We start from the raw sequence: 144,179 nt of genomic DNA, 5'->3' as shown, positions 1-144,179 counted from the left end.
ACCTCGTTCATTTTAATTTCTCTGTTTTCTCCCTTATCACTTAATATATTTTCCTCATTATTGGCATCTGGGCTGTGTGTTCTAACACAAACACCGAAAGACCAAATCAAGATTAAAAAAAAAGAGCAAAAATATTCCCATTTCAGATGGAAGAGCAGATGGAGCTCTTGGCACTTCAGAGGATTCAAATTGACCCTCTGCACCAAGCTCAGGGAAGACAGACTGTCACTGCTGACTGGAAAACACTAAAGAGACCTGTTTTCCCATCGAATATACAGTAGCATTTTCTAATTCTTTAGCTCTAAGCTGTGCATGGCCATGAAAGAGCAGCTGATTTTTTCAGATTAGTCTCTTTCATATCTCATGAATGCTCTTCCCTTACTTTTATATTGAAATGATTGTTCTGAATTTTGAGATGTAACTTTGATTCTACCATTTTCTTACCAGTGCCTGAGAGGGGCTGCGATGAAGAGGTGACTCTGCCCTACGCTTTCCCCCCGCACCTTCCCCACACTTTCTTGGTAATTTTAGCAGCCGCGCTGCCATCATCCAGGCAGTAAAACACTCAAAACAGAAAGGGCTAGAAGCTCAGATGGTGCAAACAAATTCAGCTCTGCCCAGAGCAGTTCATGATCTGGCCTGAATTCTCAAAGCCAACCTATGAATGTTCCCAGAATAACCATCTTTCCCAGGTACTGCGTGCTATGTTAGTTGCCTATATTCGATATTAACATAATGGCCTGTAATGAGCTTTTCCGAATGTTTTATGCTATTCCATTTTGCTTACAGCATTGTCTTATTGGACTCGAACAAAATACTCATTATGAAATGTAACTAATAATTTATTTCTGAATTATGTAAGGGAAATTTGAAACAGTCTTTTTTTTTCTTTTCTTTTTTTTTTTCTTTTTTTTCCTGAAGGGGAGAACAACAGCTATACTTTGGATAAAGCTTTCCTGAAGAAATAGGGCAGACCCAAGTAGTGTAAATGTTAGCAAAGTGTATATCCTCTTAAAGGGCATCAAAGTTTCAGCTAAGTTTAGAAGCTGAAAGACAGGCATAAACCAGAATTATGCAAAAGGCTCAGGTAAATCAGATTCTGACAGAGTCTGAGAAACTTCCCCAAGACATTTGGTACCCTGGTATCTCCATCTTACTCCTGTTTCTGACCAAACTGTGTCCACTACCTTTCTGCAGTCACATTCACGAAAAAAATATGTCTAAGAAGTAAACAGGAGTTTTGAATTTATTTTTTATGTGAACAAAATGGTTTCTCTGGGGCTTGACCAGCCCACCTGACATGTCTGTTTTTCTAAACCAGAGCAGAGGAATGAGTAAGGGAGTAAGCACATCTACATGGGAGGTTCAGGAATAGTAGTATGTTATTGGTATTTCAGGTAGGTCGTTCCATGAAATGACCTGTGCTAAATCCAGCGTGGTAAGAAGCACACTGTGACAATGTGGGGATTGCCAGTGTTGTGAGAATTTCAATTCTCCTTTGATACAATGCACAGCTGAGAATGGACATATCAGGACTTGGAAAATACATGCCTATTGTTCACAGGCAGTGAATCCTTTTCTGAAAGGCAGACTGAGCACAGCAACAGTGCTCTGAAACACCTTGTTCACCATATGTCATTTTAAGGAAAACACTGCAGACTGAAAAGGTTTTGCTCTCCAGGTATCATCTTCTTGACAAATACATCTTGAGAATTGGGTGCAAGTTGCTGTATTCAAGATATTACTTTTCTAAGAGATTTCAATGAGCATTTCTAAAGAGAAGGTGGACTCTGGAAAACGAAAATGCTTCTCCCTTTCCTCCATGGAAGGGAACTCTATCCAGGAGATGCCAATAATCCTCTTCCCAGACATCACCTGTGGAAGCACCAGCCTTTCATTTCTTTTTCCACTGTCTCAGTTTTCTGTAATGGAAGTCTAAATAATCACTCATCTAATTTGAAAAAGAAGTCTAACAAAAAGCCACCAATCTCACTTTCTGTGTCATGTTGCTTTATGTCATAGTGGATGCATTACGAGGGAGACTGATATGTGATGTCAATCCTTCCTCTGGCAGGAGCTGCAGAGCTACATCATACAGAGCTTCCTCCAGAAAAGCTGCAGATATAATCTAAAATGTGCTGAGATACCTCATGATTATTTAAATCCAAAATTAAAAGCCAAAGATGTAAAAAAATATAATTCTTTTTATATTTTGCTGAAACTAGGATAATAATCGTTCACTCTTTAAATGTATAGCAAGCTGAATTTGTCCCTTTTATTAACACAGCTTTAGCTCTTGCTAACATAGGCTGGATTCCACACGGATCGAAAGTATAAACTTAGTATTTGACAAGCAATCCCAGTCTACCTGTATTATAAATATAACTCAATTTGATCATGTACCCTTATTTTTTTCCATAAAAGTGGCAAAACCAGACTAGCTTCAAGTAACATTTCCTTTTTAAATAGTTATTTTTCAGTTTTAAGAGGACATAAAAGCATCTGAAATTATGAACATCATTTGCCACTCAAATATATTTTTGTGCCAAGTTTTGGTATAAAGCAAATTTTCAGCTGAGTGACAAACCAATAAATATGTAGGCTTACAGTAGCTCTTCTGAGAAACTGAACTTCAAAGAGTGTCTTTATAATACTAACAAAAATGTGCTAATTTTTATGCTTATTTTTCTTTCTTAGTTTGTTCCCAATGGTTAGGAAGTTGATCGTTCATTTTTCTACTGCCATTCACACCAGCTGCTATAAAACAGCTATAAAAATACTCCCAGTGCAGATCTTGACCGTAGATCACTGTACCTAGACCCAGCTGCAGATGGATGGAGCAGCTGGTCCAGAGAGGTGCTGTTCCTGACTCCCACACACACTTGGTCATGATGCATGAAGCAGCACAGTTGCTCCCCAGCCACAATTCCCATTCAGTCACAGATTTATGAAGTAATGAGCCGCCTACTAGAAAAAAACAAAACCAGCAGCTCTCCAGCACACTTTAAACAAACACCCAAGAATATTCCATAATTATAAATAACTGCAGCTCAGCCATCAGATGAATTGCTAAAACTTTTTTACATAACTTGTTAAATGGGAACAAATGGGAGCAAGGAAAGAAGGAAATATGCCTATGTAGGGAGACAGCAACATAAAAATTGGTAATTATTTTTCAGGATACATTTTTTTTAACATCAGTGTGATGGTTGATGGGGCTGTTTTGCAGTGATTTATGAATATTTCATATGACCTGGCTATTCAGTAATTATTGTGTGAACATGCCAGCTTATCCTGACTGCAGCTATGAGAGGAACAAGCAGGAAGAATGAAGAATGGTGTGAGATAAGATATGGAGTATGTAGTAGATGCCAATACGCTGTGAAAGGGTAATAGAGAGCCTATAACTTGTGGGGATGCAAACTCCTGACTCCAAGGAAATTAACATTATTTTTTACTAGCCTGGGTATAGGGGACCACCAAGGATTAATGGCCAAAAAGAAATAATCTCCCCAGAGGGGCAGCAATAATTTCATGCGAGGTGTTTGGACATAGCTGCTTTTTGTGGCATGTGTGCAGAATAAACGTATCTAATTCACGCCTTGAGATGATGGGAATTTTGGTAAAGAGGGCATGGAGAAGGCTTATTGTTCTAAAATTATTTTCCTCTTGGAAAAAAAAAAATTTTTTCCTCTTGCACCACGGCAACTAAAGAGATACAGCCTGCTTTCATCAGCAATCGTAGTCTCCAAAAGGCAAGAACTAGTTGTCTATCCAGTTTGAACTGCTGGCTAGGTGCAATGAATCTGTAGGAAAATAACAACAGCACATCACACATTGGACAAAGACTAGAAATAGGAGTCTAAGTTATAAAATATGTCATTGTGGAAAAGATTTGTAAAACATTTATCTACCCTGCTGTGCCTTTCAGAAACTTTATATTATTTGACTTTTCTTACTATTATTTAGTGCTGATAAGAATTATACTCACAGTTCTAAAGAACCCAACCTCATGGATACTATTTTTACTACAGATGCAGTATTAGCCTGTATTATTTATGTTCTTTATTACCAATTTTTCTTGGAAAATCAGTCACTGATCTTAAAGCTTAAAAATCTTACAATAAAAGTGGCTGATTTTATTTGGTATGAATTGCCCTTGAAAGTGCAGGTTCAACTCTTTAGGTCTCTCCAATGAGCATAAGTCATTCAAGGACTTGTTCAGCATCAGCAGGGAGATGGCTGCATTATCTAATAGGCTTCTTCCCTCTCTAACTTGTAAGATCCTATCAATGCCTGTAAGGGTTTGAATTGTGTAACTAGGCTACTGTATTTACAGAAATCCAAAAAAATTGAAATAATGAAATCTAGACTGAGGAACTCTTAGATTTTAATAAGATAGTCTGTTGATTTTTTTTTCCAGGACAAATATTTTCTCTTCTGTACTCAACAGCTCTCTTCATTGACTTTGTCCTCTTTTTTGGAGAGCTCTTCTCTGAATGTAATCCCACAAGAAATTAACCATTGACATATATAAACTGATTAGTTAAACAATGCTTGACAGCAGGGGCTTGTAGGCTTGTATGCACAGAGACTGAAGGGAATCTGGGACAAAAGTCCAAGCTGCGACCTTCCTCGGTACTAACATGTCACCATGTGGGAATTGAGAGTATGCACTACCCTAGAGGAGCCTGAAGTGAAGTCCTCCTTTGATCTTTGCCTACTCCAACAGAATTCATTGACCTTGCTCATTCCATTAACACTTTATCACAGTGAGGTCAATCCAATGCAGTAACATGGGAAACATAAGGGATTTAAAACAGTCCCAGCTTGGGCTACGCAGATCTAGGCAGAAGATAGCTGATTTCATAAGGTGATTACATTCTCCAATCTGTCCTCCTCACAACACGTTAAAGAACAAGCAAGTTGTTTTAGAGGAAGTAACAGCTGGAAGAGTCTCTTTTTTGAAACGCTCGTGTAAAATGTGCTCTTTGATATCAGTGAAGTACTGCTTGATATCGGTGAAGTACTGCATGTGGTCATACAGATTTTTAAAACACATACAGATACAGAAAGCCTTTCCTTGCTAGCTGGGAAGTTTAATTTTATTTCCAACAAGAACAGTTGCTGGGCAAAAAATATATTTCTTACATCCACTTTCGCTCTGCAGATATAAATGAAATCCAAAATATGATCAAAAAATCAGAGTTTGTGGCTCTGTGGCTTCTCTGTTCTCAAGCAGAGTGACTCACACCTGTCCACAAACACAACATGCTTTTTTGTTTTGTTTTCTGAAGTGTTAGCTAAAATTCCATGACTACTTCCCTGGATTTTTGTGTTCTGCCAGATCAGATGCTCTGGGTACTAAAATGTTTTTGATTAGCACCCCAGCATCAATTTCTGTGAACCACTTTTGGACTTCACCTTATTTTAGAGGCATGTGAACAGTGAATGTCTCCAGAGGAAAGCTTATTAGTGTTGTGGCATTTCTGAACCTGCCTTCTTGCAGCTCCTGAGCAGTGTGCACACTGTGTTGGGGTTTTTTTCCCATAATTTTCCACTGGCTCCAAAGAATGCTTTTTTGTGCTGTAGTGGCTCACCTGCTTAATAATGGTAAATTGCTGTATAATCATTAACCAACCGATATCTGTTAAAGTAAAACTGAAATAAGGAAAAACAGATGTTGTTTTCTGTGTTTAATGAAAAAGGCTTATGCATCCTCATACCGTATTGTCTGACCTTTCTCGGGTTTGGACCTTATGTACCAGACAGAGGTATTTACCACATAATCCATGTATTTGAATGCAGTTTACAGAATTACCCAGAATACATTCAGAGAAGCCAAACAACAGCCCTTGGCAAATGTGCCAGTGAGCATAACCTCTGAGCAAATGAAAGCAGGACACCTGAGAGCTGCAGATCCCAGAACACAACTGCTCACATGCTCAGTCATCCCCCGGAGGCATATGAAAAGTTTTACACTTAACAAAAAGCCAGAACATTTCACTTGCTTCAAAATTTCACAGCAAGGTGAAGAGGAATAAATATCACCCCATCACCAGTGCACTTTGAGTATTTCATTCTGCTGTAGAAACAAAAAAGCTACCATTAAAACAATTTTCCAGACAGAAACAGTTTCTAACACATCCAGAGTGAATGGCAACTCTTCATGGCTGCATGGAGTATGTACTTGACCCACAGAGCTAATTGTAATGTGAATAGTAAATGTGAAATGGTGAGACAACTACTGCATTAAATAAACCTTCTGTTTTCAGAGGGGGCAACTCACCTTAGAGATAGCATTGACATGGTAGTAAAACAAGCTGCAAGGGTACTTTTGAAGATATTGGGAGCCCGTTTTACTGGTATAACTCAGGTGATCAACCCAGCAGATTTTCCTCTAAAGGCAAGAGATTTTATAGCCTGAATGAAATTATTCCTTTATGGTAATCAAGGCTCCAGCAGGGCTACCGTTCTCTGTCTGACCAGTCACCACTGGAGAGGAAGGATACCATGCTGAAGAGGCAAGAACAACAGTAGGAACAGCAGCTGCCATAATCTTACATCAGTGCTGAAGAATGTAGTGTTTCATGAGGCACTCAATCCACTGCTATCGTTTCTAGTATTAAGTAGAAAAGTCATATAGATATCTAAAATTAGTGTCATTGCTATCAAAACTACATTGAAAAAACACACCTCCACCCTCTCCCTTATTGTCCTATAGGAAACCAACACCTTTCCTCTTGAGGGAAGTCTGTCTACATGATTTTGGCCCTCTGTGTATTAAGTCAGATCAAAGGTTCATCCAGTTTAGTAGCTTGACTCTTACAGTGAGTACCAACAGATACTCAGGAAAGAATAAGAGTACGTCATGTGTAGAGTGCTCCCTTCTCTGTTACACTGTAGTGAGTTTGCACGGCAAGGTTTTGGTAGCAGGGGGACCACAGGGGTGGCTTCTGTGGGAAGATGCCAGAAGCTTCCCCCATGCCCAATGAAGCCAGCACCAGCTGGCTCTGAGCTGGTCCTGCCACTGGCCAAGGCCGAGCCCATCAGCGATGGTGGTAGCGCCTCTGGGATAGCGTATTAAGAAGGCAGGAAGTGGGGAGGAGTGTCTGTGCCAGCGGAAAGGAGGAGTCAGACTACATGAGAGCAACAACTTGCAGACACCCAGGTCAGTACAGAAGGAGAGGGAGGAGGTGCTCCAGGTGCCAGAGCAGAGATTCGGTTGCAGCACATGGTGAAGACCATGGTGAGGCAGACTGTGCCCTGCAGCCCATGGAGGTCCATGCTGGAGCAAGTGAATGCCTGATGGAGGCTAGGACCCTGTGGGCAGGCCATGCTGGAGCAGGGTCCTGGCAGGACCTGTGGCCCCATGGAGACAGAGGACCCCAGGCTGGAGCAGGTTTGCTGGCAGGGCTTGTGACACTGGGGTGGATCCACGCTGGAGCAGCCTGTGCCTGAAGGACTGTACCATGTGGAAGGGACCCACACTGGAGCACGCGAAGAGCGTGAGGAGGAAGGAGTGGCAGAAAACATGTGTGATGAATCAACCATAATCCCCATTCCCTGTCCTACTGAGCTGCTTGGGGGGAAGGAGGTAGAGAAATCAGGAATTAGGTTGAGCCCAGGAAGAAGGAAGGGGTGGGGGAAAGGTGTTTTTTTCTGATGTGAATGGTAATTAATTTTTCAAAGTCAAGTCTAGTTTGCCCAGGATGGTAATTGCTGAGTGTTCTCCCTGTCCTTATCTCATCCTACCAGCCTTTTGTTATATTTTCCCTCCCCTGTCCGGTCGAGGAGGGAAGGGACGGAGTGACTTCGGTGGGCACCTGGCATCCAGCCAAGGTCAAACCACCACATACACACTTCTAGGTTCTGATAATCTAGATGTAGTCTATCTTGTTGAATGAAACACACAACTTCATTCTGTTTTGATGCAAAGTGATGTCTTTTACTTTTAACTTTTTGTTTGTTTGCTTGTTTTTAATCTGTTGCCAGCTAATTTCACTGTTTTCCCTTATTGTACTTTGCCTTACCATGGTCCACAGATAGAAACGTAACAATTTTCCAAATGCACCAGTTGCTCTTATTAAGGATACAGTCTCTTTTCCTGCAATGGTCTGCCATTGGCTGCTTTCTAGTTCTAGCCTTCTGAAATATAATAATGAATCTACCCTATACGCTTTACTCAAACAGTCCATGGTTTTATAGACCTTATTATATTCCCTTCCAATTGCTTTTTTCTAGATGAAGAGTCCAGGTCTAGCCTTACTTCTAATGGAGATGAGAAGAAGATGGAGGTACTGGTACAGTGTCTGAGATTCTTAACTGAGCTGGTCAAGGATATTTCACCAAAGTGTTTATTCTTGGAAATGCCAGTTTGTAGAAATGTAACATTTTTCCAAGAATGTTCCAGTCTTGAAAAACCTTTAGTAAGAGGTTTGTCAAGTCAGGGTAGCTTTTCTGGACAAAATAAAAAGGAGAAACGAGGGAATAACTGCACGTCCTTTAGCTGTTGGGATGGGTGAACACAGAAACATAAATTTCATCATGAACAACCTGTCTTCAGCACTGGAGCGTTTATACTAATTTAAAAAAAATGCTCACTGGATAAGTAGTTTGTAATTTTTCCAGCTCAAAGAATGAACCAGCAGAATGGTATATGGAAACCCCATATTTTCATGCTTGTGGCATTGCTCTAATCTCCCTGGCACAATGCACTTCATTCTCCTTCATGCTAGAGCTTTTTTACTAAGACTACCAATATAAAGAGACTTCAAATTGTAAAGTAAGAACAAATTATTATCCATTTTCATGTCCTGCTACACTACCTGTGTGCTGCTGCCTTAGAATCAAAGAAATTGCTCTGAAACTATAACCAAAAGGAAAACCATTCACCAAAACTGTGAAATCTGCCTTTGTCACCAAATTGTGGCTTGAGCTATATCAGGACACCAGGCTCTGTCTTTGTTGAATTTGGTTTCAAAATTTTCTTTTGGAGGAGAGAAAGATGAGAACAAATTCATCATTTATCATTCAGGAATCTAAAGACTAAGGTTTCTAGGGGTCATTTCTGGTGAAAGACAGTTTTTGGGTTGAATGCCACAGTTCTCAGATACTCAGCATGTTGCTGCTTATTTTGTATAAAGTCAGCTGTAGTGCTAGCTAGCATCAAGGATGTCATATTTAACATTTTATTTCTTGGCTCAGTTAAATATTTCAGGGGAGATGCTGCTGACTGTGAAAAGTGGGGAATGAGGTATTTGTACATGGAACTCAGTCATGAGTAGCTGTTTTAAGTTAACTTTAAAAAGTTTCAAGTTTTTCTTGTTTTCTTAATTTTAATACTGATATTATTTCAAACAAAACAACCAAGACTGAGCCTTCCAAGGGCTCAATTTCCTCAGCTCCAGCCGAATTCCACATTAAAAGCAGCTCTGAATAGCTAGTGTGTGTATATGGTACAGAGCAGAGCAATACAAAGATACTACCTGGAGTTGTATAGCGCTATTATCAGTGCAGTAGTTCCTAGCAGATATTAGCAGCACAGTGGTTCCTAGCAGCAAGGCAGACTGCTACACCACTTCCAGCCCTGGACGTGATGTGGGTAACTTCACATATGAGTAGGTAATTTCTTTAACCTATCAACCCAAAGGGATAATTAAAAATAAGTATGCTTTGAAAAAGCTGCTCATTTTTTTCTGCATGTAATTTTCTTCTAGATTCGAAGGGTCTTGTCTCTCTATCCTACTGCTAAGGAGGCAGGTAAGCTTTCAGTGAAGCTGAACCAAAGCAGAAAAATCAGTGAAGCATCAGTGTTCTTTACTATTTAAGAACCATGTATGAATACAGCTTGGAACAAATTTACCTCTGCTGACAGGTGGAAGAGCTAGACTTACTTGTGTTGGTATAGCTATATGAGAAAGGAGCTAAATTGTCACTTTTCTCTGCCATTCAGTATCCATGCTGGGAAGAGAGCTTATTATCGCTATGACAATTACTCTCCTGTGCATTGCGATATGGAGAGTAGCTCAGCTAAAGTGTGCTGTCTCTGATGAACTACAAATGACAAATCTCACAAACTCATATTCAGTGTCAGTTTCTCCTTTGTTCTTCAGTTTTTGTAATCCACAAGATTATTATCCTGGCTAAACTACTTAACAGCTACAGCACATACAGCTTTATTGTTTTCGCGTTACCCAGCACATCAAAACCCAAGCCAAAACATAGCCACCCAGGCATAATTTTTTAAAGGGTGGGGCTAAGAACAAGTTTTTCTTTGTGAATAAGAAATCATTTATATAAGCGTTTGATTAAGACTGGGTACTGTACAGCCAATGACAAAACCATTTATTTCTTCATGACAGTTACAGCAAAATGTCTCCTGCCCTATATCGTACTGTTGGCTAAAGTGCGCAATACAGTTTGCACCTCCATTTTACCTACACCATTTGTTGGTGTCCATAGTTCTCTGCATTGCAATGAGTTTACAAAAATGCAAGGTCAGGTGAGGAAAGCCCCAGAATGATGATGGATGTTACCTTCAGACACAAATATAACTTGAAGAATTATCAAAGATAAAGAAGAAATCATATACAGAGAAAAAACATACAAGAACTTTGTAAAATGTTTTTATATCACTAAAAATATTTTCTTAACCTGCTAAAAAGCCCCAGTTCTTCAAGAACCATAGATTTAAGATCTTTTCAGGAAGGTAATAAAACTGATTTTTCACTAGTATATGCATGCCACTTATAATTCCAGTCTTAATTAATTTTTCTCAGTCTAATGAAAAATTTCATATCTGTATTCTAGAATCAGATGCTTGCACTGAATCAGAGGCTTTACAGAAGGCCAGACGGATAAGATCTTCCAGATTTTCTTTGTCTCAAAAATCAGATATTGTCTCAAAAAAGAAGTCAACAAGCTAGTACATATAATCTACGTTAAACTCACTTTTTATTGGGTTTGCAGTAGTACCTTTCTAGGCTTAACTATTTCTTTTACAGTTTGTTCTACAGTCTTGCCTGCTTTTAAAGCAAGACCAGCAGCCCCCAGCAGTGCCTGCAGCAGCCACACGGAGGGAGGTCGTGGCCCAAGCCCCTTCTCTGCCCCAGACTTTTGCAGGGATCTTGCATTATTTTATTTGCCTGTGACTCCAGTCTGAAACAGAACTGCCCTTCCTTTCAACAGGGTTGGGAAGCAATTTGCAATAGTGATCAGTCAAACTCTATAAAATACATACATAGCTGTGTACATACATTTACATGCACACACCCAGCTTTTTCATTGACCTTTTTACAGCTTTTACAGCCACTCTAGACAGCATGACAGTACTAGGTGATATTTCTTCTCAGGCAACATGTCTTTCTGTGAGTATTCATGAGGTTGATAGGCACATCTAATCGGGTACCAACCAGCCTCTGATAAAGGTTCTGGATGGCCTATAGGAAAGGAAATGTGACTTGCAAAACATATATTGCTATGCTTCAGAAAAATCTTTTGATGGCTCCTGACTGCACATGCTACCAACTATTGCCTTTGCAAAAGGAGGTAAAACATGAAATTCAAGGCACTTCTACGTTGGAAGAGGCATGAAGGGAAGCAGAAGGAATAAACACTGCAAATGTAGCTGCAGGGGATAAAGCTATCCTCTTTCCACTAAACATGTCTGCAGAAAAACACTCAAGAGAAGCTTCATTATCTTTCTATAGACATTTTTCTAACACAGGTGGGAGTCACTTAGGTAACTAGCAGATGAAGGCTTTGCTCAAGGTCAAGCAGAGTCTGTCAAAGTCACTGCTAAACCCAGTGAAAAAAAATTACATTGAAAATCTCCAACAAAAAAGGAAAAAGAGGCTCTTCTTTCTTTGCAAAATGCAGATTTTCTGAGGGAACAGTTTCTTTTCTTTTTTCCAGTTTTTCCATTAAAGGCGTGAAAAAATGTTTGATTTTTAATTGTGATTTTTTAAGACCCTGCATTTTTCATGTCTTTCCAGAGTTTTGTGTGGACAATACTGCTTCTCCCTTAGCTGTAGTCAGTGCCAGTTGTGGAATCTGGAAGTACTGATTTCCAGACCCTTGCACTTAAATATTTCATTTTATGCTATAATATTTCAGAAACATGTTAAAAAAAAAAAAAAAGAGGAAAGAAAAGAAAACTCCCCAAACACAGCTCCACATTATCTACATAAAGCAAACAGAAATGTAGATACTGGAATGTGTCCAGGGCTCCTGGTTTCCTACAACACTTACAAGACAAAAGTTAGGGCAGCAGGCTGCAAAAGGATACTGAGCCTTTCCAAAGTGGACAGACTTTCCATGTCTGCAGTGCAATGGCTATAGAATTAGCTGTCAGACCCAAATTATCTCTACTGCAGGCTGTACTGCCCGGGTTTGCAAGGCCATAAATCAAATTTATCCCCTGGAGATGGGCAGGGCAAAGCTGGGCACTCCTGGACTCAGCCTCTTCCTCCCTGGCAGCTCCCTCAGAGGTGTCCTCTGAACCCCGCCTGATGCGTGTCGGTCTACTGAAGTCATTGATGGATCTATGGGGAGAAAGGCCAAGGCTAGAGCTTTCAAAAGTATGACTCCAATCCATTTGTGTCCCAGTTTTGGCTGGGATAGAGTTACCCTTCCTCCTACTAGCTGGTACAGTGCTGTGTTTTGAATTTAGGACGAGAATAATGTGGATAACACACTGATATTTTAGCTGTTGCTAAGTTGTGCTAATCAAGGACTTCTCAGTTCCCCGTGCTCTGCCAGTGAGCGGGTGCGCAAGAAGCCGGGAGGGAGCAGAGCCAGGACAGCTGACCCGAACCGGCCAAAGGGATATTCCATACCATAGAGCATCACGCTCAGTATATAAACTGGGAGGAGCTGGCCGGGAGGGGCCGATGGCTGCTCGGGGACTGGCTGGGCATCGGTCAGCGGGTGGTAAGCAGCTGTACTGTGCATCACTTGTCTGTCTTGGGGTTTATTCCTCACTCTTTTTATTGTTTCCCTGATCATCATTATTATTATTATTATTATTATTATTATTATTATTATTGCTGTTGTTGTTGTTGTTGTTATTGTTATGTTATATTATACTCAAATTATTAGGCTTATCTCAACCCACAGGTTTTACCTTTTTTCCGATTCTCCTCTCCATCCCACCAAGGAGGGGAGGAGGGGGTTGAGCAAGAGGCTGTGTGGTGCTTATAATTAGTTGCCAGCTGGGGGTAAACTGCAATAGTTTTTTAACCTTTCTGGTATTTTGCTTGGTTGTTTGGGGTTTTTCCCCCCTCTTGCTTATTATTTTTGTGAAGTGATTCACTCCATGGGAGCTGCTGGAACAGGCATTGGTGGGAGAAGACTACCACGCCTTCAGAGCTGACTCTTAATTAACAACTGAAGATATCTAGAATCAAAGATAATCTAGAATTAAAATCTGAATTTAATTATTGCTGAACTGTGACCAGCTCAGGCAAAAACTTCAGATACAGACCTGTACCCACAGAAGCATCTCAACCAAAACAGCAGAGCTGAACTCAAAGCTACTTTGAGCTAGGTCCAAAATAAGTGGCTTGATTACTTGATACTGGTCTTTGCTGATCCCCACATTAGCGGAGTGGGGCAGTATTTGTGCTCCTTTTTTATTTTATTTTTTTTTGTCTTCAGAAAAATCGAAGTGTTTCAAGGGAGAGGAGAAAAATATGTGTGTGTCGGGGGGGTGGGGGGGTGGTCCTGCATTTCTGAGCAATCACAGTGAAAAAGAAAATTTTCATCAGAGTTGAAAATCTGAACGTACATCCCGGTAGGAAGGCAGAAGGCAGCTGAAGTGCTACAGCACCATCTCCTGGAAGCTGGACATTTCTGAATTTCTAAAACCAAGCTAATACACAGTCACACAGATAGATGAAATTTAATAGTCAAAACTTGGAGTGAATTTAAAAATTTCTCTTTAAAAAAATGCTTTAACAGAATATGGAGCTAATGAAAACAATTCCCATGACTTAGAATCTTTGCAAATATTTTTTCTCCATATAGGAGATTTCATCATTGGGCAGTAATTACTCCATAAATTCAAGCATTATATACTAAACCATGAGAAAATGATAAGTCTTAAAATTTGACAGTAAATTTGATTAGAAATTGTCCTTCAAGAAAAAGAATTTGGTTAGTTTCTCATTGTCTGTGGTGAGATACAAAACAATAAAAATATCTAACTAATTCTGAAAAAAACTTTAAAATTAGTCTTCGATGTTTTGAGAACTTTTAAATTATCAAGTTCTACTGTCTTAGAATCCTCTTTGAGACCTGGAAGTATGAATCAGCCTTTTAAAAGAATGTGATAGCTAATACATAAACATATCTTTTAAAAACAAAATGCAAGTGTGATATTTTTCTGCCATGAGCATTCTTGATGATGTCCGCCAAAATACTTACAGAATTTTTTTAGTTGATCATAGTATCAGTCTATGCAAGTTTTTTCCTGAAATCAAAGGGTTTCTTCCATGTTAAGAGAGCAGTTTCCCACTCCTGCTGAGAACGTGACTCCTTTACATGCGTGTTCACATGAGCCGTTTGTCTCCCCTTCTGGCTTGGGCCCTATCCCCAACGTGAATTGCTCACAGCTTCTCCCAGCTACTATTGGAATCTCTACCTGAAATAATGTCGACTCTCACTACATATAGTTGGGTGAAGAGGACAAGCCACAGTCTAAAGACACTGAGTGAGACAATTCGCAAAGAAGATGTGGTAGTTCAGCTCTGTTTTCCAGTTCAAATATTTTGCATTGGCACAAGACCTTCTCTTCCCTCTATTTTTGCTCCATATTCATTTTATCTGCAGATGGGTGGACCCCACTCTGGAAAAAGAGTGGAAAATACTGAGTTTAGGAAGCGGAATTTAAGTGATGCCCTGCATAAAACAGCAATTCAGAGAGCCCTGGAAAGGGCTTCCTTTTGCTACAGCTCAGTTCAGCAATATTGATAAGCATAACAGGCACTCAACAGCTCTCAACAGGCTTTGTGACAATTTGCCCTCATGTACCACTGCTGCGGCATATTTTGGTTTTTTATACTGGATTCTTCCCTTTTTGCTGCCTGCTCGCTGCAAGAAGCCTTGTCTTGTTGAGACACATCCAGAAACAGCTTATGTTTTTGCCATATTCAGATTTCTGTTTTAAATTTACAGTGTGAAATGTATCAGCCAAGTTTCGCAGTTTCGGGCGGATCGCTCCATCCTGTGGCAGCGCTGCTACTTGCAGCAACGCTTCCAGGCTCCCCCCGGGCGGGATCCAGCAAGTCAGACCCCAGCACCCGGCCATAAATCGTGGCAGCACGCTGCTGCAAAAATCCGCACTGCCTGCAAAAGCTGCTAATGATGCCACGTGTTCTTTAGTGCCATTGGCACCCTGTCAATACATGCTGCACGTTCTCTCTGCAGAGTGCTTCTTGTAGCGCTTGCCTTGCTGTTATGGCTCGCGTCAATGTGCCAACTCGGAGTATCACCTGGATCCATTCCCTTATGGCCAGCGAACAGTCCCGCAGACAGCACGAGAGAGACCTCAGAGGAGGCAGGGGCTTCAAATTTTACTCGTCTGAGTGTTTCTGATCCCAGCTAGTTCCACCAAGAGAAGAACTTGAACTGAGCACACAGAGGGTTAATCCAACAGTGCATCCAACACGTAAAGGAAAATACTGTGTAGACAAATCATTAAAAAAATCACATTTAAAGATAGCATTTAGCACAGGGCTTTTCCAAAATTATTCCAGTAGTGAGTGAATCATGGCCAAATGCTGATGTCCTGTTTCATTTTAAAAAATAGAACCTTAGAAAAATAACATTAAAAGGGACCTCAAAAACCTACTGCTGTATGACGAGATCAGTTATACTTCCTAATTATAACTTAACTTTACCTTGTAATTACAGATATATACTATATCTACACCTTCTAACCTCCAAGCAACATCTTCCACTGGTTCACTAACTATTGTAGTAAGCTTTCCCAGTGTCTGACATGAGTTCTGTTTTTCTTCACTTCCCTTATTTTTCAGTGTATCCCTACTGGATATGAAAAACAGATTATCCCTTTCCTCTGTGCACCAGCTCTCTGCATACTTGAAGCCTGTTATTTTGTCTTCCTTTGGGTTTTTCTTCTTTAGTTTGCCCTCACCTCCCTTCCACTATTTGTGTCAATATATCCTCATGCCTCATGTTTTTTAGACCTCTAATTCAGCTTCCAGACTCTCCAGTGGGTCCACATATTTCTTGTAGCATGGTACTCAGAAGCACGGTACTCAAAACCAGCTGCAGTGGTCCAGCCGAGCCCTTACCAGCAAAGCAGAAAACTTTTTTTAGTGGTTGTTGTTAGTGACCTTGCCTTTTATTTTTGCAGATATGTAGATATGTCTGCTTCCTCGTATGCTCTTCTGGTATTCTGTCATCAAATGTATAAAATATTTATTATAATTATTATTCAACATTCCAAAATGAATAAAAGCATACCCACCAGCTTGAAATCCAGAGTCTTCAGTTTTGCATGTAAGCTTTTCAAAGCCAAAGCACTCTGGCCCTTGAATTTATATTCGTTGCATATAAATATATTAAATATTGACTACGTGATGAATGTTACAGTCTAAAAGAAACTTAGAAACGAAATGGGCTGAGAATTTGGTTTCATTTAGAACAATGGCAAAATGCAGTTGGCCTGGGTTTCTATCCATCATACCTGGCTCAAAGGATTTCTAAGCTAGAGAGTCATGCTGGCATCAGCTGTCGATTACATATTTTTATGATTTTGTGAAATTCCAGGAGAAAGAATGTTGAAGCACTGCACATTTTACATATCAAAACCACCTGGACAGATGTTGCTTCAACTATTGACATTACATCATGACAACTGAAATAGCATTGCATAAATCTCTCTAATACCCTTCATAAAGGTCATCAATCATTTTTGAATGTGCATAACACTGAAGTGTAAGATAGAGAAGGTAGCATTGCTCCTTCAGATTTAAGGATGCATGGCACTTAGCCACAGCATTTTTATTACATTCTCAATAATGAGAAAGTACATAGTGGTATGATGATGGCCTTGATTTGTAACTCAGTTACACCTGACAATTGTAATGTTTTATTTTAAAGCAACTTAATTCGTAGTGTTTTTCATTCTTTACTTTCTGATATTTGTAAAATGGACTTACTTTAAGATGCAGTTTGAAATCTCTTCCTGAGCAGAAATATTTAAGGGACCTGGAAACAGCTTTCATTTTCACATCTAGATAATCAGGATAGAGTTAAGTGAAAATTAAAGCCTTTCCCTAAATGAACTGGTTTATGAACTTTACAGCCTGGTTTAGGAACAGAAGAAGAGGTATTGCATTGTAAATGTTGTAAGGGTCCTACAACCTAGAACAGACTGGAAAAAAACAGGGCTTTGCACTGTCTAATAAAAGCTACTAGGAAGAACCGCTGGGCATATAATGAGGGACAATATTAAAATGAAAACTATATGTCATTAGATGTGCAACTTATTTCCCCTTTCTTCTTTTCCTATAAATTATTAGCCCATGAATTTCCTGCACTTTACCCTGATGGGCACACTGAGCAGCACCTGCCTGTGGGGGCAGGGAACCCCATGCATGCCACTTTTCCCACACCAGAGAGCCCTGCCGACCACGGACAGCCCGGACAGGTCCAAACCCCCAGGTGCCACATGCAGACCACCCCTACATCATCTGAGTGCCATGGTGAGAGGTTGGCCCTGATTTACTTCTGTGTACAGAGGCGACGCTGCAGGTGACTGTGCCAAGCAGCTGGGACAGGTATTCCTCCTCAGTGGTGCAGTCTGCCTTATGGACCTGAAGGATCAGGAGCCAGGAGGAAAGGAGCTGAGAGAAGGACACTGTAGCTAATGAAAGGAAAGGTGGTATAAATTGTTGGTGTGAGAACTGAAATTAAATGTTGGATGAAGTTCGGAAAGAGCCTAAATATCTCATCCTCCATCAGGCCCCAAAAGGAGAAGAAATGCTGGGAAACCTTGTAAAACACGCCCTCCTGGAGCAGGTGCCCCACGCCAGCTCACCCCTCCTCACTCCCTTCCTGGCCAGGTAACCTGCACCTCTACAACTCCCTGTGAGTGGGAAGTGTATTAGATCTATCCCGCGAGAAGCGAAGCAGCAGTTCGAGGAGGAGGACAAAGAGCCTTTTAGTCCCATTGTGCTGAAGGCGAAGGGCAAGGAAGAGCAGTTTCCACTTAGGTAAGCACTAAATCCAGGCTGAATGAGCGGGAAGGTCAGTTTTGAGTCATTGACCCTGGAAATGTCGGGGAACAGACTTGACCACTTAGGAACAGAAAGTAAAACAAGGAAAGGTGGAGGTGAAAACTGTATATAACCAGATGACAGGAAAAGGGGGGTGCGGGGGAGCGGGGAAGGACTTGCTAAAGGAATTAAGGGTCAAAGTGACTGAAAGGAACCTGGGAGAGAACAAAATTGTAGAATTCAAAAAAAAAAAGGGCAGTGCATCTGTACTAAAAACAGCATTTCATTAGGACTGGTGAGAGTTTAAGAGAACCTGAAGAGTTTCAATTACACAATTACACTAAAAGAGGACAAATTATATTAAATTAAAGACACAGTAGAGATTTGGATAAGCTCAGGAGAAGAACAGCAATTTGAAAAAAATAGTCACTGAAACAAGGCAGACAAGCAGGCTCAGTAGCAGTTGCTTTTAAAAGCTGAAATAGTGCTACAGTTTTACCATATTAGGGGAAATCCAGGAAAACTCCTGTTCCCTTTCTGCTTCTCATTGGAAAACCAGGAATCTGATAGGACAGGCACAAGAAAAGTGAGATGGTATCAGAAATTGTATATAGAGTACAAACATACAGGATAGGAGGAGGAATGGGAAGAATTGGATTGAGGATGTGGCAACACTCTAAAGTTAAAAATAAACCAAAGCAAACCAAAACAGTAACTGTTTTTCTGGAAATAAAGACTTTTTTTTTTTTTTTTTCCCCCCTCACTGCCTGCTGCCTATGAATAACATGTAGCAACAGCTATTCTGGTCCTTTGCCCAAACGTATACTGAGCCCACTGATAGCTCCGTAGTAACCGCAGGATTTAAAAGCCTCTGTCAGACTTCAGCAGATAAAAATATACTAATGCTCATCATTAAAAATATGACAGCAGGAAAAAAGCAGGAGAGTGTGTACTGCATCTTGTTCTGGAAAATCTATCATATCATAGACATAACTCTGATTTGATGTAGAAAAATAACCACACAACAAGCTGGAAAAATAAGTTTTGTCACTTTCCTGCTCTTTCTTGCCATCTCTCCACACCTTCCTCTGTCATCACATCACCAGCATTTAGGTGATGGATAAAAGACCTGGGTAGATTTTTTTTAGAGTTTGAGATTTTTAAGAACCTCTCAAGGTACTTTGCAGGGGTTTCCAACTGAAATAGTAATAGTCTTAGTCTTATGCCACACTGTTCAGCAGTAACTCTCAAAAGATTTTCTAGAATAGGCCCTTTTGATTATTTTTTTTTCTTTTCTATCAACAAATGAGTAACACCTGGCTCACAGGTGGCTCTTCTTTGAATGGAATTTCCTTTTAAAATATGATTGTGATAGCAGTTGACTAACAATCTGCCTGCTCTGAAGACTGCTGAAATCAGTATAAAAAATCCCAGTACCACTAACCCCACCAGCTTAAGTCAGACTCAACTGCAGCTTTCCTTTAGCTTCCTCTTCACATCACCTGCCAAAAGCTATTGACCTTGTTACCCTTCACCTGCCTTATGAAAGGTGCCAGTGTAGGAGCTGCAGAGGAACAGGCAGGGAGGTCAGGTGCGGAGGTGTGCAGAGGGCTGCTGCTGAGCTCCTGGGGCGGTCAGTCCCACAGGTGAGCGGGGCCCTGGGCAGCCTGTGGTGCTTAAGCACAGAGGTTTCGTCCAGGCTGCTCATCTGATCTTAACCGTGGTGGCTCATACACAACCTTTGTGGGGGTTAGCTACCACCTGAGAAATGCTGGTTAGTAAGATGTGACTAAAAACCTTTTCAGGTCATCAGCTGACAGGATATCACATTGTGATTTAAAATTTAGTTTCAGCTTTGAAGTATTAAACCAGGGACTTACTGAGAAGCCCCCTTTCCTATGGAAAGTTTGGGATCACTTAACCAGCAACAGAGGGCAACAAAACAGAACTTCATAAAGAAATTGGAATAAACCAGGATTCAGAGAGTTTACAGGGGGATGGAAAAGAGGGTAATAAGGCTGAGTAATTTCTCCTTGCTAGCGCTGACTCAGCAGCCAGCTCTTCCTCTACCTGCCCTCTGGGGAGCCACGTCCAGCTGAGGATCCCAACCATAGATTCTTTTATACAGGTCACAGTCTGGATTTTCAGTGAATGTGGTTTATAGCAGAATCCAGAGAGCCAGGAAATGTAATTTCCTAGAAATCAAATGGAAGAATTACAGGAAGGGAGGGTGGGCTGAGAAGCATGAGGGAGCGCAAAGACTTCATAGATGTACTAGACATGGAGACTCCAAGAACAAAGAAGCTGAGGTCTGCAGAAGCCCCAGCAAAGGAAAAGGAACACATTTGTCCACAGGAGGAAAGCTGGCTGTGATCTGCTATTGCTGGCAGATGGAGCTTCAGCCTCAGCTGGCAATCTATCAAACTTTAAAAAAAAGTAGTAAACTGTGTTGGTGATGAGTGGAAAACCAACTGCAGCGCTGAAGGAAGAAAAACCACATGCTCTGACAGCTAAGTGGTTCACGACCCCTGCTTGCAATAGAAAATGAAAGGTGGTAGTAGTTGGTGACTCACTTCTCTCAGTAATAGAAACAACCACTTCTTGGAATGGAGAGGTTCTGCCCAGATCGGAGCTCTTGCACAAGTTTGCCAAGGCTCATTCAGCCATCTGACACCTTCTCCATGCAGCTCATTCACTGGGGAGCTACTGCTCTAGGAACAAGCTAGAGGAAAGCCATACGAAACAGCAAGGCTCCTGAAGTGACGAGGAGACAATCAGAGCCTCAGCTGGTGTGCTTATCAATCCCATCAGAGAGGGTAAAAGCCTGAGCAAGGACAGATACATCCTGGAGATAAATATATGGCTATGCAGATGGTGTAGCTTAGAAGACTTGGGTTTCCTGAAGGGGGGAGGAGGTATTCGTAATAGGGTCATAAGAGGGACGAGAAGGAAATGACTGAATCAGTCATAGATATGTGTAAAGTATTTTGCCTTATATGATGCAGGATGCACATGTTCACTCTGAGATCTGGAAGCTGGTGGGAGACAGACCTGCTGAAAGTCTCCAGGGTAATAACAGAAGGAGGAAAGGGCACCTTTGGGAAAGAAATAAGGCAGGACACAGAGAATGCAAAGCTGGGTGTGTTTAATTTTCTTTTAGCCTTTTCATAGTTAGGTATCTAATTTAAACTGGTCATGTAGGCTGATATTGCAATCAGCCCCTTCCACCTGTCTTGGACTGCTATTTTAGGACAGGAAGAATTGCATCTGGAGAAGTCTGTCTTTCTACATAGACTATGGAGGAAACCTAGGTAAAAAAGTGTCCAAGTTAGTTAAAATCAGACTAAATGAGTATCACTTATACTGAAAATGTTGTAACAAAGTGCTGAGTGAAAATCAAACTCTTCTCAACTTGATTCTGATCAAACAAGACAAAATGAGTGAAAACGAGGAGGGGCAGGCAACTTAGGGGACAATGGTCAGTGAAGTGGTAGAACTGATAAATCCTCAAAATGGAAGAGTAGAGAATAGTGGGGAAAAGGACTTTAGGAAAAAGGCTTAAGGAAAACAGATTTTCATACCTCAGAGAACTGATAGGTAAGACCCATTAGGAAACACTACTATAGGAAAAAGAGTCCAAGGGAGCTGGCAATTTCTGAAATGGAGGCACAAGGAAGATGAATGGCAAAGCAAAAGGAGTGGCCACCTCAGGGACAGATTTAACTTTCCAGTTTAAGGGATCCAATAATGTATTCAGCAGCCTTGCAAACCAGAACAGAAGAGGCTCCTTTCACTCCCTCAAAAGTTTCTTTCTCCCTTGCCTCTTAATTTCTTTCATTTGTAATGAAAAATAATCTTAGTTATAAGTTCCACCTCAAATTCTCCTTAATAACAAATATATGAACTTAACAGTGAGAGGCTAAACGTGGGTTACCTCTTCAGAAAGAAATGAATATAAAATAAAAACTGGTCAAATTATTAATGACAAGCATGAAGAATAACATAAACATGAAGTGGCAATGTCAGAAAGACCAAAATACTGGATAATTTCAATACATTGTCACAAAGCAGTAATAAGAAAAAGAGTAACAAGAAAGCATTCTGTAATTTTTTAAGTAGTAAGATTTAGTCTTCTGCTTAATGGAAAAGGAAGGCTAATGACAGATATTGCCAATGGTCCAATGGATCTGAAGAGTTTCGTGGTGTTTTGCTGTAGTCTTCACCCACTGTGATTAGATAGCTAACACAATTATCATCAGTGTCAAAGAAGCATAAAATCAGCTGGCACAGAAAAAGAGCAACTTGGAGGCTATCTAAATATGTTAAATATTTTCAAATATTTTGATACTCTGTTTAAATTCTCCTCAGAGATATTAGGACACTGTCTAGGGCCCTACCAAAAAATCTAGTCATTATTGAGGATAGCTGGGGTCCAGAGGATGGAAAATATAAAATATGGTGTAACACATATAAAAAGAGAAAAGGTATCCTCAGTCATTTATAGAGCAGTGGAGCTTAACTTCAGCTCTAGAATGACACTGGAATGAATAAAATGGCTGTAAGCATTTGAACCATGGATTTTTAAAGGAAAAACACTGCTGAGTCTATTGAAAGGCTTTTGATGACAGAAGAAAAGGCTGTGTGGATAGGAAAGAAGAAATAAATATGACATACCTTTGTTTTTTAAGCTTTTGACTTTGTTTTCTAACCCAATTCCATAAACAGTTTAGGAATATGTGGTTAAAATAAATGTGTGCACAGAATTAAATAAGAAAATAATCCCAGTGTTAAGTAACATTCAGCTGGGACAGTGCATAAAGATGGGATCTATAAGGTTCTGTGCTCGGTCTGTGGTAGTCTCCAGTATCCACACTAAATAACTTTGGCAGCAGAACAGAAATACGTTTCAGAAATTTGAGGTTGTACCAACCTGGCATTGCAAATATAGCAGATAGCAGGATTAGAACTTAAAATGACTGATAAATTTCATGCATTCTTGACATCAAGGATGGCACTAAGAAACTGAATAAATGATATGCAATAAATGGGACACAATTCAACAAGGTTGTGTGCAAAACATGGCACTGTAAGAAATAAAAAAGATAAAGTACAAATACCTCAGGAAATCAACTGCTTACAGAAAAAGCTCTTTAGCTATGGTGGGTCACACACTAAACATAAATTGATGGAGGCATGCATTATAAAAGGGCTAACATCACACTGGTAATAATAAGCAGGTGTATGGTGTAGAAGACATGTGATGCAATCCCTTCCACTTAAGTAAGATGTGACTTCAGCCAGAGCTCCATTTTACATGTACTCCCGAAAAATAGGGCACTTGTGGAGAGGGTCCAGAGGTCAGTGACAAGTCTGAAATTTGAAGATAAAGACTTAGCAAGAAAACTTGAACTAATTGCTGCTTTAAAAAAAAAAAATAATATGTGCAAATAAAAGAAGTGAGGGAGAGACTTCAAAGCAGTTTCCAGCTATATCAAAGTTTACTGAAAATGGAAAGAAATGTTTGTTACCAGTTGCTTTGAATTTTCTTTTTTCATGCAGCTGAAGATAGAACAGGTACCATGAGTTTAAACTCCAGCAGTATTAATTTGCAGGAAGTTTTCTGACTTTAAGGAGAGGGAAATACCAGATCAGTTTGCCAATGATGATTATAGATCCTAAAAGTTTGTAGACCAGGCTAGGCAAACTCCTTTAAGAAACTTTCATCTCCCAGATGAGACTCACCGTAAAGCATGCAGTTACTGAGCTTTCCATGTGCCTAGGTTTAGAGTTATTTTTAGATATCCTTGGTTTAGACTATAGTGTATCTCAAAGGCTTTGAAATCAGCATAGAGCTTGGAAGACAACTTGTGTTGCTGCCAGGTTCATAATCTGGAGTATGGTATGAAATTAGTCATAATTTGGGGAGTGAAAAAGCCATAAATAACTGTTCCTTTTCCTTGTCTGTCAGGTAGAGCATTCTTTCATCAGCAGTATATGACTGAAAATTTTACCCACGAGCACCTCCGCTTGAAATCTTTGCACATAAGTCAAAACCCCATTTCATTTGGGAGAATAATAGTAGAGGGCTGCACTGAGTTTTAAATATATATAAAATAAAAAATGATATTGAAAAGAAAAAACAAACAGACACAACAGGAAAACATATCCTTTCAGGTCTTTGCTTAGTAAATTTTGTCTCATAAACTCTAATGAAAACCGTGTATGACAAGCCCCTAAAAATGTAATGTTTATCTGCAAACTGTGTACTACAGACAAAAAGAAATCATGCCAGTTCCTTGATTTAAAAAAAGGTTGATTTCTTGTTTTATGTGAAAAGCAAATAAACAGAGGTACTCTCCTTTATGATAACAAATGTAAATATAGATTTCAGTTCTAATTACTGTGAAACTGTCTTACCTCCCTTCTTTTCTGATACATGCCTTAATCCTAGTTTCATCCTTACTAAGGGCAATTATAATTTTTCTCATGCAAGTATGGGAAGAATTAGTATTTCAGGGAGGTTTTCATTGATTTTGCTTATGTACTCCAAGAAAAAGAAATGTAAAAAATAGTTAACAGAAAAATCACCCAAGAGACATTTTTATGTGTCTAGAGAATCTACCATTCTATGAAATTTTTTCTAATACATAACAGCCCTGGTCCATTTACATTTATATACTAGCTGAGGAGGGAAAACTCAAATAAAAATAAGTCTTCAGCAGTCCCTTTAGGTAGTTGAACATGTTTTTCTAATGTCATGTGAAACATGGGAATGAATATATTGTAGGCCCTTACAGGCCTTTTTGGTGAACATTTATTATCAATTCTGTCTAATACAAATTTAATATTCGGGAACTAATAAAAAAGAAAACTTGATTGATTAAAGACAGAGGAATATTTTTTTAATATGCATATTTCATTATGTGCACTAGAAGTTTAAAGAAACTGATTCTAGAAATCTTTCCGGGGCAAAGCTTCTTATATGTCTGTCATACAAAAATACATGAGGTTTAGTCTAGGACAAGTCAGTCAATGGTTCTATTCATCCCGGTTTTACCATGTGGGAGGAAAAATGTTCCATACCTTTATTGTTCATTTCATCTGAAAATGTCTTGCTTTTCAAGGGTGGTATGTACTGAAACTGATTGCTGGTTCACTTAGATGTTGTTTCTTCTTTTGGAAAGCTAAGAAAAACAGTCCTTAGGTGCTCTTCTCCCTGGCAAGGTTTTTCAGTGCAAATAACCAATGCTAATAAAACCAATTTAAGTGAGCTAGCTAAGTTTAGAGTTGACTTTGAGTTTTTCTTACACAGAAGACCATGGATTACTCTGAATGAACTTTGTGTACTTTCCAATGCACAAAGGTCTGGAATAGAGGCCATGTATTTTGCATTAGTTTTGTACTAACTCAGTGACATTGCAAGGCAAGAGTGAGGATCATACAATCTCCATAATATAACTGTTGAATAAAACCCTTTGTACCAAAAAATGAGAAAGGTAAGTACTAGTGGAGCGCTACAGAGGAAGTGTGGAGCAGCAACGAAGCCAATCCATGTGTCTTGTCTTCAGGGCATTAAATGGGCAATGCAGTGGTTCTAGAAGTCTGCTGAGTGCATTTAAGGTAGATTTCTGCTTCCAGGTTTCTAGTATGACCAAACCAAAATTAACCGAAACTGCTGAGCAAATAAGAAATTCTGGGCACCTCCACCCACAGAATCACACATTCACAGAATCACAGATCTGTTGAAGCTGGAAGGCACCTCTGGAGATCACTAAGTCCAAACCCCTGCTCAAAGCAGGACCAGCTAGAGCAGGTTTCTCAGGACTGCATCATGTCGGGTTTTAAATATCTCCAGGGATGGACATTGCAACCTCTCTGAGGAGCCTGTTCCAGTGTTCAACCAGCCTCACATTAAAACAAGGTTTTTTTCTGATGTTTAAACAGAATTTTTGGTATTTCAGTTTGCGACCTCTTGTCCTCTCACTAGATTCAACTGAGAAGTCTGGCTATGTCTTCTGATCAAGTATTTATATACGCTGACAGGACTTCCTATAAGCCTTCTCTTCTCCAGTCTCAATCAACCTTTCTCCATACGTCAGATGCTCCACTCCTTTTATCGCCTTTGTGGTCCTTCATTGGGACTGTATGTACATGTCTTTCTTGTACTAGAGAGCCCAGAACCAAACCAAGCACTCCAGATGTGGTATCCAGGGCTGGAGAGGAAGGATCTCTTCCCTTGACCTGCTGGCAATGCAGCCTTAATGCAGTCCAGGATGTTTTTGACCTTTGCCATGAGGGCACATTGCTGGCTTATGGTCAACTTGGTGTCCAACAGAGAACCCCAGGGCTTTCTCTGCAGAGCTGCTTTCCAGCTGGCTGGCTCCCAGTGTGTACTGGTGCATGGGGTCATCCCTCCCCAGCTGCAGGACTTGGCATTCCCCTTAGCTGAACTTCATAAGATTCTTGTTGGACCATTTCTCCAGCCAGTCGCGGTCCCTCTGAATTGCAGCACAAGCACCTAGTGTATTAGCTAATCTTCCCAGTTTTGCAGCCACATGGATACAAGCTGACACCATGGATTTGCTTGCAGCGTTGGTGGCTCTCCTTTACACACAGACATATATACAGATGAATATACATATTATACACCAGAATATATAGAACACGTGCATAGGCAGTGGGACTAGATGAACGTTGTAGGTCCCTTCCAACTGAAATATTCTATTCCATTTCACTTTATTCTATCTATATATATACACAAATGTGGGTATGTGTGGGTGTGTATATATATATATAAAAATATAAATACACACACTGATATCCACATATGTATACCTTAGATGTAACCGACAAGTTCATGGGCTGTGACCAGGTTTTAGGTAGATGAATCCCATTTTAAGCACATTTTAGAAAGTGTCAGTCCCATCCATATTCCACAGACAATGGAGAGATGTTTATGCACAGTGATTCTGCCCCATGCAAATCTGATCACCAGCACATGCCAAGCACAGCCACAGGGACAGCACACATGAACACTCACCAAGTCCTATACATTCTCCAGAAAGTCTGGAGATTTCTGTACATAGTATCAAGGTTCATTGAAGCAAACACGTACTGTCTGTCAGTCACTTGAGCCAAATATACCTACCTTGACAGTAAACTGCTGGGAAGATGGAATTAAAATGCCTTTACCTCTGTCCAGAGTAATGTGAAGGCAAAACTCCTTTTAAAAATTCTCTGCACTGCAAGAATTGTGCAAGCTGTTAGGGTCAGATATTCAAAATTTGGAAGTCAGTCCCACTTTGTTGAGCATTTTAATTAAACGGTACCTAAAGGTGGGCTGACATTCTGGAATGTCTCTTAATAGGACTTTTCAACCAATATTGAACCTAGAAAACAAGCTGTGTTTAATGTCCTTAGTAAAAGGGCTTGAACAACATAGCCACAGCAGGATCTAAAAACTGGGTTTATATAGAAGCAAGCGGATGATTAGACTGAAATAGATTTAGAGTTGAAATTCAGGCAGAATGGACAGAAAAGATGTAGATGGGTAGACACAGTGCAGAGATGGAGAGATGAAGAGATAGATACAGCAGATAGATTCTCATGAAATAGTCTTTCCGTGTTTGGTGTGCAGCTGCATAGCACCTGCCTGACATTTACAGCAGATAGCTTTTATTCATTTCATGGGATATTCATCAAAATGTGGTTGAGAGATGGAGAAAATTCCAAGTATGTGTCATCACTTTACTGGCTTGTGCAGCTGTTTCCTAAAGCACACAATGATGTTGTGTTGTTAAGGAAATACACTGTCACCCTGCTGAACAAATAAAGCATTTAGTTTTATTGAGTAACATTACAATAATGATGGGAGATAATAGACTAAAAATACTGTTTATTCAGTGAGAATGGACAAAAACTTTACTGTCCATGAAAGATTCCCTTCATGTACAGAAAATAAAAAATCTGTTATTTATTTAGCTAATATTAATTAATTCAAGCTACCTTTTTAATAGTACTGGTGTAAAATACTTCCTGACATAAGCTCTGATCAAGGATAAGAACCGACAAGCATCCTTAGCAGCAGAACTCATCAGAAATACCAGAGCTCTGACTACTGGAACCAGACAGAGGACTGCATCTATTGAGTCTAACAGACAGCAAATAATTATGCTGAGAAATGCATAAGCTGAAGATAGATAGGGGGATTTGTTGTTATTGTTGGGATATTGAATTCATAAATTTCTGATCATACCAAAGGCTCATGTTACCCTTTCCTGGGAATAAACCTGTCTTCATTTTTACATCTCTTTTCATAAGATGCTAAATATTTCTCAAAACAGGATGTTTTTACAAACCTTTATTTAAGATATTTCTGATGATGATATTTCAGGCAAATCATTAAAGCCACAGCTCCACAGGACTAGACCGTTAATTGTATGGGACTTTTCTTTGCACTGGCAAAACTAGCCCAATATCACGTTTTCTTCCTTTCTACTTTATTCCTTTAGATTTTACAACTGCTGTAGAAGAAAAAGAAACCTGCAACAATATTTCCTTCAGAGGGGCAGCTGGGACCCATTTTCTGGCCATGGTTTCATTTGTAATGATCCTTCATAAATTTTTCTTATGCTTGAACCTATGTTTTGAGGCTTTTCCTTGAATTCACCAAACCTTCACAAGAAAGCTCAGGGAAAAGATACAGGTTTTACATGATCTGTATGTGAGACTGTGTGCTGGTTCAGATTGGGTCAAAGTCAAACAATTTCAAGCATGCACTGACTCATGTGCTTCACCTGCCTCACCTCGAGCCTGTCACCAACCTCCCACACATCCAAGCTGCCCTTCTGGGAGAGTCACCAGTGGGGACGCTGCACCCTGCACCGCCCCGCACTAGCTCAGCGGCATTGCTGCATAGTATAATGACAAACCCCCATCCCTGGGCTCAGAAAAACGTTTCCTTGAGGATGATCCTGAAGTACACACAACCTACGACAAAAACAAAACCTCATCAGCCCAGGATCACCCAGCAAACCAGTATGAGCTCCCCTTGCATGGGTAAAGGCCAATGTGCAAAGACAGGACACCAGCAGTATGTGACATGCTATACCTGCCTGGCTGCAACAAAGGACTGCAATGGTGCTGGAAGCCAGGAGAGATAAAAAGAGGAAGGTTTCTACAAATGAGAGGAAGCTGGGAAAATGTGTTCAATAAGCTTATGATGCTTATTTGTTTATTGCAAATCTTAAAAAAAAATAAAAATCTAAGAAGAAGCTGCTGCAGAAGGCTGAATGCTGAAATGCTGAAATAGTGATGTAAACCCTTAGGAAGATCTCTGCAATCACAGCTAGGGTGACATGCAGCTACTGAACCCATCTAGGCCATCTGTGGTGGCAGCTGAAGAAGGTAGTTGAGATGCACTGTTGTAATTTACGGAGAATGTTTCAGAGCTCCCTGAGAGCCCTCACTGTTCTAGAGGCAGCCCTAACCACTGCAGCCACAAGCTTTTCTAACTTGAGCACTCAGTAGCATCCTCTCAACTCAAAGGATAGTGGATTCAATTCATAATGCAAACCGTCCATTGAAGCCTCCTGCAGCTCAGTAAGGAACTCACGAGGGCTGGAACGTTTTAGGCTTTGTCCTTTAGAACAAAGTTGTTAAACTATGACCTCATGGTGCCTCTATCATTACCATGGCCTAGATCCAAAGGCAATTGAAGTCAACTCCTATTGACTTCAGCGGGCTTTGGAATAAGCCCTCTTCCACTTCAGCACAAGGCTATTTTTAATGAATCAAGACAGCCTCATCAGAATCCGTTTTGGCCTTTAAAAATGGAGTGTACTGTTGCACTGGAACTGAAAGTCTCATCATGATGCTTGGCTATGATATCAGGATGGAAGGAGAGATAAAAGCCCTTTTCTTGCATCAAGCTGCTCCTGCTGGATCTGCCTTTTTCTTATTTCTTGTGGCTAAAATAGCAGTACTATTATTTGCTTTTATTGGTCTCATCTTTTGGGATTTGGAAATCCCTTCAGGGGGAAAGGAAGGCAAACTGTGCCTACACACACTCAGATACAGACACACCTGTCTTGTGTGCTCATTATTGTCTATATTTCTGCAGAGGTATTTTATTTTCATTGTCTACAAGTCACTGGTTGTCTATTCAAAATAATTTTTTTTCCTTATTTATAATCCAGGGCAGATTTCCCAGAGGAATCCACTACCATATGGTTCTGCACAAGCACTTTTTCCATTCCTTAAACATGTAGCAGAACAACTTTCATACTACTTTTTGTGCTTAAGGGAGACTTGTTTACTTTATCGCCTTTAGTTTTCATAGTGTGTTGACCTGTCTTAAAGGATCAAACAATTTTGTTGTAACATAAACAGGAGATACTGATTAAAAAAAGAAAAAAGGGGGAAAAAAGGAGTGAGTTTTCATTTCTTACTATGGTACTACGGGGCAGTTCCTTCCACAATCTTAAAACAACAACCAAATTCGATTCTTCAGTTGTATTTCTATCACATTATGATGTGTTACAGGCATTGATATTTTTGCATTTCAGACAGTAATTAATGATAGACGTTTACTGTCATATGTATAAAAGAAGAAAATCCCATTTCATAAGTAAAGTATAAAACTGAAGAATGATCTCTGACTTGGTATTTCAAAATCTGAATAACTTCTTAGTTTATTATGTTTTATAGAATTTTTTTATAAGAAATACATTGTTCTAAATTAGAATTAGAACACATTTCAACATGTTACAATTTCTTACTCAAAATTAATTACAGTTTTTGGCTGGCTCTGAACTGTGAGTAGTAGAAGGTAAGACGATTTGTATTTCCAACCAAAAGGTCTTTATCTCATTTGATATTAATAGAACTCATAAGATGAAATATTCTGAGCTTTCACTGAACTCTGTGGATGTAAGTGACTACAGAAGTGGAAAGTGTTGTTATTAAAAAAAATAATAGTAATTTCAGGTCCTGAGCCGAAATGAGCCAGGATATGGAAAGAGCCCGATCCAAAGCCCTTTAGAGTCAATCAGAGTCTTTCCGTTACTTGCTGTGGAGCTTGATTCAAATTGTGAATTTCTCATGGTGACATCTGTGCGTCTTTTATTGATGGATGTGGTGAAACAGTGCTGGAGACGATCACAGATAGATGCCATTGCTGCAAAATGACAATTTCCTGGCTTTGTGTAGCATTTCTACAGTTTTTCATGCCATTCTTTGAATGTCATCATTCATCTGTTTCCCATGGCTCTTTTCTGTTTCCTACTTTGATTTATTTCTCTCTCTCTCTCTTTTTTTTTTTTTCCTTTCACAAGACAAAGTAATAACATATACAATCAGATGTAGAGCATTATTTTGGAATATTACCAGTCAGACTTTATAGCCTGTTATACTCTGTAGTGTTTTGTTTCTTTGCAACTATTGAGATTGGGTTTTTTTTCATTCTGTACAATACAATACAGGTAAGAAGAGTGGAAATGAAGTACAGTATTGCATTTGTGACAACCTGAAGAATAACGCCTTCCCTCCTTTCCCATGAGAGATTAATTTATGAGTCACACCTTTTCCTGCCACTACTCCATATGTAAATTCTGCTGCTATCTTACATTAGAAATACGCAGGGAAAATGAAAGTGCAGTTGTCTCCTTGCTTTTCACCTCATAGGAAAACACATTAATAGGATTTTATTCCATTGCTTTGGGAGTAGGGGAGAGTTCAGGTCCAGCTGGGGTCTACCAAACACGTGCAATATTGTGTGAGATCAATCTGTGTAAGAGTTGCATGAGTACTACCGAGCCTGACTACCGGTCCTCAGTGCATGTATTGTTCTGCAACATAATTGTCCAGCTTATAGCTAGCCCAAAGGGACTAAGGAAGAACACAGTACGCATCTGGAAAACAGCAGCTTGCCAATATGTCCCTGGGAATGTTATCTTCATGTTGTTCTGCCCAATGTGGGAGCAGGAACAATTTGGTTTTGTGCAGTGTGGATGTGTAGGTTTAGAAACTGTCTCTAGATTCTGGATACACCATGGTATAGCAGGCTTTTGAGAAATGATTTTACTCCCCTAAAACAATAAGAAGACCAAGAGAGTAGACATTTAGTCTGTTGACTTCTCAAGTAAGTCTGACTTGGCAAACAGTGCTGCCTGCTATTTCTTTCCCTTCAATAAAAGCTTTCCTTAAGCCCTGCAGCTGATAACCGCAGACAGCAAGTCTTGCCTCCAACCAGAGAAGTGTTTCGTTCTGGTTTAAATCTAGTCAACCTGGCACAGCTGGTGTGCCAGACTATCCCACTGTTTGGTTGTCAAAAAGCGAATAAGGTTATTGAATGTGTCTACCTAAGATCTTACATTCTGGACAAGTAAACTTGTCTTCTGTTGTAGGTATGACATAGGCTTTTGAAACAAGGCTTTCCCTTACCAGTGTTTTTTGCCTAAATACCCTTTTCTCAGGGTCATTTTGTTTCTTGAGCTCTCTTCACTCCCAGGCTTTTGTGGAAACTATTTCAAAGCCAGATATTTTGCCCTCTTACTATCTTTTTCCAAAGCCTCTGTAAAACTGAGCCCATTGCACGGGGTGGTCTGTCCTTTCATTTTCACTGCCTTTATTGTGGGCTGTTAGAAGGGCAAGGAAAAGCCTCTTCCATTTATTAAGCAAGACTTTACCTCTTTTTTTCACAAACAGCAAGTTAATAATGATATGAATACCTACACCCCCATAACTATGTGAAGCAGCTGCTGAGACAGAATAGGAGTGTTTGCTCCATGTGCTATCTGGAGCACTTGCTGCCAGGGAGCGAGGCTGTGGTAGCATTCCTGTATTATAAAACACCTTAGGGGCTATATGAGTCATCCAAGTGTCTGGACACGCATCTGAACTTTCCTGAAGGTTTGTAGTAGGTGCTACTTGAATGGTTATTCAAGTGACACACGGTCTCATCATGGACTTAGAGTTGTTGGACAGCAGAGTTCAGAGATGTTTCAGGAGGTCCCAATCCACCACCACAACACCCTTCCTATAAAATAATTGTCCAGTCTGTTATTAAAACCTCTAACAACAGGAAATCTCAAAATCCTTAGCCTGCTCGGGGGCTTCACTAACTTAGCCATTAGTAAATCTTTGTTTCTAAGTTCATTGTCCTGTTTGTTTTTTGGTTTGTTTGTTGGGTTTTTTTTTTTTTAGGATAAAGCCACTGTTTATGCATCCATTACAGACAGAACATACCACATCCATCCAACGCTTCACTCTGAGTAAAACAAAGCAGCTCAAGCATTGAAGGGTAGCATGCGACAGTGGGAAAAGGTGATAGTAAATGACCACAAAGCCCTGCCAGGCAATTTTTGAGATAAACTTTGATTTAGCTGTATAAAGTACATATTTTCAAATTACTCCATAACTCCTGGTTCATAGCTCAGAAGATTACAGTTTAGGTTTTCGAGGCCTGAATACCTGCAGATGCAAGCAACTGGCTGGGGGGTGACTAGTTTTCAGATAGAAACTCAACACCCACACAACCATTAGGAGTGTCCAAACTGAAAAGAGCTGAAAGATCCCTTGCTTTTGTTACACAACCAACATAACCCCCCTGTGCAACTGGGATTACAGGCCACAGCCCACCTGACAGCCAGGAGTTGGGGCATCCTCTCAAGGCACCACCTCATTTGCCCAACTCAGCTTATTGCGTGGAGGGTTGCAATAACCTTCCTCAAATGCCACATATAAGTCAGCAGCCTTGTAGGCTGTTAATTGCAGAATCCTCAAAACACTCAAGTGACTAAAAAAATAAACTATTTTTATTTTTATTTTGTTCCCCAGAACCTCGTCACTTTGAGTTGGAATGGGACTTAGAGTACAAAATAAAATACAAAAAACAGTAATAGGTATTTCATCCTAGGCCTTAGTACCCCGGAAATAATATTATTGCTCACGGTCTTCAGATTAGTAGATTATTATTATTTTTCAAACAAAAGTGAATCTAAGATCTAAGTGTGAGCCTTGAATTTTGCCAAAATACATCAGAGAGTGAAGTCTTGCCAAAAAAATGTTAATGGCAACAGTAAGAGAATTTAATTTGACCTGTATTTTCTAAACTTTCTTTTCATTAATAAAATATCATTTTGGAAAATCAGACTGCTCAGAAACAGACAAATATTTGTCTTAAGCAAGATCTAGAGAGTTACACCATTTGAGGAATTGTTATTTAGCATATTTTTTAATAAGAAAAGATCAAAGCATTCATCCTTCATCAGGATTTTTGAATGTAACACACCCATCTATTTTAAAACTGATAAATTGCTTGAAAAACAAAGATCAGTCAGAAACAACAAACTAAAGGGGGCTATAGACTACTTACAAATATTCAAGGTGAAGACATGCTTTCTGGCATTGGTGTTCTCTGGTTACACTGGAAGAAAGACACAAGAACTAGAAAATAATGGAAAGAAGGAATAATACCTGAAATTATATTGATTTAAACTCTGTATGTCCTGATATGGACCTTTTTATATATGGGCTACATCTGGATACATGAAATTATGAACTGTTAGCTGGAAAAAGCACACCTGCATACCTGATGGGTATAAACAACAATAAACAGAAGAGTTGCAAAGATGGCCCCACGTGTTTTAGGTGAGTGCAGGCAAGTCTGCTGCGCAGAGAGCTCAGCTGGCTGTTTCTAATCACAGTTCAGAATAGAAGACACAAAAGTTTAATGTTTTGCCATTCTTAGTATTAATCAAATTCAATTTGCATTTCCATGTGTGGCTGTTTCAAGTTCACTGTTTCCACTTTATCCAGCATCAGGTGCTTCCCTGAGGAATTCAACTGCGTGATACAGAGCGTGTGCAACACTCTCTTCATTTCCCAAAAAGGTTTCTAGACATATTTTTTTTTTTTTTTCAGAAATAACACTTGAAAACAGCAAGTGTATCTTGTCAACTCAGAAACCAGAATGAGAACTGACCTCTGTAGTAAACTGTCAGGAACATAACCCTCTAGCCAGTCCCACAAAAGCAAACACACAAAAGAAAACAGAAATAAAATTATCTCAGGAAGTTTAAGCAGCTAAAAGTCATTCACCTCAGACCACAATTTTACAGTGATTTTGGTGTTCCTTCTGATGGCGTCCTAAGTAAGTATGTGGAAAAGGATCCCACAAGCTCCAGTGTTGGTTCTTGGGAAGGGACAAGCCAAATGACTTCTGGAGGAAAGTCCCATACACGCCTTCAGGCAGGCTGGTTTGGGCTATGGGAAACTAGCCCCATGCTTCTTCAACGTTAATGGACTTAAACAGTGAGCAGTTCATCTTATCTCATCTCTCAGGCACCAAACCTACAGACAAGTCTAAATTTCACGTAACTTGTGAGATAAGCCCCCTTTGGAGGCAACTGTTTCTTCCCATTGCATGCAATGGGAGACTTTGCTGTCTAGCTATCTAATTTGTAGGCATCGTGTTTGGGTGAGATAAAAAGCTACGAGAATCGGGGTGAGAAATTCAGTTTTGGGTTCCTCACTAGAGCTCTGAAAGGAATGAATTAATAACTTTGCAGAGCAATAGAGATGAAGCACACCAAATGTAAACACTGGAAATCGGTATGTATGTGTGCACGTAAGAGGAACGGAGAGATAAAGATTTTGAAGAAATAAAGCTGTTTTGCAAACCTCTGTTTCTTCTAGACACATTTTCACTGTTGCTACCCACATCCCAGTCCCCAGACTGAAGTGGGATGGAAACTTGCTGTGTTACCCCAAGGTTTTCTTGCTTGTTACGTGACCACTGCCAGAGCCATCACTGCTGTTCTGATGCAGCTTCCTTTAGCATTTTCTTAAATCAGAAGTTTCTCCAAGATATTTAAGGATTTGCCTGTTTGATAGAACGAGGTAAAATAAAGAGAAGATGCTGAATAGTATAAACCAAGTGACTTTTGGGCCCATTTTTTTGACTGGTCTTAGCATTTGCTTCTAACGTTTAATACAATAAAGTGCTCTTAGAAACCAAGGACGGGAAAAATCAGGGTTAGAAACTTTGCAAAGGTGGTATGCAGCCGTATTCTTTCGGAAAGACATCAGGCCCTACCAGCAGGGCCAGCACAGGCTGGGACCTCTAGTCTCCTATGAGAGGCAGCAGTTCCCAGCTTTGTCTCCTGAGGGGTTTGAGCCTCTCATGAATGGCACATTTTCTGGCTGAGAAGCAGTGCCTCTGGCTCCCAACAACTTCCTACCAGCCTGCCTAACCTCTCATTTGGGCAGGAAAAATACTGACTGGCACAACACCCTTGAAAGGATGCCAGTCCCTCACTTCAGCCCATCTTCTGCCAAGGTCAAGATCTTCTCAATTTCCAAACTCATTTCATTCAGTTCTACCCCCTGTGGTTGAGAAAAGTTTCCCACGGACACCTTTGGAACCCCTTCATCATTCTTTATATCAACATAATTCTTAAATGTTAAGCTATGAGATGCTAAAATTACAGTATCGCAAGGTTTGGTTCTTGAACTTGCCCTGTATGAAGATGCAAAGTGTCCCCTCTTCAGTGACCCTGGCCGGAGGGTGGAAGGAAGCCAAGCCTGTTTGTGCTCAGCCAGGCAGAAGTGCTGCTGCCACTACGGAAAAGTATCCTGACAGCAGCCCTGGCTTGAGTAGATTTGCACAGCAGGTGCAGAGTAATCCTGATACACACTTTTCTACACAGAGAGCTTATCAAACACACTAAGAAGAGCCTTTTACATGGGTATTCTATGAAATAAAATATGTATGGTTTTCCACCTGCTCAAGAATACAGCTGCATACCACCTTTGCAAAGTTTCTAACCCTGATTTTTCCCGTCCTTGGTTTCTAAAAGCACTTTATTGTATTAAACGTTAGAAGCAAATGCTAAGACCAGTCAAAAAAATGGGCCCAAAAGTCACTTGGTTTATATTATTCAGCATCTTCTCTTTATTTTACCTCGTTCTATCAAACAGGCAAATCCTTAAGTATCTTGGAGAAACTTCTGATTTAAGAAAATGCTAAAGGAAGCTGCATCAGAACAGCAGTGATGGCTCTGGCAGTGGTCACGTAACATTTTACACCTGCTCAATTTGCATTTGGTGTTTTTTCTCCTTTCACTTGTATTTGCATGGCAGTGGTGCGTGGTTGTTTTTTTTTTAATTCCACTATTGTGTCTTTCCCTTTTTTATTAAATACAGTGCCCTCTTGTGCTCTACTGGATGCTTCTCCACCAACTCTGAGCTTTTGCCCTCTCCTCCGCTATGAATCTGCTCTGCCAGGTTTTCAGCTGACACGACATCTCTCGTACCCAGGAAGTTTCTGGGCTCCTACTGCTTTCCTGCTCCTTGTTAACTGTGGATTAAACACACAGACTCTCTTCAGCTGCCTGCGAGGTCTCACTGTTCTGCTAACTGGGACCACATTTTTCAGAAGTGGAAATTTGGGAGCATGGTCCTGGGAGAGAGGGGTTGCTGGCACATGTCAGTGCTTTTGATCACTGCTTGTTTGTCAGTCGGTATGGAAAAAACCTGGGTCTTAGTATCTCTGCGCACAAAAGAAACACACTCATTTAAAACAATATCCAAAATAAATGGCAATACTCATTTTTGAACTATCTGAAAACATGCTAAAGCAATACAGATGCTATAAATCCTCCATTGTCATCTGTGGCTGTAAACAGGGCAGCTGGCTACAGGCAGTGCAGATACGAAACACAGAAAGAGCCACAGTAAGAAAGCCACAGCTAAAGCACTACTCCTCAGAGTAATTGCGGACTAGTAAATCTGGTTGCTTCCTTGTCTCTTATTCACTTTCCTTTATCATCCCAGGTTTCTTCAGAAAGCTGGTGCTAAAGTGGTATCACACAGCAGAGTATCTCCAACCTCCATCTTGGGCAAGCATCTACACCCCCCAAATATTTCTGCTGAAGACCTGAGTAACTTCCCGTCTTCAAAAACTTGGCTAACAGAGTCTTTGTTCATCTCTGATGCATTCTATGTGGAGACAAGAGGAATCAAGAAAGGTGCCTGGATTTCTGCCATACATCTGGTAAGTGGATCAGTTCTTGAACCCTCTGCTTGGAGGACATGTGTCAATGTGTTGTTCAGTGCTTGTTGCTACTTTTCCCACATGTCCTTCTTCAGTTGTTGCAATGAGTAGCTGTTCTTCTGACATAGAAATTAGTCACAATATTCAGAGATTATTTATGCAATGTTACTGATCCCTGATGCCGAAGTCTGAGATGTCAATATCTTCTGGAACTTCCACTGTCATCAGCCCATCTTGTGCAATAACTGCTAGAAATTGTGTTGAGAACACAGAGGCAAATAACGGCGAAGAGACTTACAGCCAAAGTGCCCTCCAAGTAGCTCTGACTGCATGCAAAGGCTTGAGTGACAGTGATGTTCACAAGCCTTCAGGACTGCCTAGTGCTTAATTCCTGAGGGATTAAGAGTTTAGTTCAAGGTCTTTTTCATTCTTCATTTAGTCAAGAACTAAATGCACAGTAACACCTGAATATAGCCTTTTCTTCTTTTTCTCCAGATGGATATAGCTTTCCATTTCAATAAAAATTTCCATTTCTCCTTCCATTTAAAAAGAAAGAGAATATCATGTTTAGTCATCTGTAGGTTGATTGTGGCTACCTGATACCTGGAACATGTAAATCAGGACTGATTGGCACAAAGGAAATAGGCTACATGCAAAACATTTCATACAAAAAAAAGTATAAAAAAGTAACACTTTGTTGGATTTATTATTTATTCAGAAATCCTACTTTTGGAACTTGTGCTGAACCTCAGTTTTGGTTTTGGTTTGTTTGCTTTGCGGTTTTTTAAGCACATTGATTTTTGTCTTCATGATGAATGAAAACTTGCAGATATGGATGCTTAAGGTTCAAAAGCCAACAGATTGTAGAATCATAGAATCATTTAGGTTGGAAAAGAACTTTAAGATCATCAGATCCAGTCATTAACCCAGAACTGCCAAGTCCACCACCAAACCATGTCCCCAAGAACCACATCTACACATTTTTGAACACTCCCAAGGGTTCCACCATCTCCCTGGGCAGCCTGTTCCAATGCTTGACCAGCCTTTCAGTGAAAAAAAAATGTCTTAATATCCAATCTAAACCTCCCCTGGCACAACTTGAGGCCATTTCCTCTTGTCCTGTCACTAGTTACCTGGGAGAAGAGACCGACCCCCACCTGCCCACAGCCTCCTTTCAGGTAGTTGCAGAGAGTGATAGGGTCCCCCCCTGAGCCTCCTTTTCTTCAAATAAACAACCCCAGCTCCCTCAATTTCCTTTTTCTTTATGATTTAAACCTTCACATCTCTCATGATTTTCAGGAAGCTGCCTCATAAATGGGTCACTTGTTCATCATATGGGGGTTATTACTGTGTTATGCAGAACAGAGGCTGCAGGAATCTGCTGCAGGGAAATCTCAGTCCTCACAAGCTCTCCTGCCAGCTGTTGTCCCTTCGCAGGATGCACAGCACGTCTGAAGGTGGAACTGCAAAATAGCCTTGCTGGTACTGATCTGCAGAGCTGTCTTTCCAGGCGTAAGAATGCTATCTAATGGTTAAAAACCTGACTTTAGCCTTTTATATTGGAAAATGTATGCAATATATAACTATTTAGCAATGCAAAGCAGAATTAAAAAATGAATAATTTGGGACTTTGTGTTTGAATGAGGAAGTGAAACACCTGTTAGGTTGGAAAGCCTAATTGAATTTTCATTGAGTTGTCTTTGTGTAGCATCAAAGTGTCTTTAAAGGTTAAAGCATCATCATATCAAGGCAGGTACTGAACATTTCTCAGATTAAACACGTTCTTATCTGATTACTAAGCCCATAAATCAAATCTTTTTAGATAAATTGTTAACAGCAATGTTCATTCAGCTGTTCCTATTAAAAAGAACATACTCTGTTTTACTCATCGGGTTTACTGAAGTTTAACAAGATCTGTTTCTCTTAATCACTTACTACCTTTTTCTGTTTTTTCCTTTGAATCTTCTTTTGTCTCATATCTTTATACTAATTCAAAGTCATAATTTTCACTGACAGCTTGTTACGTGTTCAAATAAGTGACCACAAATTTATTTACCAGAGAAAGAAAAATCCTTAATAGCAAAGAGTGTCTTTGATATTGTTTTGGCATAAATAAAAGCACAAGGCCAGGCTAAACCCAACATATAATATAAGTAGAGGCCATCTTGCCTGAATTATAATTAATTTCAAATTCTTCCTGTTGCCATGACACCATGCATGAAAAGAAATAAGCCAGGCATTGTGCAGCACTCCAGAGCTTGTTGGAATTTGGGGTTTTGTTTCTTATGTTTAAAATAGCAAGAAAATTCCATTTTAGTGAAACAAAAGTCAGCAGCAACACCAGAGAGGTTTTCTGCTCTGTGGAGTGGGAGAGGGGTGGATGCAAGATATCTTCTGAAATCTTGCTCATTGAAGGAAATAATAATAATGAATCAGAGATGTTTGCTTAAATTGCCTGATACTACTCCTGGCTAATCAAGTGATAATCACCTTTTCTAATCATTGTGGACTACCCTTATTTAATGTTCCTCTGTGACCACCCCCTCCCAGCTGCTTCAGGGCAGGGATTAGCCAGAGCACAGCACACAGCCCACACACCCATCACACAAACCTTATTTTGAGTCTTCAGTAGAAGCTGAGTTCTTCAGGGTGGAAATACCTGTTTTACACAAAGGACATCCAGGATGCTCTAGAGAGTAATGGAAATGTTTTTGGACCTCATGTTCTGACTGCTTTTATGGCCTTTTGAGAGATTATGATATTTTCCTGTAAACAGAAGCGGTTTGCCTTCCCCCACCAACATGTTGAGTGTTCCTTGTATCCAGGAGCTTTTACAGTTCCTACTGTTACACATGTGGTTGTTGAATACTCAGAAACATAAAGCCCTATAAAACGCTTCCACTGGGGCATCGTTACTTGTTTTATGGGCATATCCCACCCAACGCAGCCTCCTGGCTGAGACCATTAACTGTTGCTTGAAGCAAGACACCAGGAATCCCACAGTCATCTCTGTGGGGCTGTTGCCCACCCGTATTTAGAGATGATCATCTCTGAGCAGAGGCAATCATGGCCATTTCTGCTGAGTGCTCCGGGCGCTGCGAGCTGCAGCAAAGGGGCAGGCAGGCAGGCAGGCAGCTCCCAGCTGCTTTGCTGGCACTGGGCAGCAGCTACAGCTCCTCTGCGAGCTTCATATTCGAGTTGGAGTAAGAAAAGTCATAGTCCAGCCAGGCAAAAGAAATGTTATAACCTTAATGAGCTGTGCTGACAGGCTGCACATTTAAGGTTGCCATCAAAAACTTTATAGACCTTAAGTACTGAGTGTCCTGAAGGGTCATTAAGATGTCCTGTAATTTAAAGCAGATGTTGCTGGAACCTCAGGCATTTCTTTTTTCTTTTGTCTCACAGCATCAGCCTCTGGCCAGACCCTGTGGCTCAGAAGGGGTTTTCTCAGGCACAATGGTAAAATCTGTCAAAGAGAGATGTTTGTACCCTACAGAAATCTTTGGGTTTCAAGGGAGCCCTGGCATGTATCTAGAATGACCAAAGATACTGCTTGCAGGTACTGTAGCTTTTCATGTTCAGTTTATTTCCACGACAAATGTCAGAGAAAATTTAGTCTGGGTCAATTGCCTCAGGTTAGTGCAAAGGAGAAGCTGAGTCAGAGGGTCAGCTCTGACATAAAGGTCTCACATTTTAACCCAGTCACAGCTCCCCCTCTGCCTCCCTTACCAAGTTTTAGTTGTAAGGAGATGCCAGCGGCTGACTGTGGAGCCTGCAATGCAGCACATCCTAAGATCGCAAGCGAAAGGATAAAAACTGCTAGTAAGAGTGATGGCACTAAGCATCAAACCTACATTTCTATCTGCTACCATACAGGCAGAGGTGGCAGAGAGGAAAGTGTTCTTTCTTGGTACCTCTACCTTTTGCTGCTCTGTATCTCTCAGCTTTCTGTTTCGTACTCTGGCAAGCAGTGAGACGGCCCCTGTAGACTTGCATCTTCCAAGGGCCATTCTTCAACACACAGCACTGCTCTGCACCTAAAAACCATACCCTGCTGCTGGGAAGCCAGGAAAAGTTGGAAGCAGCATCAAAAGGCTGGAGGCATCCTGCATTGAGAAAGTCTTCAGTCTGTAACCACCCGACCAATGCTGAAGACTTGGGAGATCTGCTGAACAAAATGTAGCGATATGGTGGGAGCAAAGTGTTGGCAGTCTGCTAAGATACACTGTGCTACCCCAGTCCTCTAATCACACTGTTTTGCATCAGATAATTGCGAGGTCCTGAAAAGGAAAAATGAATCCAGCTGAAAAACATGGTCCAAACATCCTTACAGGCTGTAATTGGCATGAACCAGAAATTTCCTGGGAGCCCCTGGAAGTTTGGCAGGGAGATGGCGGCAGCCAGGACAGCACATTATATTTTCTTTAAAAGTTAGAGTTTGTCTTAGTGTTGGCAGGATCCTGAAACATCCTAGGCCACAAAAAATAGAAGAAACTAACTTTTCACTTTGCTTTACTCAGATATACCTGGGAGGAGGGGGGAAGACACACGAACATTGGAACACACATAAACAGAATGAGGTAAAGGCAGAAGGAATCACAGCAACCCCCTGTTGCAGCTTGCCCCCACTGCCAAACGTGTTGACTACTAAACGGCTGGTTGGAGTTATTGTTTGGACAGTTGCATTGTTTCTGCTGAACATCTGTATTGAGGAACACAGCTACGACAGCAGGCGTGGGTAGGAAGGGGGAAGAGAATAATTTGGCTCAGTTACAACATCCGTCAATTATAAAATATAGAGGAGATGCAATGTTATTAGCCAATACTTAATCTGTTTTGAACTAACTGATTTTTAGTGTTCCCCCTTCTTCTCTCAGTGTGATTAATCTCAGTACTCTCTGAACACGGCATTTTGAAAGAGACCTCTGGTTAGCACCTCTCATTTTACATTTGCAGACTGAAACATCTCTATGTGTATATCAGTTTTCTGAAAATTCAACTACTTAGGCTTTTCCATTTTCAGAAAAGGTTTATATACTCTCAGAGAGCAGGAGCAATAATATATGTTTATACCCAGAGACTAAAACAGCCCCAGCAGAGTGTGCAGGCCCATCGTAACATCGTTATTTTTAGCCATGATATCATTACAATTAACTCTGGGGAGGTTTGGAAACAGAGACTTTAAAAGCTTGAGATAGAAACCTTGTTAATAGGGATTTCTCGAAGCCGGCGGGTCCCTATTGCTGCAGCGGCGTTCAGAGGCTGCACCCTGCTGGCTCTCAGCAGCACCGCTTACCGCTGGGGCTTAAAACGCCCTGCTTCATGCGCTTTTCTAACGCATCAAAAAAAGTGCATCCCTATTCCAACTCAGGTAACCCTCACTAGAGGTACACCCACCATAGAAGTTACACCAGAATTCAACAAAATGAGTAGACTAATAATTACTGAGGTGAGAAAAGAAAGAAACAAATGCTATGTTACGCTTATCTGCCAAGGCAATTTTAAAAGGAAAATTTTGCACAGTCTCACACGTTTCTCCTGTGGCTAATCCCACAAAACAAGTGTTGTTCTCAAATATAATGAGGCCTCAGGATTTTGAGGCACCTCAAGCATTTCTGCCACTCACCAAAACGCAAACATCATCTCAAGGGAGCAAAAAAAAAAAAAAAAACAAAACACAAACCCAAACTAAAATGTGTGCTTGTTTGTAATCATTCTCAAGACTAAAACACAGCAGCATAGATCTCAGGAATGGCTGAGTCCACAGACTTTAATTTAGACTGGTACGAGCAGGTCAAGCCTACAGAACCTGCTAAGCTAGTGTGTTATGTTCACTCTCCTTTAATGATACATGTTTTTCTCTTATAATCCACAGCGAAACCAGTCTCTTGTATTCTGCCACACAAAACAGGTCATGACAACTGAGGCAAATCACTGGCAAAGAAAACCTGTCACACTAACACGGCAGTCTGCCACATGTGCTCTCCTACTCAGCAATACAAGCTTGTGGCTCACCTAAAACGAAAATCCAAACTCACTAAAAAGTAACGGAAAGGTTAATCCCTTTTCATGGGCTCTGAGCATACAATTCATAGCATACATGGAGTCCCACTTATTCAAACTTATAGACATTTATTTTCTCTTTTCCAGCTACTCGGGGGGGGGGGGGGGGGGGGGCGCTTGGGGGTGGAGAAGGCAGTGTTTTGAAGGAGGAAGTGATTTAATTCTATTCCTAATACACTTTCTTCCATGCAAAGCTACAAAAAATAACCCAGAACCTTTATCGGTCTATTTAATATGGGCAATCTCCATTGCTCCAGGATCACATTTCTTGCTCTACAAAATTACACAGTAGAATTTCTTCTTCCTGTAAACATATATAAACTACACTGACTAGAAGCCACATTTGACATTTAAGGACATGCTGTGCATAAAAATAAAGTACCACATAACAGCCAGACACCCATATTTACATTCAGATTTTACAAAACAGCATTGAGTTAGGATACCTAGCATTTACTCCCAGGGACTCTCTTCTTTGTGACCCTAGGTTTAAGTTTAGTGTTTATATAGTGATTATAGTGTTTATTTCATTTTTGGCTTTAAAAAAAAAAAAAAAAAAGGTGACCAAGGAACACCAGGAATAAATTACCAGTTAGCAAATCCAGCTTGATGTTGTTCTTGTGCACACACCACAGAAGAACTGGACTATTCAGTCCTTCAAGTGCATTTCCATCACTTGCACGTGTGAGTCGGTTTGCATGATTTACAGCAAATAAACATTTTGTGGATGTGCCACGTGTTAAGTTATAGACATCACACACACAGACACACACTATATGGGAGCAGTGTAACCAGGTTCTCATTTCCTCCACCAAGGTGTGCCCTGGTATCTGAAAGCACTACTTCTGGTAAGGCACTCTGCAACTGTTTCTCTCAGGTTTAGCCATGTAAAAGTTGTGAGTCTGAGCAAAGACAGTTGCCTAGATTTCTTCTGTCATCAGAGTGGGCGGGGAAAAAAACCACATCTGCGAAGCATCTTGAGAGTCCCAAAGACCCAGAATATGTGTCTTTGCGTGACTACCACGAGTTAAGGCCAGACACCTGAACATTAAGACAAACCTCATAATTAAGTGGTGTCAGATTCAAGGCTGGATCTTGGTTCCCAGAGTGCAGAGTCTGAGTAGCAAAGCCATCCGTGTGCAAGACAGCCTTTTATCTCTTATTTTCAAAATCAAAATCAGCAAAGGTTCCATCAATTTCTATATACCCTGCTTAAAATAAGTATAGATGCACTGCTAACAGGCAAGTACCCACAGCATAAAATCTCCTATGAGAAACATCCTAGATGATCTCCAATTAAGAAAATAATTTTTTTAAAAAAGAGGTTTTGCGGATATTGTGGATGCACTGTGCTTGCAGGTTGGCACTGTCAGTCTCTAGAATTCGATTTCTACATCTGCGTCTCTATTAGCACCATTATAATTAGCAGAATGCTCGACCTAGCACAATGTTTTTGTGCTGTGGGATTCAATTGTGCCAATTGTTCAGTTCTTACAGGACAGTTACTGGCATGATTTTGACCTGAACTCTCCCACCCAATGCCCAGATGGGGTTCAGGAGTTACTCTGGGGCTGGGGTCCCTCCTAGCAGAACTTACCACTAGGGATGCGGGTCGCCTCTGGCGACTGAATGATGCTGGACACTATTTGCTAGAACATACATGGGCTACAGTTTGCCACTTAAGAATTCAACTTAAATAATCTGATTTTAGACAGTTGAGACCCTGAAGTCTGTTACCTAGAGTTTCTGAATTGCTTGATTCTGTGATTACAGACTTGTGTAGAAACCCAGTCACAGAGCTGAAGGCATGTGTAAGAAAACCCTGCTACAGCAAGGTAAGCCGAACAGGGCAGACAGACTGAGGAGATGCCCAGGGAGCTAAACGTTACTGAACTACACGCAAGTGACTGAGAAACAATCCTCCTTTCTGAAAGAAAACTGCAAAGACGACATACCCTAATTGGAAGGAACAGACTGTGGGAGCAGGGAAAGACAGGCGATTGCTTTGTTAATGATACCTACTCCTAGAATCGGTCAAAACCCCTTGTGGCATTTATAGACATTTTTCTGCCCAATTGAACAAAATATCTAAACTGATCTTTCCCTTATGGAGAAAAATCATTATGCTTCATGCAAATGACAGGAGGCATGACTGAGTAGCAGCTATTATGCAGCCTTGGTTTTTCTTAAGTTGTCAGATATAAAGCACATACACGCATCAGTTATGCATACCTTTTTTTTTTTAAGAAATTGTGCCTGTGCTTTTCCTAGGGATATAGACAAATTGCACCCTAACAAGTGAGAAAGAAACTAAGAGCACTGAAGACAAGACTGCATCCTCACCTGCAGTTCGGGCAAAACGCAAAGTGCGTGTTGATGGGCTGAGAGGTATGAGAGCCAACTCCACTGTCAGAGGGAGTTCAGTATGCTCTGTTGTTCAGGTGATTGCACTTTGCCTTTGAAAGTTTCACCTACACAACACAAACCCAGGGGAATACAAGCTACTCACATTTATCTCCACCAGACCTAAATGTGTGGTGCAAGAACATACATGCATCTCAGAGTGATCCTCGGAGCAGCACATTCACCCGGCTAGGGCGTCCATCAGCGGACTGCAACAGGAGCTGGACCAAAGACCCAGCTGTGGGTTAAATTATCTCTAGAGATACCCAGATTCACTCCTACGGCTAAACTGGGAGACAATGAGCCAGAAACCTCAGTCATGCCCAGAAACGAGGCAGGAGGTCTCCAGGCTACAGGCTGTGCTTGCTCAGGATCAAGGATCAAGAGGTGGGTAAGCACAGGGAGTCCTACCATAACAAAAGCACTTTCCTTTAGTGAATGTATAGCACTGGGAAGTCACTATGAAGAATCACAGGAGACGCATTCATTTAAAATATCTATTGAAATTACAAATTAAACTCTTCAATATGATTCAAAGTACAAAACACAACATTAAAAGGCATTCAACAGCTCTTTTATACATCACAGTGTTAGTGGCACAAAATGTACTTACATTTCAAATACATCAACAGAACTATTTTTACACTGGTCAAATACATTATTTATAGATATGCATGACTCCTTCATGCTTATCCCTATACAAGTTTAAAATACATCCATGGTAAAATGATCAAGAAAGGTTCAGTTATGTACCATGTACCTGTACCTAATGTTCCTGGAATTCTTATAAGAGAGATACACAACTCAAAGCAATAATGAAGACCACAGGGCTCTAAACACAAACAGCATGCCTTACTTAGTATAAGTGCATTAGCAATTAAGCACTGATGCAGGCTTTTTTGATGCCTTTAATATCACTGTCATCAACAACCATATTCTACCCGTCTTCCTTAGGATTTTAGACTACGCACATGAAATGTACCAACTTTGGTTTTAAAAAAGCAAACCTGCACAAAGCTTTATGCATGCTGCACCTCACTGGGATGAAAACAGCCTGTATCAAATATATTTATTCCTATGCAGTAAAAGGCCTACAGATGAAATGCACAAAACTTCATTTTCGTTTTCCTGCTCATAACAAAAGCACTTCATCTTTTTCTGATCTATGAATATTTTATCCTATCAGCTCCACAAACAGGAGATCTTTTCACTAATTTTGATTGTGTTTCCTGCATGTCAGGAGATGAACTGCAAGCCGAGAGTTGATCCAGTTAGCTCTTATTTGGGATTTTGCCTAATTCATAAGCCAGAGTATTTGAGGAAAGATCATGCTGCTTGGTATGTGGGGGAAAGCATCCCAAATTCTTGGCATGCTAAAGTCAGTAGTAGGAGGTTTCAGGATGAATGCCAACATGAATAAAACTGAAATATTAACATAAAACTACAGTAAGCATTTATATACAGTCTTTCATCACAGGATCTTGAAGAGCCTCAAAACCAATGAATTTGCCCTCACAATCCTCATGTGAGGTAGGTAAACATTGGTCCATCCATTTAAAAGATGGTTAAATTGAGATAAAAGGAGATAAGTGACTTGTCCAATGTCACGTGGGGAAACCACATTGCTACCACCATTGAAGGTGGTATGGGCTGTGTGCTCTGACCCCTCTCAGGGCTGACTTCAGCCCAAGCAATGAATGTCAAGTCTAGGGAGATGCAAAGCCTCTGGAGTCTGGACTTGACACTCGCTCGCTAGACATGACACCACTTCATCCCAACAGAACATGCAAATTATGTATTGTTACAAACGCCACTAAAAATAGCTTTTAAAACAATCCAAACTCCCTAAATAATAGCATAACCATAATAAACTCAAGAGAAATCATGTGGTGAACCTTATTTTTCTGGTGAAATTCTAAAAAGCCAAAGCTGTTGTAACAGAATTTCATCTGGAAAGCAGCAGAGACAAACATTCACTTCTCCATGGCAGGGGATTTAAAAGTCAGAGTTTAAAATAAGGTACTTACAGTTCAGTTTCAGGGTATTGAATGTCACGCTATCAATGTAAGCTGTAACATTAAAATGCCCCAAACTCAATACACCACCACCAGAAGTTGCTACTTTGGAATCAAATCAGCATTAAAAAAAAATTCAAAAAAAGAAAAACAAAAAAATCCCCGAGAAGAATACAGATGGAACGACATTTAGCAAACCTGAACAAATTAGGTATTTGGTAAACATATGTAGGCATATAGTCTATCCCAACAGCCAGGATGTGAAACAAGAGGTAACGTCATAAAAATCTCCAGTAGAAATTCAAATATGTCGAGATCAGAGAGATATACTGACAGAAGTACACAGTTTTCTGATACATAACGTTACCTGTGAGCATCAATTAGAAACTATAATGTAAAGATGTCTGTATTTGTAAAAGACTTTTCTTTCTTTTTTTCTTTTAAATCTGGAAATGCATCAATGTTGACATTGATTATTAACTGGCCACACAGTACCATGGAAAACTCAAGTTTCGCTATACTGCCGCAAAAAGGCTGTCTCTGAGAAAGGCACAGAGAACGTAAACCTCATACCAGGAGGACACTGGTCCTGTTAACAGGCCACTGCACCTCTGCTGTTTACTGTCATCCCAGCAGCCAAATCTGTCATTAGAGCCACTGCTGCACACAGCAAAATCCCTCAGTGCTGCTAGTTAGAAAAGTAACAGCTCATGAAATCTTTTACGTCCTGTGGTCCAGGGGTTTTTTTGTCTCCAGTTAAATAGAATTACAGGGCCAAGTATGAAAGGCCACTGTTCAAGCTTACCTGCAGGAAGCTGTCCCTTGCAGAAGGGTTTCCAGGACTTCTGCACACCGAAGCAATGACTCGGCACAACCCAGGTGCTCAGCTTGGGGTACATGGGGGGAGACGGACTGAGCTGCTGCCAGAGCCGGGTGAGATAACCAGATCCCCGCCTGCTGAACTCAGCGCTTCACACACACCCTGGGGGCTGGAAAACAGCCATCCAATGCATACCCTGATTTCCTTCCGCAGGTTTTTTTGAACAATTATGCATTTTTTAATAACACAGATAGCTTACAATACTGAAAAGACTCTGATAACAAAGGATCTGAACAGTGCATTGCCACAAACAATGTGAAGACACCATGAAGGGTTCAGACTTGCTGGAAACCAGCTATCCTTTATCTTCACATTACAATGGCTGAACTCATTAAAATCAAGCCAGATAAGCAAACTGCAGACAACCTCCAGCTCCTGAAGCTGAAATCTGTGGTCAGATACAGTTTGAATCTGGATACCAATAAACTTGGAAGAAGGAGAAAGAGAAGCAATTCAAGAGTTGTTTTATAAAAATACAGTGGCCCTTTTCAAAATTGTACCCTACAGTCTTTTTATTTAACAGACAGTATAAAACAAACGTATAAAGGAGGAGTCACTTCCTTATGCCTGAGCTATGAAAACATATTCCCAGCCTGTGACAGCAGCCAGAAGCAGTTGCATTGAAGGGTCTTAATACATTTGTAGTGCAAAGTTATCCTGGCTTCAACATATTCATCCATTTCAGTACACTGATAATGCACAGAAATAAATGATGATGAAAAAAACACAGTTGAACTTAGTCCGCAAGCCATTCAAAATAATGTTTTCCTTCAGTACTACACACAGACATACACATTGTTTCAGGTGCTTTATATTTCATAGCAAGAAGTTATTAGTCAAATTCTTGTAGGCTTTACAATCAGAGTAAAATGTTTTTCAAAAAAATATCTCTAAAGAGAAATTACAATGATTAATAGTATGTTGACTAGCACGCTTTACTATCCTGGAAACACAGCACTGTGAATTCCACAAAATCATCAAATCAAGTGATTATTTTTCAAATAAAAACTTGTTTCGTCACAGTATTGTTATTAACAGCATACACCATACAACCTATGATATTAACTCTGAAAATGGGCTAAGTAGTTTAAATGTAAAGTACAACTTCCACAAATATCCCAGGCATTTTTATTCTTAACTACAGGGATAACCCTGATGTATTTTTATACTTAAAAGGAAAGATTCACTGATAACCCAAGAGTCTGCTAAATAGTAAAGTTAGTCCTGTATTTTTTAGTAATTGCCCTAAAGGCAGAAGCAAGCTATTTTGACCTTCCAAAATCTTTCAATAGCACAGCTATTTACACATTTGGTTTAAATACGATTATATATATCTCTCTATATATATAAAAAGATTAAGATACCTGGATTAGAAGTTACATAGCCCTATAAGTGTAGCAGAACCCTAAACAACAGCAAAAAATAACAATTCAGAAAAATACTAGTGGTCCAGCGGTAATCAATACCATCAATGCATTTTTAAAAGAACCTTGATTAGATAGCAGGTTTGTGACACCAAGGTTTGTGTCAACCTTACAGCTTCATCAATTCATTTTTAAAATGTAGCTTTCAATCAAACAAATTTATATTAAGACTTCAAAAAATTCCTGGAAGGCAACAGGACCAACTTTGTCCCTCTAACCCTCCCCAGATTTCAAGAAAGGCATAGGATGGCCTATATGCACCTTATTGATTTTCTTATACTTGGAAAAATAGGTACTAAAAAGGACATTGTGATGGCTTTAACAAAAACAGATGTGTAATAAACATGGCAAAGTCACAGTAAGTTGACTATCTGGTTTAAATGATAGGCAACAAATACATACAGGAATAAGAAGACATCAAATATGTAAGCGAACAGATATGCAGACGTTTAGGTTTGTATGCATTTTCAGCTTGTTTTGCTGATGTCATTCTGTACAGTTCCCAGTCCACCAGCAGGGCAGCAGAAACCTTTTGCATTTTTTTTAGCAGTATCATCTCTTCATCTCTGATAGCTACTCAGGTCCATGGTCTCCCTTTAGCACCAAACTTGCCTTCCATTACCCTCCTTGTCTATCATCAATTATCTATGCCACAGTAGTAACAACAGTTTCTGGAACCGAGATTGTGTGTCAATGAAAAGCAGAATGGGACAAGTAAGGCTACACCAATGTAAGTGCAAGAGGGAAACAGCAACAGCAACAATAAAATCAAAACACATGTTGTGATGAGTCCAATCTTCTTTCAGTCTAGGTAGGCAGAGGGTCATCATCTCCTTTATTACATTTGCACTTGCAGCACAGAACAAATGGTGTAGCAAGCAGAAGGAAAGGGGAGGCCACCAAAAGTAGAAGACCAAATCCTGCAAAAATTCCTACCACCTGCAAGAGAAAAGAATACCACTGCATTAGGGATAGCAATTGTCTGCATTCTGCTGACATCAGTGCACCACCAGTGTCCTTCGGTAGGATCTCAGCAAGTGCCATTGACCTTACCACAGTGAGGACTTCCCCCCAAGAGCACGCTACAGTCAGCTCCTGCGATCAGCAAACATGAGTGAAATCAGAGAGTGAACGCTCATGTTTCATGGCTCCAGTCAACATCGTGCCACACAACTCAGGTCCATCACACAAAGTGATGCACACTGTTATTTGCCTTTTCGAGTTCTGCTATATCTCAAACAACTAATGAAGCAATTGACTAGACACTTTTTTCTTGATCAGACGTAAATATCAGGATCAAGACTAGAAAAGAGTTAGAGACTTTCACTTCCAGGTGCTCCCTTTTTTGCTGGAGAAAGCTCCAAAATTAATCAGTCAAAGTTTTCATGTTGTTCATGGACAGCCAGGGAAGACTCCCACAAACTTCCCACCAGCAGCAACACAAGCTTGGGGATCTCAGCCACAGGTTACAAACACTATGGACTACAGAAGGACTCTGAATATGTAATGGCTTTTTGCAGTCAGACCTGAGCTCATCCTGCTGCTTCAGGGTACATGACCTAACTCTAAAAGCTTTTTTTAAATTGACATTTATTGATCACCCTCTTCCCAGCATGGGCAGAGGACCACAGACCTACCCATCCTGTCAGCGTGCCAAACTCTATTAGTTTCTACAGAGTTTAAATTTGGAAAACTATTAAAAAAACACTCAAGCTGAGGTTCATCGCCTGAGGAAGTTTCCCATTTGCCACAGGCAACTGTAAGTGTAATGCTGCAACAATACGCCTGCAAATTATTTGAGAAAATAATTTAGATTAATTCACATGAGAGAGTCTGTGAATAATATTGAATAATGAAGGCAGGAGCGGAATGCTAATCTGCTAGCAAAACCCCACAACAGAAGGCAAAATGAAATTAAGAGTGCAGTACTCATTAAGAATTCTTCTAGCCAGGGCTAGATACGCCACTTCAATTAGCTGGCAAATATTTAATTAGCCATGGTATAGAAGCGATGATTTACTAGTGCTTTTGTCGGCCACGGCCAATTTCTCGTTCTGATTACTACGTATGTATTTCTGCAGCTCCAGCACCGGGGCCGGGGGCTGGGCGGCGAGGCTGGCTGCAGGAGGTGGCGCTGCGGGACAGCGCTCGGCCCTCGGGCTGCCTCCTAGCCTGACCGAGTCTTTCAGTCCCGGCTTTTAGCTGTCCAGGGACGAGGAGCTCAAACTTCCACGCCCCAACAATTTTATTTCTTGCCAAGAGCAATTTCTTTTTCAGCTTCAGAGGTGTGCACGTTTCGCTACTTAGTCTTTTTTTTTTTTCTTTGAGGTGCTGACAATCTGATGCACATGTCATGTGCTAATCTCTGTATTTACTTCGTACAGACACAAACCAAAGCCAAATCCTCACCTCCTTTAAAAATCGTGACTACTAAAAATGCAGCTGCTGCCATACTGATCTTCGGAGGCAGCACACCCTTGCCTACCTCCTTGCAGCCCAGGCTAGATGTGTGCTGGTCAGAGCCAAGCTGGAAGGAAGTTAGCAATTCAGTGGACTGGATTGACTACTGCTAATTTTTATGAGCTATCTAATTTTCACCTTCCTTTCTGCCTCAATATGCTATCAAAGAGATAATTAAGGTTCATTTTGTTTGTTGTGGGTTGGTTTTTTTTGTTTATTTTGGGTTTTTTCTTGTGTTTTTTGCTTTTTTTTTTAAACAAAACTGCCTGCTGAGTATTACTCATCTTCTACTTGGTTCTGTTGCTTCTGAAGAAGTTGCTGTCCTACTCAGCATCAAGCCACTCCCTCTGGCCAAAACAAATATTTTCTTTTAAACCCACAAACCACAAACCAAAGGCTCACCTCAATTTGTCTTGGCTAAATACTCAAAGAAACTTCACATAAGGAAATGACTGCAATGTTGATTGGGCTTAAGCAGGTTTAGCAGAATCATATCCTGATTGGCAGAGACTTACCATTTGCTTTCTCAACAACGACCTGAACATCAAATGTATTGTCTATCGAACATATCTGCGCTAACTGCTGTAGCTAAGAACAGATTCCAAATATCAGATTAATCACCTCATATTACAGGTACATCAAGACAACTTATCTACCCACACACTTCCTAAGATACCGTTGGCTAAGCCACACAAAATTCAGTCCATAGCTCAGGCACCCAGGGGTGTATGTGGAGGGAGCGCGGTGCAATCCTCATTTTATTTCAGTTTAGCTGTTTGACCAGAATTGGGGTTTATTCTCTAGACTTGGGGTTTATGCTCGAATGGAAAGAAATGTATATTTCAAGAAAAGCGCTTCATCTCAAGCTAAGGTAGCTTTTTACTGGCACACAGTTAATTTAGGAAAAGATGACTCAGAAACCCAGATGTCCCTGTATCTCTGAAGTGACTGTAAAGGCAGTAGATTGGACCAAGTCACACATTAGCATTTATATTACATGCATTAAAGTAGTGCAGAGAGCACTTTCATTAGCAGCATTCATGGTGGGTCCAGCAAGACTAGGTCTAGGCTACAAGAGCCATCCCCACGCTCTTTGTAACTGTCAGTTTGAATCTGTGTTTGAAACTCGTGGGGTTACCTTCTGTCCATGAATGAGTCAACTGGAGTCCATAACAAGATATTGAGCATACTCAGGCTAATTCCTTTCCAGTTCTGGATCTGAAGCTAAAGATCCCTTGCAGGATGAGCTCTCCTGTTAGTAATATGGATGGTGGCAACCTAGTCCATCCTCTATGTTTACTGAGAACGCACTTGGACTGGCACTTAACTGGCTCTGCAAATGTACCCCTTCTAATTCTCAGTGGCTTTCTGCCCAGGAGTGTCCTCTCTGGAAGAGCAAACTGTTCCTCTCCGAGCTACAGCCCTCTTTAACAAAATCTGCTATGAAGATCAGCTACCATTTAGCACAGAATTTTACCCTAAGGTGTTAAAATGAGTAAGGCAAAGGAAAGCACTATGACAGTAGTAGACCTGTAGAGAGCTTTTAAATATCTGAGCTTTACCTGTGTTCTGTGCCAGATAACAGATGCCCTGGAGTGTCCCAGCTTGTTTCGACAAGGTCCTTTGTCGTAATGTATAAGGAGAAAATCATCCTAAAAAATATTAAAATAAAAGGTAGGCAATAAACAGAAGTGTAAACTGTTCTTCAACTAATAAACCACTATTTCCTGAGAACTTATAACCAGGAACTGTACAGGAAGATAAAAACTTAGTAAAGTGGATATGGCCAGGTCTAACCTTTCCAAAGTGCTTTGTTTACAGCTAAGCATCTTCACAAACAGGGCTGTTTAGCAAGTGTTATGTATCTGTAATGAATTCTTCTCCCAAAGGCTCTCAAGCTGCATATTTAAATGCTAGCATGGAGTTCAGCAAGAGGATCCGAGAAAAGGACTATTGCATACATTTTACACATACAGAAAGAACAAAGGAAAACGAATACTTGTACTGCAGACTTCCAACAGTTGGTTCCTTTTACTAGTTGAAAGTAAAAGGGCAACACAGATCTTTGAGAAATTATGTCCCGACCTGTCCTGCCATCCTTTTGCAAACCAGTCAAGACAGCAGGCCTAGTACCAAGGGAACGCTGCTTTTTAACTGAGCACATGAAAAGCCTGTGAGTTAAGGACTATTATTAAAGCATTCAAATAGGACAACCCCAGGATTTGAATAGTCAGAGTAGCTTTCAGGAACTTCAAACATTTCCTTTGCTATTGTTAACAATGTTATAAAATAAAGCAGATGAAATGGAAACAGATGTTGTATATTCTATATACTCTGATCCTTGGGCATGATAACAGGCTGATTTTAAAAAGACAAACATATGACAGCAGCAGCTTATAGACTGACAAATTCCTGGTGCTAGGAGAACATTGTATTCTTTTTCATATGTCAGATGTATTTCTTGTCCCACAGAACACAATGAACGGTAAAATCTGACTGCTAATCTTCTACATGATGACGCACCAAATCTAGAGTTTGTTAAACTTCCACTAAGGAAGTCTCAAGACTAAGAACATTGCTGTACTCATCCTGTAACTCCTTCAAGACGGAGAACTTGAAAAGTCAGTATTAAATGAAGTATTAGTGGGGGAAAAAAAACACAAAGCGAAGCAACGTCCCTTCCCAATCTTACTTGCCACTAAGTAAGATTGCAAACAGAGTATTTTCATGAAATTTTACTTTTTGATGATTACTTACTGACTCACATCAGCAAAATGCTAAGATTGCACAGGTCAGACAAGTGAAAGAGCACAAATCCTATCAAATTACCAGGATCAGGTCTGGTGGGTTGTGGACCACCAAGTTGGGCAGAAGCTAGTGAGATACTATTTAATTGATTAATGAGCCTGCTGGATGGCAAAGCAATGAAATTCTAAGTTTCTGAGAACCAGACTCCATGGTATGTACTCACATCAAGAGATTCCAGACAGTACCAGCAAAAGGCATGTTTGCAGTTCTTACACATCATTTGGGCACAGCCTTCATCTCGTTCAATGTAAACTTTACACTTTGGACAGCGTTTGATTGGAGCATCATCTTCTTCCATTTTAAAAACTGAACTGTGGGGGAGAGTGAGGAATTAGTAAGTACATGGCCATGTCAGTTTAGAGAAGAATATGTAAGAACCATGCTGAGAAGGTAAGCCTACTGTTTCATAAAAAAAAAAAAAAAAAAAAAAAAGATAAATTACTAGAGAACTAGGTATTCAGCTGGGTTTTATTATTCAGATATTTTAGCTATTCTCTATTTTTCAAACATATCTCTAGAAAAAATGTTTAATGACTGTTTAATGTTGAGTGCCTACGTGAGAGTCAGGACATTTTCTTTACCACATATTTTACCAACTGTTTTTGTTAACTAGAGACACTAACAGATACACAGCTTTCTCCTGGAATATATCAGAGGAACAGCAGCTAGTTAACACCTAAATGCTTTGTACATCTAAGTCATTTGTCTTTCTCCTCCCTCCTTCTTTCTCAGAAAAGAAGAGGAAGCAATCCCTTGATGGCACAACAAGCCCAGACCACATTCCTTTGGACTGGGATGCCAGGGAAAGATTGCTCTTCTCTGCCCTCCTTGACGATCCTCCCTAGAAATTTCCCTCCAAATCAGGAACTGTGAGGTTTTGGGGGCATGCCATTCTCTCGGAGTTGATCTCTTCATCTCCAACACTGTCCTAGCAAGACCACTGTTCATGAGTTAGGGTCAGCACTGCCTTTTTTTGTCTTGCATGACTGTGCAAAACCACAGGACATCCCCTGGTATAGCGAGCACAACACAGAGGAATGTGGAAACACTGGAAGAACATTTATTTCCCTCGAGTAGCTCTCTACCACATGGAGGTTTTATGCACACTAACTTAAATGTACCTTAACAAATGACACTTCCTGCAGCCACTGCCAGTGGGAGACACATGAACAACTGATGGGGAATCAACAGTTTGCTGGAAAACAGGACTGACCCTTGACTGACTGACTGATTTGCCCAACGGCAGGATAAAAGGACACACACACATTAGTCACACTAGGGGCAACTGTATTACAGAAAAATGCTTTGAATCCATAAACTGTATATGAAACTCCAAATGCATGGTAGCACAAACTGCTACTGGCACATTATTCTCCAAAATAATGGAAAAACAAACCTCAACAGAGTAAAAAAATGAAGCAAGAACTAAAAGCATCCAAAACATGAAGGAAAACAGATAAAATTTTTACCTTGTTGTGAAGTTTAGTAAGCTCAGTTCTGGTCAAGCACACACAAAAAGCATGTGCAAAAGTTACTATATTTAATCAGGAACTCATCATGACAGCATCCTAGCTAGTCATCTGTTACAGCAAAGCTTGAAAGAAGACAACGTATGAATAGCTAAGTCCAAGGCTGGCCAGGTCTTTAATGATACCTCAAACTGCTATGCAATCTTTGAAAAAACCCAAACATTAAGTGGAACATATGCACAATGGCCTTTCTTACTCACTGGCTGCAGTATGCCACTGGAAACAGCTTGAAACAGAACTTAAGATCATTGGCCAAATGTGCAGCAGTTAGGATATCAAGAGAGTATCCTAAAAATCACTGTCTGGCACGATGTTACCAGCCCTCACGCCATCCAGAATAGCAGCAGCAACAAGATCTTCCTGAAGAGAAGCTCATGAGCTGCCTCTATATTGTGTTTTTCCCGCTGGGGCAAAAGGGCCGGTGACAGAGGCTCCAGCAGCTCCTTTGTGCTTTACCAGCAATAGTGGCAATGAGCAATACTGCCAAGAGCTATCCAGTTTTGGAATACAGCATTACAAGAACAGGAATGACTAAGTGAAGGAAGCAGCTTTAAAACAGAGTATCAGGAGAATGCTACTTTACTATTCATACTCTGGTTTGTTCAAAGATTGTTTTGTTTCTAAATATTTGATCTTTTGCAATACTTTACCTTGTTTCTCCTGGAAGAAAAGAGATTGGCATGTTCTCTTGACAGCCTTGACCTGGATGCCAATTAGATTTGCAAGCAGAGCAGAACTCAATGTCGCAGGCTTTGCACTGGACCAGCTGGGGGTCCTGTGGGCTTGATTCCTGGAGCTGGCAAACTGCCTGGCAAGTAGAGGATGGACACCAAGTCCGACACGGATCCAAAAGCACTTCTACAAAGGGACATAAAAGAACAAAATTCAAAGGCAGTTACAAGACTGGCCTTCCATAACAATGTATTCAAGCTGAGGTTGACTGGCAGGGCATTTGAAGACACGCATTTTTAAAAGAAGCCTTTTAATTTATGCTGCCCATTCAGACATAAATCTGGCCTGCTTTGCAAGCGGGCACCAAGCTAAAGTGAGTTTCCTGAGTTTGAATTAACTGCCTGTTTTCATTCACTGAAGTAAACTTGTTCTGAGAATGAGGCGGTGTATTTTTCTTCACTTGTACTTGAAGATAAATAGAGCACATACTATGCAGGTATAACCCGTCAGAAAGTGTTTTTACAGTGCCTTGCCCAGTAGGACTCTTACTTCATGGTGGCCTCTGCCCTAATGTAACCACATAATTAACAATAGCATAAGACTGTTACACAGTTTCATCCCTTTCTGGGAGGCTGTTTGCTGTAAGTTATTTCATGTTTCAAAGCCCATTGAAGCCAATAAAAACCTGCCAATGACTTCAGTGGTTTCTTGGACAGGTCCTGCCCTCAGTAAAACACTACTCTAAATTCTCTATGGCCACACAGTTCCACACCCCCATAGGCACCCAGTCAGCTTATAACCTCATAAAAATTAACAAGGTTCATGCTATCATTACACACAGAACTGCCTAGTAATTCTGCACCAGAGGCCATCACAGAAGATAATGGTGGCTCCATAAAAGGGGTCAGTCTACCTCCCCAGCCCCTAAAGTACTGGTAGTCAACTCAAACAGCAAAGCTCTAAATAGAAGTAGCTCCCTCCCTTAGTTATGGAGCAATATAATACATAGTAATTTTCTTTCCTTAGTTTATTCCCAGAACGTTGCAGTTCTGCAAATCACTCAGGCAAGAACAGAAACAATGCTTTTTGGGTTGTTGTTTTTTTGACAACTGAACAATTAATGCACAATGCTACTGCATGAACATGTGCAGAGCCAGATTCTGATTTATGGGGTCGCTCAGGAGCGATACCATTCCCACAGCCTTGCAGTGCGTAGTGTTAACATGTGTTACCTCTTTCAAACTGCAGCTTCTTATACCTTTGCATGATTTCTGATGCAACCATGCACTCAATCTGTTGAAGGAAGGAAAAGAAAAAGACAAATTTCCGATTAGAACAGCAATAATCAAAAGCATTTTCAACAAACTGAGACAAAATATTCAACCTTTGGAAAATTATTAAAAACATATGCTGGCAACTATGGCAGCTGTAACATATAGAGCAAGACACATCTAAACATCCTGGGAACTAAAAAAACCCACCCCTATTTGCAGTAAAAGTGTACCTCATTTTCTTGCAGATGACCTCGCTTTGGGCAGGCAGCATCAGGGCAGCTGATTGCTGTTTCTAGACCTTCTTTGATCAAAAGTTCCACATACTGTTTTAGGCACTGTAAGAGAGCCAAAGACTGAGTTAACCATCCCATCAAGAATAAATCACTCAGTATTTTAACAGCTTTCCTCTGAAAATCTGAATAACTCAAACTTCCTTGAAAAAAGATACTACTGTTTTTTCATGACCTTTTTACATCCATTGACCATGCTTACAGCTTTTGCCATGGTTATACCTGTAAATAGAAAACAGCAAGTTTATTTCACCATCAAGTAACTCTTCCTCAAATTAAAACACGCAGCAAATTAAAAAACAGCAATAATGGGGAGAAGCACAAATCAAACAGGGAGCTAGGATGGGGAAAAAAACTAATAAAACACCACCAAGATAAAATTAGATTAACGACACTCCAAAAATCTTTATGTGACTGGAAACCACAACACAGCTTAGTAAGCAGTAACTACCCATAGACAGACATCTGTCAAGCACACCAGTCAGCAAAAGGGAGTGGTGTATCTTGCCTTCTATTTCTAGAAAATAACTATCTGAACTTCATGGTTAAAGATGTATCTTTTCCATAGGAAGGAAAAAATGCGAGAATTAGGACTCACGGAAGAACCACAGTTTCCATAGGGACCAAACAATAAATATTTGTAACACTAATACTTTCCTCCCCTAGCAACCACAGCATTTTACCCAAATTATAACTGAAAACATAGCATCTAAAACAGTAGTACACAGCACGACCATCAACACAAGAGAGAAGAAATGTGGTTATTTTAGACTAAGGGCAAATTGAGACCAAACCTTGTTAACCTTGAAGAGCAACCACCTCTCTCAACCTCCACACCTCCACATCAAGGTGAGAGCTACTACATCGGTGTCTGGCTGGGGAGGCAAGGGTAGTGATGCAGAGCGCACGATATCCTCCTCTCTGCAGATACCGTGCAACTTCTACCAGCCTGACACTACACAGAGAACAAACGAGGGTCTGCTTTCCAGCAGATGGGTCACCCTGTGGTGTTCTCACCCTGCTTGTGAGCCCAGCTGGCAGTGGCAAACTGGAGACAATTACAGAAAGCAGGTACCTCTCTGTTACCGGGTATGTGAATAAAGAGCGAGGCTAGACTGACGGTAGCATAAAATGAAGATACAAAACAAGCCCAGCGTACGGCTGGGTGGGAGGCAAGAAGGATTACACGCTGCAGCAAGCTGGCAAAACAAGGACTTCAATTACCATTTCCAGACAGAACTTGCAAAAGGTACACAGCCGCCAACTCAGCACCAGCCTGGGGAGGCAAAGGGCTGCACTGACCCTGCCAAGTCCAGCACGCCTAACTGCAGGTCTGAGCACAAAGCTGCTGCTTCCTTCCAGCCATGCCATCGAACAGGCCCATCAACAAGCACACTTCCAGCCTAACCTTTTGCATCTGGCTTGTAGCTGGACCTTGTAGGTCGAGACTTTGACACTACTCATCTCGCCTCTTCTCTTTCTGCTCTGCCTCTCGATATGTCTGTTCAGCTCCTTTCAGAGACCCTACTGCCTATATTAACGTTCTAGTCTAGATTTTACCTCTTGCAGCTTGATTGCAGCAAAACCTTCTCTTCCTGCCCACACAATTTCTGCTGCTCTGGTACACAGCTTTTCTGGTGGCAACATGCCACCACCTTGACAGCACAACAAATCATTTTGCCACAGTCCCCTTTCCTGTGTCTCCTACTCAACAGAGACAGCAGGTCTATTTTTTCTGAAAGAAAAATGGAGACTGGATAATTGATATCTTTAAAAGTTTTACACGCATAAAAAATCCACATGATAGATTATAGTCTATGTCCCTTTTTCATCAGTAGGGATTTAATGAAGACAACTGTTCACTTAGTAGATGTTTGGCTTGCAGAAGCTTTCCAAGCCTTCACTTTGAGCTCGGCAGGGTGGGTGGTGGAGCAGTTCAAGAGAACCACCAGCAGCAAACACAGCAGGCTGAGCCCTGCAAGAACCAGATCCTAGGTTGTGTGCCTTGGCAAGCTGTGATTTCAGCTGTAGTGAGGTATTAGTGTTGCTGTAATGATACTGTTGGCTCTTCCATTTCCCCTCCATTTGCAGATGCCAAGTGTGGATTAAAATGAAAATGCATACATTTTTAATGTCAGCACTTAGCACTTACAGAAAGTACTTTTCAAGCTGAATGAGCTCTGCCGTCATTAATCATTAATGTGGTTAATTCTCCTCCTCAACCTGTTTGGGACCATTGCCAAAGGCTATTCGATTTGCTTCCCTTGCCTCACATTTATAGCCTTGACAGAAAGGCTATGAAGATATTTTCTGTCTTTTCTACTCTTTTCTGTCTAAGGAATGACACAGTTCACCCCTGCCACGAGCAGTGTCCAAGGCCTTCCCCTTCCCCTGATGTGGCACTAGAGCCTACTTCCTCAAAGCCAGCACAGCCAAAGTGTACTTCTTATGCTACACCTTCTGGGAACACAGATGCTGTCTCGAGGCTGTGATACACCACTGTAAATTAGCCAGAGGATAAAACACCCTGTCCATTCAAGATTTCCTCACTTCAGAGATTTCTTGGGTGGAGAAAGAGTAAGCCAAAGAGCTGCAAGTGAATTTGAAGCACAGGGTACCGGTGGCTTCTCTTGAGAGCAGACACAAGATGTGCCACTTGTGTCAGAAAATTTTAAACTGGTTATAGTACTAGAAATGCACCAGCACACAAGCAAAACACCACAGCAGGATCAGGTACTCAGTTATATACTATGAAAAGTTACAAAACAACTCCTAAAAGGTGACAAATACATTGTTGATCATTTTCTGTGCCACTTGTAATTGATCTCATGCTGGAAGAAAGTATCTTCATAGTCTTTCCATTAAGGTTATAAAGTATTGTATAGGATAAAGTAAAAATGTGGGAGTGTAAGTCACCCCAAAGAACTTTCAAAATTAACTGTATTACATAATTTCTCTCAGAGAAAACAGGAGCTGAAATTAGGTACCTAAGAGCTAAGCTTGGAATAAGGTCATGAGATATCCTTCTTGTCGCATATTCACCCTTATAAAACCAATATGCTGAGAGGCATCTTTAGTCTTCCTTTCATGGATGTGTGTCAATGGAAAGTTACAAGCATAAGGCATTTGACAAAAAAAAAAAAAAAAAAAAAAAACACACAAAAAAACCCCCACCAACCAAACTCTACTGAATTAAGTAAGTCATAAGAAGAAACGTTTGCTTTCTATTCAGTTTTGTACTTCACTTCTGTACTCTGACAATCTTCACCTGGAATACTGAAAAGCTGCCTAGCCAGAAAGAAGGGAGGACCAAGTGTGTAAATTTTTAGTCATTAGTTCAGCTAGAGTAAAAAAACATGTGTGGGCTCTTACTCCTTTCCCAATTCAGAACTAAAACATGTCAGTTTGTAACAATTGTTAGGGAAGTTACTTTGGTTTAAGTTGCAATTGCAACAACTGAACAGGTAATTGTAGTAGCTTAGATTTCTGTCCAGCATGCACGCTCTCAGCAACACCAAATGAGTGGGGAGGAAACAAACTGTTAGATGTTGGCACTTCAGGACGCTACTGAGGCTGCTTGGGTTCCTTAACTATACAGATCTATAACTTAACACTCATTTTACAACTTCAAATAATTATAAATTAAAAGGAGATTGTAATATACTACCATATATGACTGTTAGACAGGGAATCGCATGAAAACTGCCATATAACTTTTGTAATTTCCTGTAGACAAAGGAAAGCAAAGCACTGTGCAACATATGTGCTACATATAAACTATATACAGACTATATATATATAAAACATATAAACTATATTTCAATCTTTATATAAGGCTATGTAAGCTGCATGTCAAGATGAATCGCGTGCCCCAATTGCTGCTAAGATCAGTGAGAAGAGACCAGTTAGCTCCCCTAAGCATTACACCTGTATTTTCCCTGTGTATGCACACTCCTTGTGCATCCCTGCTGCACATCACTGCTGTCCTTTCTGGTGTCTGGATGACTTTTTCTTTCACCTGGTAACCCAGGAATCCTACTGCCATTTGCTGTCCCCATGACAAAGAGCAGGAGCACATCCACTTTGAGGAGTTTTGGCCCAGATCCACTCTCATAGGGATCAACTGAGAGCCCAACCCAACAGTGGTTTTACTATCAGCTACCTATATAAATGAGAAACACTTTGTTTGGTGGGGTTTTTTTGCCTCAGCCTGAGAGACAGATGGTTAATAAAGGAATGACTTCCTTTCTGAAGCTGCCAAGCATCACCTAACATTTAGAGTTCCGCCATATGTGCTGTACTTCCAGCTTTTGTACATCAAGAACCGTGCCACACAGAAAGGTATATTCAGTGACCACTGATGTGCTGCTGCTTTAGAGCTGCACATCATTTTGTCTAATGTTATAAAGATCAAAATACCCTGTGACAATCAAAACTGTTATTTTTTGCCTAATTTCCAAACCATAAAAATTTTACTCTGCTGCATTCAACAAACCTGCACAGGCCACAGCAAAACCTTGATATAAAGAATTAACATGTCTGGCTTTTAATTTTCTTTTAGGAGAATTCAGGCAACACTTAGGCCTATGAGAATGCTTGTACTTATTCCTCCTGACACCCAAAACCAAATAAAATCCTTCACAATTCCTAAGGAGGACTCTGACTTTCATTGCTTCCATGTGGGGCAACATTTATCTACCATCTCCTTTGACAGAAAACATGTGTTCACTTGGTGGCTAAGATAATTTTTCAATATAAGATGCATGTAATTAAAACCACTTAAAGATATTTTTGGTTAACATCTTAATTTTTTAAAATAGAAGAGCAAACATTTTTGAAAAGTTACAACAAAATTACTTTTAAGAACATGTTATTGCTGCTATTGCAGGAGACAAGGAATGTCACGTTTTATTTGAGAGTTAGGCAGGCAAAAAGATTATCTTGTATTCTTCTCTTAACAGCTACTAGGTGGATTTTGTCAACATGCAGACTTCTGACTACGCTAATGCTGCAGATGCAATTGCAAGTCTTATGAAAAATTTTTGTAAGTCAGTCAATGGATTTGGAAAGGCTAAAAAAGCATGACAGGACTGCAGAGCCAAGTATATCATCACCATATCATTTATTTCTGAAAACTTTAAATGTATTTTCATGCTGGCACTAGGCCACAGCCATCCCAAAAAAAAATGTGCACTGTACGCACAATCATCATGTGCTGGTATTGGTAGAACATTTAAAAAAAAAAAAACAAACACCTACTGAAAAAATTAAAAGGGAAAAAAGGAGCATTTACCAAGTTCTAAAAAAGAAAGGGAATTAATTGTTTACAATGCATTTATTAAAGGTGAATATTAAAGGCAGACAATTGCAATTACTATTGTGCAGAAATATTAACCAGGTGAATAAGCCTTCACCTTGGGCAGACAACCACTAAGAGTTCTGCACCTCATTTCAGGAACACAAGGAAGGGCTGGCATGCTTTTCCAACAAGGGAGGAATTTTTTTAATTTTTATGTGTTATTTTGTTATTTATTAACAAAAAAAAAATCTGTTTCTAGAGCTAGTGGGCCTAAGTTTCAACGCAAAGAGGAGAAATTGAAAGTAATACTGGGAAGAAAGTTCAAACTGAACAAGAAATTAAGATGATCATTAACATGTAGCCTAAATTGCTGGTCTCTCACATTCTGTATCATCTGCAAACCAGGATTAGATGAACTTCTAGAAATATACATACATATACACACATACAACAATTTGCATTTGACCACATGAAGAATCAGGAATCACTGGTTGTTACTTTATGATCTATATGACAAATGACATCAGGCTAGATGGATGTAAAGATCCCTTTTGGCCTTAAATTCTGGGAAAGAACATGAGGAATATTGAGTGAGAAGCACTTATTTAGCAGTGTTTCGTAGCTACAAATCTACAGTTTGGTCTATGGGTAGGTTTTGTGCTAAAAGGATACTAAGCCAAAGCTCAAAATCCATGTGATGAGGCTACACAGATGAACAGAACTACTGCAACAACTACTTTTAACATTATTTCATAATATTTTTATGTTCTGCACACCATGTATTTTTCTTTACATTACTTAAAAATGAAGACTGAGAAAGGGATACCTTTTCTTGCCATAAGACAGTGTAACACCAAGGTTACTCCACTGCTCTATGCTAATTACACCAAGCTAATTCTTCAGTCAGTCTAGTGAATAGGTATTTATACTCGTAGGAACATTGTCCGTAAGTCTTTTGGGTAATGTGATTTAACGGTCACTTTTAGCTTCAGATTAGAACAGTACATAGTGATGCACTGTGCAGGACTCACGTGGGGAAGGGTAAGAGAGTGTGCATGAGAGTGAGTGAATGGCTCAGGTACACGTCCGTGTCCACATCTGAGGTGGAGACTTAATACTCTTGGAGTAATCGCTCCCCTCACTTCTGTCCAAACAGCAAATTCACTCTGGACTAGGGAGCTTTTCCCTGAAGAAAACATTAGTTGCTAGAGAGACTTTGCATTCAGACAAAACTGAACAATCCAAAGAAGAAAGACTCCCTTAAAATAAACAGCCTACAGCTGGTGTTCTCTGAAGAGGAGGGAAGAATGGTAGAGTAAGCTTTGAGCCTAAGTCTTCCCTACTCCTGAAAAGCACAGATTCCTGTAACCACATATAATTGTCATACGCTACCTTTTTTAAGTGTTTTGTGGATACTTCTAAAAGCAACAGGAATGCTCATCTGGCCATAACACAAATTATAGAATCACAGAATGGTTTGGGTTGGAAGGGACCTTAAAGATCATCTAGCTCCAAGCCCCTGCCATGGGCAGGGACACCTTCCACCAGACCAGGTTGCTCGGAGCCCCGTCCAGCCTGGCCTTGGACACTTCCAGGGATGGGGCATCCACAGCTTCTCTGGGCAACCTGTGCCAGCATCTCACCACCCCCACAGTGAAGAATTTCTTCCTTATACCTAATCTAAATCTACTCTCTTTCAACTTAAGGCCATTTCCCCTTGTCCTATCACTACATACCCTTGTAAAAAATTCCTCTCCAGCTTTCCTGTAGGCCCCCTTTAGGTACTGGAAGGCTGCTACAAGGTGTCCCCCATGCCTTTGAGTGCAAGCATCCAGCCAATTCTTTATCCATCAAGTGCCACATCTGTCAAGTGCATGTTTCTTCAGTTTAGAGATCATCACTGTCACGCAGGACAGTGCCAAATGCTTTGCACAAGTGCAGGTATATGACGTCAGTTGCTCTTCCCTTACCCACCAGTGCCATAAACCTGTTGTAGAAGGCCACCAAACTTGTCAAGTTCAATTTGCCCTTAGTGAAGCCTTGCTGGCTGTCACCAATCACCTCCTTATTTTCCATGCGCCTCAGCACAGTTTCCAGGAGGATCTGCTCCATGACCTTGCTGGGCACAGAGATGAGACTGACTGGCCTGTAGTTCTCTGGGTCTTCCTTTTTTCCCTTTTTAAAAATGGGGTTATGTTTCCTCTTTTCCAGTCAATGGGAACTTCACTGGACTGCCACGACTTCTCAGATAGGATAGATAGTGGTTTAGCCACTTCATCCACCATTTCCCTCAAGATCCGCTGATACATCTCATCAGATTCCATGGACTTGTGAGCTTTCAGGTTCCTTAGGGACCTGATCTCATACAGCGGAAGGTTCTTAATTCTCTCAGTGCCTGCCTTTGCCTTCCACAACTTGGGCAGTGGCTGGGACACTCGTCGGTGAAGACCAAGGTGAAAGAATCATTCAGTACCTCAGCCTTCTCTGTATCCTGGGTAACCAGGGCTCCAGTTTTCTTCAAGAGAGGGCCCACATTTCCCCTAATCTTTATCACCAACAAACCTATAGAAGTTTTTCTTGTTGCCCTTGATGTCCCTGGCCAGATTTAATTCTATCAGGGCTTTAGCTTTCATTACCTGATCCCTGACTGCTCAGACAATTTCTCTGTATTCCTCCTAGGCTACCTGTCCTTGCTTCCACTCTCCGCAGACTTCCTTTCTGTGTTTGAACTTGTCCAGGATCTCCTTCAGATTCCTGAAAAGGCTGAAGTCTGCTCTCCTGAAGTCCAGGGTAGCAAACTTGCTGTGTGCCCTCCTTGCTGTGCTAAGGGTCTTGAACTCCACCATTTCATGGTCTCTGCAGCCAAGGCTGCCCTTGAGCTTCACATTCCCCACCAGCCCCATCTTGCTGGTGAGAACAAGGTCGACACAGCACTTCTCCTCGTTGGCTCCTCTGTCACTTAGAAAAGGAAAGCTATCATCAACACATTGCAGGAACCTCCGGTATTGCTTATGCTCTGCTGTGTTGTCCCTCCAAGGTGATTCAAGTACCCCATGATGACTAGAGCTTGTGAATGTGAGGCTGCTCCCATTCACCTATAAAGGGTCTCATCTGCTCAGTCTTCCTGGTTGGGTGGCCTGTAGCAGACCCCCACTACAGTGTCACCTGGCCCTGCCCTCCCTTTAATCCTGACCTATAAGCTCTCATCAGCTCCTCACCCAGCCCCAGGTGAAGCTCCATGCACTCCAGCTGGTCACTGACATAGAGAGCGACAACTCTTTCCTCCTCTCCCATCTGTCCTTCCTGAAGAGCCTGTGTACTTCCATTGCAACAATCCAGTCATAAACAGCCTTCCCACTTTTAATCTCAGTGTTTCACAGAACAAGAAAACTACTTTCTGCCAAATTTCTGTGGTACGCTTAAAGCATGCAAGAAAACATGTGAGAAAATAAAAAAGGTACATTATTCCTCAGAGAGCTTTTAAGCTTCTTTCAAACTTCCCACATGGCCTCTTTGTGTAAAGCAGTAGTTATTATCCTGCCTCAAATCTATTCTTATTTAATCACAGGTTCAACTTTGAAATACTCCTGCACTGCTGCTCCAGTGTGCATAATTCTTTACGGCAGATCTACAATCTCGCTTTTTAGGTACCACGCTGATTTTACTTGGTTGACAAGTGACCTACTGGGAAACATCTATGCATGCTTAATCAGAGAGATGTTTGAGGCATACAAATGACCGTGGGAGTGATATCTTTTTCCCTTTATTAGATATGCTGTTAGCTATACTGACCAAATCTAAGAACACAAACTATATTCAACCTCATAAACCACCTAGATCTGAGACAAATACATATTGCACAGATGTTTAATGTTCGTGATGTTACTTTGAACTTTAATAGATCATTTCCACTTCTATAAACATCTTCTCAGAGACAATCTACTTTCAAAGAAATCTTCACTATCAAAATTCAAATTTTTATTATCCCTGCAGCTGATTCATCATCCTTAAAAGTAAATCACAGAAGGAAACAGTCACTTATCTTGACATGCAGCACTTCAAATCTACAAATGTGAAAGCAGTAACAAAGAATAGTCTTCTTACGTGTTTGCTCTTTATATCCTTTGTTTGTTGCTACACATACAAAGACAAGCACTTGCGAGGCTCTCTAGAGCTCTGCAACAGGGAAATACCTGCACAAATTTGGCCTCCTATGCCATGAACAAGAAGGTACACACCAAGAAAGGGAGCTCAGCGAGGACCAGAGATGGACAGCATCACAGGTGATTAACTTTTATCCCAAAGTGGCAAGTAATTTGAAAAAGTTCTGTTTGACAGGCTTCCTGCCTCTACTTGCCCAACACTTGGCCTCTTTTTAAAGATTTTTTGTTGTTGTTAAAAATTGCCAAAGGCAAGTGCCTTTCCCCACACCCACACTGTCAGTTTTTAAAGGCTGCACCAGGTATTCTGCAGCCCTGCTACAGCCTGTATTGTCAGCCTAAATCCAGTCACATCATCTTGCCTGTGTATGATAGCCAAACATCTTGGCTGGGGAAGATTAACGTAACCCACGTGCTTCCATGTCTCAGGGCAAACCACATAAGCATTCCTCAGTGAGCTGTAAAAACTGGTCTTGTCCAAACGCCCTTGTGCTCCCATCAGCTGGTGAAACCTCAGGATGGGAACAGCCAGCAGACTGAGAGGAGCAGGGACTCACCCATTGCAAATGCCACTGTGGTTAGTTAGTGCAAACATGGCTGTTGATTTATCCTGTGAACAGCAGTACAGATTTTGCTGCTTTGGCTCTGCCTCTGTTCAAATAGTTTCCAATGTTACACCCAAATATCACAGCAGTCCCTGGTATACACTTAACTGATGCAAACAATGGCTTAGACAAGATACTTTAGGGATGAGGTACAGCACCCCTCTGCTTGAGGGCAGCCACCAAACCCTCTGCATTGGGGTAACTGTGCCTTTGAGCACAGGGAAGTGTCAGCATCAGGCCATCAGTCAACAAACCACAGAACAGTCAGGGTCAGAAGGCACCTCTGGAGATCATCTAGTCCAACCCCCTGCTAAAGCAGGTTGCACAGGATCACATCCAGGTGGGTTTTGGATGCCTCCAGAGAAGGAGACCCCACAGCCTCCCTGGGCAGCCTGTGCCAGGGCTCTGGCACCCTCCCAGTACAGAAGTTCTTCCTCATATTCAGGTGGAACTGCCTGTGTTGCAGTTTGTGCCCGTTGCCCCTTGTCCTGTCGCTGGGCACCACTGACAAGAGCCTGGCCCCATCCTCTTGGCACTCGCCCTTCAGACATCTGCAGGCATTGGTAAGGTCCCCTCTCAGTTTTCTCCAAGCTAAACAGGCCCAGATTGCTCAGGCTTCCCTCCTAAGTTGCTTAATCACCTTTGCATCCCTCCATTAGACCCTCTCCAGTAGTTCCCAGTCTCTCTTGAACTGGGCAGCCCAGAACTGGCCACCCCAGAACTGGACACAGCACCCCAGACACAACCTCACCGGGGCAGAGGGGCAGGATCACCTTCCTTGACCTGCTGGCCATGCTCCTCCTAATGCACCCCAGGGTCCCACTGGCCTTGGCCACCAGGGCACACTGCTGGCCCATGGGCACCTTGCTGCCCACCAGCACTCCCAGGCCCTTCTCCACAGATGGAGGTGAGGGAAGAAGAAATGTATGTATCATTAAGGATACAGAAAGAGGAGCCCTGCTGACTTCAGCTTGAGAAATACTAGATCATGACAAACATCCTTTGAGACACAGCAATCAGTAGCTGTGGAAGGCACAGGCAGGACCAAGCAACAGAACTAAACAAACGTGGAAAACAAATGCCCATTTCCAGTTGCACATCTTAACAGAGAAAGGGAAGGCAAAGACGACTTACATCTGCCTATTCCTTGAAATGGTGGTGGCTTGGTTTGGTTTTTTTTGAGGGAGATTAAATAGACATTTATATGTGTGTACTGTAAAATATATAGATGAACAATTTCTTTTCAGAGAAGTCTTTTAGATCAGTAGTCAGCAGAAAATGGCCAATCAAGACAAGGATAGTATCTTGCAGTTTGCACATATCTTCATTTTAGCATAGATATTTCAAGTGGATGTACATATAACTTTTTCATGTTGGATTTTTACTACTTCATTAGCTTGCATAAGCTGCTTGTTCTCACTTATTCAGGGCTGCAATCAGTAGAAACACCTGGAGTAAACATTACAAAAAGAAATTTGTTTTCAAATGCCAACATATGCAGGATAAAACTCAAATATTCAGGAGGCAAAAACAACAAAAAAATCAGTCTTCCCTTATATGGTTGTTTGAGAAAAGTTTATTCTATTTTAGAACAGAATGAATATTTCTGAGTGGGAGGACAATACACCTGCAGCAAACAAAAGACCTTTCATTTTCACATGCAAAACATGCAGACAAAAATGAACTAGTTTTCCCAACGCTCAGATGAAGACAGATAACGTTAATCTCATTTAGTAACATCACACAGGAGAGGGAAGAGCTGAAGGCTCTGGATCAAATTTAGTTTTCAGTCAGAGTTCTACAGTTCCCAAGTTTATTATACAGAGTTTATTATTTAAGCAGGGGGTTGTCATCACAGCACCTACAAGACAAGTCAGAACCCAGACAGTCATGTGAACTGCTGTGCAAACACATAGTGACCTCTAACCATGAAGCCTCTACTGACACATCACATGTCAAGATCAGTATCGGTTCTCTGCTAAGGTCTGGGGGAAGCGAGCACAAGCGGCAGGCTCCAGGCTTTGCCAGCAGCTGGTGGGAAACAGGAAAACATTACAGCTGCTAGGAAGTACCCAGAGCTCTACAAAATCTCAGAAGCCATTAGATTTCCCACACTCATATATAAATATATATGTTTTTTTATATATAAAACACTTATCACCATATTGATAAAAATTCTTTGGAACCACTCTTGATGGCAGAGGTAAGAACAGGAGTCAGTCTGTTAGTACCTCAGCACTTTGTTTCCAATCAATTAAAAAAAAAAAAGCCACAAGCAGGGCATCTTGTCTTGATAGAGGTAGGGACAGCCTGGCCTCAGCCCAGCACTGCCCTGCTAAGGCAGGTTTTCCTTGGCAAGCAGGGACAAACCATACAGGACAGAGAAGGCAACCAAGCCACCTGCTCCCATCCACACCGCTCCTGGTGTCTGGTCTGCCTTGCCCCAGGGCAAGAAGGTGATGCTGCCTCTGCCTCATTTGGAATGAGGGATAACACTAAGTAAATCATGCTTTTTCCAGTCATTCAACTCAGAGGCCAGCAAAACTATCTGCTTCCAGTCAAGCATTACAACAAGGTGGGAAAGGGGGGGCGGGGAGGGGCGGCAGGGAAAGGAAGAAAACACGAAAAAAGATGCCTTCTGCCACTTCCTGGCAGGATAATGATATTTGCCTTGCTGATCACAGGGTCTGCCTTTCCAGTCTTCAGCCTATGGAGAAGCTCTATTAGGGGGATGATTAGAATTAAGTAGACATGTATGAACAGTCATGATTAGGCAAATGCAGTAATCCTGGTGAAAGCAGGCCAGTGATAGCAGGAGAGCCCATCACTGTCATGCTACTTGAGATGGAATATATTTTGCTATAGACTCAAATCACAGTTCTACCGAACTCAGAGGGATGCCTAAAGGTCCAAGGAAAATTAGCCAGCTGTCTAAAGAGCTTCATGTAAAGCCTAGGAGTAAGAATCAGAGTACAAGTATCTACTGAACAAACAAAACCAACCTAGCAGTGTTACTTTCAAACACCGCAAAGCTGATCCACATGTCCACAGCTGGACAAGAAGTCACAGACAAGGAGCAGAATGTAGGTCTTAACGTTAGGTTTGTTACTTTTTTTCTGATTATAGGATCTCTCTCTCATGTACCTGAATAGCAGTCTTCCCCTCCATCAGTAACAAGGTGGATTGCAGGTGAGCAATCACAATAAACTTTTCCATCAAAGACAAGTTGTCTCTCAGGCTTTATATTTCTTCTAGATACTTGCTTGCCTGGACTGCCAACTTGACTGATTTTCTTTTTAAACCTGAGAAAGGTAAGCAAGTGATGACTCTAGTACTGGAAGACTTGGAATATGTAACATCTTGAAGGGAACAATCTAATGTGAAGTCAAGAGGAGCTGAGCTTGTCTTGAGTAACAGTAGCATCACTATACTTGCAACACATCGACACTTCTATGTGTCTATTTATATATATAGCTATAAATTATATATATGTACACACATGTATAATGTGTGTACAGCTAAATCAGAACAGATTTAAGCAACTGGTTGACTTCCATGCAAGAATATCAACTGGAACAAACCCTGTTGTAACTTTAGTACATACCCAATCATTAACACATCAAGGGAACATCCTGTCCTTTAAAGACAGGAGAACTTCATCATAGGTTATAAAGTGATCAGAATTTCACGCAGGAATTGGACTAAAATTGCTCCCTCTGTCCCCCCTCTTCACCCCCAAAAAAGCAAAGGCTAAGTAATAACTCGAAAAGTTTGGTGCAGTAACTAATACAAACCAAATTAAACAAAAAAGTGATGCTCTGTTTGCTTTACTCTTCCCTTTCCTTCCTTAAGGAGAGAAGTGCGGTAAGAAAAACTTTCTGCAGAAAACATGCAAAACCAATTACTTCTGCTGGGGCAAGCAACTGCTGACTACCTTGACGTTTTAAATTACCAGCTATGTACAGTGTGCTATTTCAGTAGGAAAGTGATTTAATAAAAAAACAAGACATTTAAGCATTTTAGTCCACAATTTGAAATATACTTCAAATACTTCAGATTGGTCCTATTGCTGATGTGATTGCAGAAGAAAAGAGATACTAGTTTGCCCCTTGACAATACTCGGAAAAAACAAACAAACAGAAAACCAGCACAGCAGATAAGCTTGTTTTTCTTTCTACCCTCTAGACTTTTGTTCCTCTGGTACCTCAAGCAATCCAACAACGGATACATGCCTAATGGATGAGATATACAAAACCTGAGAGCTCACAGCATTGTGTGCACATTAGTGATCATAATGATAAAAACCATAATGGAGTATTGTACTAATAGCCACAACTGGAAAAATAATGTGATGGGAAATTATAGCATCTATGCCTTATCAGCAGAGGAGTGGCAGTCTGCTCTATTCAATCCATGCACAGCTCTGCCAGAGAGCAAAAGGAAACAGTGTCCCCATTCTCTCTTTCTGAATAGCAATGTTGTGTTATTGTGTAAGTGTTGGGAAGAGACAATCCTTCATGAGACCACAGCACTTCTATGGTTATAAAGAGTGAAGACTTGCAGACAGAAATATTATAGGATCGAGAAATCTGCATGTTGATCTAAATTCTGCCTACGTATCAGTAGCACTGCACTTCAAAGATCTCTTTGTAATACATGCAGCAGGCTGAGACAGCACGAGTTGTTTAGACAGAAGGGCTAGAGCTTGGAGCAAGAGCTGTGGCAAAAATAGTTTTCACACTTGTGACGGACATCCCTCTTTCTGTTTTGCTCATATCACTGCAGTGCCTGTTAGTTACCTCAGATCATTTACATAAAAGCAAGAAGCCAGAGAAAAATTATATGTTGGTTCATCAAGAACAAAACAAAGACAGTCAAATATTTCTCCAGTTGTATTTCCACTTATCCTAGTATAATATACTGATCTACCGTACATAGACTCCATCCAAAGTCTTCAGTAAAAAAGATACTTTTTTACTGTGATTTTCAATAACTTTAATTTGGCTGTTTACAAAACACAGTTGATCTTGAGGACTGCAATGATCATTTCCAAAGACATCAATGCCAGGCTGTCCATGAGGTAGAGATGGAGGCCTTGGGTTTCGGTCACGCTGAATTCCTGGGCTGTAACAGGTTTATAGTTATTGCCTCTTGCAATTACTGGGACTGATTCTTACTTCCTCCCCCACTGCCATCAGTGAAAGCAAGGGTAATATTATTTCCTATTAATTCACAGGAAAACTTAAGGGTAAATAATTTTTCCAGTGCACTCAAATGTCACTGTAGTGAAGATCATGCAAATGGCAGACAAAAGGCAGACAAGATAGGCTGATTTGCTTAAACAGGACAAAGCTGAATGAACTATTCAAGACAATCAAATACAAGTGGTAAAAATGGACTGATGATTCCACCTGAATACAGTTTGACACAAGAACCCAATGTCACCACAGCAAGTTTCCTTATGCCAGGTCCTAAGAATAGGTTATTAGCAAAGGTTGCATCTTCAACATCTATAATGGGCTCTATCTTTCGAAACAGCAGTAAGAGTCAATAACCATATTCTACCAAGAAGAAATGGAAGATCAGTGATGGCAGCAAGTGTCAGAAGGAACAAGGTGGAGAGCAAAGATGCATCTGGTAACCCAGTCTTCCTTCTGCCACTTAGATGTTACTGAAAAATGAAATTAAAATTCTCTCCATGTCCAGACAACAGGGAGACACACTGAAAACTCACCTGTAAACACCAGGTCAGCAGAGAACAGTTTTAATTAAGTCTATTATTTTATATACTTTTGCATGCTTGAGCAAACACTCCTTTCAAAGTGTGGAACAAAGCAATACTTATCCTGTAATTGGCCAGGCACAGTGTTTGCAATGGATTATATCTGTTTACCTGCCTGTGTGCTCACTTTGTCTTTTCCCAAAGACCATCAACATTAAAAGTTACTTGTAACAACCTGGGAGTTTTTAGAGTATTACATGTATTAAAAACTGAGCAAAACAAAAGCAATGCAAACAGCTGTTCCTGTAAGCAACAAAAAGAAGCTGTTTTATTGGCAATCCCCTGTATTTTCTCAATAGCCATCAGAAAAAAAAAAATCTATTATTTAAAAAAGGTAGCATTTCCATGAAGAAAAAGATAGAAAAGACAACTTAAAAACCGCTTACTCTTCAACGTAAAAAAAACCCAAATATCAAAACCAACTTTGTTGAAAAAAACTTGCAAGTTAAAAAAAAATAAATTACTCAATCCTATGTCTAAACTTAAAATTTCTCAAGAGTTTATGACATGCTGTTAGAAGTCTGAGCATCACTTATCCCAGAAATTATATTCTTACTGATATTACTGTAACTTTCCCACTGCCAAACAATCTTTACAAGGTTTTTGGTGTACCTGTACCTATTGCAAAATTAAAGGATCTAACATTTTCACTCCAAATAATCATTAGGCACAGAAAGCTACTACTACTTTTATTTCTCTGTTCATAAACCAGCAATACCTATTTACTATAATGATGATCTTTGCTATGTACTACACTTATGTTCACCAGCATTTAGTACTTAACTGACCAGATGCTTGTTTTTCCAGTCATGCAGTTGTACAACATGGTAATGAAAGCCACTTATATGATTGTAACGGTGATACAGGAGTACTAGAATCTGTAATACATTAAATACTTTTCTAGTTGCAAGTGCTTGCATGGCCATACTGTATACTATTAAAAGGCATTTAAAGAATGATGCAGTCATCAGGCACAGTCAGCATGGGTTCACAAAGGGGAAGTCCTGCTTAACTAGTTTGCTGTCTTTCTACACTAAGGTCACCTGCCTAGTGAACGAAGGGAAGGTGGCAGATGTCGTTTTTCTAGATTTTAGTAAGGCTTTCGATACTGCCCCTCACAGCATCTTTCTGGACAAGTTGTGCAGCCGTGGGATGAGCGGGTTCACAGTGCGCTGGGTGAAGAATCAGCTGCAGGACAGGGCTCAAAGGGTTGGGTTGTAGTGAAAGTGGCTACATCTGGCTGGCAACCGGTCAGTAGTGATGTTCCTTTGGGCTCAGTTCTAGGGCCACTTTTGTTCAATATGTTTACCAATTATCTGGGAGTTGCAGGAGTTGAATGCACCATCAGCAAGTCTGATGATGATACCAAACTGGGAGATGCTGTTGACTCTTGAGGGATGAGAGGCCTTGCAGAGGGATCTAGGTAGATAGGAGTATTAGGCAATCATCAATGGGATGAAAATGAACAAGCTGAAACGCTGGATTCTGCACTGGGATGGAGTAATGCTGGGCACATGTATAAATTGGGAGAGGAGTGGCTGGAGAGCAGCCCTGCAGAAAGGGATCTGGGGGTGCTGGTTCACAGCAGGCTCAGTGCGAGTCAGCTGTCTGCCCTGGCAGCCAGAGAGCAAGCCCCATCCTGGGGTGCATCGAACACAGTGTCACCAGCTGGTCCAGAGAGGGGATTATTCTGCTGTATTCAGCACTGGTGAAGCCTTGCCCTGAGTAATGTGTGCAGTTCTGGGCCCCACCATGTAAGAAGGGTGTGGAGGTCTTTGAATGTGTCCAAAGGAGATTAAAAAAAAGCTGGTGAAAGAGCTGGAAGCAATGTCCTGCAAGGAGCAGCTAAGGACTTTAGGCTTGTCTAGTTTTGAGAGAAGGAGGCTGAGGGGCGACCACATTGCTCTCTCTCTACAGGTCCCTGAGGAGGGGACACAGAGAGGGTAGTGCTGAGCTCTTCTCCCTGGTATCCAGTGACAGGATAGGCAGGAATGGGTCAAAGCTGCAGAGTAAATTTAAACTGGGCATTAGGAAGCATTTCTTTACTGAGAAGGTGGTGAAACACTGGAACAGGCTTCCTAGAGAGACTGTTGATTCCCCATGTCTGTCAGTATTCAAGAAACATTTGGACAACGTCCTGAATGACATGCATTAACTTTTGGTCAGCCTTGAAGTGGTCAGGCAGCTGGACTATATGATTGTTGTGGGTTCCTTCTTAGTGAAAGATTCTACTCTAAAGTTAAAAGGAAAAAAAAAAAATCACAAACAAAAAAAGACAGCCCAGAAAAAACAACTGCCACACCAAAAAAAAGACCAAAAAAACCAACTAACCAAAAACAACCCAACAAATCCAACCCAAATCCAAGCCACTGACAGGCAAAAGGCTAAGGGTGAATAACCTTCCTAAGGAACTAAGTGTATACTCAGCACTTCAGTACACTGCTGTAAAAACCTTTTATTTTTTTAAAAATAGGAAAACCAGAAAGTTTACCTGCTAGCATTTGTGTCAAGTACACAGCAACAGTATTCATTTCCACTTCAGCATCAACGCTTCAGGGTGAAACCCACTCAGCAGAAACACACGTGACTTCTGCAGCTGAAATTGTGCATTGTTTTTTTATGCATAATAAAAAAAGGAAAACTCACCAGGGTACAGAAGATACATTGGCATTGTGCTATTGTTGTCATCTGCTCCACGGGATATTCACCAAGACAGAGCTTGCAGGACACTAATGGGTCAAGTACCAAGTCCCAAGTAGGCCTATATCTTGCTGTAGTCATTGCAGAACAGTCTGAAAAACAGCACAAAACTCCATTATTTCCTTATATTGATAGTACATTTCTGCCACTGAAAATCTCCTTGTCAGCTGCTGCCTGTCAGCTCTACAGGAAAAAAGAAACAGCTATAAACAGCAATGGCTAATTTGACAATGTCAGCACTTGCAGCAGACTATATATCCTCTGCCTGACCTGATAAAACATGCATAAAGCAAGCAAAAGGAAAAAAAACACCACAGGCCACAATACACTGACAAAATATGAGAACAAGCAGGAAATATCCTTAGGTCAGAAGGTCAGACTTGTCTGACACTATACATGCAAAAATCTCATCCCCAATTCTTGTCGTTTTAACCACTAGTTACAAGCTTATACATTCCTTAACCCCCACAACTCCAGCTACCCAGGCAAGACCCACAAGGTCTTTCATGAACCAAGCACCTATTATTCCCCTTTTCCAGCCTGATAATATTGAAACTCACAGACCAAGATATTTTTGTTCCTAAAAGCATGAGAGATCGATCAGTTTGCCAAGTTATTTTTAGAAAGAACAATGAATATTCCGAGTACACTCAGAGTTTTAGCCTGCATTTTTCTTCCAAACCTTGCAATATGCTGAGAACACAGCTTTGCTGTAGCAACAACCAACTGGGGCAAGTAACTACAGAAAAAGGCTGTAATACCTATGTAACCCTCAAGACAGCAATAAGTTAGGACCACACAGAGCATCTTTATCCTAGGCTTCAGGGCCCAGACAGAGAGCTGTCAATTGACTAACTGGAAATAAAATAACTTCCCACATAACAAATGTATTCCTACAAAGAGGAAAGCTAATTTAAGTTACACAGATGGGGGGGGAAGAACCAAACGAAATCCACCACACACACCCCCCCCGACATCTTAAGGTAACTTATATAGTATGTCCAATCTTAATACCATATTTGCTAGCATTGTTTTGTCACTGACATGACCTTCAAAGTGTGTGAAATTCACATCCCAAGACTGCTGGGAGGTCCACATAATCTTACTTCCCTCCTCAAAAGTAGCTGGTTCCTTACCTTCCCCACAGTGGCAGTTACACTATTCCAACCACGGTTATGGTTGGTGGGGTGGTGGTGGTTGTTTCCCCTGCCCGCCCCACCCACTCCCCACCCCCCGGCCCTTTTTGTTCCCCCCCTTCTCCCTTCATTTGCACTTTCAGGAACTGCTTATATCCAAGTTTATTATCCATGAATTATTCCCAAAACCCTCAGAACTGCAACAAATAAATGCTTATTACACTAGGTTTAGGCAGATGCTCAACCGAAGCATACTTCTTGCCCCCAAAGACATCACACTGAGAGTTCAAAGAAGTGTTTGTGAAGTCTTTGATATTCAATTAATTGTGGACATGAATCCACCCAGGTCTCTAAATACTCTGAAACAAAGTGAAGATTTTATGTTAGCCCTCTGTTCAGTCTAACTCATTAGAAGATGCCCTTTATAATGTACATAAAGGACACCAAAAGTGCAGAGCCTAGTCATACTTATTTCTAGTGCAGCCGTCAGGCAGGAGAGGGGGAGAGAAAGATTAAACACCCTAATTTCCAGGGATGCTCTGGATCACTTCCTCTGAAAGCCCACACACAAACTCCCCACCGTTTCAAAGGAAACTGAGGCAACAGTTCCGTAGAATGGCACATGAATAATGACTCCATGTCACAAACCAGGACTTCTGCTGCACAGTCATTCTGAGACCTTAACGTGACAGTCTGACACAGCGATATGAATGAAACCCCAAAATCTTTAAGGCTAGACTGCTTCTTTACTGTCAATTACCCATACTTTTCCATTCAACACTGAGTATCAGCAAAAACAATTTTCTTCTTCCAGGCTTTGGTTTATGTGACATTTGCAGAGACTCATGAAGTATTTGAGAAGCAGCGATCAAACACACCTGAGCTATTTGCTGTCCTGCCCTGTTTATTTCACATCTGTTGCTTATGGCAGCAAGCAAATGAAACTAGCAGATGAACAATGAAGAAGGATAAATTTAAGTCAAGGACACACTTTAATACATGCGGCAGACAAATATCCTAGCAAGTTTCATGGAGAAGATGTAAGATCTGACACAAATCAGACTAAAAGCTTGCCAAACATTAATAAAGACAAATAAGAATAATCCAAACAAAAAAGAAATGTATGTATTTATTCAGTGTGGGTCAATAAGTTATGATAAAGGGGAAAATATTAACCTTTCAGTTAATAAAGCTTGCTGCCTAGGACTTTCAAAAGAGGCTCTTTTGCAGCACAGCTATACTGCAGTTAACACCTCATTGGGAAATATTTATCCTCTTTGTCTTCTGTAAGGCAAAAGTGAATCAAGGTGAAACTTCTTTCAAGCCGGCATCCAGCAGGCCAGCAGAAATTTGTTGCCCTACACAGCTGGCACATAATCCATGACGAACTCAGCCACAGAGATAACAGAAAGCAAAACCTGAATGAACCCTCAAGTGGTAACAGAGCTATTCCTCCTCACCCCTCCTTGCCAAACACCTTGTAATAATGAAATCTTACAGCCGTCATGGGGTGGGGGAAATATCCGTTGTTGCTGGTGGCATTAGCGCAACAATAAAGAAATTTGCCACCCAGCCTTAGAAAACATATACAAAAAGCTACCACATCCCACTGCAGCATCTCTACTGGGTGTCCCTGTAAAGGAACAAAGAACAAAGCCTTCCCAAAGCACAGACTAGACCCTGCTTCACGATCACCTGCTACACTGTTGCAATTAAGTAATAAGCTTCCATGATTACATATCATGAAGCTTAACAAAGCTTTTTAAAAAAAAAAAAAAAACGAAGCAAACTCACAAGATATGAGTGGAGGAGAAAAAAAAACCTCACACCTTCTGTCAAAAACAGGTGTAGACTCTTACTGTTCCATAGCTGTGGTCCCTTACAGCTTCAGATTGTACACTCATGCTTTCTAGTGATGTGCAATGCAATGTGACTGCGGTCACGTTGATGTAACAATATGTTAATATATTTAAAACATGACTATTATGCATTCTGGGAGATGGCTATGAAGGGGAAGGAATCTTTCATTATTTCTGCACAACAATTAATGAATTAAGTGAATACAAACTGGATTTCTGAACAGTAATCCCTCAGATTTTGGTCCACCTACACAGCCTACATTTTCAAGTGACAACAAATGGCTGACTATCTCTGGTAAGTCAAGAATAGAACAATTCTTTCTTTCCAGGCTTCAAGAAGTTGCAGAAGACAGTGAAACAGAAATACTGTGAAAACTTCTGTGAAAAACACTGTAATCAGGAAATAATGCAACCTTATTCCATGCAAGTCATTCAAGAAATCATAAAACAGCGTGAGTTTTCTTACTGCAGTCAAGTATTGCATGGCACTGCACAGTCGGGATACAGTTACATTGTCAACACTTTACAGATACACGACCAGTTTACGAGGAAAAAGGGACTAGAAAATATGGTTGAACAAGACAGTCATACACAGCACACTTTAACTGGTGGGTCTTTTTCACCAAGAAAGACTCAATATAGAGCTTTCAACAGAATCTAAATTTCAGCTTTAGGTCAGGAATGGGTTTAACTTCTAAATTAAGGGCTTCAGTTCCCTCTCCTACCAGAGAACTAGTTAATCAGCCACACTTAATTCATCTGCCTTAAGGAGTTATCTTAATCCAAATTCACTGACATGATTGAAAACAGCCCTCTTAAGTCAAAGGAAGGAATTTAAATGGGATTTAAAATTAGTTCTCATTCCTGTTGCCCCTTTTTGTCAAAGTGATGCTAGTTAAAATAATCCAGGCTACTAGATGAAATCAAACACATCTGTTATAGTGCAGTTTTAGTTTTGTATATATATTTATATAAGTATATGTGTGCATATGTCTGTGTATATATAAAAATAATACAGGCTACACTTCTTCCTACATAAAGTCAAACACATCTGTCACAGTACAATTTTCTATATTTTATATGAAGTATGTTTATATATTTAATGTTAATACATATAAATCTTAAAAATTTCTCCCATTTTTTTACTTATGTGGAAAAAACGCACATTTCTGAAGCGGAGTCATCTGCAAAGGCTACTACACTGCACTCTGGAACTGGCACTGCCTGCCACATGTATTAAGTGATTATTTTGACTTTGACCTAAGCAATTCTGAGCCTTCCTATGTAGCTACAGCCGTAGGTCACTGCCTGTGAATCACTAGCAATCTCCAAGACCCCAAGCCAGCAGGGGCTAGTTCACATGATCCAGGTTGGTGGCTGAGGGTGTTCAGCAACAGTCCTGAAGCTTGGATTATTTGTTTCCCCCTCTGTCAGAGTTTGAACTTGCATGCCATTTTTCTCTGTTCCTAGGCTCTTCCAAGAATCCTCAGAATTATATGGCTAAGGAAATATGAAAGAAGCCTGCATGACATAATTGACTAGTTAGCAACTATTTTGTTGGTGTTGCCAGTTTTTATTATGCAACTGTACCATAGACTGGTAAGAACATTCAAAAGTCCCCCACAACACAAATTAATGAATAAAAATTTACCCACTAGGTAGATTTTATGATTATAAAAGTTGACAGGCAGACTTAGTATCTCTCACTTATCAATCCCAGTTTACCAGGGAGGTAAGTAGAATAATTGTCTCTGCTAGATGTCAAGCAAACACACAGAAGACTGGATTTATATGTTTAGGTGTTTAGAGATTACTAACTTACAGAGCTTTGCTGCCTGCCTGACTTAAGTTCTTAAATCCTGCCAGATACCTACCTAACTCTTGAAGGCTCACTCATAAATCTGATCCACAATAACTGCATGAGTCCAGCAGATATCAGTTGTCCTTTGAATTCCAGGCAACCCCAACCAGTAAAGCCACGTTCTGTCTTCCACCAGTATAACATGCTGCTGTTTTTCAAGCATAACTCTTATCAACACATAAGAAACTTTAGCTTGTACAGAATATACTGCAGAAAGTATTGTCAACACATAGGTCAACCGTGAACTCTTCAGACCCGAACTTTAAGTCCTTACACCGGTTAACCATCAATGCCAAGACCACCATCTCTGTTCTTGTTTTCAAGCTATTCCACGGCTTCAGCCCAGAAGAGATAAAAACATGTAAAAGCTTAGAGTACTGTCAGCAACTTCAATCTTCTGGCCAGTATAGCACGTGGGAAACAGGCTGTTCCCTGAGTTGAAAAAGTTATTCCAGGGACTTCACCCCATGAATAGCCACTGTGTTTCTTTGCTTTACCTTCCTAACTGATAACCCCCCCATATTTTAAATATATATAAATATCTAATATAGATGCACATGTATGTATAATATTAAAATATATACACATATAAAGATTACATTCAAACATTCCAATGCCCAAAGAAAGAACAGCTGGTTTCTCACTAATAAAAGGTACTTAAACAATAGCACCAAGAGTGAAAGAAATCTACTGGACTACTTCTGGGACAAGTCACTGTTAGTGGGAGCTAAAAATCTTTTTGCTTAATACCTGGCTATCAATTTATCTTGTTTCTTTTCCTGAGAAATTAGAGTATCATATAAGAGGGGAAAAAACAGAATAATGTACTCAGCTTGGTTTGATTACGGCACAGACCACAAAATATTTTAAATATTAGAACAACAATGGAGAGCTTCCAGATCTAAGGATGTATGTAACAACACTGCCTATCAAATGTGGGTGGGTAAAGAGGAAAAGATACTAACTTCTAAAGAATACTACAAATAGACATGCTACAAATAGATAAGCTCATCTTCTCTCCATGCAGAAGAAACCTCAGAGGGCAAAATCCTTTCATGTATCCCCAGAAATACAGCTACTAAAAAATGTGACAGTGCCAATACTTTTCTGACCCTGCATTCTCCTGTGTGTGTCACCAGCTCTGGTGCAATTGTGGCTTCTCAAAGCACTGCCAACAGCAGTAACCTGAAATAAACCGGGTGTGGCTGCTTTTCAGACCCCATAGGCAAGGGTGAAAACATTTCAAAGAGGTAAAAAAAAAACAAAACAAACCAAAGACACCCACTTTGCTCCATCTGAAAGAAACTGCAGTCAGGCAGAAGGGAAAGCACTGGAAGATTTAAAGGCATGGAGGGAAAAAAAACAACCCAAAACATTTTATTAAAAAGAAAAAAGGGGTGAGAAGGAAGAAAGTAGAGAACACAGAAGAGACGGGGGGAAATGAGGAGAAAATAGGGCAAAAAGATCTTCTTCCTGGCTGTTGCCAGAAGTAGTATATTTTGTTGTACAATAACAACTGAAGCAGAATTCCACTGCATTGTGCCCCAAAAACACTTGTGTAATCTTTTGGGGCTATTGAACAAAAGGACAGAGATGTGGCAATACTACAGAATATTGCTCAGAATTCAAGTGCCTAATCAATGTTTGCTGTCCAAGCGACTGTATGAGCCCTGGTGCAGCAGAGCACCTCAGCCCAGAGCCGGGAGGTCCTTGCACCATCCTGCTTCTCTGGTGCCCCAGCCCCTCAGCACACCCCGGGCACCCTCAGCAGCCACAGACATGGCCTCACAGTAATGCGGAACAGCTAGGCCAAAACGATATGCATTTTAAAAGCATTCTCCCCTGTGCTGGGCAGGAAAATTCCACCCCCTTGTCATACTGGAGAAAAGCCCAGACACTGTAGCACAGGTGTATCACCTGCAAGAATGCAACATATTTTGGTCTGGAGAGAATAAGCCTGCCCATCTCCTTGGCTTCCTTTAAGTGATGAACCCATTTGATCCTCATTAAAAGCTCCCATGAACTTTAATGCCATTCCTGTTGAAAAACTCCCATAAACTCTACTGCAATGAATCCCTGCCTTCGAATACTAGGGCCAAGAGCAAGGTACCATCCATGAGTTTCTGTGGCAACCACTAAGCCCATGCAAAAGTGTGGAAAACCATGGGTTAAATTATCAACAGCTAAGAAATATTTAAGCTTTGTATTTTAGAGACAGGAATATCAGCTGCAAACAGAATCTAGGAATAAGAAAGATTTTCTCCATACTCACACTCCATTGTTCTCCTCCTCCCCAAGTTTCAACAAACCAGAACTAAGACTACATGACTGAAACAGTCACAAGACGCTGAGATCAAGCACAGATTAAAACAACCTGTTGGCATCATGACCAAAGGAAGAAGGGTAACTGAAAAAAATATCTCAAACTTTTCCTTTCTACTGACAGTTGAATGCAGAAAAAGCAATGTAATCTTTCTTGAAAGGAGTTGTGATATGAGTCACTATTTCAGCAAATGCTGGCAACTACCAGAAGATTTTCAGAGTGAAAGAGCAACATCCTGTTAACTTGGCTTTTTTTTTTGTTATCAGAAAACAGAATCAGTAACAAACTCAAACTCCTTTTCCTGGCTGGATGTTTTCAGCTTTTGCTTCTACTGGAAGCAAGCTGATGGTTACCAAGTTTTCAGATTTTACAGAGTATCCTGCTCCTTGTAGCCACCACCTTTAACACAATTCATGCTCAAAACCATGGGTACACACAGGGCTATGCAGCTAGCGTTCATCAGCCAAGGCAGGCAGCTCAACACGGTTAAGTCCTACTCCAAATCAATATGGCTAAGAAGACACCTTCACGTTTTCCAGCTACAGGCTCCTATTATCATCGTGGCTATAGATACCTGCTTTAGGGTATGCTGACTATTTTGGCCCAACTGCTGGCCATACCAACTAGAGCTGCACTACTGGCCACAGGAGCCACCCGCATTTAAACCACCGTAAGCCTTAGGCTGATTCCCACCCATACACCTTGCCCTCTCGCCGGCGCTAACTCTGCCAGATTCACCCTGGGCTCCTTTCATTGCGGGAGACTTGAACATCTGGAATAGGTCTTAAAGCAAGATAAAGATGTAGCTGACCTACAAGAGACTGGTCTTAACCAAAGCCAGTTGTAACCTGAGGACACACCTTGCGGCTGCAACAATCCCAGAACACTGTCCAGCACTGAAGTCCCTTGTGACGCTCATGTTCCAGCTAGTGAAGGCCACAATAATAACAAGGGCACAGACAATTCCACTGCTTTCTAAGGTAACATCTTGTTACTTTCCAGAAACTCACAAACCACCCAGTCAAAAATCAACTGCTTTGTTGTGCCTTTCCTCCCATCCCTTACATTTCCCCCTGTTTTTATTTTCTCTTTGCCAGCTCTTTCCCCCTCCACCCCTTTCCTTGTTTCCTCCTATTCTTTGCTCCTCTCTGCTTACAAGGAACTGATGAATTACCTCACTCTGCACTGTCTCCACAATAGCAATAAATCAGTAAGGAGCAGTTTGAAACTAACATACCACAAGATTTTTCCTTCTCCACAGCTGACTCTCCCAGAAAAGTAAAAGCTGTGTTTACACAAAGCCCAAACAACACTAAGCTTGAGCTCTGTAGGTTTCTTCTTTGGGGGGGGGGGGGGGGGGGGGGGGGGGGGGAGCCTTGGAAACTTAAAGCTAGAAATGACATTTAAAGGTTGCAAAATTACCAACAAAATGTGAGCATGAGCAAGGGAAGTAGAGCCCCAGTTCTGACCAAGACATCTGGAGAGACCAGCTGAGCAAGTCTCTTATTTCCACCAATCAAAAGGAAATAAAAACTGTCTTTTTCCCTGCAACTATGGCAAAATGCATACTTGGTGCACTGCCCAGTGCTGTACTTCCATTGTGCTTTACAAGTCTCAGGTGCAGGAATAAAGTGCATAGGACTGAAAAAACCCACCACAAATCCTCTTACTGTCTGTCACACGTGCTAACAGCAGAGCTCAGGTCTTAACCACCAGCTCACACCTTAGCTATAAGACAATACATACACAAGTACCATCCCTTTGTATGCTACACCTGAACTGCAAAGCAGATACACTAGTAGCTGAAAACAGCAATCAGAGCTGGGTGAAGCCTAGCTAATTCACCCACAGCTCTCCCTGTTCCTGTGACTCAATAACCACCAAATTCCAGGCAAATATTTGTAAGGGACTGCATTTTTCACAGCTCCCTGTGTGGACAGCAACTTCCCACTCTCATGTCCCAGATCTGCCCCTCGGAGAAGTTCTCCCTTGTTCTAAAAGTTATCTTCCACTAACAACATTAAGAGGGAGAAGTACCAACACAGCACATATAGCCAATAGGACTAGGAAGAAAATACTGCTTAAGTACAAAAAAAAGAGGAAGACTTCATAGAAAGAGTAAAACTTCATAGGAATGTTTTGTGCAGTAATTACAGCCATCTGGAAAATTACTTTTTTTTCCAAAACCATGCCTAAAAACAGCAGCTCTAGCTAGAAGTTGGACAGCTTTTCTACAGAAGTAACAGCTTCTATTATACCATATCGCCCCGTGCATCAGCTATGACCCAGAACTACCCTTCTAGTCTTCAGAGGACAGAAAAGTACAGTAGATTTGAATTAGATGTCATGCTATAAAAACTCACAACTTTTGTTACGCTTTGTGTAACTTTTGTTACTTTTGTGTACAAAGTGACACACCAGACTATACATAAGGAAAAACTAGGACGGGATTCAGACTTAGTCACCCTATTGTTGGTGCCTAAAGAAGCAGGTTTTCCAAGATAACTGCCTATATTACCTACTCAGTGAGAGGAAGGGAAGCGATTTTGAAGGCCTTCAGAGGAAGATTTTGTGTCTAATACCAGGCACCTCAGCCAAAGAAAAAAAACCACCCAAACAGAAAAAAAAAACCGCCAACCAAAACCATACACATCTTTCTGGAAGAATTCCATCTTTTGACAATAAATTTAATAGCTTGGGCTCTGCAATGACCTAAATTATAGATCGGTAAAATGATCCCACTCTACCCCCTCATCTCTTGAGCACTGAAAAAAACTCTGATCCAGCCTGCTCAGTACATCCTGCAAACAGGATCTAGCCTGGTCAATAGTACTACCAAATTTAAAAATGGATAGCAGAAGAAAATATTTAAGAATTTCCATATGTCTCACCAACAGACAATGCTGCATTTAATTTGATGCTTTGTGTGATAAAAATGACACCTATGAACTAGGACATTTTACAACAAACTTCTGGTCTGACAAACTTGATTCAAATTTCCTCTGCACACTGGTCAAATCCAATTATCACCAATCCTCTTAAAAGTTTTGTTTTCTTTTCTTTGCCTTTTTATCTCCTTGCCTATCTATAATACTGTTGCTGTTATTTCCTCCTGCTTGAAGCAACCTGCTCTCATCACATCTGCATTACAATCCTGCTCTTCAGCCTCCCTTCCCCTGCACAGTATCCAAGGGAGGACAGCCCAGGTCAGCCGAACAGGAGAGTTCTGGGTGCCCTACTAGGAAAGCAGCTTGGAACAAGTTTTCCTCTTTTCTCTAGGATACCAGCAGTTTGCTTTCAAGCACAGTGTTACAAAATGTAATCGTATTGCGGTCAATGTTAGTATCTCAGCTCTGCTAGCTTGGGGAGTAGGGTGATGTCTGTTCCCAAGTTTCCTTTTGCACATGCAGAATTAGGCATTCCGACCACAGTTCTCCAGCACATGCCTGGGCACAGACCTGTCACTCACACAGGCTAGGGAACTTCAGACAGTCATTACATAGGAACACTTTGATTAGTGACAGATGCTTACTTTGGTCTGGTTTCTTCATAACGGTCCAGTAAAGTCATTTTTCACAGGCCTTGAACTTCACAATCCAGAGAAAGTTCTTATGTCAGTATGAACCACCGAGACTGCACACACCAAAAAAAGGTGATGTTCTAATCACTAGATCCTCCCGAGTTATAAGAAACTACTGATAACCTCTTCTGCCTCAAGCTGACTGCGTAACTGAGCTGCTCACATTGCTTAGCCCTGCCTCTGACCCATCAGCTGGTACCTGCCACACCACTTTGGCTGGCGGGTAGATGAGCAGTGTGTTAGCTGCCTGAGTGTACATTTCCCTTCTTCTGCAGAGTAAGAATCAGCATTTACAGTATTTTCAGAGGTGCAATGCACTGGCCTCAACATCAGCCGCTGCTCTAATCCTTCACAGTAATACTACCGTTGCACAGTAATCCTTCTGGCTTTGTTGGTAGTGGCAATTTTTCCCCCCTCTCCCCACATTTCACAACACCTGCAGTATAACACACTTAAGTAACATGCATAAGTTTACTGTGGAAAGCAGCAGCACTGCAGCACCCCATCTGCATGTGGCAGACAGCAAGCCTAGAACCTCCACAACAGCAATGGCAGAAGGACCAAAAACCAAAGGCTGAAGCACTAAGGGCATGCACAGACAGCAGAAAGCTAAGGGGAAGAAAGGAAGAGTGCAGGCTGGCCACAGTGGAAACACTCCCTTCAGGTATCCTCATGCTACAGTTGTCTAGATAACAAGTACCAGTAACTTACAGACCTTTGATTTTGGTAACACATGCAGGGAAATGCTATTGGGATTTTTTTTTTTTTTTTTTTTTTTACACAGTACTGTACACTTGAACAGAGCTCTTAAAAATCAGTAGGTGTTGGACCTTATTACTTCTAGATGCCATTTAACTTTCTCCTCTTACTCATTGATTAATTGTAAATTAAGATACTTTTGGAGCTTGAACTAGTTTTTCCTTCCTCATTTATAACATCTTAAGAGCAAACTATGAGCAGGTCTACATTTGTAAATGGCTTTCCCTGCCAGTTAATTAATTTATTAAGGACAGTATGGAGTTGATTAGGACTTTTGGGGGTGTTAGTCTTTAATATTATGGAAGACACTTGGCTTTTGAGTTACCCAAACAGGACAAGTATTGAAAATTAAAGGAAAGTACCATCAGTACAGAATAGCTATCAAAAAATAGAGCTGTTCTAATATGGCATCAGTATAGTCGATTTGAATTGCAATTAAAATATACATAAAAATAAAAAAAGCACATGGCTTTACATGTCACTGCATTGTTAGAAAGAGAAAACTGAAGGTGCTTAAGTCTGTCCCTTAAACCTTCTACATACCTGCATAATTCATCCTGCCAGAGAAGGAACAGCTCAGGTCACAATAAAGTAATGCAAAAACACCCAGTGTGATCACAGTTGACTTTGCTGTAGATTTGATATGTAGTGAAAGTGACAGCCTACTCTCAAAATAAGAATTGCCTGCTAACATTCTGCACTGCCCCTTAGCAATCCTAGACCTTATTAGCCCCTTGCCCAAACTAACATGCACACTGCAACAGGTACTCAGCTCTGGCATGTTGGGTGTATCCCACACTGCACGTTGGTAGAAGCAGTTTTGGTTTGTGGCTCTGTACACACCACTTGCATTCTGCTCAATCCATAAACTCCTACCTACTCGTGAATGTGGGCAGGAAGGATACTAAACTGCTGCACACTTCTTGTGGGTTGTAGTGCTGACCTGCTTACTAGCAAGAAGCACACTGGGCACAGGGATAGAAGACATACTCGTTCTTCACAGTTTCCCAGCAGAGAGATATGGCATGTAGCATAAAGCCAGGGAAATTTGCATAGACTTATTCAGGCAAGGAAGAAAACATTTCTAACACAGCTGAAGTCTGGGGTCATCATATAAACTAGGGGTTTATAAAGAGCAGCTTTAAAAACAAAACAGCCAAATGAAGAGCTTTCTTCAGTATTGATCACAGAATGGTTTGGGTTGGAAGGGACATTAAAAATCCCCTAGTTCCAACCTCCTGCCATAGGCAGGGACACCTTCCACCAGACCAGGTTGCTCGGAGCCCCATCCAGCCTGGCCTTGGACACATCCAGGGATGGGGCATCCACAGCTTCTCTGGGCAACCTGTGCCAGTGGCTCACCACCCTCATAGCAAAGTATTTCTTCCTTATACGTAATCTAAATCTACCCTCTTTCAGCTTGAAGGCATTACCCCTGTCCTATCACTACATACCCTGGTAAAAAGCCCCTCTCCAGCTCTCTTGCAGGCCCCTTTAGGCACTGGCAAGCCACTATAAGGTCTCCCTGGAGCCTTCTCTTCTCCAGGCTGAACAACCCCAACTCTCTCAGCCTTTTCTCACAGGAGAGGTGCCCCAGCCCTCTGATCATCTTTGTGGCCCTCCTCTAGGTTCACTCCCATGGGTTCATGTCTCTTAACATTACCAGAATTAAGTCATTTTACTTCCTAAAGAAGTAAGGAAACAAAAAAGTAGCAACACTTTTCAAAGCCACTTCATAAAATGAGCTCCTGCTGCGAGTCCAGGTGATCATTTATTACCTGAAAGGTAACTAAGGCTTGTCCCACAGGAAACAGCTAACAGCTCTTTGAAGACATGCTTCTCCTTACGTAAAACATACATCAAGCCTCTCGCCTCAGACGTGAATTAGGTCTGAAAAAAACATTTTCAGGAGCTTGACAGATACTCTGCACTGTTAGAGCCAGTTTATTAACAGGATTTAAACAAAATACATTTATCACTAGGTCAGGTCTTGCTTTATAGTCTAAGATACCCAGAACAGGGTCAGCATCACCCTCAAGCGCACACTGCAGTGGACAGCAGGTTTCAGAAGTTAACATCAATACAAAGTTATAAAACAATTCAATTAATATGAATAGCCTTGGTACTAAATTCTCTGCCTCAGAAAACTGACAAGTAGCTGAATTGAGTGGACAATCATATTCTCTAGACCCATCTGGGTGTCAGGAAGTATCTTGAAGCAGTATTGGTCTGAACAGTTGTGACTTCTGAGCTTCCTCCCTTTTGCATGCAGCCTAAAAAGTAGTAGAAGCAATAACATCAACCATTTAACATTATTTCAATGTTAAAAAAATAAGAGCAGAAAAGCCTTAGTACAACAAATTCTTACTGGAAAAAATAAAAAGGTTGAAATAAAAACCAGTAGGTAAAGACATTCTAAACTTTCCAGAGGCCACGTGTTGAACATTTTAGATAGTAGAAACCTTTCCAAGTTCAACTCGTGCTTTCCCAAACCAAACAAGACAAACCATAGAAGCCTGCCTTCTTTTCAGCTTCTGGGAAGATCACAGATGAGGTCGTTCATTATGGTCTCAGCCAATTAACATGGTACACACACACACCACCCACCCAGCTCTTGAGACATACCCTCCCTATTTAAAGGGAATCCACTGTACTAAGAAATGAAACTTTTTTTAGTTCTGTAATTGTTATTTTTTCCTATTCACTTTTAATGGTCACCATAGCATTTAGGTTAAGAAGACTGTGAAAGAGCAGCCACAGCAGTCTCACATACCAGTTCAAAATTAGAGATGTTTGGAAAGGAACTGCTCCAGAGGTTCTAAACCAAACAACATAGATTGCAACCCACTGCTTAAAATTAGCTTTTGTGGTTTGTTTTTAGATATTCCTAGTAACAAACTCAATCTGATTGCTCTCCCTTGGTTGACTTTATTGCAACCAGCAATCTAGGAGACCAATAGAAGAAACTTCATTTAAAATATGGCTATTAATGTTCCTAAAGATAGTCTATTACATGAGTAAGCCATGTCAGAGGCCTGAAGTCATTCTCTAGATCGTTTTTTCTTTTTGTCAAAGGACAGTAAGTGCTTGGCTAGGAGTTAAGAGCTCTACACGTTTTTAGGATGAAACAGTTTGTCAATATTAAAACTAGACAGGAAGAAAACTTTCAGAAGGAAGGAACTGAACCCAGGAATGTTCTTGAATTCCTATTCCATACTAAAAACCCCCCACCAAAGAACAAATACCTAACCATCAAAGGTATCCCATATTTCTTTTCTGAAATCCTTGGTTAACCTACACTGTATACTAAGGCAGTATTGTTGCCATAGTTAATTGGCAAAGGTAGCCCTGGAGTTTCTTTCCAAGAGGAAACCAATTCAATAGATCCAAGAGCAAACCAATGCTACTTTAAAACAAGACAGAGAAACACAGTAGCTGGTTGCTGCCTCTAGAAAAGAGTTGGGACAAGCAATTTGTTCAAAAATCAGAGCCATAAGGACAGTACATCTCCTTTACACGGGTCAGCACAAATGGGAACAAGAGCACTGCAATTTGAACAAAGGTGCTTGGTGGGCTTCAGAACTCATTTTGGTGGGAAAGGCCTGAGCAGAGCAGTGTAGGAATGCAACAGAAAATGGGAAATCCAGGGTTTCTTTCATTCATAACTAATTGTGTTCTAAACTAAGAACAGGGAGGTTTTTGCACCAGACACAGTGCACCAGCTATAAGCCAAGGCAATGCTATGTAAGCTTTAAGCCTCTGAAGTCTAACAGCTGAAGTTACACAGCTGAGTTAACAGGCAGTTTGGGAATATGACTGGCAAAGCAACTAGGTCAGTAACTACTGACACATTTGTCGTGTATCCACACTCCAAAAGAACAAAAAACCCAAACCCCACTAATGAAGGTCTACAGAAGACAGTGAAAACAAGGAGCACATGCAGAGCAGGAAACATCCAAATACAAGACTTAAAAACCTATAAAGCATAAACTGATTTCATGGGGCTTTCTAACTATGCGGTTGTCAGTAAATGACTATAACCATGTTTTAAAATGCCTCCTAAAGATGATGAAAATTAGTAACAAGAGAAATAAATCAGAAAGCAAAATAAAAAAAAAATTATGGTCACAGAAAAATGGCCCTAGAGCAGCAATTCAGGTTGCTGTGTGGAGACCCCTTCTCCCAGGCACTGGTCAGCAAACAGGCTGTTGCACTTGGGCACAACACTAATAACGAGTAACAAACTGGACTTAACTTCTACCCATAGGTACGAATCACATGAGCTAGGCTGAGGAGGATGCATCAAAACCTGCTAGCGACCTGAAATAACCAGGAGGCCTGGGTTCCTGCAATGCCAGCAGCGGTCAGAGACTCAGCAGATGGAAAAAGCAGGCAAAGTGGTATGTAGTGCATAAGGCAATATAATTATACTGTCTCACAGACAGTTTGTACTCTCTCCTGCCTTCTCCACTCATACTCAAAATGAAATGTTTTCTTCTGGGGAGACTGGCTTTGTGTTTTGGTTAAAGAAAGCGTGGTTGAAAAGTGGTGTTGTGCTTGGAACAGCAAGCAGTGAGGTTTGAGAGGGCTCCAAGTTCCTGGGGAAGTTCCTTCCACAGCTCCTGAGAAAACTGCTTCAGTTGTGCAGCTCTGCTCATGCCTGTGACAAACCAGCAACCAACCTGCTCCCTCCTCAGCCCTGGGCTCTAGTCTGTACAGAAATGGGAACCAGCACCTCAAAATTATGACAGAGGCATTAAAAGGACTGGTGATTAATATGGCAAACTGTAAATCAGCCTTTTACCATGGTGGCAAAGGAAAGGGATGAAGCTGACAGGTCACCTTTCAGATGCAGAGATCTTCAGCAGCTTCATTCCCATTGGCAGTTCTTATCCCACAGAATGGTTTCAAGACAACCTACAAGTTTTATATGAAAGTGAAACTGGATTGAGACATGCAAAAACCAGAATGAAGAAAAAACAAAAAAAAAAAGCTGAATTTTAGCTGTTGAGCATGGGAAGAAGATTCAGTAACACCAAGATGACAAACAGAGCTATCAATTCCTGTCAGGATCAATACACTAACAGGGGAATGAAAAACTGAATAGAGAAAATTAGAATCCCCACTGTAATGTAGGAAGGGTCAAGAAAATTTCTCACATGCTGCTGTAATGAATATGTATAAGTTGTATTCAAAGTAGAAAAAGTGGAAGTTCTGCTTGTGAAAGCTCAGGAACCAACTTTGCTATGCAGCAACTAGACCTTTTTGCGTAAGGGAGATGATTGCTACAAGGACTGGTATGCAGTGGTTGCCTAACTTCTCTATGAAGGTCAAAAATCATAACAGCAGACAAGCGTCTAAACTTGTGCCTCTTTCCCTACTCTGTACGTTGCCAGTACATTCCAGCACACTTAAGTACTGGAATGCTACTGCTTTTCCATGTTGCTCTGCATCTGCAGCAGTCACTGTCCTCTACTCCCTTCTCACCTGCTGAGCAGGAGGAAGGAAAAAATAAAAAAAAAAAACACAGCAAAACTCAAAACTACCCCCAACTCTGACTCTTGCAATCCTCTCTTAACAAGAAAAGTGGCCAGTTATACATAAGCAGGAACAAACTATTCCAAAAGCCAATTTCATATACGCATCAAATCTGTTCAAAAAGCAAACATTTGTAGCCAGATATCAGTTCTACAGACTAAAAAAAGGAGAGAAGTAACTCCCATTCAGGCTGTAGTGTATGGCACAATCCTAAAACGTCTTATTCAATCTGAACTTACTAGAAATTAATACTAGGGTTTTTTTTAAAAAAAACACAAAACAAAAAAATCCTAAACAAACAAACAAAATAAAAAGAGGAAAAAACCTCCAGTATTTGAAATAAAGCCTCAGAAATGTGACATCCAGCTATACCAATAGGATGCTAAGTTCTTCTGTAGTAATAGTGAGACATTCAGAACTAAGAATTAAAAGCCTCAAAGACTGGGAATGCCTTGGCCAAGCCACAAACCCACATATATAAACAATCAGGCAAACAAAGAATACAGATGGGCTCTAGAATGAGCTGCTGTAATTTACTTTTGCTTACTTAAAAAAAAAACCCACAACACACTATTACTCACCTTCAAACCTCTCTTTGCTATTGGGGGAAATTTTTGGTGTACTAAAGCTAATGAATAGCTTTAATCTTACATAATGTTTGATGAGCTATAATTAAAAACCGCTTTGTGGCTGTCACCACAGAATGAGTTTGTCACCTCTGCAGTGCAGTTCTTCCTTCTTGTCACAGGCTGAAAAAAAACACTACAACTTTTGTAGGCAGATTATATTTACATCTTTATTAAATTTCCTTTTAGCTATCAAAGTTTTATATGTTGGACTAAACCAAGCTGTGCCTTTGGCTACTGCTACAAGATGTAACATAATAATAATAAGGCAAATTATGAATGTGTCACTGGAGCTAGATCGTCCACACTGCCCACTTGTCATTAAATTATGGTACACAGACTCACAGAGGTCTCAGCTGCCATTAATGTTTTCGAAGTAGCTGTCTGTAACCTTATTTTTACCTGTAGCAAAGCAAAAATATTTTTGTTGCTTCCTTCCACAGCAAAATGAAACATTACAAATATTTTAAGGTTGTAAATGAGACAGACATGAACAACTTCGTAAGAAAGCCCCACAATTTCAAGCCAACACCAGATCATTAGAGAAGAATTTGCCTTTTACTGGCAAACTCTTGACTTTCCCCATCTGCTCCCTTCTCTGCAGACTAACGAGCAGGAGCAAGCTACATCTCTGACAGCATCTCTAAAGATGGTGAGACACACAGGCTTTTCTCTAGATGCTTAGGAAAGATCAGTAAGTTCTGCCACGATGTTTGCTACCACACTGACAGAAGTGGCAGGCTCTTGCCTGCTAGATGAGGAAATTCAGAGGGCAACACTCCTCTGCTCCATATTAATAGTCTGAACTATGTATGGTATGCTCTTGTTCATTACACAAATACCTCACAAGCATGCATATGCCACAAATATTTCCCAATACAGATCTCTGCCAGGATATGCTCCATTTCAGTAATCCTGCAGAGCCATTTCAGTGAAACAGGGTTGGAAGGCAGCAGAAAGATTCAAAACCAAGGCACATGCCAGCTATGTATGTGCATAGCATGTCAGATCTGCTCTCACACTAATCACAGAAGTCCACAAAAAGATCGTAGAAGTCCGAGTTGTTTCGCATTTGGCAGAACAATGACACTAAATTGAGGTTTCTGCTTTTAAAAAGAAGAAAAAAGGATGAGCTTTGTATGCTTTTCCAAGAGACTGGACACTGGTCCCAAGAGCACTTTATGCACACTTTTCCCTTTCCGTTTTCAGAAAATGGGATATAGTGCCTGGAGAGGTCTGAGGTTCTTTAGAACACCTCAGCAGAAAGCTAAACAAACAGGGAGATGAGAACTAGCTGCACTGCTGGTGAGAATATGGTAGGGAATAGGCACAGAAGTAGACAGCTATGCCTGAAGGCATGGGACACTCCAGAAGAGGGATGGAGGGATCATCTCAGGGAAAGAGGCTAACGGACCTTGGCTTATTTAGCTTCACACATGGAGATCAAAGAAGAGATATGGTCACTCCCAGAACAGACATAAGGCAGAGTAATTTGCGCATCACACAAGGGATGAGGAACTATTTAAACTAAGAAGCCATTAACCACAAGGACAGACATATAAACTTGCTATCGTCCATTTATTATAGAAAGTTTCTTCAAGTTTCTAAGCATCAGAGATGCATTATATGTTTCTATTACAGCTTTCCAAAAGCAGGGGGAGCAGAAATACTGATTGCTTTAAGCTGGAAGTTTATGAAAGGAATTCTTACCATCTACAGCCCAAACTGTGAGGGACCCAAGAAATCCTTTCCACTTCTCCACATTTAAATTTTAAACGAGTTAAAATAAAAAGCAATGAAACAGTATAATTGTTTTTTGAATCTCAACTTGCTTTTTAAGTGATACAGAAAACAGTATCAGATGTGTTTTTAATTTAAATTTTATCTTGCTTCCTTTCCCCATCCCCCTATTTTGTTTTTTTCTGCTAGTAAAAACGTGACAAAAAAGGTTTTTCACTTTCAGTACTAAAAAAAGCAAGCAGAAAAAATCCCAGATGAAAAATATTTCAACAAGCTTTACAATTAAACAGTACTTCTTTACACTAAGACACGTTACTCAAGCTGAGCATACAGTTTGTTACATGGAAACTCCTGTACTTAAACTCAAGCCAAGGACAGCATGATTATAGCTCCCCCACAAGAGGTTTTTCCTGCGATCAGAAAAAGTCAAGCAAGAACATCATTACACTTTGATAATTAAGTCATTAATACAAGTTTCAAAGGAAAGGAGAAAAAAATTAAAATCTGTCAGTCCGTAAGTATATGACTTTTCAATACTATTTCCAGAAGATGCTTGCATGAGAAAGTGGCATTGCTTGGGAAATGGAAAGCTACCAACAGGAAATCATGAGCTCAGGCAAATGAAGAATCTAAAAATGTCATTATTTCTGCATATAGCCATGTATTAGTGTAAGCAAAATGCAGCATTTCCAGCTGTAGTGATATTTACAGGGTGCTCTTTTCCAAACCATAGAGAAACTGATAGATTTCAATTATTTAAACAGAATTGTTACTGCCTTCTAGAAGACAAGATGATAAATATGTACTAGTATTTTATTTTTTTTTAGTTTACTGGAAATGCATTTATCAAATATATCAACAATTACAATGGCTTACATATAGCTCTGTAGCCATCCCAAAACACGTCACTTGCTTATTTGGACTATGGATTTACTGCTGTTTAGAACTGAAGATGCAGTGTTGTGGAAGCTTAAACTATTAAATCAAAGACCATATATGAAAGCCAAACAGGCTCTGTTATAAAGACATATGTTACATATGTTATTTTATTATATAAACAAAAGCCTAATGAACCAACCTGAAGTAGTACCATAAAAGTGTGCTTCAAAGTTATTGGACTGCGTCAAAACAGTGTTTTTCTCTGCGCTTAGGACTTTGCTAGGAAGTTAACTAGAACACAGATTTTGTTGTTTTCCTGAATACAGTTGGTAAATGAACCACTCCAGAGCTCCATAATTAAAAGCAAAGTTTGACAGATTCCCTTCTCTATAGTAGCTGGGGCTACATGGTTTTGATTTTCATAGGGGAACACAACATCAACTCCAAATACTATAAAAACTATCTCTTGGGCACTTTCCCCCTGCCACAGCTCCTGTTGGCATGAGTCCTACAAAAGAGCGGCTGCATTGGAAACTGCATCTGTCTGTGCCCAGGCCAAGAGCTGTCAAGGCAAATGCCTACCATAACAATCTCTCCTTTGTCAGTCACAGGGATCCCATGAGAAAGCACCAACCAGCCTAGGAATTTGGTGCAAGGTAGTGTTAGCCAAGCCTGAAAGACAAGAAATAAGGGTCAGACTTTATTTAGATTGACTGTATAAAACCGGAACCAACAGCTCCATTCTGCCAATAAGCTTCTAAAATTCTGTGGTGGCACAGGTTGTCTTAGCAAAGACAGACAAAATTCACCTCTTAACCCTTTCTACTCTCTGCACTTCCTGGCTCAGTTAGTACTTACCAGTTTGGACAGATTAATCTCATCACACAAGAAATAATTAGAAAGAAAAGCAATTGGTTTCCAAGCCTGAAAAAAAAAGTCACTGCACATTTTACTATCATCTTACATAGCTGCAGCCTCCGTGGCCCAGAGCTTCAGAAGAACACAGTCTGAAGGATTGCAGGTTGTATCCAGCACAAGGTTCAGGGACTTCTTACATACAAATCCAACAGTGAACTACAACAGCTTTCCAAGCACTTAGCAAAGCACTTCTAGAAACCACACCAGGAAAACACATAACAAAACCACACACAAAGCCCACTGCTTTGAGCACAGTCAGTATGTAGGCAGAGCATTTTAATAAATGTGATGAACTACCAGGGAAGAGAAGGAATTTAGAACACAGCAACTGGGAGAAGTCCTACTGTCACTTCAAGCTACTTGCCATTTTCAGATTTATCCAGTAGTTTTATTTCTGAAAGAGAAATCTCCAGCTCAGTTCCTTTCCAAAGAATATTCAGAAAACTTACATCCTCAAAATGAAGTATGTCGATTTTTAACATAACACCTGTCCTTCATTACCAAATCTAAATAAAGGCAGCCTGAAATGGGTGTGTAGCCAAACACACACATAAGATTCTGGTCTTCCTTATTCACCTTAAGCTTTAAACAACATGCTATTCAAGAAGACTTGTAATTATTCAAGCATGCATTAGCCTTTGGAGCTTCTAAAAATGAGCATATAATTCCTGCAACATTCTAATCTTCTACTCTGATTGCCATTTACAGTGATGTGATATGGAAAAAGTATCTGCCACACTTTTAGAAAAACCCAAAACGGTAGTTAAAGGAAGGGCCAAACAACTCAGGCAACCTTTACTTGAACAAGCTCAGATATACATGCACTGCAACATTCCAGGCTACTGTTTAGTTACTCAGCCAACAGTTGCATCGCCAAAAAGAGGTTCCCTCCTCCCTTCTTGCACATCCTCCTCACTTTAACCTTCCCCTCCTACTTGCTGCTTTGCCACAAAACCTGCTTGAAAATCAGCAAATCTTGACAAAATTAAGTTATTGCCCTCCTCCCACTTTCCCTTGACATTTAAGAAGAAAAAAAGTGACAAAATCTATTTTCCTTATGGTGTATCTGCTTGTAAAATAAGAAAACGGGCTTCCTGGAGCTGATCAGAAGGACCACTGGATGCATTAGTTTGTTAACCTGAACACCACAAATTATTGCTCATTGTCTAAGTACTGTGAAAGGCAGAAAAGTAACTTGTACATTGCTAACAAATACTGCCTGGACACATGACCTGCCTTGGGCTGGACACTGCAACAGATCCGCCACCTTCTCTAATGGTGGGGAGGGCAATTTACTGGTTTGAAGAGCTGCAGCCATTCACCTTTCCTATTAGATCTTCAGCCAGTGGTTCTAGTTACACCTCTCACTCTCTAAATGGGAGGAAGAGAACAAAAAAACAAGAAAAAAGGAAGCAAAATAAAGTTAGTAGAAGATACTTTCTTGTCAAGGCAGCTAAGATGCTCAGACTCTTCTCGTCCTGTCGGGGTATGGTTAGTTTAAGCTGTCTGCAAACTCCTTTCCTACAGCTCTACCCCAGATGTTTTCCAGCTCTTCTGCCAGCCCTTCTTTCTTAACACAAAACTTGTCCTGGCCAGCGCTCTCAGTCATTGCATCAGCTTCAGCCAACAGGCACCTCCTGACCTCCTTCCTCCTAAAATCCCACCCTTGCCAGCACCTCACTTGGCACTTTTGCTGACCGCTCTGGCTGGGGCCCTCTCTCCCACTTCTTTTCAAAGGCAGAAGGGATCCCGAGGAAAAAATGCCTTTTTAACAGTGGCATTTGTGCCTCTTCCTCTTTGCTCCTGGGTGCTCTGCTCGCTGGCAGCCACAAAAAAAAAAAACACAAACAGTTATCCTCTCCAGAGGGATCTACCTCCCCACAGAGTTGCCTCCTATTCCAAGCCTCCCACTCCTTACCCAAACCGGAAATTTCAGTTCTCCTCTCTGACATTTCCTTGGAGATATGCAGCTACCAGGTTAAGCTCTGCACAGAGCCAAACAAACCTCTTACCTCCCCTCCCACACAAGGCTTTCCCAAGAGGCTCTTCCCTGATGAGCCACCATCCTGCCAGTCCCCCAGCCTGCAGGCTGAGTACATTCAACAAGAACCTATATGTCTAAGCCCTGTAGAAAGAATATGCATTACATACATAACATGCAGTCCTTTCCTTTTGATGTCAGATAGCTAAAATACTCATCCAGGCAGTCAAAATCCTCCTCTTTCTTGGGCTTCAATCAACAAAATTTGACTTTGAGAAATACTTCTGAAGGGAGGTAAGCAATGGTTATCTCCCCTGCATGCTTCCTTGCCATTTTAACCCCTTTTTTTGCTATTTAATTCATGTTAAAAAACCACCAAACTCCATAACTTTAATAACCTTCTCAACCTGTTTCTCTTGATCATTTTTTACTATTGTTTAAAAGCCAGCTGCCTACTTCTTATCACCAGTGACATTGCCCTCCATCACCAACACAGCAATCTATCTCAGAGATGGACCTGACACATCACTCCATCTTTGGACACTTGTCTTTGTATGAGATGAAGTCTACCCTAAAATTATCTAGATAGGGATCCAATAATTAAAAATAAAACAAATGCAGGAAAAAAAATAAAGCAAAAACAAAAGCTGCTCATGCCCTACCCTTTCCACATTAAATCACTACCAGGATATTTTTCACCACTAATAATCCTTGTGGCCCTTTTTTCTACACCTCCTGCAGGTTTTCAAAAGTCTTTTTAAAGACATGACAACTAGAACCAGATACAGAATTTGAGTATTACTATCATTAATGCTGTACAAAGAGAAAAATGTTTTATTTTACAAATTACATGAGCCAAGGATCAAATTAGCCCATGGTGCACTGGTAAAGTTCTGTAACGAGCCTGATCTCTAGTATTTTTGCAGAGTTGCTGCTTTCCAGGATACAGTCTTCCCATGCTATGGACGCCCAGAACACTTGTCACAGAGATCTGACTGCATTCTGCCACACCCTGCATACCTACCACCTTTGAGTTTTACTCAAAAGTGAAGAAATCATTGTGACTCCTTACTTATTAAAAATCTTGGAATGAGACTCGTAAACAGCATAATTTGCTGCTTTTTTTTTTTTTAAGGCTTCTGCCTTACAAATGTTAAATGGTGTCTTGTCTAGAACCAGTCCTGGAACATCTTGATTCCCAGTTCATTTCTCACAACGATCTACTTGTTTATATTTTGCAGCCTGCTGCTGGCTCCATTCATCTAGCATGCTTTTTGCTGACATGCTGTAATGGTTTTCCCAACAAGCAAGCTCCATTGTTCAGAGCCACAAGCTGACAGGCAGGATTAGGAAACCTGTGTCAGGCTCAGCACAGGACCAGTGACAGATGAGGAAAGAAAGCCTGTAGGATCTACTCTGTTTTTGTGTGTGACAGCCCATGGTTCGTCTGTCTTTTGTGTCAGCCAGGAGTAGCTAGGAGGCATGAATGGCCATGAAACTCATCTCCTTCCACCTCATCCTGTCAGAGCTGATGACGCAGCTCACAGCCCAGCAGCCACAGGGTCCAAGGGCAAAAGCAAAAGGACGCATGGGAAAGTGCATGACATTTGAGAGGTTATATGCACAACAAGTAATTTCAGCTTTGGATTCTCACCTTTACTTATGGCAGTGACAACATGTGATTATGTAAAATGTTATGTCCCCACCAGCCTCCTTAGCCTTGTCAGGACACTGCATGAAATGCAGTCCTACACTGTCACCCCTACAGAAAGAGGTAAGAACCACAAGGAGAAAGATGAGATCCCTCAGCAGCGATGGCTCCCACATCAGCCAGGGACACAACGCACTTGTCACAGGGAAATTCTGCTGTGCAAGGTACTTACATGCCACAACCAAACTGAAGCCATGTGATCCCTGTGCCAGGGCAGAACTTAACGTGTTCGGTTTAGCAAAGAGAGAAGCACATACGAGCTTTAGTAAAGCTCCTCTTTAGTAAAGCTCCTCGCTGTTCAGCGCCAGCCAAACTCGGCTGTCGCTCAAGCCAGGTCAAATTCCCAAGGACTCCCTGGGGCAGAGTCTGAGGCTACCCACCTGCCACAGTCCTTCCCCTCCCTCCGGTTTACATATCCGCATCATTTTCTCTTGGCAAATGTTATTCAGGTTACCACTGCTGAACAGCTATTAGTCTGACTGGATCATGACAATAAGATGCTTTTTATCAGGTCAGATGTGGAGAGCTTTGTAAAGGCTTTTTACAGAAGGCAGCTACAGGATTTCACGAAGACAGAAAAGCTTAAAGCATGGTGATAAAAGGTATTTTAATAGATCCATTCACACTAACACAGGAGATACTGTGTGCTGAAAACAGGAAAATAAATTACATTTCTAATGTGATAGGCCAGAAGATTTAATTACTAGCTTTGCTTTGAACCTGACAGCTATTACTACTCTAACTCCTGGATGCACTTGCAAAAGCAGCCTTGTCATTTCAGATTTGTAAGAAGACATGGTCTTAACTTGGATTAACTACCAGGTTTATCATAATATGTAAAATAGAAAAGCACATACAATTAAGCTTTCATGAGAAGACAACTCCTGACACACACACCTGCTCATTAAAAAGTTGGGATGAAAAAACATCTTCCCTATATTTATTTTTCCCTCCAATGAAGAACACTCAGTCAAAACCTACTGTTAAATACAAAACGATGATTTCATTATGTTATCTTACTGGAGAAGGTTCTGTAATCCTTCCATACGATCTTCAAATGCAGCAAAGCTGACAAAATACTGTACCAATTCCTATAAAAAGGGATATGTAGGCATGTCACACCACTTTGAACAGTCTTAATATCGTGTAGGAAAAATGCTTTTTCCATATGGCTTGCTAGTGTAGTTTAAGAAGAAATATTAAAATAATTTGACTATGACTTGGATGGACATTTCAAGTAGTGTAAAAATTCAAACTTTAGAAAATTTGTATCCAACCCTCACACATGTATGAGAATATGAATCTATGTTTTAACACCTCCATTTGCAAATATTTTTGAATGCTATTGTTCACTTAAAGTACCAGGAAGAAATTTAACAAGAGTCTAAGGGCAGGCTCAGCCTGACCTAGAATTCCACACAGATTTAACCTGACCTCATTCTGACAGTCAATCACAAAGGAACCAGAAAAGTTGCTGCTCATCTCAGATACTTTGTACATTTTAAAGTATTTGCCTGGAAAAAGGGTAGTTTGATGTCAAGTGGTGTATTTATTTTTAATGAAGGAAATTTTCATTTGAAATGCCCTAGATTCACATTTCTGCAGTCCTGAAGCACCTACATTCCCCCTTGAAACTTGAGCACACCACAGGACAACTCCTTTCAGGCCACAAAACATCAGCACAACAGTCGACAAGAGGTACAACTGCACTTTGTTTAGTCCACAGCCAGATGGACAGACTTGACAATGGTTCCATAAGGGCTGACTGGCAGTGAGCTACACAGCCAAAACAAAAGCAAAATAGGAGGCATGGAGAAACTGATGCAATGGCCTTATCCCAAAGCATACACTCCCTATATGCCCAGAACTTTGTGGTACTCTTCCCTGCACCTGCCGGGTTAGAGCTGTACTGTGACCGTCAGTGCTCTTCCCCTGTATTTTGTGTTGTATCAGCACATTTACCAAAAGGCACTGTATCAGTTAAGAGAGAACTACGGTTCTTTGATGGAAAAAGGAATTAGATATGCCATTTATCCTCAGTTCTCTGCCCCAAGTTTCCCATGTAGCCTCAAAACCATGCCACTACACACACAGCAGAACACTGGGAGAGTGCATAAAGATGGGAATGATCTAAACGAGATTTGTCAGGAAGGAGAGTACAGCTCTGTATACAGGATACACAGCCCCTTCTCTGTGTACTCATTTATAGCGTGGCATGCAATGCTGTAATTCATAACACCACAGTCGTCAATGGCCCCCATTCAGCCCAGTTGCCTCCATGGCAAACACCAGACAATCCTCTGAGAAAGTTCTGAAATAGCTCACATCTTCCTAGTCATACAGTACCGCTCACTCATTTACAGACACACCAAGTTTTTACACACTAAGAGTTCATACACTTTTAAGATGTACCATCATGTGCCCAATGCTCTTGTTTTGAGGCAGATTGCCCTGAAGCCACGCTCTGCACTTGCATGCTTTGCATACATGGTACTTCCCCAGAACAGATGACATCTGCCAGAGCATACTGTACTGAGAAGAAAACCACTGTATTTACGTTATTGTTTTCTGATGAACTCAAATCTTATTTTCCTTGACAGTTCCATTACATTACTTTAACATCCATAGGAAGCATCAACATTCAAGAACAGCAAGTATTTTTGGAAGCAATTTATGCAAAGTATCCCTGTTTCAAAATATCCTCATTTCCTTGTTTCAGCGTACTGAATGGCTGCTGAGTAGGACGAAAAAAATGAAACCGGAGGAGGTTTTTTGTATTATTATTATTATGAAAAGTAACTGTTGTTTTAGAGAAATACAACAGAATATCCAGAAAAAAGTTCTTGGGCAAATCAGGAAATTTTTCTGACCCTTGCAGACTTCCCATCACTGTAGGTATATATTAGTTTTAAATGGCAAGTGCCAGCTCGATTAAAGAAAGTCAATTTGGCAATTAGACTCCCTAAGCATATAATGAACCAATCACAGAAGATACTGCTACCATGAAGCCCTCTTAAGCATTTACAAATGCATTCAAAACACGAGGTACTTGTATCTGATGTATGTATTCAAAAATGTTCCTATTAGGTATGAGCACCTTATGTCTTCCAATTTATTTCTTATTATCAATTTACAGCATTTACCATTTTCAAGTACTAGAGTTCTGCATATTTTCACTGAATGGAAGCAATCAAAGCTCTGAATGAATGTCTGGAAGGGATCTGGCTGAGGAACCTCTGATTTTCTCCCACTCAAGCACTAGAACATCTGGACCACAGACATGAAGACTTTGGCTAACGTGCAACACCTAAGCTCAGGTCTACAGCTTCTATAAAGAGCATTTCCGACATGTCTTGGAAGACCTGTTGCTGATGGTCAGACACCAGCCTCTTGCAACCTTTCAGCAACTTTCAAGAGTACAGATACCTTCTGCTTCCCAGTCACCACCTACAAATACCTGCTTAGAGACAGGCTGTTCACTCAGCTTCACGTAGTTCTCAGTACGTCCTTTAAGTTGCTCTCTTATCAGACAAGCACTGACCCCACAGCCTTTCTTGCTATGTGCTGGTCTTCTCCTTCCCCTCCTGGAAGGCAGGGGAGCAGCCTGCTACCAGAAGGAACGGGCCATTTTGACTCGGTAGCACTTTTACACGGGCCTTGCAGTAATGCAGGCAGTTAGGCCAGACAATTGCTTCAGAAACAGCAGCCCTAAGTTGCACTTCACTTAAAGATTATTTTTTTTGCTTGATTCAGGCCCTCTCCTACAATTAACTTTTTAGTATAACTGGCAAACATTAAACAGGAAAAAACACCCCACAAAGTCCATAAAGCATTTATCAGAAATCTTTAAATCAGTAAAGATCTAGACCTTGCCATAACCTGACAAATTTCTACTGTCTTTCATTTAAGCCTACTTCTCTTTAATTTCCTTGACTGTAAAGCTTTAGAGGGTTTGGGTTTTTTTTTTTTGAGAACAAGAATTTCCTCCCTTTCACATCAAACTCCAGATACTATGAATTCTTCAAAACCTCCATAACCACTAGGGCTGGACTATTCCCATGTCACCCATGTTAAGGGAATCATATGAAAGCTCCCTTGGTACTGAGATGACAAGTGGATTTTTATGTTGGTTGAAGTGACTTTGATATGACACCCACATATTGCTTTACCCTGGCACTCTCCAAGTTGTAATTTGTGCCACACTCAGTCCAGTGTGGCACAAAAACTGTTTTGTTGGAGGTTTTTTGGTGGGGTAGAAGATGGGGGGGACATAAATAGCACCCTTTTTGCCATCTTCCACAGTTAAAGATCAGAATTAGTTGATGCCATAGCAAGAAATATAGCTATTTCAATGAAAAGAACAGTTCAGTCTCAAGGGGTAAGAAATGAAGCTGTATGAGAAAAGATACCAAGGTGAGAGGAAAAAGCAGAGATCCTGAATGACCCTGCTGTCCTTCCAGTGATCCCTCCTGAAGCTGCCACTAGCAGCAGCATTGCCTGCCAGGAAAACGGTACATCGCTATTATTAGCACAACGAGGGGACACAATGGTTTGACTCTTCCTTATATTGGCAACTATCTTGCATCACCTCATCCAAAAGCAGCAATTCCCATTATAAAGTAACAAAGACAGACCTGTGTTGGTCTGGAGACCAGTACGCTACAGTTGTAGAGGAGAGGAAAACAAAACCAAAGTAAAGAAATCCCAGAAAACCCATGCAGACCTTTCAGACAAGAGAAAGCAAAACAGATCTTCCCAAGAAAGAGCAGCCCCTGAAAGCACATTTACCAGTAACGATAATAAAGCTTCGCAGCAGTAATCTAAATTGAAAGTCAGGGAACACAGTCATAAACATTGCATTTCATTCAAGTCTGTGAACTTCAGCAGTTTAAGGAGCTAATGGAAATATGAAATGACTGGTGAAAATACTTAGTGCTGACAGTTTGCTACGGAGACTATCACTGGATTTACGAGTAGTCTATTGATTTGACATAACTTTATTTTAAACTAAATATCTAACTTGAACTGAACCTAGAACTACATTGCTGCTCCCTCTGAAGTGAGATTTTTCAACGGATATGTCAACCTGGAACAAAAGATGAAAGAGCAGTGGGTTATCACCAGCCTAACGTCTCTTTGCAGATGCAAAGGGGACACTAAAACAAGCAAGAACTATACATTTCACCCTCAAAAACAGTCACTGGTAAAACATTTGAGAATGTATTTTCAGACATAAATCCACACAAAGTACATGCCCAACACTGCTGCTCCAGCAGGACATCACATTGTGGAAGAAAGGAGATAAATATGGGAGGTTACACATTCTGAACACCACCACAGATGATGCCCAGTGATGGCAGCAACTGGATGCAAGCCAAGCTCCGGCAGCACTTGCTCAGGCAAGCAGCAGAGGTGAGAAACTGAAGCAGAGTTAAGGATGAACTCGCACTGTGGGTAACAGCTCCCTCAGAGCACCCAAAGTGCAGGGCACAACTGAGCAGACATACAGAAGCCAACAACAGCATGGACAGGTGCCAGGGCCAGCAGCACTCTTTAGCACAAGCCCTGCACAGCACACATGCTCCTATCATAACCTTTCCAGGGCCAGGGACCATCGCATCACAAGAAAAATGAACGAGCTTGGAACCTTGAGATAAACTTACACCCTGCAGCTGAGTACAAATGGATGAAAATCCATGAACATAAAAGGCTTTTTACCTGATTACCATCAGAGCTGCATGTGAGATAACACACCCTGCACCCTTAGGAAGTGGTTGGCATCAACACATGTAGCAACTTCGAAGCTGACCGCTGTGTTGTGCTTGACAAACAGCCTTTACAGATTTCACTTGTCTGTGCTTCATAGGAAGAGTTGCCTGGTCTGTTTTACCTGCAGGTTACCAGAGGCACAAAGACCACAACGCCAGCTTGGTCTCAGGAGCAAGCCAGAGCCCAGCAGGCTCCAAGTCATGGTCCTGAGGGTCAGCTGAGACCAAACCTCAAGATGCAATGAGCACCAACAGCTCACCTGAGCTGCCATGTGCATCCTGCAGCTGTGACTGTGGTTATCCTACCTCTCTCAGCTTCAGCTAGTGAAACCTGGTGATAGTCACTCCATCTCTGTTAGAAAGCTACACACACACAACTAGGAAACAGCAACTGACAAGCACAACCTAGCAACTTAAAAGTAAAGAGAAATGTCATCTGCAAACCTTTCAAAATCTAAGATGTCAACAAATACCAGAAGTACAAAGAGCATCACGAAAAAAATTTGAAAGCTTCTTTTGACATTTAATCATGGACTGTCTCTCCACAAATCCAACATCTTAAAACATATCCTCGACACGTACATTTGGTCAGCACTTTTGCCACAAAAGTCAAGACAGATACAAAGTAATGCACAGTTATTCTAAAGAAAGTAGGCGTATGTGTTTTCTTCTCTAGCCTCCAAATGCATGACAAGAAATGCATTATACATGAAGGAAGATGATGGCACAACATTAATCAAATCAGCACGAAGACACAAACAGAAGACCAAAAGATGTATTCAACATATCAGTGTGCAAAAGCAATCAGCTAATTGAAAGGGTCACAAAGGGTATGTTTATGCAAAAAAAACACACAGGAGAAATACAGAAATAAGACTGAACTGTTTCAGTTTGTGTCCTACTAAGTAACACGCTCTGTTCAGGGAACAATCTTTATACCAAACAACTACAAGAATCCTAAAAATTTCTGGGTGTCTAAAGAATTGCTATTACATGACAAAACTAGCAAAAGGATAAAGAGAAAAGTTAAAGTAATTATTTTAACAAAAGGGAATTCACATAAGCAGAACACTATTATAATGTATGAAGAACAGTATTAGGATATGTTTAACAAAAAAACAAAGAGCCTTTCCTTTCTTATCATGCACTTTCTGCAGTATTATAAAGCACCAGCAACAGGCTGCACAACAACAGGTCTGCCACCCTTTGTGCATACCAACTACCTGCAACAGGAGGAGGCTATCCCTAATCTGCATTGCTTGACAAAATGAGAGCTTCATTATCAGCACACCCAAATCTGAAGAGGATGCTCAAGGGCAAGGTGGTGAGAAAAAGACAGACACCAGAAGTTGTAATAAGTGCTTCAGGAAAACCACTGTGGGTGGGACAGCATGTGATCACTGTCAACAACTCTGCCAGATCTGCCCTCAGACAGACATTGTTTAGGGAAATTCAAGTGTAAAAATATATTTTATATATGTAACAGTATATAACTTTATTATATATACACACATATATAACTACCTATAAGAGGAAATTAATATCCGTGACATGAGTAAGTCCACACACAGCTTCCTCTCTACAGATCCTCACCAGCAGTAAAACATGAAACAGACCATCTGGTAAAAAGCAATAGCAGAAATAATAAACATAGGAAGAAACTGATCACGTAACAGATTGTGGTGGGCCAATAAAGGATTGTTGCCTTAATCTATTTTGCTAAATTCATCTTCATATTCCTCACTAGCTAGCTAAGAGCTCTCCACAAGGGCTGGATGCATACAACAGTTGTCAGGTGTTACCCAATTTCTGTACTGTGTATGCCCCATTTCCTAGCAGCTGGAGCTGAGGCAAAGGCAGGTCAGCTGGAACTTTCTCCTAGAGCCACAGTGGTAACTTTCACAGATTGCAGTCCCAGTGGAGTTTTATGGTAACAGGAATTAACCCCAGTACTCCAGAAACAGAACGGTCAGTAACATTTCCAAGTGAAAGTCAAGAGTAAATACAACAACTCCAAAACTTTGCAACCTAGCTAGCTGCTCACAAGCAAAGTAGTGATCACAGCAAAGTTGAACATATGTGGTGGAAGAAAAAAAAAAAAAAAACAAAACATAAAAATGCTTGAACCTGGTAAGTCAGAATCTGTTATTTTCCAGACAACCTTGAAGGCCCATCTTCACTCTCAAGTATTTCAGATGATCCTTTGGATATCATATGGTACAAAAAGGAAATATTAAGTAATCTTTAGTCCCTTTCTTCAATTATAAGCCATTTCCATACAGGACAAATAGGATATAGTTTTATTAAACTATCATAGTGGTACATAGAGGATAACAGCAAAGTATTTTAATGCAACAATCTACCACTTGCTCTTCTTCGAATGAAAATATGAAAGTGATGCTGTAAGAAGGAAATAACATTGGCTTGCCAAGGCTAGAACCATCTGACGAAATAGTTTTATTTACTGTGAGGGGAAAAGGTATCAGATACATCAGTTCACTTTCTCTGTTCCTCATTTTCTTCAGCCTTTTTGAGAAATGACACTTAGGGTGTCACCACCAGCAAACAATTCAAGCTATTTGAAAACCCATTTTGTACTAGCATTGCCAGCTCCAGTATTCACTGATTGCATATGCAGAAAAACTGTAAGCATTTCTGATCTGATTATGAAATAGAAAAATCATTTCCATTGCTTTGCAGCAGGCAGCCAGAGGAGCAAGTGTATTTTCAACAGCTCCTCCCAGCCATCAGAAGTGAAAAATAGAAATTATCATTATGATCTTTTTGTCTGATCTCCTTCAAAAGGTCAGGGAAAGATGAGTATTATGAGCTCATTTCTGCAAAGGAGAATAGAAAAGGATCCCATCTTATAAAAAGAACAGCTGACCACAGCCTAAGTTAGACAGCAGAATTGCTAAACCATTCAAACTGAGTGGTGGGTTGGTTTGTAATTGTTTTCCATTTCCTTTTTGTAACTCAAGATACAGAAAAGAACACAGTTAAAAGCAAGTCTCCTAATCAAACCATAGACTACTAAGTCAACTGCCTAACTATTAATACTACTCCACAGGAAACAGTGACAAATATAACAGGTTCCGTCTCCCCTGCTACATCAGGTCTCCAGGAGAGAAAGTCTACGTGCACAGATCAAGCTGTGGGATCATCAGAGTTATTTTTCCCCTGAATCAGCAAACAACTGAGAGGGCAAACAACAGTTTTCTGCCAGCCTATGAGAGCATTCTTTGAAATGCAGCAGATATACTGAAGCCATTCATACCCCCAGGACGGCACTGCAGCCAGAACTCATAGTTAGGACAGCAGCCTTGTCCTCTGGCTTAACTGAAAGTTGTCACAAGTTATAAAAAAAAAACCACAGAAGATGTGACAAAGACTTGGAATGCAGTACTGGAATAAAACCAAACACGTTAGATAGAAACAAAAGCAGTTAAGTAAATATATAGTCTTTTTTTTTTTTTTTTCAAAGAAATACTATTGCCTAAAAATACTGAAATATGCAAAATCCAGACTGTAAGTGAAGGTAAGTTATAATACTGTGCTTCAAGGGCAAAAGCCTGCAGTAACTGCTTGCAAAGACAAACACATGATTTGATTAGCAGCTGCTAGAATGGGAATCAGGGTGATTTAGAAAGGAGGGGAAATCAACCTTTTGTTTTATCTAAAGGATGGCTCATTCCAAGCAGTTATATCAGGCCAAAACTTCCGTTATTGTACTCTTATTTCAGTCACAGATGGTTTCTCCCCCTCATGAACAATATACAGATTGCACAAGAGGATAATGAGACATGATGGCCAGGAAAAGGGTAAAAGAATTCATCCGGGGAGGAGGTGGGGAGAGGGGCAGGGGGAGAAATACGGTCTTTTTCAAGTAGGTCCTAAGCAAAAGCAAAGCTTTTCCCACCACTGCTCTTTCCTCACTTGATCTGGCTTCTGTTGGATACTTCGTAAACTTAAAGCCAAGTCAGTCTGACTGACACCCTAACATTACCAGGAGACAGGTCACTCAGAACCTTCCACACTGTAAGTCCCATCTAAGCATAAACAAAGCAGTTTCTTTGAAGGCACAAACCTGCTGCTCAGCACACTGCATCCCCACACAACCTTCTCCCACCCCTTCACCTCACACCTACATGGGAAGCAGACATACAAGCAAACAGCAGGGCCATCAATCAGGCACCAATCCTGGTGCCACCTCCCCGAAGCACTCTGCCCAAGAATGCCACAACTTCAGCTGTGCCCACTCCTGGGTCAGCGCTGATAAGCCAACGCGAAGCGAAGCCATCCATCTCACAATGTAAACAGCCGTTTGGCTACACGGGGAGCAATATAAACAAACGGATCTATTTATAAGTCATCATTCATTCTTGTTGTAGAACACAGAATACTATGTTCCAGGACAGAAATGACAGTATTTCTAAGAAAACAATAGAAATTCAGGCAGATTGCTTCTTCTTCAAGTGTCCTGCCCCGCTGACACTCCTAGGTTTTTAGAAGCAATAAAATCCAAGCCATACAGCGTTGGATTCTGCAATTTAAAGGGTCACTAGGGATCCGGGGAGGGGGGGCATGGGGGAACCGATCGTCATACACACGGTTTCTTCCAACACCTCCAAGTCAATGGTAGCATCTGTACAGCTGGGGGGGAGGGGGGGAAGACACACACCGACAAAACAAACCATACATGCATCAAGAAAGAGCAATCTACTCCTGCTTGTTCCGCGCCTGCAGCCCACAGCAGCGCTTCCACCCCAGCTGCACGGCTCACCTGCAGCCCGGGCTGCGGGCGGCGGTGCGCGCCCCTCCATCAGGCACCGCCACCCCCCGGCGCTGCCCGGCCCCGCGAAGCTTCAGCCCATTATGGAGCCGCCGGGCGAGAGGCACGCGAACCTCGGCGCCCGGTGCGTTACGTGCCCGCCAACACGGGCCGGCGGCAGCGCCCGAGCCCCTCGGGCAGCCCCGGCCCCGCTCCGCGACCGAGCGCCCCCGCCCCGCGGGCAGCCGGCAGCCCCCGGGCGCAGGGACGCCCCCGCCCTCAGCGCGCCCCGCGGGAGCCGCGCAGCCCGCCGCGAGCGCCCGCAGCCCTTTACGTAAGGGGACTCGGGTGCCGGCGCGGCCCCGCCCCCCGCCGCCCCACCGGGGAGCGCGGACACCCCCGCACACCCCCCGCGCCCGGCACGCCTTACCCTGCCGCTCCAGCCTCTGCCGGCATGGGGCGGCCCGCGGAAGGTGCGCGGCGCCCCGCGCTATCCCACGGAGCTGCGGCAGGGCGCCGCCGCCCCGGGCATGGTCTCCACCCCCCGCGGCGCCGTCAGCCGCGGAGCCGGAGTGTGCGCGGCGGGCGCGGCGCCCGGGCTTTTCTCCGGCGGGAGCGGAGGCGGGCGGGGTGAGGGCGGGCGGGGGCGGGCGCGCCCACAGCCAGGCGGGCGCCATTAACCGCTGCGCTGCCGCCGCCCGCTTTGAAGCGGCCGCCCCGCTCCGCCGCGCCAGGCACAGCGGCGCCCCCTGGCGGCCGCGGGAGGCGCCTCCCGGCCCGGCGGGCGCGGGGATCCCGGGGTTTCCCGCTTGGCAGCGCCGGGCGTTCCCCGCGCCGGTCCGAGCAGCGGCGCGGCCTCCCTGGGCGGGCCGTGCCGTGCCGTGCCGTGCCGTGCCGTGCCGTGCCGCGCCGCGCCGCCGTTTTTCCTTTTTTTTTTTTTTTTTTTTAATTTAAGGAATCGCATCTCAGGTTGGCGCGGCGGCCCGCGGGCCAGCAGGTCGCCCAGCGGCAGGAGAGAAGCAATGGGGCTCGGTGTTACAAGGGAAAGCCGAAGGGTTTGCCTTGTTGCAAGGAAACGAGGAAGGGGAATGCAAGGAAGCGGCGGACATGGCTGTTTTGCAAGGGCTGTTTAGCAAAAGCAGCTGCTTCCGTGTTGCGGGGTCGATGCGCGGAGCATGGACCGGCTTCCTTCTGTAACGCGCGGAGACACAAAAGAAAAATCCCCGAGCCGGGGGGTGCCCGGGGCTGCCGGGCCCATTCCCTGCAGGCACCTTGCGCCCCCGGCCCAGCCGCAGCCCCCGCGGGCTCCGCACAGCATCCTGCTGCCGCGCTGCTCCAGGCACCCCCGCTCCGCCGCAACGCGTAGAGAAAAAGCTGGCAAACACGAGGGGGGAGGGGGGGAGCGAAGCCTCCCATCACACACAACGAATTTCTGTGAAAAGCTCAATTTCAGGCTGCCTAGTGCAAGAGTTGATGCTGCAGCCCCAACACGGGAGATGAGCTTAAGCCGCCTCTTGTCTCTGCTCCTCTAAGTTGCCTAGCCGTTCAATCTTTCTCTACCATACACAGCAGATAATCTTTTTTTTTTTTTTTCTCCTTACATATTTATGGATAGCTGTGTCTCTCGTAATGGCTGTCATCTGAAGAGCAGAAGCTATTTTAACTGTCTTCTCCCCGCACAGCCCAGTCCACTCAAGCTTGCAATAAATCCTTCTCATGGCAAGGAGAATCAGCGCTATTGTTCTCCGTTTGGGGCTAGATGCTGCCCTTGGCACCGTGCAAGCAGCCCCCTGCGCTGAACACAGCCTGCATCCAGAATTACAGCTCTCCTGTGAATGCAGACACACATCAACTTGCATGTGACTTGTGAATGCAGTCACAAATTCTGCTAGTATGGACCTGGGTTATATTTTAAAAAAAAAAAAAGTACAGGCAAATTAAGAAAATAGAAACATTTATTGAAATGTGCAACATCCTTGTGAAATATTTAGCACTAATTATGTCAGAGCATCATTTAAAAACTCATCGTTTTTAACATTCAAAGATATTATCAGTCTTTACACTGAAAAAGAGGACATCTTAAATAGCATCTTAAGTGACAGTTTTACTCATTATCCAAGGCATATTCATAATTTTAACTGAGGTCATTCTTGCAAATGCTCATTCTCTACAAATTTTACTGATACAAACAGCTGCATGATGCTAGTAAACTGCAGTGGAAGTTCTCTCCCAGTTCAGCATCTTTAGCAAGTGCTTAGCTGCAGTACTGTGAAATTACACAGGAAAATACAATTAAGCATATCTGTGTTTACGGGACTTAAATCCTGAGTATTCAGGGTCACGATGTACATGTAATCTCTAAGCCTGGGAATAACTCTGTTGAATTCATTATTATTTTTCAAGTCCCATGCTGCAGGTTAGGCCCAACTACAGAATAAATGCCTAAAGTCCCTTTTTGGTACCATGTGAACTGTGTTTATAGATTAAATAAAATAAACTAGGCTAATCAATCTGTAGGCAAAAAAAAATTTTTTTGAGATTTTACACAACAATGAATTTTGCGTATAAAAATACCAATGACTGTCCGTCAAACTGTGTTATGTCCAATTCTTATTTCCAACACACATGGACTGGCATTTCCTTTGGAAAAAGAGTACCACACAGAGCAGAAACTTTTTCTTAATTACTTATGGGATCAAGAGGCAATGTGAAATCCTCAAGATTTTATGAAGATAAGAACTTAGATTTTTTTGATATAAGCCATCTTCAATGTCTTTGCATTATTGACTCGATTTTCACATTTTCAGCTCCAGTTTGTTTATCCTACAGCTTCCTCCATAGGCACAGAGGATCTCATGCAGCAAAAGAATAGCCATTTACAGAGCAAAATGCAAAGCAAAGAATGGCAGGATTTCTGAATCTGAATGGGAGTTTGTGTACCTCGCATCTGTCTGCTGTGATACAGCTGGCATTTTCTGCAGAAGCAGCAAGCTGGTAGATTTACCGTTACACTGACGCACTAAATCTTTCCCCATGCTGGGACTGAGCCAGCAGCAAAGGAAAATGCTTCTTTTCTACCATGCAGTGGGGATGCTAAGGAAGAGGTTGGATTTAACATCTGAGCAATGGGAATGCAGAGGAAGTCAAGCCCCAGTTACATAAATTTGCACTGCCCATAGTTGCTACTCAGGCAAAACTCCAACTGAGGTCAGCGAAACAGCTGCCAAAAGACTGTGGGGTTAATGTGTGTGGGCCACATTCTAAATGTCACTTAGTAGTAATACAAGAAAAAGAAAGACCTGAAATGTTACAGTCTAGGAAGTGTTGTGATTGCAAAATGCAAAATACAAAGAGACAAAAGAGCACCACTGAGACAATATATTTACAGTTAGGATAGTAGAAATGGAAACAAGAGGAATCATAAATGGAAACATTTTCGCAGTGTATTCAGAGATGCACCTTCCTTTATGCAGAAGCAGCGGCTCCTACTTAAGCACTTTCCCCTTCAACTTTGAAGTGCATTAGATAAATGCAAAACATTTCTCTTTAAAACCTCTCTAAAAAAAATCAACTAGCATCATCAGAAAAGTGAAAGAAGCCATAATTTTCTCTACGTGGAACATTCAGTGCATGCTGCCTTCCAAATGCTGCAAACATTTAAATGTGTCAGACAATCCAGGCATTGAGTCCAATGGACAGGACAAGTAAGTAGCACCAGCTCACTTCTGCTCTGTGCAGTGCTTATCCCTGTGCCTTTCATACAGAGCTTTGTCGGGGGGGGGTGGGGGGGAGACTAGTTAAATTTGGAAAACTGCAATTACAAAGCCCTACCAATTGCCAGAAAACCAAGACTGAGGACAGCATATTAGATTATGGCTTTGGCAGGTGTTTTTGACCTTTTCCCTATTTTATGTTGATGCTGCCAGCTCTTACAATCAGACTGCTATCACAAAACTCAGCTAGTTTCACCTGCATGTTCATAACCAGCAAGCAAGAATGATTTGGAGCCAAGCAAGCTTTAAACAAGGTTACATGATATATGAACTTTGTTGTTCGTAATCCTAAGGCTTAGCAAAATAAAAAGTATGCGAGTAACACAGTCAGTATACAACAGAAGATACCCATTAGGTGTGCTACATAGTGCACATAAGTGCTACATAGAGCAAATAAGAAGTTGCTCATCATTGGGTAAAATGCACTTTTATGTTATAATATTCTTTGTGACTAAAAATGTGTTTCCACAGAAAATTACATCCCACATTTTTGCAAATACTGCGTGTCCGTATGGAGGAGAGGGACAAGAACAACAGATGATTTTAGGATTAAGTCCTAAAGAATGAAAATTGCTGATTTTTTTCATCTTGATTTCCTTTTAAATATAATATTACAGACAATGATTCCTAGATTCTGACCCTCTGTTACCCCAAAAAAACTCCAGGGCTGCTTCCAAAGGCCTGTCATCTGGCTGTCTTGTGATCTAGTGAAGAACTGCAAGCCACCTTTCCATGTGAACGAGGCACAATACCTTCCTGGTAAGTTTACATTTACCCATAATTACAGCTGTTGATAATGAATTAGAGATTAGGGTGGTTTTCCATTTGTTTCTGGCATGTACACTTATGTATTATCTTAAAACTGTTTCTTGTTCGACATTATACTAACGCTTTGCCCACTTAAGTCCTTCATACAATGGTTGATTGTTGAAAGTTGACTTCAGAGATCTATTTACGTGAAAACTCTGAAGGTACTTAGTAATGTTCAACCAAAAAATAGACAAAAACATAATCTTCATCCTAAAACCATTTAACACATTCACATATAGAGTTATATTGAACATCAGCTTGCATAATACACCAAGTGTAGTCAAAAACTTTAGATACATACATACAGACCCATTTTCTTTACATAATGCACCTGCCCTGACTCAGTATATTGAGTTACCAGTCCAGTTTCATGTCTGCTTTACTCCACACATACTTTCCTCCTCTTTTTAGGAACATCTTCTCATCAAATCCACTGAATTTTATAGCTGCTTCTACGCCAATATCTAGGATAGACTTGGAAGGCTCTTTCCGTCCATTTCTACAGTTCAGAAAACGCATCTGGAATATCAGTAGATTAAGATGTTAGAAAGTCAATTTGTAAAAGCTTAATTTTCATATAGAGTTAAACAAATGGCACTGCGATCCCACAAACACCTATGTAAGTGCATGAACAGTTTCACTCTATTCCTTAGAAGGCTCAGAAGCTCACAGTTAAACAGTGACACATCCTAGCAGGAACAAAGTCATGCCATAATTCCTGAGGATTAAATGTTTGCTCTTCAGTCACATGTAAGATAAGTAAGCTCTTTGAAACCTAACTTTCAGGACAAGTTCTGTATTTTTAAATTAAATAAAAAAGCAAAGATGTCCTGCAAAGATACACATCTGCACTTTAATATTTGTGATGCAGTGATTATACATGCAACCTAACGGCAACTTCCTCTTAGACCATAAAAGTTCTCAGTATGTTTGAAGGGAAGAAATTGCATCTATTCCTTGTACTACATTGTAAAATTATGTTACAGAATGCACAGTAAATTTAATTTGTTATCAACATTTTATACATACATATATTAGCATACAAATACCAAATATCAACCAAAGACTTACATATTCATCCAGAATGAGGTATGAATCCCTCATCTGTAATAGATCAAAAGAAAAAACTAAATCAATAAACAAACCAAAATTCCATAGTGAAAAATCAAGGACAAAAAAATCAACTATTTTTTTTTAAAGCCTGATCCAAATCTTTGAAACAGGTAATATCTTACTGATGTTTCAGTGAGCTTAGATCAAATTCACAGAAATAAATGACAGGATTGCTAGCATGACTTAGTGTATGAATAAGCCAGTAATTCTTGGAATATGAGTTCTCAAGTGTCTAACTGAAATGTGGGTGCACAGCTGGATAAAGGTGTTTTAAATAATATCCAAATCTTCTATTAACTTCCACACTAGCAGAATGTACACTATTTTGTATACTGGAATGATTATGTATTTTTCCAAACAAATTACAAGACTGTTTAAGCTGGTGTGTTTAATTATCATTTCACCAAATAAAAGTGTTCTCCCAGCTCAAAAAGTTCTCAGGTCTGCACCAAGAAATAGGCCAACAGTTGAAATAAGACAAGTTTGCTCAGCTAACCAGGCACCTCCTACACGATCCTTTGGGTAGCTGGAGCTTGCTACTGTGCAGAACGGGAAATCTGTTTGATCAGTTTGGTGTCCATCTTTCCCACAGGTTTAACAGAAATCAGAAAGTGTCTTCTAGAACCAAACCTGCTGAGGGAAACCTACTGGGGTTTTTTTGTAGGACTTATTACATGGAAAAAATGCAGAAACCGTTACAGGTTCTCATCTAAACACCTTCTCTTATGAAAGCTGTCTCCCACTGAATGTTTGAAATGCTAGACGTGTGTGTCTTACATAGTACAGGCAACCCAGTCTGCTCACTTGAGCTCTCTGTACATTAAGGAATAAACTGTAAATGCAGAGTCTTAATCTGTGGAACACGAGATGAGAGATTTAAGGCATTCCTGAACTTGGTTCAGCCTAGCATCTCCTCACTCAATTCATAAACTTTCTCAACAGTGAGTCTTCTAACTCTCCTCATGCCATGTATAGGGTCTGCAGGCATCTTACAAAATGTCCTGAGCTCCACCCTTTGACACTAAAGTCCTTTACTGCAGCTAACATAAGCTGGATGGCAGCTCACCAAGCTGACTGCTGGGCTCTGCAGTAGCACAAGGAGTCTCCTTGTGAATAAAGAGCCCAAACGTGCAGTTCAAAGAGGTTCAGACAGACAATGTTAAAAATGTGACTTTACTGTGGGAGGGAGTACCCAGTAAGATGTGTCACGGCAAGAATACTACTTCTTGTTCTCAATACCCAATATAATGCTGACTGGGATGTGTTACTTCATGTAGGTCGATGACACTGCCATAGTGTAACATCACAGTGAATCTGTATTAGGAAACTAAGCTTACAGTATAAAGTGTGTTTACATTAACATTCAACCTTTTCAGATGTTATGCCTTGGTGGGGAAGAGCTATTAAATTCTGAAAGGCTTAATTATTTTTAGAGTTCACTATTCAGCTGTGGAAATCCCAGTTTCTCCTGTTTCTGTGCTGATACTTTGTACATCCATGTCACTGAACAGAAGCCCACATGATGCTGTGAGCGGACTCCCACTGGTTTCCACAGGAATGGGATTGATGAGTTATTACTCTTCTAATTAACAACTCTGTGCCCAGTAAAATCCTTAAAGAGTATTAAAACCCAGTTGCTGACAGAGTTGTACTGTACCTTTTCTAAGCCAATACTAATAGGAAAAGTATTAAGTGCCATGAAAGCTTCTAGTTCCTTTCCATCTTTCCAACTGTATTTGAAAATAAGGTTTTAAAAGGACAAGTTCAATTTTACCTTCTGATTAGATTCAGGTACCAAACAGGAGACATCTTTGTGGCGATCTAGGAATCGTTCAAAGTCTTCATCGCTGATAACAAATTTCTCTGCTTGTCTCAGGGCATCATCACCACTGTTCTCCCCCTCAATTATCAAGCACTGGAATACCTGAAGACAAAAGACACCTGGTTAAGAATTTATGTTTTCATTTGCCTTGAGGATAAGAGACTGTTATCATGACAAAAACTTTCAGCTGTCTCAGTAGCAATGTCTTTAATTTCTGTCAGTGAAGCCACACTGACACAAATTGTGGCAAGTGAATACTACACAAAGGGCATGGTGCAGATTTATTTTTAGCAAATTAACATTACATAGTTCTAAATGTAATTATACAGTCATGGTTATTGATCAGGTTTCCACAGAATTCTTAACTGCCCTGGTCTTAATAAGGGCACAGATAATCAAAGTTCAAATAAACTTTTGATTGAACCTCAAATAGTATGGCTGTTGTAAATGCCAGTAAGTACTATGTACCATGCAGATTATCAAGTCAGTTTTTATTCTTAAAGATTTTAACCTAGCTGGTGACTGTAAGTTTAACTAGCCTCGGATGGTCACAGAAAAAAATAGGGATGACTCCCCACAAAAAAAATTTAACAGTTTGTCTACTTAACAGCCTCCTTCTAAAAGCTGAGTCCTCAAATACATTCAGCATAGGCTTTGAGGGTAAAAAAGGCACCTTTGCCATCAGCATGCTCTGTAACACCAGCAAGAAAGCAGGCCAGGAAGCTTGATAAAGTATTAAAATTTGTGTCATATTTTCCTTACAATCCTTCAGTAAGACCAAGATTTTACTTACAGTGATTTTTTTTTTCCCCAGGAAATCATGTGGGTATACCACTTTCCATGAAGCAATTAGTGAGAAATTATTCCACAAGTTCTCCCATATTTATGTCACATTATGTCTACCCATTTTCAAACTGATAACATATTTAATAAACTTCTAGCAGAAAATATCATAATATATGCATGCTAATCACTAATACGCTATAGCAGAACACTAATGCCTAATGTACACTTCTATATTGCTAGCAATATATTAATTGTAATGTATCATTGTACACTAAGTTTTCCTCCTTTTCTCTACATGATAGATTTTCAGATGTTAAAAACCTTCCATCTTATTTTGAATATCATAAAACCCCTAGATCTACATATGCTGAAATGCTCGTTTCCTGTAAATATCACAGCCAGGAAGATGCTTGACGTATTGGGCTCCATGTAAGTGCAGAAAGAGACAGAACTGTCTTCAGCACCATGTAACACTGGTAAGAAGTCTGCTAACATGAACACAAGCTGGAGCTGGAGATATGACTGAGGTCATTAGAGGTTCAGACAACTCCAGGACTTCACTTCATTATTACTTTTCTCTGAAAAGTAAACCTATGGTATACATCAATTTCTTACCTTCCAGCGCACAGGGTTGAGTGCCTTGATCTGCTCATTCATATCTTCCTCAACATTAAATCTGTTGATCACTGAATTTATTTTGAAAGCAACAGCATACTCTCGGCACCACTGTCTCAGTTTATGCAGGTTTTCCACATGGTTCTTTTTTCCTTGACCACGGCCGATTAACACATTGACATCCTCATCAAAACTATCACATGAAATTGCTAAAATGTCTAAATATTCACCTGAAAACAAGTTTAAAAAATGGATTAATATTCACTCTCTCACAGAAAGCTGTCAGGACTCTGCCCACTTTCACTTCCTTGTGATCTGTCATGAAGTGCCATGTAAATATATAGTTCTACGGAGTCATCACTTGAACCACAAAAGCCACAGCAGCAGCACCAAAACATCTTGTTTGTGTGTCTGTGTGTCCCCAGAATTGTGGACACAGTCTGAGCTATTATTTTATTATACTATTACACCAAAGAGGCAATAGTACAAACTGCCTATGGTTACAATATATAATTAACAATATTTCACCGGTATTTATGTTTGGTTTGTGTTTACTGTAACTGAAGCGCTAACAAACCATCTCTCACTTGCACCAAAACCCATCTTTCAGTCAGGCTGCCCCAAGGAGGCTCCCGAGCCCTGCCAGTGCTCCTGTGCGCAGTGGTTTTTCCTTACCGTACTTCTTGAACCACCGTTCTCTAATCAGGCTGCCATTGCTAACGATGCTGACACTCGGCAGCTTCAAGTCCTGCTTGCAAAACTGGACCAGTTCGCCTACAAATTCGCCTCGGTCCTGAAGAAACGGTTCTCCTCCCGAGAAATTTATTTTCTCCATTCCTAGAAAAGGACCAGAGAAAGACGCTGTGAACCTCTGCCTGCCCACTGCCCGCCCCTTCCACAGGCTGCCAGTGCCCGACGGCAGCGCTATGGAGAGGGGGACACACCCGGGACAATTTCGACGCCCCTTGGTCCCGCTGGGAGGCGGGCGCCGCGCATCCCGCGGCCCCCCGGGACTCACCCGCCTCCTTGAGCATCGCCAGCCCCCGCTTGGCCTCCTCCAGGGGCAGCACGAAGGAGGTCTTGGCCGTGTGGAAGCAGAAGCCGCACTTGTAGTTGCACTGCCGGGTGAAGTGGTAGTTGACGCTGGTGGGCGTCGGGGACGCGTCGTCCCACTCCGGCTCCCGCTCCCGCCGGGAGCCCAGCGGGGCGGTGGGGCTGGGGGCCGAGACCCTCCGCCAGCCGGGCAGGGGCAGGGGCAGGGAGAGGGGCGCCAGGCTCCAGCACAGCGCGCCCAGCCGCCCGCGCAGCGCCGCCAGCACCGTCCGCGCCACCGCCAGTGGCAGACGGACCAGTACGCTCAGATGCATGGCTCGGCTCGGCTCGGCTTGGCTCGGCTCAGACGCGCCGCCGTTCACTTGCACCCGACGGGATGCGCTGCAGTTCAGTTGGACCCCGCGGGGCTCGGTTCGACTGGTGTCGATCCGACTGAACTCGGCCCGGCTCCGCTCGGCAGGATGCGCTGCCGTTCACTTGCACCCGGCGGGATGCGCTGCTGTTCACTTGGACCTGGCTGGGCTCGGTCCGGCTGGACTGAGCTGGGCTCGGCTCGGCTTGGCTCGGCTCTCAAGCTGCAGCCAGGCGCCCGGCGCTCCGCACTTAAGAGTGCGGCGGCGCCCTCCCTCTCCGCCCCGCCGCGCCGTGCCGGAGCGCGGAGAAGCGCTGGGTTTCGCTTTCCGTTCTCGCAGAAGGGAAACTTGGCACCGAGCCGCCGGTGCCGGCTGGCGGCTTCCTTCACCCCCCCACCCCGCCACAGCCCCGCTTCTCGGCCCGGCGGGGCCACCGCGAAGCCCCGCTGGCTGCCCGCAGCCGGCACCTGGGGTGAGCAGCTCTAGGGGTGAGCAGGTGGCACAGCTGAGCACTCCCCGCACACCGCTTTTGATGAGCGTGAGCTCGGTGGCTTCAGTTCTTCTGGTCACAACCGCTGTGGCTCGTGAAGCGGGGGGAAAGCTGAGCTTGTGCAACTGTGCTGCATCCTGCGGCATCCTCCTCAGACACAGCCACGAGCTCCTGGAAGTTTAAACGGGTTTGCATTGCAGAGCAGTTAGGTTAGGGAGCCTGAGAACTTGAGATTCATGAAAAGAAAATGTTTGAAGGTTCTTTAAGTCTTGGTCCCCAATACTGCCTAAAGCACCGCGAGCAAAGTTACTGCACCAAGCTGAATATACAGTTAGCCTTTACAGGAGGAAAAGTTGGCAGCTGCCTGAGCTGACATGGGCGAGAGAGATGGCTGCCCCCTCATGTGGACACCAGGACAGATCAGTACCAAGCTGCCAGTTGTCATATTCCTCAGTTCCTTGTTGGCACAACAGCTACTGCTGGAGAAGGAGCACCTCCATCATAGCACCAGTTGCTATCTGCAGTCCTCCAGGTCCTACACGGCTTTCAGCCTCACACTGCCTTCAGTCAGTCTCCTCATTCTTGCGTGCGCGGTTTAGCGTTGCCACTGCTGCCAAGGTACGGAGCCATACTCGGATCTCAGCACCTACCAACTGCATGTTGGCTACAGCAGGCTTAAACTGGAGCTTCACTCGCTTCCATTAACTGACAGAACTGCTAATGTAGCAGGACATTCTTAAAGACAATTGCAACACTTCTTTTTTTCTTCTACATCTCAAGAAATATTGTGTTGTGTCTCAGTATATACATATGTGCATACTTATATATATGTATGTATGCCATCGAGCTCACAATCTCTGCATATAGCTTTGCACAGAGATCTTATTGCAGGTGAAAAAGTATCATTTATCTTACCTTGTCTCAGAAACGTCCCTAACTTTCTGAAAGTTTGGGAATCGCAGAAGATTCACTGAGGCTGGCACAGTGACCTAGACCTCAGCCCTGAGCTTGTTGCCTAGTGCCTTAGTTGGATGGGAAAAATAGGTTCAAAATACTTTCCTAAAGCAGGAAATCAGTAAAAATTCCTAAATCACTAAAAATCTTTGATGAATACTAATTTTGCTCAACAAGAGACATCTGATACACAAACACTCCAAAAGCATGTCAGAAGAGTGTTGCTCAGTGATTCAGTAAACCAAAACATTAACATTTGAACTGTTTTTCTTTGAAAGGGAAAGTCTCTGTTTCAAGGATCAAACCATGCAGGGAACCTAACACTCAAGCTTACTCAAAACTTCCTGTTCTCTGTAGTTTTATCTATCCTTTCTTAGAAAATGGCAGCTATAAAAACCCTCTTTTTTTTTTTTCTCCCTCAACTAAGTATGTCTTCAGATTACACTCTCTGCATTACTGTAAAGCCCCACAAAGTAAACCCAGACCAGGATGGGCCCCCCTACAGATGTACAAATCCTAGCAGTAACAAGAAAGACTCACATTTTACTTCCCAAACTGTTCTAGCTCACAGGCTCTATGGTGAGACCTACAAGAAAACATAAATATGCATTGTTATACACTAGCTTTGGATCTACAAGAAATGTTGCAAGCAGGAACTGTAATGAAAATTTCTGTCCTGGAGTCTTCTAGAAGAGGCTCAGAAAAGCATGATTTTCCTTGAAAGTGGTAGGAAGTCTGATTCCTTCCCTTTCTTTCCCATAGAAGTCATCTTACAGTGGCACGATGGAGTCCCAGCACTCAAAATGTTTCAGTTCTGCAAATCTGCACTGAAAAACCTTTTAAAGATAAATATAATTTTTCAAAAATGGTTGAATAATGTTATTAATGGTGCACTGGGTGGTACATAGGTGCACAACTAGCATGGAAGAATCCACTGGATAAATATGGATAATGCTGTTGTGCTCCCTAGTTGCTAGGAAAGCAAAACTTTAGAACAATGATATATTGTTTATGTAAATAATGTATTTTTATTTATTTAAATGAAGAGATTGCTTTCTCCATTGTGGCTAGTTGGCAGTTCTAGTCAAACAGTGTCTTCCCTGGGAAAAGCAAATTACTGACATGAACTTGTAACATAAATGAGGTTAAAGAAGGAGTCATTATCAAGTCACCTGTGAGGACTAGAAATGGTCCAAGGACAACCAGGGAAGTCATGCAACAGCAGATGTAGTTTTTAGCGTTTGATAAGTGTATTACTTCTTGCTCCACTCCCAGCTGGAAATGATCTCTTCCCTGCTGCATCTGCAGCACCATAAATGGGGGTTTGTCAAGGGCCTTGTAATTGCAGTGACTCATTCTTCCTTGGGATGCAAGAATCCAAAGGGTGTCACTGAAATCACCAAATAGAAAATTAAAACCCACATGCAATTAAGTTATGAAATGCATGTGAAACACACAATATAAATATAGACACAGATTAGGTGTGTTTGAAAGAAGTCCGCCATGGGCCTTTGGTGGTATATATGTGATCTCCAGCTCAGGAAGTATTTAAACAGATGACTCTTAGAATATGGGAAAAGATCATAGAATTATAGCATACCAGGTTGGAAGGCACCTCAAGGATCTTCTGGTCCAACATTTCTTGGCAAAAAGATGTTGGGAGGGGTTCCTTCTATGTCCTTTCCTTACTCTTCTCCAAACATCTGGCACTGGCCACTGGCACAAGCAGAACAGGAGAGAGTCTTTTGTCCTGACACTGTACTAACTTCTGTGTTCTTTTGGTCTTATCCCCAGAGCTTTGTCTTTACCGGAGGGCCCTTTACTAGTGTCCTTTAAAGTTTATTCTGCATGAAAACAGCTGTGTTCTATTTGCATGTATTTTATGTACCTACGCATTTCATGAGCCTTCAACTGAAGTAATTCCTGCCTGTGTCTCAGACAGCTGTTCATCTACAGTACAGGGCTGTGCACTTAGATATACTTCTAAAGCTATGGATTCATTCATTTTCAGGTTGTTTTTTCTCTTTTTCCACTTTGGTCAAATGAAAAACATTTTGAATGGTCCTACAGCTTCTTGTTATGCCTGTATCTCAAGCACAGTGAGCCCTCAAAGATCTCAAGAGGCTCCAGAACAGTGTTTTTCATATAATTAGCATATTTGCTCTTCAACATAATTTAATATTATACAGACATCAAAATGATAAAGGTCCTTGTGAAGAAACTGAGTACTTACTGTAAGTTAATTTCAAAACATATTCATGCTCTCTACACTGGTTTTAAATACAAAGACCTGTCTTGGACATAAAAAGCAATTCTTCCTATAATTTTACCTGAACTCTTTCTGTATCATCTGGTGGGAAAGACCTAAAATCTTGCAAGAAGATATTTTTAAATAATTAGCAAGGAGGACAGACATCACATGCCTATTATAAATGATCTCATAAGCATATTATAAAAGAGGTTGGAAGCACCACCAGCTTGGCTCAAGAAAGCTTGTAAACAAGGTTTTATCAAAGTAGTGAGAGGGGAAAAGGAAAAACGAAAGTAAGCTCTTTCTGTTTAGTTAGCAGGGAAGGGAAAAGTAACAGTGTATCAGGAAAACAGAAACAGAAGAACAAGAGGACACACAGGTCAGTGCGGGGCGCTGCCATCCTTTCAAGTGCTTTTGAAATGAAATGTGGCTGCAAGTCAATGACCTAAAAAAAAAAAAGTGAACAGAAATGTGGTAAATAAGCTTCAGTGTAGAAAAAAGGGAAGGTAATACATGCAGGAAAGAATAGCTGAAACCTTTAATAGCTGACAGTGAGCTCAGTAGTAGCACTAAGTTCTCAGGAAAGAGATCTGGGAGTCACTTTTACTACCCCTCTGAAATCAATGGCTCTGTGAGAGGCAGTAGCAAAAAGAGACAACAAAAAGCTTGGTTATCATCCAGAAAGGTACTGAGAACAAGGCAGATGGCATTATTTGCTGTTCTGTGAAACTTTGGTGCGTGCAGCCATAGCTTGGCTAGTGGTACCGTTCAGCTCTCCACATCTTGGCAGGACCTTATGGAATTAAAGACACTATCCCCGTATCTAAATGATCAGGGGGATGAAGCAGTTGCCTCAGAAGAGGTGGGGGCTCTCATTTCTGACATGAAAAAGCTGAAGGGGGGAAATCTGAGTGAGCTTTACAAAATCATGACGGTGATAAATAAGCTGAATGTTGAACTGTTATTCACCAAAGTCAGTAGTATTACTGGAAGGGGCACTTGTTGAAACAAGTAGGATATGAATTTAAAACTTATAAAAGAAAACTGGTTTATGCAACAGATGCATTGATGGAATTTAAGACCACAGGGGCTTGTGGAGGTAGACTGTACCGTAGAGTCAAAAGGGGATTTAAACAGAGGTTTAACAAGGGTCCATAAATAGGTGTTAAAAGGAAGAGATGAGGATGTGCTGTCTAACATTCTAATTCAGTGACTGGATGCTGGATGAACACAAGGGCTAGGAGCAGGCACCATGGATAAGCCAGGCTTATGCACAGCATGTCATTCTACCAGACATAATATTGGGCAAGAAGAGTCACTACTCTGACTCAGTAGTGCATATTATTATGTTTCTAAAATTACCATCTATTTGTTTCTTGTATAATGAACCATGTTTCACTTTGTGTCTTTTGGCACCCATACCCAGCTGCCATAGCCATGTGTTTGAGTGATGTGGAACAACACAGGAGTTCTCAGGTATGAAAAAGGGCATGTTTCACCTTAAAATAAAGTCAGTTTTGGTACCAGCTGCTGAGACTGTATTGAAGAGCCTCCAGAGCTGTATTCCCAGTTCCTGCTGTGGCTCAGCCTTCCAGCAGCTTCCTCAGCATGGGTAGTTCCCAACTAGTACAGCTATCTTTAGCTAACTGGTACTGTCTACCAGCTGCTCCCCTCTCCCTGCAGATACACCAAGCAAAAGATATTTGTGCAGCTTGTTTGAGCTGACCAGAGGAAGACATCAAGTGTCTGAGGGATTTCTTATAGAGTGTGCTTGCTTGCAGAGTATATTCTTTCAGAAGATGCACCAGAAGTTTAACTTTAGATTAACTGAGAGTTTTCCAACTATTGAAAAGGAGAAATAAGATTCTGCAGAGGTGCAGATTCTCCTTCATTTCAGGTTACAAATTTTGAAAACTCAAAATCCACATTTTGGGCAACATTACTCGTAGCAGCTGACATGGGACTAAGTGTGCGTTGCAGCTATTTGCAGTGCTTCTGGTTCCTGCCCCTGAGCCGATGAAAGCTGAAATTGGCCATCACAAAGTTATGGAAACACTGCAGGCTTGGGAAAGTCTGTTGTACTTCCAAAATTATTTGAGTCCGTTGGTCTTGTTATAAAGCTATTGAGTAACGGAATAATGGGAATAAGTTACCGATGTGTCCCGACAGCTCGGTGCTACTTGGGCACTGCAACACAGAAAACCAGTTCAGTGTGGTTTATGCCTTGCTTATCTCTTTGGCCGAGTCCGAAGCAGCGGAGTGTATTTGTGTTGCCTTTTTTTTTTTTATTATTTATTTTGGAGAACGCCAGGATTTAGCCGTGGGAGGGGCTGGCAGACCGAATCCTGGGGCTAAGACCTTAGCTTTCACTTTCTTTTCCAGCCCGTCCTTGCACGGAGCCATTTCCCGCGGGGACCGCGCCCGTTCACCCCAGCGCCGCTGCGGCGGGGCGGGGGTGCCGCAGAAAGCCCTCCCCGCCCGGAGCGGCCCCTGCCTGCCGGGCCTTCGCCGGTAGCCAGGCTCTCTCCCTGCCGGCGGGGCTGGTTTCGTTTCCCTCCGGCTCCTCCTCCCGGCTACGGCAGCGATGCTGCGGCGCTGCGCCCCGCTCCCGCCTGTCCCGCAGCCCCTGCGCCGCATCCTGCCGTCCGCCGCCCCCGCCGTCCGGCAGCGCCTGCGGGAGGTGAGCGCCCGCCGGGGCCGCCCGCAGCGCTGCGGGAGCGGGGTCCGCGCCCCGGCGCCTCCAGCTGCGGGGCCGTGCGGCGGGCGGGTGTGAAGGGTCACATCTCTTTGCAGTGCGCGGCGCGGATCCCGGAGGCTGGAGCGCTGCTCGACCTGCTGGAGAAATGCCCGGAGCGCCAGCAGAAGGGAGGTTTTCCCGTCGTAGTCTTTGAGGGGCTGGATGCCACAGGTAAGGGCAGTGTGTGGTTGAAGAAACACGGATGAGAAATTGTTGGAAAGAGCGAGCGCTAGGGCTTTCAGCCAGGCGTAAGGCTTAAAAAGTCAAAAAATCCTGGAAACCTGTGACAGATTTGAAGGAATTAGGAATTAGAAATACCAGTCTGTCTTCTCTTGTAAGAGATCAAACAGTCTGTGCTAATTTTCATTCAGTGGATGAATTCTTTATCTACATAAATGAAAGAATACACAGAGTGCTGGAAATTACATTTCTTGTGCAGGTGATGAAATACGCTTTTACCGGAGAGTTTTCAAATAAATGAACTGAAGTAGTGGTAGACTGGGAAACTGGAAGCAGTTTGGCTCAGGGAGAAGTGTTAGCTGCCTCTGGATAGCTTTGTTTTCTGACTTATAAGTTAAGGATAAATTAAAATCCCCTCTAAAAAGAAAGTACTGGCGGACAGCATGGTGACATCCACATGAACTGTGACCTAGAAAAATATTGTAGATGCATATATAGGGAAATTGTCTTGCACTTAATGCATTTAAGGCAGCGAAGACCTAAAGCTGGCAAGAGTGAGGGGTGGAAGGTGTTGAGAATAGGAAGTGGAGTAGGTCCTGCAACAATTCCTGCAACTAAACTCAGAATAATTTCCCGCTGAAAACATTATCGCAAGATACTCTGGTTACATAGGTGTCAGAACATGTGCTCTGAGTGAATGGATAGGAGCAGTTTTCAGTTTTTAAAACTCAGCTGTACCTGTGCATAATGTAACAAATATTTCCTTATGTAAATGAAATGCAGGCAAAACCACCGTAACCCAGTCAGTTAAGGACACCCTGAATGGCATCCTGCTAAGGTCCCCACCAGATTGCATCAGCCAGTGGAGGACAGTGTTTGATGATGAGCCAGAGTCCATTAAAAGAGCATTTTATGCTGCGGGCAACTACATTCTTGCTTCAGAAATAGCAAAAGCATCCACTCAAGCACCTGTGATCATAGACAGGTTTGTATATTTAAGAAGTCCTCTTATATCAGTGCCATCGTATAGTTGTTCGGTGTTACAAGCAGCAGTTACCAATCATAGTCTCTGGGTTTCCTCTTCTTTTCTTTTTTCTTTTCTTTTTTCTTTTCTTTTCGTTTTTCTTTTCCTCTCCTCTCCTCTCCTCTCCTCTCCTCTCCTCTCCTCTCCTCTCCTCTCCTCTCCTTTTTTCTTTTCTTTTTTTTTGGAAGCGCTACTTTGCATATAGTCAGATAAATATTAAATCTTCTAGAGAGAAATACTTCTAAATAACAGTAAGATGGGGGACTTCCATCTGTGTGATACTCATAACTGGCTTTAAGACACATGGAAAGTCTTACGTCTTCTGTTAGGAATAAGTGGAGGCATGGACTGTGCAGCCCAAGACAAACTAGGGCTCTGTGACCTGCAGAGAATGAGGGCTGCTGATGCCCTATCTCTAAGAGGCATCTGAGGTATGAATGGATTAGAAGGACTGAGTTTTAGGTAGACTTACTCCTTGACAATGTAAAGCCAGAAATATACTTCCCACTTTTTTGGCTTTGTTTATGTCGTTTCTTGTTTTCACCAGCCGTGTAGGCAGCTTTCAGTATTACTCTTGCTAAAGTAAGTTTAGATGCACTTTGAAATCTCTGGCTTATTTCAGTACATGTACTTTAACCTCCTGCACAGCACACACACACGGAAGCTGTGTGTGTGAGTGCTAGTTTCAACCAGCCACAAAACCACTGAAATAAATAAAATACAGTGCCTCAGAGTGGTGGGAATGCTAAATGCAAGTGGAATGCATAACCGTTAGCAAAGTCTGTCTTCATTCACATGTGGTTGAAGACTGCATGTTCTCTACCAAATCTGTTGCATGAAGTAGGATAGGAACCACAAAAAAGGGACGAGAATATTGGATTTTGCCATATAATGTAACTCTTCTTTTGACCTCTCTCACTAGATGAGAAGACTTTTCTTTTGATAGGAATAATTGGAACACTCTTTGCATAATGTGTAGCTTCTGCCATATGTTTTAGTTAATATTTCACAGTAATGCTGAGTACTGTGTTGCATATTACCGCTCTGTTAAGAAATAATGGATGGCAGAGAACTGTTCTTTACATTTCCCTTCAAAATCACAGTGTCACCTACCTTGTCATTATTGCACTTGCCATTATAGTGACACCTGTCTTCTATGTTACTGAAGAATTAGTGTCCTCTTTAAAATTTTTCTCTCCATTTATATCTTCCTGACAGATACTGGCACAGCACAGCTGCCTACACAATTGCCACTGAAATAACTGGGGAAGTCCAGGGTCTTCCACCAGCTCATGATGAGGTATACCAGTGGCCTGAAGATCTGCTTAAACCTGATCTTGTTCTTCTCCTGACTGTTGATCCTGAAGAGCGAGTCCGGAGACTTCAGCGTCGGGGGCTGAAGAAAACAAAGGAGGAAGCTGAGCTGGAAACTAACAGTTTGTTTCGCCAAAGGTACACTTTAATGAGGAATAAGAGGATGGAGGCAATCTTGGCTCCTGTCTGATCAGTGGCAAATGTCCCACTCACATTGCTGAGACAAGGCTTTCCTACATCTAAGCTTTTGGGTTGGGGTTTGGGTTCTTTTTGGAAAGGATTCATGGCTGACAAGGAGAGTAAATTCTGTTAGTTCTGACTGAAAGTGTTTGAAAGCCGCAGGTGAAGAACTTCATTCTCCTGCAAAGGAGCTTTGAGTTAAAATACTTGTATTTTGCTATGTGCTACTTTTGTTGTAGCACCTTTGTGGCAGAAGTGGAGGAAGCAGGGCAATAAGCAGGATTGCAACCCTGGCCTTCAGGAAAGCTGACTTTGGCCTCTTCAGGGACCTACTTGGGGGAATCCCATGGATTAGGGCTCTGGAAGGTGAGGGTGTCCAAGAGAGCTGGCTAATATTCAAGCATCACTTCCTCCAAGCTCAGGATAGGTGCACCCTATCAGTAAATAATCAAACGAAAGGGACAGGAGGCCTGCATGAGTGGTTATCAGGAATAGTGGATTCACCAAGGGGAAATCATGCCTGGCCAACTTAATAGCCTTCTCTGATGGAGTGACTGGCTGGGTAGATGAGGGGAGAGCAGTGGATGTTGTCTACCTTGACTTCAGCGAGGCTTCTGACACTGTCTCCCATAACACCCTCATAGCCAAGCTCAGGCAGTGTGGGTGAGATGGGTGGACAGGGGGGTGGGCTGAGAACCGGCTGAGTGGCAGAGCTCAGGGGGTTGTGATCAACAGTGCAGAGTCCTGCTGGAGGCCTGTGGCTCATGGTGTTCCCAGGGGTCAGTACTGGGTCCAGTCCTGTCCAACTGATTCATCGGTGCCCTGGGTGAAGGGACGGAGTGTCCCCTCAGCACGTTTCCTGGTGACACAGCACTGGGAGGAGTGGCTGAGACCCCAGCAGGCTGCGCTGCCATTCAGCGAGACCTGGGCAGGCTGGGGAGCTGGGCGCAGAGGGACCTCATGGAGTTCAGCAAAGGCAAGTGGAGGGTCCTGCCCCTGGGCAGGAATAACCCCCCGCACCAGTACAGGCTGGGGCTGGCCTGCTGGGAGGCAGCTCTGCGGGGAAGGGCCTGGCAGTGCTGGTGGGCAGCAAGGTGCCCATGGGCCAGCAGTGTGCCCTGGTGGCCAAGGCCAATGGGACCCTGGGGTGCATTAGGAGGAGCACGGCCAGCAGGTCGAGGGAGGTCATTGTCCCCTCTGCTCTGCCCCGGTGAGGCTGCATCTGGGGTGCTGTGTCCAGTGCTGGGCTCCCCAGTTCAGGAGAGACGGGGAACTACTGGATAGGGTCCGGTGGAGGGCTAGAAAGGTGATGAAGGTCTGGAGCATCTCCTTTGTGAGGGAAGGCTGAGAGAGCTGGGCCTGTTTAGCCTGGAGAAGACCGAGAGGGGATCTTATCAATGCCTGCAGATATCTTAAGGGCAGGTGTCAAGAGGATGGGGCCGGGCTCTTTTCAGTGCTGCCCAGCAACAGGACAAGGGGCAACGGGCACAAACTGCAACACAGGGAGTTCCACCTGAATATGAGGAAGAACCTTTCCTGTGAGGGTGCCAGAGCCCTGGCACAGGCTGCCCAGAGAGGCTGTGGGGTCTCCTTCTCTGGAGACATTCAAAATCTGCCTGGACATGACTCTGCAACATGCTGTGGGTAAACCTGCTTTAGCAGGGGGTTGGACTAGATGATCTCCAGAGGTGCCTTCCAGCCCTGACCATTCTGTGATTCTGTGTTTCTTTCTTATTGAGGTCATGAAGAAGAGAGACCTACAAATTCCAGAACTGGGAGGCAAGAAGTTGAAACACTTAAATTCCCTGGAAAATTATGGAATTAAGATCCAGATTAAGAGAATAAAATTTAGATGTCCTCTTGTAGATATCTTTAGTTGTGCTAAGTGTGTCAGGTCCCGATATAGTCAGTACATTCAATGGAACCTTCCAGCAGCTTGGAGTTCAGTGATCTAAGTATAACTATCTAGAGCCATTTGATATGATCTCAGACATCTGCGTAAGGCTGGCAGAAGTGATGCAGAACCTGTGGACACTTTCTGGATCAGCAACTGGAAGCTGAATGAGATAGTCCTGAGCATCTCTAGCAGTACTAGATAAATTTGCTTAAGCAACTGAATTGCACCCTAGGCATCCTACGTCAGGGTGTGTTGAATTGCTGTCTAGGCCCCACCAAATGTATCGATTAGATCATCATTGTCTACAGCGGAAACTTAAATACCTAGTGCTCATGTAGATACCTCAGTATAGACACCTGAATGTCAGTGTCCGTATCTACAAATTGCAAAACTGACATCTACCTCTAGGGTTTTAACATTTCTGGTGATCATATACCTTAAAAATATCCATTACTTAATTCTGACAGAAACGCTGTGTGGACACAGGGTTCATATAGTGGGACCTGCAGAGAGATGGGTGGGCTAGGGAGGATGCTGCTATTTAAGAATCTTTTATGTTCCAGTTCTGTTACTTCTTATTTCTGTCAGAAAGCCTTTGGTTATTTCTACTTGTTAATTATGTCAACCTGGATGTGAGAACATCCAGAATCTTGCTTTGTTTGTCTTATGAATCGCAGCCTGAACGTTTGGCATTAGTAATTGTGGGAACATAGAAAATTATATTCACATCCTCATTCATCCTTGCATGCTAAATGCAGGAAGTTCTGAATTGTGAGAAGGCTTATAGTCTGAGTGAGGAGGTTTTCATCCTGTATTTCATCCCAATGTTCATCCGGTTAACAAAGTTGATCAGAGGAAAGGGCTGGACTATGTGCCAACTCTGTAATCCAGTAACTCAAAGCTCAGATCAGTCAGTGAGCACACCTACACAATGCCATGCCATATAGTTCAGAGACACCTTAGTGGGCTTTGAATAAATTAATTCAGGTGTTAGAAGCAGGCTGTCCATTGTACTGCTATACCAGACTGTATCCAGTGCTAAGCTGTAAAGAAAAAAATACTTCAGTGCCATGCCATGTGGATATGGATAGAGTTCTGGGAATCAATGTCAAGGAAACGATGTGCTTTGAGGTTTGCATTTTAATAGTTAACAAACGGATTTTTGCTTTTTGCAGTAGCTTTCATTCTTAGCATACTAGATTTTTTTCCCTTTGTCTCTGCAGTGCAAACACTTTCTTCCGAGACTGATGGCTAATGCCATTTCATATCCCTGCCATTTGAAGTTTTATTTCTCTTGTTTTGTTTTTAAATAGAGTTGAAGAGTCCTACAGAAGGATGGTGAATCCTGCATGCCAAGAGGTTGATGCCAGTGCCTCCAAGGAAGAGGTTCTCAAGACAGTACTACAACTAATTAGTAAACACTGTGCTTTGTGAAAGCAATTTCTTTGTTATAACAGTTAAAATACACTTTTTAGTGCACTTAAATATTGCCTCTCTGGTTTTGGTACCTGAAAATGCACTGTGATGTATTTTGTCCCACAGAATAATCTTTCTTCTGTCAACAGTAATCTGTGCAGGTTATCTGTTTCTCTGTTGTTTACTGTACTTTTCTGTATAAGGGGAAAATACCACTCACATCTATTACTGAGAAGTGTAGGTTCGTATTTAAGAGTGCTGATAATATATATACAGTGAGTGGCATCAAACACTATTGATTGCACACACGCAGTATGTATTCATAGTCCATGCTCTTCTTTAAGCCAAGGCTACTTAGGAAGACTAACAGAACAGCAAGGGTTCATATTTTGGGTTCATTGCTTAAAAGACCTAGAGCTCTAAATATATCCATGCAGATTCAGAAACTTAGGCTGCTTCTTGGTAGCTAACTGTTTTTCTGCAGCTTTGGAGTGTGATCATTGGGTAAGACTAGGAGGTTAGCCCGTGACACAGTGCTGTCCTGTGGCCGTCAGTCTCTGTCGTGCAGTCCCGAGCATGGTTAGCCCATGCAGCATCCCTGCTTACCTGCAGCCAGCCCATTCTGGAGGCCAGGCATTTGCTAGCACAGAAGGTGGCTGCTCTCTGTCAGTCATCCTCAGGGCACTGTACGTGCCAAAGCCTGTTTCTTTTATTACTACCCCAGCAAATTTAGTAATTTGATAATTTACTGATTTACTAGTACAGACCTAGCTTTAGGATGTGATCCTGAGAAGATCCTGATGCTAAAGTTCTCAGAGCATCTGGGGTATTAGACTGGTAAAGTACACATGCAGAAACTTAATTTCAGGCTTCTCAATAGTTCTGTTAAAGTCAGTAAACCCAGCCCTTACTGAACAATAAAAGCAATTAGTAAATTTCAGGTGTTTCTTGAAGTACAAAACAATACTCTTATTGGCCCAAATTAAGCTGTGTGTACTTTTTAATTATTAAAAAAGTCTCCGAGTGTTTTAGATGAGAGAATTTTATGAGAAATGCTATTTTATTTGATAGAACTCACCACAGTATTTCAAGCACCTTTGTTTCCTCATTTTTAGTCTCATTTGCTTTCTTTTTTTTGGTTTAGAGGAGAATAGATACTTAAATAAAACGGTATTCTGTTGCTTAAACATAGACATCCACAGTCCGTTAGTCTCCCTAAGGTATCTGAGATGTCTGTGAGGGGCTGCCAGATATGACACGAGACATTTGGTTGAGCTGTTGATCTGCAGAGTGGCAGCTGGAGGCCTGCAGGGATACCATATGGTGCCTAAAATGGCGCTATTCACCCATTTAAGCAGTGAGAGGGTTAGAAAGCAGCAGCGCAGCCTCTTTGAGCTGTGCCTGTGTTAGCAGGTGGCCTGGAACAAGTAGGGCAGACCTGCAGCACAGAGGAGCTGGTGCAGAGGACCCAGTGTGTACCCTCCACGTTATTTCAGAGGTTTGTTTCAGACCAGCTCTAATCAGGTCACATTGACTGGTCTTGTGTTAGCGGCTGTAGTGCAATGAGTGTGCTCCTACACCAGATCTTTTGTTTTAGCCTTGTCTGGATGGGGTCCTGTTTGCAGACACCAGGACTGTTCTACAAGGTGAAGCAAAGCATGGTGAGGAGGGGTAGTCAGGACGATCACTTCAAAATTGTGTTCCTGATGCAAGCTGAAATGCTAATGTGGATGTATGATGCAGATGTAATGTAAAAGCAACGTGTCTCTCTTGGAAGGGTTTCCTCAGAGCCAAAACAGACTTTGGGTCTGGTTTCTTCTGTTTCCTGATTGAGGGCTAACCTCGAACATGCTACAGATGCTTTTGGTCCATGTTCCCAGGTTGTCTGCAGGGGGTAACCACAGGGTGGGAGCAGGGAAGAGTGGATTTTGGTGCACAATTGGCCCCGTCCTGCAGTAGCATGGGGTGTAGCCGTGGTGCTTACCCAGTGTTGGGAGCAGTAAGTGCTGCTGTCAGCCTGAGAGATGAGGAAACCTCTTGAATACCAAATTTCAGCAGTGAAATGTAAGGCTGGTGTTCAGTCATTCCCCTCCCAAAAATAAAAGTTTGCAAGACAAAGACTAATTCCCTGAAGTCACATGCTATAAGGTGACATGAAGACTCTTTCAGAAGACATGAAATACCTATCTCCACTACAGGTACAGTTTCATAGCCAGGATTTTTACCATTATTTTCTGTAGAGGTAACATGCAATTTTATTACAGGATCATAGAATTGTTTGGTTTGGAAGGGACCTTAAAGATCGTGTACTTTCAACCCCGCTGCCATGGGCACGGACACCTCCTGCTAGACCAGGTTGCTCAAAGCCCCATCCAGCCTGGCCTTGAACCTTTCCAGGGATGGGGCACCCACAGCTTCCCTGGGCAACCTGTTCTTTTACATACAAAGTGATGTTTTATCAAGTAGGAGTTCACTGTGCTGAGTGCCTGGAACTAATGCATGGTGTCTAGAGAGGCCAGTTCTTCACCAGGTTTTCTTTACTGTTCAGTGTTTTGTGTCTTTTCCCCATAGCATTACAGCTTCTACAAATTTGCCTAAAAATGTGCATGCTGCCTCCACTATCGATTCCTTACAGTTTCAGAGTCTGGAGAGCCAGGACACTCCATGAGACTCTGATGGAAGGAAAAATGTCTCTCTTCAAGCTCTGGATAAACAAAGACCCCAAAGAGTTTTTATTTTTATTTCCCTATTTATTTTTTTTTTTTTAAGGAATGAGTAATTGTTATTTGTCTGTTAAAATTCATTAGTTTTTTTAGCCCCAGTTCCTCTATTTTCTTAATTTAAATATTTGAAGAAACACATAAGACTGAATTGTTGCTGCAGGGGGCTGCACTGACTTTGATCTTTTAAATGGAAAGCTATGTTCAATACAATTAAATCAGCTCTTTTGTAAAGACAAAGATCATCACCCTCTGGCTTAATTTAGCTAAACAGATGTAGGATTTATGTAAATATACAGTCATTGTAATGGGAAACAAAAGCTAGAATACCCTGCCATTAGTGTAAAAATGCATTCTGTGTTACCAGCTGGTCAGTCATGACCTTTTATTCAGCCATAGAGACAGTGCATGTCATGTACTGCAAAGCAGGGGAAATGACAAAAAATGTTATGTCCGCAAACTCATTGCTTATGAAAAGAGCCAGCCAGTAAAAGCCCCATTTTAAGCACACGGCAGGTACAGAATGAGTTCTAGTGGGGCAATTTACTTTTTCTGCTGCTCTTCCCCTCTCCCTGGGGCCAGCTGTACAGGTAAAAGTTTAGTGCAGTCTGCATATTTGCTTGGGCTGTCAGTTTTCTTTCGCAAAAGATGCTGTAGTCAAGCAGGCACATCTTTTCTTGAGAGGACGGAAGACACAGCTTCTGTAGAGGACATATACGACTTCCCAGAGCTGTAAGTCTCTTGGGCTGGTTACTCTGAGGCTTTTGTTGGGATATGAACACTTTTGTAGAGGATCATATCCAAATAAGCTTTCCTTGACTCTTGTGGTATTGGTGAGACTGGCATGAGGTTGGAGTGGTAAGTAACGACACGGTGCTAAGGAGTCTCACCTGCTGATGCAAACAGGTTTCCGTACGTTGACACACAGAAGATACTGTGCTGCTGTTGTCTCTGAGGTTTGTTCTGTATCCAGCTGCATGTACTCCTTGTTCCCAGCCTGTAAGCTTTCGGGTTGAATGCTCCAGTCCATGACTGCAGCTCCCAGAAACTTTCCTTCAGACACCCCTGATACCCATCTTATCCCTCAAAAAAAAAAATTCCTCAAACATCTTCAGACTATTTTTAGTTTTCACTCCAAAATGGGATGCAATTCTTCTGTGTCAGGTTGGCAAAAATGGCTCTGTGCCAGTATTTTACTTCGAGTTTTCTCACTCTACAACAGTATTTTCCTGGAGCTGGTTACTTGGGTGTGTCTGTTCTCAAATGACATCCTCAATAATGTAGTTCATGTATTATTTTTGTGTACTACGTATGTGTATTGCCCAAACAGTATGAGTTTTTCTCTGCTTTTCCATTTTCCATATGATATTTGTTTGATAAATGGAATATAGGCTATTTTAGTGAAGGGAAAGCACTTAAGTTAGCTTTTATTCAGCAGTTCCAAGCTTCTGAACTGCCGTTGGGTTTAACTGTGGTATTTGGGATCAGAAGCCTTTAACTGGGTCTGACTCTGCTTCCTGGTAGCAGCACTGCTGCTCAGTTGAGCAGGATTCCCATATGACTCCTGTAACACAGCAAAGAGTTCAGCTCTAGAGTTCATCTACTTTACAATTACAGCTGCCTCCCTCGGAGGATGCATCATCTGTGCAACAAACTGCTCTCAAGGTACTGTAAAAAGCCTTTCCTTTTTCTGTGTGGGAGTTTCACAGAGCAGACAGCTAGGAAATGATCTGAATGTGCATAGGAAATGAAGACTTACTTATCTGCAGCTGCAATTCAAAGGAAGCACCTATATGTAGCATTGCCAGCAATAACCCGAAATAGATTCACTTTCTCAAAGCATTTGATCTTAGGAAAAAAATTGCTTGGCATTTTATGAAGTTTTTCTTATAAATCTGAATCTGTTGGGACAAAACCTGTTGCTCACATAAGTCTCTAGAGACACTGGATTTAGGGTGTTTTTTGGGGATGATTTTGCATTATTCAGAAGGGATAGGGGTTGCTACCCTCATCTTGTTCTCCAAAGAAGTTCTTTGGGCAGTTTTTTTTCAGGGTAAAACAAAAGTGCAGCTACAGGACTGACATGGAGAAGGGGAACAGGATGGTATGCAGCCACTTGTACACATGAGCTCATGGGCCACAACAGTCCCCGATGTCCACCTGACCACAGAGCCCTGGGACACTGCCTATGCCTCAGAAATCTGATCAAACAACATTGCAGGTGGCTGCAGAAAGCTCCTTGAGGAGGGCAAAGGGAAACAGGGGAAGTTTTCCAACACAAGGGAAACAGCCTGGGAGCTGCTCTGAGTTTGCAGCCCACCAGCCACAAAGGAGATCTGAGTCAGAAGGGAATCAGTGAGGGCTGTGCTCAGCCCATGCCATAATGAAGAATGAGATGGGAAAAATAGGGAATATTCAAAAAGGTAGGTTCAAAGGACCACACATTTCCCTCCTAGAAGGTCATGCCACAAAAAGTACAGTAAATATTCCATACAAAATCAGCAATGGAAAAAAATGAAGAAAATGCAAAGGGTGGAGCACATGTGTTTCAAAACCTCATAATCTGTGATAGAATCACACTGATGCAAGATTGCAAGATTGCAAGGATGCGAGGATGCTGGACTGGATGCACACTATCCTGAACTGTGCATGTTAGTATGTGTGCATGTGTGTATGTGTGCACATTGTGTGCTGGGGGAATACGTAGGGAATTAAATCTTTCTCTGAATACATAGCTTAGTTATATGACAGAAATTATTTTTCAGATGCCTCCTACCTGTAAGTTTCATGTACAACTGTGGGTCAGTGGATCCCAGAAGTTCACCTGGGCTGCCTGTATAGCTCACCAGTGGGCAGAAATGGCACATGCATAACCTGATCCATGCAAGGGACACTCCGATGGGTGCAATGCTGCACATATGTTGTTTTGCTTCCCTAGGTCTGAATGCCATTTAGGACACTTCTGAAACCACTGCATCTGTTATTCAGTCTGCACCATGTTCCCTTAGTAGAGCATGCCTTTTCCCACATAAGACAGACAAGGGTGTTGATTTCCTAATCTTTTCCCCACAGGGATGAAAGAGCAAGAACACTTTTATTTCTGAAGCAATGTTAGCCTGACTCTTACCAGAGAAAAGAGACAAGAGATTGAAACGTTGAAAGAAGAGTAAGGTTCTGACCTGTGCTTATGTCTTCTTGGAATGTATTTTGTCAATCTGTTGTACAAAGGAAGAACATTTCTGTCCCTGTGCTTTCAAGGTCAGTGGGTGAGCCCTGGCCAGTCTTTTCACTGGAGGGTACCACCAAGGTGAGGTTGCACTCCTGGGCAGACCTGAGTAATGCATCCAATAGGGAGGAGGGTTTAGTATGGACCTTCTGCTCAGTCTTTCCACTTTGGTACTTGTGGAGACCTTTAAGCTATGCGTAATTGATGTAACAAGTTCCTTGATTGAAGTCTATACTCTGGATGTAAAATGCAGGTACCTCAATCATTCTTCTGACTTCATGTTTGGCAGGCAGATAGCAAAAAAATGATGTATTGATCAATTTTTAGAAAACATCAGCAATAGGGATGGGAGAAATGTTTTGGACATAATTAAACTCTTAAATCAAACCTAGCAGCCCAACAAACTTCTCAAGAAGCTTCTGAAGCTCAACTTCTCTCATACATACACCTCTCCCTGCCTTCACCCAGGACTATAAATGCTGAAGCAATGAGAAATCCTGCTCTCAGAGGGGTCTGTATCAATAAAACCACAGCAGACTTGAAAGCTTTGGGGGGAGGCTTGTTCTCACCATTGTTTCACCTCTCTGAGGGTTTGTTTTTGTTTTGTTCTCTTCCTCAACAGCTGTACTTATGAAGAGAGAAAGGAATATATTGTAGATGTTGTTGTTTGTATACTGCAGGAAAAATTGTAGAGGTAAGCCATTTTAGGATTTCCCTTTGCCAGGTTAAGGAGCAGAAAATAGCAGCAGAATTGGAGGTATTGAAATAAGAGGGGGTGAAGAGATGACCAATGAGAAGGAGAAGAAAGATTTCCGTAATCAAACTCTTTGTTCTAGTTTCTAGAGAAACAGCTTTTTAGTAAATATCAAACCTTGCTTTACCTTGGTTTACAGTGTTGGGGAGAAAATAGGCAGAAACATACTAGCACACTGCAGGAAAAAAAGCAAATCATGTGGTGATTTAGCCAGTGGTATAGCCAGTTGGGACAGGGAAAGCCCTGAATCCAGTGCCAGTAAATCGAGCACAGCTGGGGCATCTTCTGGTTTGCTTCTGTGTCCTGGGTTTGGCACTGTGTTAAAGTTGTGCACAGCCTGTGGAGCCGGGGTAAGTCACTGGAGTCTGGATCTGGGTCTGAACTTGAGAGGTCGTGGCTGCTTCAGCTGGGGATTTTGGGTTACGTCCATTAAGGATTATCACTCTGAGCTCTGATATTCTTTCTCAGTGTGGAATTAACAGGATCCACATGGTGGATTTGGAATCTAATATTCAGATGTGGAGAGCCCTGGGCGCTAAGCCCCCAGTCTTTAACAGGAGCTGTGCACATGCTGGGGCTCAGGTTATCAGGTC

At 41.7% G+C, this 144,179-nt stretch overlaps 3 protein-coding genes and 1 long non-coding RNA gene across 10 annotated transcripts in view; 2 read left to right on the top strand and 2 right to left on the bottom strand.

The window, feature by feature from the left end:
- Positions 1-47,253: 47,253 nt before the first annotated feature.
- Positions 47,254-114,717, bottom strand: RNF144A (ring finger protein 144A). 3 transcript variants are annotated; one of them, XM_056343385.1, is made up of 9 exons: positions 114,549-114,717; positions 99,552-99,641; positions 78,615-78,760; positions 60,063-60,167; positions 59,791-59,851; positions 58,537-58,744; positions 56,521-56,668; positions 55,112-55,201; positions 47,254-52,028 (listed from the first exon to the last, which is right to left on the bottom strand). In XM_056343385.1, exons 3-9 carry the CDS (start codon positions 78,747-78,749, stop codon positions 51,897-51,899), a joined length of 879 nt encoding a protein of 292 aa, XP_056199360.1. In that variant the 5' UTR covers positions 78,750-78,760; positions 99,552-99,641; positions 114,549-114,717; the 3' UTR covers positions 47,254-51,896. The 3 variants fall into 3 exon arrangements, with proteins under 3 accessions (XP_056199360.1, XP_056199361.1, XP_056199359.1); XM_056343386.1 differs by lacking the exon at positions 99,552-99,641 and adding an exon at positions 95,029-95,103; XM_056343384.1 differs by lacking the exon at positions 99,552-99,641 and having other exon boundaries at positions 114,549-114,716.
- A 1,338-nt stretch (positions 114,718-116,055) lies between these two features.
- RSAD2 (radical S-adenosyl methionine domain containing 2) lies at positions 116,056-124,664 on the bottom strand. The gene is made up of 6 exons (XM_056344488.1): positions 124,056-124,664; positions 123,713-123,874; positions 123,038-123,267; positions 121,589-121,738; positions 119,773-119,805; positions 116,056-119,220 (listed from the first exon to the last, which is right to left on the bottom strand). The coding sequence occupies exons 1-6, from the start codon at positions 124,402-124,404 to the stop codon at positions 119,056-119,058; spliced, it is 1,089 nt and encodes a 362-aa protein (XP_056200463.1). The 5' UTR covers positions 124,405-124,664; the 3' UTR covers positions 116,056-119,055.
- Positions 124,665-130,529: 5,865 nt separating this feature from the next.
- On the top strand, positions 130,530-136,955 carry CMPK2 (cytidine/uridine monophosphate kinase 2). The gene is made up of 5 exons (XM_056344484.1): positions 130,530-130,818; positions 130,932-131,046; positions 131,839-132,040; positions 133,298-133,531; positions 136,784-136,955. Exons 1-5 carry the CDS (start codon positions 130,723-130,725, stop codon positions 136,902-136,904), a joined length of 768 nt encoding a protein of 255 aa, XP_056200459.1. The 5' UTR covers positions 130,530-130,722; the 3' UTR covers positions 136,905-136,955.
- A 3,721-nt stretch (positions 136,956-140,676) lies between these two features.
- Positions 140,677-144,179, top strand: part of LOC130151785 (uncharacterized) — a 6,292-nt gene continuing 2,789 nt past the window's right edge. Inside the window, exons 1-2 of one of the 5 annotated variants that reach the window (XR_008822714.1) lie at positions 140,677-141,271; positions 142,679-143,526. This is a non-coding gene — a long non-coding RNA (uncharacterized LOC130151785). Of the gene's footprint in view, positions 143,527-144,179 lie in introns of all 5 variants that reach the window. The other 4 variants (XR_008822715.1, XR_008822713.1, XR_008822712.1 and 1 more) reach the window with 4 other exon arrangements.

Source organism: Falco biarmicus, chromosome 6 (assembly GCF_023638135.1).
Source record: "Falco biarmicus isolate bFalBia1 chromosome 6, bFalBia1.pri, whole genome shotgun sequence".
Classification (NCBI taxonomy): domain Eukaryota; kingdom Metazoa; phylum Chordata; class Aves; order Falconiformes; family Falconidae; genus Falco; species Falco biarmicus.
The sequence above is the reverse complement of the archived record's forward strand: the minus strand, read 5'-3'. Positions and strand labels throughout refer to the sequence as shown.

What these genes read in the sequence shown, in the direction of transcription:
- RNF144A (XM_056343385.1), bottom strand. Translation starts at nt 78,749, where the DNA reads ATGACTACAGCAAGATATAGGCCTACTTGGGACTTGGTACTTGACCCA. An exon ending in GAAGCTGCAGTTTGAAAGAG is followed by an intron (nt 58,745 to 59,790) that starts GTAACACATGTT and finishes GTCCCTTTGTAG; the next exon opens with AAGTGCTTTTGGATCCGTGT. An exon ending in TTATCTGGCACAGAACACAG is followed by an intron (nt 52,029 to 55,111) that starts GTAAAGCTCAGA and finishes TTTCTCTTGCAG; the next exon opens with GTGGTAGGAATTTTTGCAGG.
- RSAD2 (XM_056344488.1), bottom strand. Translation starts at nt 124,404, where the DNA reads ATGCATCTGAGCGTACTGGTCCGTCTGCCACTGGCGGTGGCGCGGACG. An exon ending in GGCGATGCTCAAGGAGGCGG is followed by an intron (nt 123,875 to 124,055) that starts GTGAGTCCCGGG and finishes GTCCTTTTCTAG; the next exon opens with GAATGGAGAAAATAAATTTC. An exon ending in TCAACCCTGTGCGCTGGAAG is followed by an intron (nt 121,739 to 123,037) that starts GTAAGAAATTGA and finishes TTTTGTCTTCAG; the next exon opens with GTATTCCAGTGCTTGATAAT.
- CMPK2 (XM_056344484.1), top strand. Translation starts at nt 130,723, where the DNA reads ATGCTGCGGCGCTGCGCCCCGCTCCCGCCTGTCCCGCAGCCCCTGCGC. An exon ending in TCCGGCAGCGCCTGCGGGAG is followed by an intron (nt 130,819 to 130,931) that starts GTGAGCGCCCGC and finishes ATCTCTTTGCAG; the next exon opens with TGCGCGGCGCGGATCCCGGA. An exon ending in TGAGGGGCTGGATGCCACAG is followed by an intron (nt 131,047 to 131,838) that starts GTAAGGGCAGTG and finishes AATGAAATGCAG; the next exon opens with GCAAAACCACCGTAACCCAG.